The following is a 137860-nucleotide window of genomic DNA, read 5'->3' as shown; positions in this document are numbered from 1 at the left end:
TTGTTGGTGAAGCACGTGATCAACATAAAATTGGAACAGGAGCGAGAGTTCAACTCTGTTTGTCTGAGTCGTCGCTCTAACGACAATGCAAGATTCCACGTCATGCCACAATAGCCTCTGACCCAATGGATAAGAGCTCGAATCGCCTACATTGACCTCTCACGTTTCTTTTCTATTTATACCTTCCGCTTCCAGATCCCATTTTGGATTTGTAGCGCCTTTCATTTTATCTAATATCACCTTCGAGTTCTCAACGAGGAAACCCACTATTTTAGGATTTAATCTCAATTCTCAAGTCTCAAAATTCCCGTGTCTTAAGGATTTCTGATTGATTATGGCTGTTGCTGGGGTTATTGGTGGTAATTCATGGTCATGGATGCAATTAGGATGTCAAGAAAGAAAACAGAAAAGACTTGAGATTTGTTGCTCCTCTTCTTCTTCTTCTTTGACGGATTGTTATAAGACCTTAAGAGTCCAACCCGGTGCGTCTCAATCCGAGGTTAAGAAGGCTTTTAGACAGCTTGCACTGCAGGTTTCATCCCCGGTCTCCTTAATTAATTAATATTTAAAACATTTGATAATTCTTAATTAATTAATATATTTGGTCTTTTGTTGTGTTTCAGTACCATCCAGATGTATGCAGAGGGAGCAAATGCGGGGTGCAGTTTCACCAAATCAACCAGGCTTATGATGTGAGTTATCTTGCTGAGCTTATTGCTTTTGTAATGCATGAATTTAATATTGATAATGCTTATGACGGTGATGCTAAGTCAAAATATGACCTCTTTGGTATGATTGATTTGAATAAAAATGCTGAGATTGGAATTGCTAATTGCCATAACTTTCGTGGGCCACATAGGTTGTAGCAGAATTTCGGATCTAATTGGGGTTTCCATGTGACTTATGTGGAATGCAGGTTGTAATGTCCAATTTGAGAGGAGAATCCAATGAAATGGAAATGGAAATGCACGAAGCATGCGAAGATGATGCAGGCATCGATGAAGCAATGAGGGGAATGAATGATCCAGATTGGGACCTGTGGGAAGAGTGGATGGGATGGGAAGGAGCAGGAATTCGTGATTATTCATCTCACATTAATCCTTACATTTGAAATTGCTTTGTAATTCCTCTCTCTCTTTTTTTTTTAAAGTTTAATTTCAATTATGTATTTAGTTAAATGCTAAGGCCCTTCTTCCGCCTTCAAAAGTGGTTGGGGTTTGTGTAGATAAGAGAGTGTAGAGCTCAAATGGGTTAAAGGTAGTCTTGACCTCTGCATAATTTAAGCCTATGTTAACAAAACCAATCAAACTTGAAAAAGAATAAAAACTTAAAAAGCTTCGTCACCCAATTGCAGTTTGATCATACTGCGTGTGATCTATATTATTATCTTTTTGTAAATAAATTCAACAAGATTAAGCAATTGCCTCCTTGCCATTAATTTTAGGCGATTCTTGTGATACTTCATTCAGCAATGTCTGTATTTCAATTCAACTTCGAATGTTGCTAAGAAAAGCCAGTTACTGAAATGGAGCTAGAGCTAAACGTTGTGTATGAAATAATAATTATGTTTTTTATTTTTAAACTTTCATATTCAGCGAGAAGAAAGAAAGGCTAAGAACCACTGGCCAACCCAAAGTCAACCTCATGCTCGGGTGCTCAAGAAATTAAAAAAAATAATTAGTTTGATGGTTTGGTACTAGATGGCGTTTCACAGTTAAAGACTCTCAGGTATGAGTCTTCAACATCATCACCTCCCTCTCCTCTTCCCATAAGTTTTGGGCCCGGCAACCTGAGATACTCCTTTGCTGCATCTTCGACTCCTTCACCACCCTTCTCACCACCATTTTCCATTCATAATTCAGCCGAGAACATAAGGCATCAGTATTTTCATTGGATTGCCAGCATCCTCAAGTATTGGAATGCAAGAGCATACGCTTCAAGGACTTGTAATTAGTCCTCTTCTCTTTTCATACACATTACTTTCATGCAAGTACATTTCGCATTAGCAATAGTTATAGACTTATAGCAACATAAAATTTGATTGTGCATGCCAATAAAAGAATACAAGCATATACTGAAGATGAAGATATCACTCACCACATCTTCTTCCTCTAAATAAGAGCAGGTTGGAATGGTTTTTACAAAAATGCTCTTTGTTTCATTCATGATTCCTGAGAGCTGAGGCATTTTAGCTGTAGCCCCTTAAATACCTATCATTGCTTGAACATATGTACTGATTACTGAATGAATCCATGGTCATTTGACGTTTTAGCACTTCCTTGTGTTCAAAGTTGTGGTTAAACATCACATGAAGTTCAAAATTCAGTTCTGTTTCTTAGTGGAAGATCTCCATGGACCATGGGGATCAACCCGATAATATCGGTTTCACTTACCACTCACTATATGGACATGCTGATATCCTTTTACTGTTGGATTTCAAAAGGCTGATTTCTGCGGAACTGCACATAGATAATTAAATGTTTTTATTAATTAAGAAGACCATGCTTTTTACACATATTACATACATATATTTAGATTATTCGTCCCCCTTTGCTCGGTCCTAACCTTCCCTCTGATAGTAAAAATAGCACTTACGTTCCATTTACACCCGTGAAATGCAATGAAGGGATACAAATAAATCGCGTTGAACTCTTTCAAAGTGAAGATAACCAGAGCCATGACATTTTAGTTTTGTTTTTGTGGGGGCAAAGGTTAACAAATTTTGATTCATCAATGCAGAAAAGGAAACCATATAATAATTACTTTCTCGTTTCCCAGCTTCTTTCCTCCAAAGAACAAACGAAAAAACAAGCACAGTATGTGCCAATAATAGCGAGTCACAGGTTTTATTTTAAAACAAGGAAAAAAATGAAAAGGATATGCTAAAATTTTGACCGTTGGTAGAGAGAGAGTACTAATATGTTTGAGAATTGTTTAATTAAGAAATGTCAAGTGGCAAGTGGGTGCAGGCGTGCAGCAACGGTTGGAATACTAATCCTTATTATTATAGTCTATAGTCTATAGAGAGTGCCAAGTATGAAGGGTGAAGGCATGATGAGGTGGGTGTTGGTGTTGGTGTTGGTGTTGACCCTCTCCCTTTGTGGTGTGCCTGTCAGCGCCACAGACCATATTGTGGGAGCCAACCGTGGGTGGAACCCTGGCATTAACTACACTCTTTGGTCCAATAACCAAACTTTCTTCGTGGGCGACCTCATCTGTTAGTATTCACTACTCTCTCTTCATCCTCCTCCTTTTTTTTCTTGACTCTTGTTTATTGTATGCATATGGTTTTGACAGCATTTAGGTACCAGAAAACGCAGTACAATGTGTTTGAGGTGAACCAGACTGGCTACGACAACTGCACCACACAAGGGGCCATTGGCAACTGGAGTAGCGGCAAAGACTTCATAACCCTCAAAAAGGCCCAAAGGTACTACTTCATCTGCGGCAATGGTCAATGCTTTAACGGAATGAAGGTCTCCATACTTGTGCATCCCCTCCCTCCTCCTCCTCCAGCTCATCCTCCTCATGCCTCCGCCCATAAGTCTGCTGCTCCGCGCCTTCATCTTCCCGCTCTGCTCTCCTCCCTCTCTTCTTTTGTTTGGCTTGCTTGGAATCACATCTAGAGACTTTCTCTCGTTTTGTGTCAATTCACACACACCACTTGCTTTATTTATTTTTCATGTAACGTATACTTCCTTGATTTATGTTTGAAAGCTCTCGGATTTCAAATTGTTGAAAATGATATGCCCTACTAAACCCTGTTAATAAGAAAGATATGCAGAATCATTCTATCCCTTGGTGAGGGACAGAATTAGCTATCTATAGTGTGCATCAATGATGCTGTTTCAATAGTGACTCACTTTAGTCTCTGATTACGACCTCAGTGGTCCATAACCGCGTGGCCAATTCAATAGTGTTAGAATTGTTTGTTAACCATTGTTTTGTCCTACAAGTGGAACTTTTCATTGTCAATCTCATCAAGCCCTAATTGACCAAAAATAAATAGATAAGTAAGGGAGACTATGTTTATTGCTTGGCCTCAAATTTCATTGATCTTTTTAGTGTGCATAACTGGAACTAGAATGATTTAGTTGAACTTCAACTATGCTTTATATGTTGACGAGTAGGATTAATTTTCTCTTAACATAAAAGAAAGTAAGAAACAAGTGGTGTATGGTGTCATGTTAGGGGAGCCCTTTTAAGACAATTTGATCTCTTGAAAAAGAAACTGCAACTAACAAATAGCCTTCTGCCCTTACCTATTACAATGAAGAGCTAAGCTACCCAATGCTGCAACCGCACACTCACAATTGACAAGGATACATACAATTACAAACAGAGTTTATGCAACTTGTAGGCTCTAGCGAAAACACCAAAAATAACTTATCTGATAGATGATATACATACAACATGAATCATTCAGGTTCCATGAACATCGCTAAACACCTAAACCTATTCGACAGTGCCCTTCTGTTTTCTCCTTGATCTGCTATATAATCTGGAAGGTGGTGAAGGGGAGAACTCAAATGGAAGTGGCGGAAGATCCATCTCCCCTTTCAAAATCTTAACGATGTCCCCAATATCAGGGCGCAACTCTGGAATTCTTTGCAAGCAAGCAAGCGCCAAGTTGATACAAAGGCTTGCTTGGTCCTTGTTGTAATGTTCCTTCAATTTCTCGTCCACTAGTTCTAAAATGTTACCCGCTTGAGCAAGATGCCTACACCAGCTGATCAAATTAGCTTTCTCAAGCTTCATGGGAGATGCCAGAACATGTAGCGGCCTTCTTCCCGACACAATCACAAGAATCAAAACCCCAAAACTATATATATCGGCCTTCTCCATTAAGAAGCCGCAGCCGCCATACTCTGGAGCCACGTAGCACAGTGTCCCTCTCATGCTGGTTGTGCTGCTGAGCTCGCGGCTGAAAAGATCCCCACTCCACATGTCACTTCCGACAGAATGAGTGCTCTTCTTCTTCCATCCTCTTCTGAAGCTGAACTCCCCATTTTGATCATACTCATTCTGACCACCCTCCTCTCCCAAGTTCTTTCGTTTGCAAAGGTAAAATCTTCTGCCCAGATCAAAATGGGGCACTTTTAAGCCTTTCTTCCACCTGGCTTGAAGACTCTTGAGCTTGCTGCTCTTCTTGCTCAATTCAGCAATGTGCTCTTCTTTCCACCACTCTCGCATCTTCCGCGGGTTCTTCTTCTTTCTCTCAACGGTGCTTTCCATACCAAAGACCTGCTGTAGCTGGGGTCCGTTTGCATCACTGGCTTCATCCATTGGATCTGATCTTTCCAACTCAGCTTTGTCGGTAACGTTACTCTTTGCATCGACCCAATCTGCGTTGGATGGGCCGATCTGACTCCCTATCCATTCCGTGACATAGTCTCTGCTGCATAATTCACCGCTTCCATCCTGTTTCCACCACCAGTCCTTTCCCCATTGCTTCCCATTTGTCTTGTCATCGTCCGCGAAAGAAGCATGAACTCCTGTTAGGTCCTTGCTATGATCAAGGCTAGAAAACTCATCATCATAAGGAACAAACTTGGCACTCCAATCATCCCCTCCCAAATCAAAAGTAGAGCTTTCCTTGCCTTTAGTATTTACAGTGGTGATTTCAGCTTCGGCGGCAGCAAGATTGGGATTGTAATTAAAAGAATTCAAGTTGAGAGGTCTAACATTGAAGCAGGGCCTGCTAATGCTATTCTTGGAGGAAGAGGAGGCTTGCAAGGCCATAGCGAAATCAACTTCATCAACACTCTGAGTGTGAGTGTGAGTGGGAGTATGAGTGTCGGCAGTTAAGTTACCTGAAAGATCCTGGCTGAACAAGTCGACAGCAAGGTCAGGAGGGTCGAGCTTAATCCTGGAGAGGCCGAAGTCGGAGATCTTGGCACGGCAGTCTGCGTCGAGCAGGACATTGCTAGGCTTGACATCGCCGTGTATGACGGGCGGATCACATCCAAGGTGCAAGAACTCGAGAGCCCTGGCAACATCGAGGATAATGGAGAACCTTCTGTCCCAAGGCAAGGTGACATCTGCATCTGCATCTCCAAAGAGGGACTCCTGGAGGCTTCTGTTGGCATGTACTCATACACCAACACCCTCTTGTTCCTTTCCACACAGTAGCCCAGCAGGGTCACCAAGAAGGGTGACCTCAGCCCTCCCAGAACCTGCACCTCATTCTGGAACTCTCTCTCTGCCTGCACCGTCATGGAGTCCAACCGCTTTATGGCAATCAGTTTCCCGTCCCTCAGTATTCCCCTGAACACAGTGCCCGACCCACCCTTCCCTATCACGTTGCACCTGTCAAAGCCGTTGCTCGCTTGCTTCAGGTCTTTGTAGGAGAACCTCTGCAGCTTCAACGGAGCACTTGCGTCGAACGGGATGGTTTTTGCTCCTCTGTGCACCACAGACTGCCACAAATGGTAAAGGAAGTAAAGCACAGAGCACAGGATCACAGCACAAGCTGAAATGGTCAGTGCAAGGAACACGCCCTTGCTCTTTGCCCTGCTAACACTTGCTGGCAACGCTCTTGAAGGCATGGCGATGAATGATGAGGCAGATGAGCATTCTCGTGTTTTTTTATTTTTATTATTATTATTATTATTGTTCCTCTTTTGTTTTGTTTTCTTTTCTTTTCAATGGGTATCCAAAGTGGATCGCTTGCTTTACGATTAGATAATCATCACTCCTCTGGCCTCAGGTCTGCCTCGGGCCTCAGGGGACGAGACCAACTCTATTCTACTTGATTTGTGCTTTCTTTTCTAATTTTCTTTTTTGTATATTGATTAATATCTATGGCTGTGGAAACTGGAAAGTGAAGTGAGAGATAGAACAAAAGGGAGGAATGCATGGGACCCGACCTGAGGTACTTTTGACTAAAAAGATAGCTATGCATCCAAAGTCATACATTACTTACATCAGGACCAAGGTAGGAAACCACGCCCTAAACTAAATACAAATGAATTATAATGTTGCAACGGAATTACGTCATTTATTAATAAAATCAAAGTGTTTTTAAACTGTTCAAGATTATGTCTCGTGATTATTTATTTTAAATTAACATATCCTTTGCTTAAATCATGGGAGGTCTGCACAGTAAGGCATAGCATAAACAACAAATCATTTTGTCTTGCGCGCTATCACTAGACATGAGCGCTCCTTAGAATGTAGAAAAAATATACTGCCCCTTTTTTATTCCCCTTTTTCTTTTTTTGGGACGGATTATTCCTTCTTGTTTCACTCTCCATAACCATACCTGTGACCTGTGGCATGGACATGGTTGGATGGATATCATAACTTCTTGTCTTCCATTATTCTCTCCCATTGGAGCTCCGGTCCCATGTTGCACTATAATACACCACAATACATACTCACTGTTCGCGATATCCTTATTATTTAGGTCACAGTTGAAGATATATATCATATCATTACGTTTCATATGTATTAGATAATAGAAGACTTGCGGAATAAACACGTTTTTATATTGTCGCACGTGTTTTTGTCCTGGGCACATCCGGCTTCTAATGAAATTTCACACGACGAACAAAAGACTTTGCCAATGTCATCTTCGGCCATGCGCTCCATGACATGTTTGTTACTTGAGAGCGAAGTTAGTTATTATTTCTAAAGAATGCAATCTTCTTTTTTTTTTTTTCTCTTGGGTATTCCTATACTTGTCATGAAACATCATTTAGAGAGTTGTTATCTATATCAAAACAATTCGCGGCAGAAAAGGGGGGCGGGGAAAAAGAAAAATAAGTTATGTTGGAATATCCTTAGAGAAATAGCTATTGTTTTTTCATCGTTGCATGCTACAAATATTCCTTTAATCTTTGAGGCTCTACTTTCCGGTTTCGAGAGATCATTGTTCATTGGGATAACACAAACAGCTAAGCAACGAACAAATAAAGTAAGAAAGTAGGTTTTAATTAGGGTGGTGTGATCGGTGCTCTGTGGCGTCCACTTTGTGGAGGGCCAAACCAAAAGGAATGATCTGCATATACAGCATGCCACATGTCTCAGTAAAGGTAAGTGCACATATTAGCTGTCTTAAGGGGGAACGTTGTTATTGCGCATTGCGATGAGCATGCACTCAACAAAAGACACTAATTTAATTACTTTTGAGTGCTTCAACCCTTGAACATATAATAATATTAGGTATCAATTATTAAAATTAATTTATTAATTATCAAGAATACATATTTAAATCGTTATGGAGTGTAAAATGTTTATGTAAAAATTGACTATTATCTTAAATTTTTATAGAATATATAGATTTATGTGAATATTAACTATTGTTAGAGGGTGTAATAATTTACATATTTATTTTTTGTTTTTTTTCTCTTTTCACTATCTTGTACTATCATTTATTATACCTATCATTTTATGATAGTAGTTAATTTTTACATAAATCTCTAATTTTTACTAATTTATGATGGTAATTAGATTTCACATAAATTGAATGTTATAGAAGGCTTATAAAAAGGGGAGTTGAATCTATGATCTTCTTTTATTTTAATAAAATAATTCTTTTAAAATAAATTTTCAATCTGAATCTATTTGAACTCAGCAGCAAAAAATTTATGAAACAATTTGTTTTTGTCTAGTGAATATCAGAAAACAGAATAGAGGAGGGAAGAGAGAAGCTGACACCATCATGTATCCTGGTTCAGTTGCCTTATGTAATGCAACCTACATCTAATTTCCACCACAATAGTGGTGGAATTTCCACTATAGTTAAAGTATTACATACACTAATTCTATAGGATTGACACAATTCTTTCACACTCAAGTTCTAACCTAACTTGACTTGGTTATGCTAATACCTAATTCTTCACTCTTAGTACTCACCCAACTAAGAAAGGGGTACCTCACTGGTACAAGATACAAGACACATAATCAACTTAAAGAAATTCGAAATCACTCTAGAATTTTCACTCAAGTGTATCACTCTGCCTCTTTCCACTCTTAGGCTTTGTCAATGACTCTCTCATTCAGCCTTTTACCTCAAGAAATTACAGAAAGATAAACATTAAAAAGAAAATTACAATCTGTAAAACATGAAGGAGATTGATGCTTCAACAGCCTCTTTGCTATGTGATAAACTAGATTTGCTTGCCTCTGATTTAGTTCCTCATTTTGGCGGAATGCTCCTTTGACTAGGAAGCACTGTCCAAGTTGATGAACTTCTTCAGAGAACTCTTCTCAGAACATGAACCTCAAAACACTTGTTATCTCTCCTTGACTTCAGAATCATGAAATATCTTCTTTTGTATCTCATTGCATGTTGTTGAGTCGCTCTCTCCTATGTCAACTCCTTGAGTTGTGTGCTACCAAATTACCATATCACTTTTTCCAGTTAATCCCCAAATTAGAAGTTTGAGTTTGACTTTCTCTTGCTTGACCGAAAGCCTCAAGGAAGTAAAGAGAAACAGTCTTTCAATGGTAAACCAGATCTGAGCCATTGAAGTACTACTTGGTCTCCAAAAAACAATCTTGGTCATAGCAATGTTTATCAGAGATCATCTTTCTCATATATCCCAATTTGGAGTGGCATAGAGTTGGAAAAAAGGAGAAGAAAGCACGATGCATGCAAGAGGAAATAAGTTACTTTTGACCTTTGCCTTAGCCTAAGATGGGTTGATTTTGGTGATTAGACCTTAATCTTTTGCTTAACCTTTCTCTTTCTTTTCTTCTTTGATGAATAGCTTAGAAATTAAGCTTTCTCTCTCTTCTCTGTGTTCTGTTTGAAGTGACAAAAGGTGAACGTTGCTTTTGGTGAAAGCAATTTGAAAAGATTTGCTTGAGAGATGAAATCGGGTTTGGATTGGTTCTTTTCAAGTTCAGCCCGTTTGCTTTCTATTCAACACCTTTGGGCTTTTATTGTTTTATAGCCCACCGACTTTAGTTTTATTTTCCATCCTATTGAGTTGCTGCTTTGTTTTTCTTTGGCTTGCAACACTTAATCAAATTCAATTAAAAACTAATTAGTTAACTAACCCAATAAAATAATATTTATCATAATCAAATTAATTTAGTTAATTTCTTAACTCAACATAAACTTTTATCTTTATAGTGGTTTATGTATAAATTTTAAAATTTTTATATTCTGTAATGATTTATATAGAATAAATACAAATATAACTATTTTAAAAAATTCGTAATCGGGTGAAATTTGTTTATTATTTATTTATTTATGCAATTTATTTCTATTATGATTTAGGATTTATGGTATAATGTTTATAATTTAATATAAAAATATTTTTTTGGCCAAATATCGAAAAAAAATTAATCTGTATGTTATAAGTTGGATATAATTAGCAGATTTATAGGATATAACTTGAATACAATTAGATATAAAGTCAAATTGGTAACGTTAAGGTCGCTTTAAACCTTAATAGCTTTTATATATATATAATTATGATTCGTTCAATTATAAAAGAACTTGAGAAAGATGAAAAAAGACATACAGTTTTGAACTTGGGTAAAGAATCATCAACTAATAGACATGTATTTTAGTTACCCAACAAGAACAATAATAAAATTAATTAGTTATTAACGTTGTTCATATATGCATGATGTGTATTTTAGTTCAACCTTGACCTACCTTGTTCATTTAATTTGCTGACTGATGCTTTAACCGTTGCTTTCGTTGGTAGTTAGTGCCCCCCCATCCCCGCTCCCCCCTCTCTTCCTCTCCGCAACCAGAAAACATAATATATTCTTTAGTTTAAATTTTGGATATACTGGAATTATTTTATCCACTTTACGAAAATGACCAAGTACCAGCAAGTTATTTACGTTTTCCACGTGTTTACACTTAAATTTTGGTCACGTATTGTTTTTCAATTACAATGCTTTGCCTACGCAATTTTGGTCAATTAAATGTCATGTAGAACCACACGCAATATTGATTAATATAAGCTGAGCAGATTTTGTTTAATGAATGAATTACATTTTAATTGATTTTTTAATACAAAACTAAAATATATATACAAACATTCGACCAAGTCAATTACCTACTATTTTAAAAGTCTGATGAATAAGAGCATGTAATTTAAAGATAGTAGTACAAAAGTCATTTATGCAATAAGTAAGAATTAATTTGAAGTTAAATTACATATTTCTCTTAGTCCGTGACTCCATGATAAGATAGGCAAGGCTACTAGGCTATTAACTGCACGGATGGCAGGGAACCACATCCTCATATCATATCACTGTGATAATCGGTGAGCTAATCAAGCACAAGGTAAAGATATTAGCAACTAAGTGACTAACCTTTGCGATTATCATTGATCAGCCTTAATCCGTTAGGTACATCTTCACAATGCTCCATGTGATGAACGAGGGAAGTGAAGTCAATAGTTCTATTGGCACTACATTCATACTTGGGAGGATAATGGAAACAAGGCTCCATGGACATGGCTCGTTGACAAGGAGGCTCTGGGACTGTTTCCCCATATGGCCTCTTCAGAATCCACGGCTTCAAACCTCCAAGACCATGAGCAACATACCCAAAAGTGGACTTGGGACTAGTAACCAATGCATCACACAAACTCAACAAATATATTTCACTCCATGCCTTAATGTTGTGCATCCCATCATTGGACTTTTGACGCTCTTCATGACTTGGCTGAGAAACTCTTATCACTTCTCCAGTCACTGTTGTGTTCATCATATACATATTTCTCAGCCTCTCCCCATATTCAGAGTATAATGATGCTACTAGAACAGCTTTTGAGATTGTGGCATGGTTCTTCAAAGAAGTTTTCGACTTTCCCATGTCTATTTCAGGAAGAAGCTTGTGCCTGAGGGTGCAGGCTATGATTTCATTGATAATAGTTTGATGTGATGCTCTATGAGTATTGAATACCCTAATCTGCAGGCCAATCTTCTCATTTGCCTTGGCTAAGTGCGCCTGATAGAACTTGCTGATTAATTCCCATGCCTTGTTTGATGGGTGGAAAAGGTAACGTCCTAGATGGTGAAAAATTGTGTCTTTCTGGGGGAACATTTTGCTCAAGTCTTTTCTAAAGGATGGAATCAGAAAAAGAGAAGGGACAAAATATTGATCTGACCATAAAATCATCACGGGAACTCTCTGAAGAACATTTTGACAATGATCACAATGGAAAAAGTTATTATGACCGTCATGGGTATGTTGTAGATTAAGAATAAGAAATGATGGAAAAATCTCCTTTGCATTGTATCCCTTATTGATTAGCATGCTTTCATGCGTTTTGATATGTTTCTGATCCTTCCAATATCGAAAATTCCTGGGCAATAACCATGAGGAATCAGCAAATGGCTCACAAAAGAGATCAGACATATCATCCCCAAATTTGACTAGTAGAACACGGTCTGTGAGGATAGCATAAAGAAATGCTGCAACCAGGGTTAGCATCCTGTTCCCTAGGCCATTGGAAGCTGTCCAGACAAGGTATTTGCACTTCTCACCTGCACCGCTTTTGCTAGATTTTGTGCTCTTTCCCATAATTTTGTCATAGGATTTGGTATGTGGTCCACAACTTCTATGAAGATGTTCATACTTTCGTAGCTTGGATATCAGATATACAGAAGGTTTGTGAGGGGAACGTTTGCGAAACAAGTAAGATTGATACCTACTAATGCATGATCCTTCATCAAATGTGGAAACTAGAAGTCCATCAAGGAGTCTGACACTAGCAAAGCCAACTGTAGATAGGGTTGAATCATTCTTCTCATCTTCAAATGAATGATTCTTTGAACCTGTAGTGTGGAAATAAAGATTTCTTAAATATTGATACCTGGATTCTAAATAATATTTAAATCTAGATTATAATGTGTTGATAGTTTACAGAAGTTATGATAGCTTTGACTCCATGGATGGGAATGAATAAGATGAAACCATGTTAGTATTCATTTTGACACAAGATTCAGCTAGAAATGAAGATCAGATTACCTTAACCAATGGTAACCTACTAATGTTGTTAATAAATGGAAATTTTCTCAAGTCCATAATAATAATCCAGATGTGGATTTAAGTTCAAGAAGTCATAAGTATGTTTCCTATAAAGTACAACCAGATACACCCTTAATAATTGAAACTAATCCTGCCTTGTCTAGAACAAGCACTGTACGATGAAAATAATAAAATGAATTTCAAGTAAGTATATCAGAAAATAAAAATAGGCTGAGATTAAGCTGCAAATACCAGCTTTACCAATATCTGCGTTTGTTGGAGTCTGAGCTTGTTCTTCTGAGCTGATTTGTTGTTTGCCTCCCAACATCTTATCTAACATACAAGTTTGAGAATCAGAAGTTGAGGACAACAGATGCAGTAACGGGTGTAGTATTTAAGACATCTGACAGTGGAAGCAAAAGATGAAGAAATGCTGGCAGAAAATGTTGCAAACAATTGCCTTACCTACCACATTCTGATCTTTTCCTTCCTCAACTTGAACTGTAGCATTGCGACGCCCTTCTTTTAAGACATTCGTAGTAGCATTTTGGGCCCTTGCAGCCAATATGTTAATATTGGAAACTCCCTCAACAAGATCATAGATAGAGTGTTGGTGCATCAGAGTAAGTGTGAATAAAATAGGGAAGGTTATGGAACCCACAACCAATAATGTTCTAAATCTCTTGAAACTCAATCTATCCATTGTCATTTTTTTAAGTTACCCCCACAAGTTCTACATGGCAGAGCGTTGATGGCAGAATTCAACCCCTTCGGAATAGAGGAGACACAAAACTTCAGGTATCAATGGATTTAAATGCTTCTGCCTAGACTAGAACATGTATACATCAAGGTAGCAGGAGAAGAATACCAAAAGAAGTAAGCTGACTGTGTTAGTTGAATAATGCACCCAAAAATAGCTGAATTGAGGAAGATACCAAAACAAACAGCAAAGGCATAAAGAAGATAAATCTCCTTTGTTTACAAGCGAACAAAAAGGGAGGTAACACAGAGAATGCAATTAAAATTTAAAAGGAAGCAAAGGGGAGGAAGACTTTGGAGGATAGAGAGTTTGAATGATGTTGTGGACGAAATGTTATGGAGATCAGATGCAGGACCTCCAACTCGAAGTGAGGTTCCTCAACTTTGCTCGTCTGTATGTGTGTAAAAAACGGAAGGATGAAAATTGGACAGAAAGAGAAAGTGTTATGCTTACTGATTAGGCAACTGATGCAGATTTAAATTTAACAATTATATCCACCAAAGGAGAAAACAATTTAACAGGTAAACATGCATATGGTCAAACATAAAATATAATACTTCAAGAGTCAAAAACCAATACTCAAAGGCAGGATGTGGGCGATATTACCAAAAATATTATAGAGACATGATTCAAATGAATACTGAATACAACTCTAGCGACCACAAAACGGTTTTGGCATGAAGCTATTATCCAAGATCTGAAAAACCAGAGTATATTCTTTAAATTGTGTCTTGAAGAAAATTTGAGTGCAATAAAAGACAAGAATGAGAATGTTTGCCTTCAAAGGGCAAATTAATAAACTTAAATCCTTACAAAATCTCTTCTACCAAATTGTGCTTTTTCAGAAGCTTTATAGGCATCAATCGTCTTCATCACTCCTCCTCTTTGGGTTCTGGTATTTTTCCTCTATTATATTTGCCATAATTAAGGCAGTGTCAACTAGCTTCTTGATGTTAGGAACTTGATAATTCTGGGCCACATAAACCCCCAAAGGCTGTCAGCATTTGTTTAAGATCAAATGAAAAGTGTTCTTAGAGATTTTGTGTGGTGGACGATCATAAAATAAAAATGAACAGAAAGAAACAAAAATGAATGTATATTCTGAGATCAATCTTCCACAAGTAAATCACAGAGAATTTATATAAATGAAAATAAAAGAGAATCAGCTAAGTAAAACTATTGCTCGAACTGGAGTGAACATTCAGGTTACATTACCGCATCACTAATTCACTACCACCTAATCCCACTGTCAAATCCGCTGCAACGCAGGGACTGAAGAACCTGCTCTACTTATGGATTGCAAGCCCTATCAAATTGCAATCCACCTTCTTCCTTGCTTCCCTTTCCATACTCAATTTTCCCTCCTTTTTTGGGCATATTTTACCTTATCATATAAATATCACCCCAATTTACTGATTGGGGTTTAAATATGAGGGAAAAACAATTAGGAAGTTAAAAATCAACTTAAGAATAAGACGTGGTTTTAATTTCTTTTTGGCATAATTTGGTGAGTTAAGAAAAACAGGAATTTGACCTCTGATTCCTTCATCAGTAAGTACTTACGACAGGTAAGGGGTGTCCCTGGTTTCAATTTGAATTGGTTTGGAGCTGAAATGTAATCTGATCTAAATACTATTGTTTGTTGTGGTTCAGTTTGAAGTTGACTAAACTGAATGTTTCCAAAGGGTTTAACAGAACCAGCAAAGATTCTGAGAAATATTCGTTGATTCAATAATCGGTATTCCACAAAATCATATGAAATGAAGTCACTAGCATTGAAGTAGATTTGGAGTTACGATTCATCAACAAAATTCATGTTCAAAGTTAACAAGCTCCTTAATGGATCACACGCAGACACTAAGGCAAATCAACTGATTAAGTTGGAAATACTCACGAAAAGCAAACAATGGTGGATGGAAGTAAGTATTATATAACAGAGCTGATCTTGGCGTGGCTGTCCACCAACATAGGAGGTTCTGCAGTTAACGGCACTTCCGGCTGGAATCGGGCGACGGCAGTGACAACCTGGAACTTGAAGGTCTGCAATGGAGGTCGCATAACTAAACGTCGAGGGAAGTGGCAGTTATAATCCGGGTCGGGTTTGGGAATGGAAGTTCGTTTCCTTGGGATCTGGGCCGGTTTGTTGGCCCGGGTTCTGTCCAAAAACAGAAAGAGACAACACGAATATAAAAAATTCCTAATTTCAAACTATGACCAACAAAAAAAAAAAGAGAAGTGATAAATGAATTAAGAAAAATACTTGTTGAACCTTAACAATAACCAAACTAGAATTAAGGGATGAAAATAAAATAAGTTATTAAAAATAAGTTAAATGAGGCTTGCAAAAAATAAATAAATAAATAAAAGCAAGTGTAACTATAATGTCGGAGAAAACATACAGCCATCATAAGTGTCTTAAATAATCAAATGAGGTAGAGAGATGAATCTTGATGCATGTTTTTCTTCTCTTTCTCTACTTGTGGATCTCTTTTTGGTTTTGTATTCTTATGATTGTCATTCCCATGCACGCAGACTCATCTGCTTGTTCGAACATCGGTATTAATTATATGTATTAAGTTCATCTTCAAATCATAGATATGTTCAATAATTAATATAATTTAGTTGTTGATCCCGTCTTTTATCTTTGGGCATTTGGTATTAAGAATATCAGAGACACATGCATATGCAATCGTTATTTTTTTCACGGCAATATCTATCTGTCTGCTTTGCAATTGTACGTAGGAGCGTTAAACTGCTTGTAATCTTCAAAATGTTTGATTGATTGCATGTCACATAGTAATAGGAGAGCTTTACTAGCAATTATCCAATAATTAATAATGCAATGTCATCTATGTGCATTAATAATTCTTATTTGATTTGGCGTATGCGCTTGATACAGCATATATAGAAATAGATGAGGAAACTAAGATTTAATCTAAAGGGACTAGGGCCGCTTCCTCCGACTGGTGGGAGTGGCGGAATAAGGAGAAACGACAATGCATCAAAATCTTTTGGGGTAGGAATGAGAAGGGGATCGAATGGGCTAAGAGTACTTGGGAGATCCCTGAAAAGTGGAGTGACGTGGGCATCAGTGTTTCCGGAAGATCTTAAAGTGTCTGAGAGAAAAATATTTGACCCTCAAGACAAGACTCTTCTGCAGTGGAATAAATTCTTTCAAGTTTTGTGTATCATATCTGTATCTTTTGATCCCCTTTTCTTTTATCTCCCATATTTCAATCACAAATCATTCTGTCTCGCCATAGACAGCAGCCTGGCAAGCTATGCAGTTACACTCAGAACAATCTTCGATGCTATCTACATCCTTCGCATAAGTTTCCAGTTTCGCACTGCTTTCATTGCGCCTTCTTCTCGTGTCTTTGGACGAGGTGAACTCGTCATAGATCCTGCAGAGATTGCTAAGAGATATTTGCAACGTTACTTCATTGTTGACTTCCTCTCTGTGTTGCCTTTGCCACAGGTTATTAGTTTTTGTTTTGTTTCCTTTCAATTCGGAAATTAATTAAATATTATTGAGTCAATCATTTTTTGTCATGCATGTAGATTGTCGTGTGGAGATACCTTCATGATCCAGCGCGCACAAAGGTATTAGCTACAAAAACGCAACTGTTGAACATTGTCATCCTCCAATATTTTCCAAGATTTCTACGCTTTCTACCTTTGGCCTCAGAGATTAGCAAGACAGCAGGTGTTTTTTCGGAGAATGCTTTGGTCGGCGCCGCATATTACTTGACCTGGTACATGCTTGGCAGCCACGTAAGTGCATCTTAATTAATTGCAACCAAAGTTCATGCAAACTTTACTAGCTACTATGCCTATTATTACTATACATCATCAACCTTCTTGTGATTCTAATGTGCAATGCTCATGTCACAGATAACTGGGTCTGTATGGTACTTATTAGCTGTAGAACGTAATGACACGTGCTGGAGGAATGCTTGCATGGAGGAAGAGCGATGTTTCACGCATTTCTTGTACTGTGGGGGTTCAAATAAGCGTGCTACTGGCTATGAAGAATGGAGAAAGATTAGCCCAACGATTCTTAGGAATAAGTGTTCCGCTGATGATGACGACGCCCCATTTGACTATGGAATTTTCAATCAAGCAATAACATCTAATATTGTTGCATCAATCAATTTCTTTCCTAAACTATGTTATTGTTTATGGTGGGGTGTCCAAAACATAAGGTATTTTCCTAATCAAGCTAGCGTTAATGTATTGATGATTGAGACTTGTTAAGTAGTGTGTTTGAAGGTGTCTATCTGTTAACAGGTTTTACTAAGCTAAGAAGATTCATTCTATTTTGCTTTACGCAGCACACTTGGTCAAGGGCTTCAAGCTAGCACCTACGTTGGAGAAATTCTGTTTTGTATTATATTAGCTGTTTTGGGGCTTGTCCTTTTTGCTGTTTTGATTGGAAAGATGCAGGTAAATGCATGCCAATAAGTGTGGATGAAAAGGTTTCTATAATAATAATTTATTTTGGTCTTGTATCCAGAACTTTCTTCAATCGATGTCTGTCCGTCTAGAGGAAATGAGGATCAGAAGACGTGACTCAGAGCAATGGATGCACCACCGCTTGCTTCCACCAGAGCTAAGGGAAAAAGTTAGACGCTATGATAAATGTAAATGGTTTAACACACGTGGAGTAGATGAAGAGAGTTTGGTTCAGAAACTTCCCAAAGATCTGAGGAGAGACATCAAAAGATACCTTTGTTTGAATTTGGTCAGAAGGGTAAGCTAAGTAGCTATATATATATATATATATAAGCAAAGCATGTGTATGAATGTATTATACATTGATAGATGATGATGCATGGATGGATGGATGATCAGGTTCCTCTGTTTGCCAACATGGATGAGCGGTTGCTGGATGCGATATGCGAGCGGCTGAAGCCGTGTTTGCATACAAAGGGGACGTGCATAATAAGGGAAGGGGATCCGGTGAATGAGATGCTGTTCATCGTACGTGGGCAACTTGAGAGTGTGACGACGGACGGCGGAAGAAGTGGATTCTTCAACAGAGGTTTTCTGAAAGAAGGTGACTTCTGTGGAGAAGAGCTGTTAACATGGGCACTGGACCCAAAATCATCGTCGAATTTACCGTCATCTACAAGGACTGTGAAGGCCATGGATGAAATGGAAGCATTCGCTTTGGAGGCAGAGGAGCTCAAGTTTGTTGCTTCCCAGTTCAGGCGCCTTCACAGCAGGCAGGTTCAGCACACATTCCGTTTCTACTCCCAACAGTGGCGGACTTGGGCTGCCATCTTTATCCAGGCTGCCTGGAGGCGCCACCAGAGGAGGAAAATTGCATCCCTGCACCACATCAACAAGCCTGATGATGACGACGATGATGATCAATCCCATCATGATGATGACAACGACGACGATGATGATACAAAGGCCTTGATTCCATCTTCTTCGTCTTCATCTTCTACTGCTAATACTACTACTACTGCTGCTGCTGCTACTTCTACTATGCTTATTGGGTTAGATTCGGCTATGTATGCTTCCCGGTTTGCAACTAATCTGCGTGGGCAGAGGCCCCGTTCTTCCAGTTCGGAGGGCATCAGCCTTCCCCTCCAAAAGCCTCGAGAACCCGACTTCAGCCATCTTGATGATGATGACCCACGCTAATAATCACTCCCATCAATCACTTCTTCAGCTGCTTCCCCAACAACAATATTACATTTATTTTTGTATTTATTTTTTTCATTAATACAAAATATCGTACACCGAACCCCACCTATGTATATTAATAAATCAAATTAGTTACTTCTCTAGGATTTTCATTCGGTTCAACCTTGATATTGCATTCACAATATGGATAATAATTTCCATCTCTGGGACAAAAATATTTAAACAAGATAGATACTCTAACCAACTTTATAATTATTATGTTTATGTGAAAATATTTTTTTAAATTTTTGAATAATAGGATTAGATTTTGATATGTTATAAAAGTGTTATTTTTATTTAAAGGATGACTAAATAAATAAAACGAAAATATTTAATAACAAAAAAAATTAGCTAAAATCAGTCACAATGTATTTTATTTAGCATTTGTTAATTGTTACCGTGATTAATAAATGTTAAATACGATAAATTTTGACTGTTTTTTTGTCCTTTTAGTATTATGATAAATAAATTACACTTTTAAATAAAAATTTTTCATTAAAAAAAATATTTTTAGCATCTTTATTTAAATAAACGGAAAAGCTCTGCATACAAGCCATTAGGGCTTGTATGCTTTACAAGTTTATTAAATAATAAACTTAAGATACTCGCTCCTCCAGCTACGTTGATTACACGCGCTATATAATATGCCGCGTATATCTAACTTCCAAATTTAAAATATTTGTTTCCTTCTTCGTTTTCGTTATTTTGAGATTTGGTTGTTCTTCTTCTCGCGCGTTTTTGCTCATTCTTCTCCATCGATCTTTTCCTCTTCTTTTCTCACTGGTATGTTCTTCGTTTACGTTCTCTTTTTCTCTCTCTGCAACTCGAGCTTCGTTTTCTCTGTTGATTTGTTGTTTTCTGAAATCAAAGTTCGAACTCGTTTTGAAGATAATGGATCCTTCAAGCTCAGATTCTGCGCTGAATCCAGGCGATGTGGATTATGAATTTGAATCTAACGAAGTTCCTGAGGTTTGATTTACAGTAATTTGTATAGCATTGTGTAGTTTAAAAATTGCTGAACATTGTTTAATTATCTGAAATTTATAGCAGACGCTCGGGTGTAGATCAATCTGTTCTTTGGGTGTATTTTAGCTATTAGTGTGGGTGTATATACACTTTACTGGTTTTTTGTTATTTTTAATTGAGTTGTTGTTGTTCAGTTGTATTATATGTATTATATTAGACATGATTGTGTGTGTTTTTAGTTTTTGAGATGGTGTATTCTGCAGTCTGTGTATTCACAGTTTATGGCTTTAAAGGTCATTCTGTAGTTGAGTTGTTTCGGTTCGGGTGTATCATATAAGACATGATTGGGTGTATTTTGTATCATATCTGTGGGTGTATTCACAGTTCTGACACGGTTTATTGTGCAGCCTCTCTCTGTTGTTGATGACGAGCTTGTTCCGAAGGTCGGAATGACCTTTAGGACCCTTGAAGATGCCGGAAAATTTTACAGGAACTACGCCAAGGCTTCAGGTTTCTCTACAAGAGTTCGGTGCACAAATAGGAAGGGAAACGAGATTAAGAATCAACTGATTACATGTAGCAGAGAGGGAAAATGGAAATCTAAAATATCTCCAACCGAGAAGACCAATCCGACAGCCGGTTTAAACTGTCCTGCAAGAATTTATATACACACATTGAAGGATGTCGGTGCTTGGATCATTTCAAAGGTTGTGCTGGATCATTCACACCCCTGCTGTCCAAGCAAAGCAGAGATGCTCAAACAGCACAGGGAACTAAGCATGTCCATTCGTCGTACGATAGAGAATAACGACGAGGCCGGTATCAGACCAAGCAAAACCTACCAATCATTTGTTGCGGCTGCCGGGGGTCACCGCGAGTTAAATTTCATCGAAAAGGACGTGAGGAATTATATTACCAGGGAAGTGCGGAATGTTTCCGAACAAGAAGATGCAAAGGAATTCGGGAAATATTTGTTAAGGATGAAAGAGAAGAATCCGAATTTCTTTTTCGAGCTCCAACTCGAGGAGGATCAATCGATTAAGCTGGCCTTTTGGGCCGACGCAAGAAGCAGAGCGGCCTTTGAGTATTTCGGAGACGTCATTTCATTCGACACCACCTACAATACAAACAGGTAACAGACTGTCCGTTTTTATGATGCTAAATTAATTTATTTTTACTAATCCGCATCAGAGGTGTATATTGAATGTGTCATTGGGTGTATTCTAAGCATTTGTTGGGGTGTACCTAATGATTTTGCATTCTGGACCATGGCAATTCGTTTCAGGTATAATTTGGTCTGTGGTTCTTTTGTCGGGGTGAATCACCACGGCCAGTCAACACTTCTCGGATGCTCTTTGATGAAGAACGAAGAAATTGAATCATTCAAATGGTTATTTCAATGCTGGCTTCGTTGCATGGGAGGAAACGCTCCGAAAGGGTTTCTCACCGATCAGTGCGCATCAATGAAAAGGGCTTTAGAGGCCTGTATGCCAACAACAGTTCACCGTTGGTGTATTTGGCACATCATGAAGAAGATTCCAAGCAAATTAAACGGGTACAAGGCACACGCCGACATCGAACAACAAATGAGTCATGTTGTTTGGAACTCTCACAGCAAAGACTCATTCGATAGGAATTGGAACGATTTTCTGGTGAATTTTGGTCTTGCGGACAACAAGTGGCTCTCAGGTAATGTGTTTTTAAACTCTGCAGCAGAGGTGTAAATTGTACTGTCTCTCGGGTGTATTTTACTGTTTGTGTTTGGGTGTATTATGCAGATCTGTACGAAGACCGTCACATATGGGTTCCTATCTATCTGGATCACCACTTCTGGGCAGGGATGAGAAGCACACAAAGGAGCGAGAGCATGCATTCATTTTTTAACAAGTACATCACCCATAACAGCTCGCTCATTCAGTTCGTCAAACAGTACGATAATTGCCTCGGAAGCAGGGAGCAAGCAGAGAGAGAATCAGATGCTGCAGATTTTCATACGGTCATACCATGTGCAACCAAATCCCCCATCGAAACTCAGTTTCAAGATGCGTACACCCAAGCAAAGTTTAGGGAAGTCCAAGCCCAATTCAGAGGAAAGGCGAATTGCATCACCAGATTAAAGAATTCTGCTCTAGGCTATTCAGTATACGAAGTCGGAGAACAAGTTTCCAGCTCAATATTGGACAAGTTCGCGGTTACCTACGACTCAGTTGCAGCCGAGGTAAAATGCCAATGTTTATTATTCGAGTCGAGAGAGATACTGTGCCGTCACGCACTAAGCGTGTTAAGCTTCGAACAAGTAAGCCAAGTGTCCCCTAGGTACATACTGGAACGATGGAGCAAGAAGGTAAAGAGGCGACACACACACATCAAGAGCAGCCACGACGAGCCACTAATTGAGCCAAGAAGCAAGAGGTTCGACCAACTTGTTTTCCGTTCGCAAAATATTTGCGAATTTGCCTCCGAATCAGAGGAGCTGACTGCAATTCTGCACCGTGCGTACGACAACATCATGGCTGAGATGGAAGCAGTAAAAGCCAAAAGGAAGGGGACATCCTCTTTATCCCACGAAGAAGCCAACTTGGAATCCGTTAACGAGCTTCAAAGCCCGCCAAGGATTCGAACAAGAGGACGTCCAAAAAACAGGCTAGGTTCAAAGCTGGAGAAACAGATTGCAAATGCCACAAAGAAGAAGAAGACAAAAGTTTTAAGCGAGGTAAATGTAATCTTCTTTAAATCTGTGGCGATTGAGTTTATTTTTCTAGTTAATTGTTTAGCTAATGCGTGAGTGTTATATTCAGATAAACCTTTTTGATGCTGCATCAGCGGCGCATTCAAGTAGCAGCCAATACCAGGGACAAGTTATAAATTATCAGTTCAGGGTACCAGCAGCAGGGGATAACTCTTTGGGTGTATAGTTATAGGGAGTATGGGTGTAAAATCCCTGTTACCTTTGGGTGTATTTTTGTTAATAGACAATTTACATATAGACACATATATAGATACATATAGAACAAGAGCTGTAAAAATTCACAGGTTATGCGCGTATATTTCAGTTGATGTTTTTTTTCATATTTTAGTAGATCTAATTCATTCATTTTGAATACAGCACAGACAATTGGGTGTATATTTTTACTCAACCTCGGGTGTATTATTAGACTAGCGTTGGGTGTAACAATTTATAATATGCGTATGCTTTTGATTTTTTGCTTTATGTTTTACCACCTGTAATACAGTTTTTGAATACATCACAGACAGTTTAGCAGCACAGATAGTTTAACTATGGGAAAAAATATACATTGAATAAATTGAATGGCAAACATTTACATCATTTGTTCAATTTACAAGCTACCCAGTTTCTATATCCTCAGAATTAATCTGACAAAACGGACTCAATAATACAGAGGATGGCTTCGACAGTCTTATAGCACTACTCTCTCTAATTGCGTGATCTCTGTGTCTATTAATCTCACTGAATAGTATCCTCGAAGCGTACTCCACTCTGTAGTGGTCCACCTCCTCCTACAATTAAAAAGTATGTTATGTTTAAACAGAAATATTAATTCAGTAAAGTAATACAGAGTTATATAGTTCTAAAGACAGTTACCTGTGTCCAGTTATCCCATTCATACTTCCCCTTTTTAATGTTTTTCGGCTCTATTAACTCAAGCCACTTCATTACGTAAATAGCGCAGTCATAGCTGAAAACCAAGAAAATAAATTACAAATCTCATTTAGGAAAGTTTACGGTTCAGAGTCACAAATCTATACCTTGTTTTTTGGCCTGAAATTTTAACATATGGGGCTTTTATTTCCTTCTCCTTCTCGCCTTTCTCGAGAGGTTTTCCGCCGGCATATGCTATCAATCTCGAAAATACATATCCCTTAAATACCAAAAGAAGTCAGTAATACACCCGAATCAATGGACAAGATACACCCAATCGAATATGGAATATACACCCAACTCAAATTTCAAAATAGACCTATCTATTAAAGTAAAGAAGACAGAGGGAACTTACAGTGAATTTATTAAGCTGCTTTCTCCCAGGGCTTGGAGCTTTTTTGTGTAGCGGGTCAAGTATTTGACATTTCCGCGTTCTTGTATTTATTAGCCACAACCGCCAATGTCCCGAGTGGCAAACAGGAGCAAAAATCTGAAGGATTGCCACATTTCAACAGTCTGTTATTTTATTTGGCATATAAGTAAGTAAGCGTACTAACAAATTTACGAAACAAAAACTTACATATGGATGCGAACTTAATTTTTTCCTATCTATGAAGGGAATGAAATTGGGGTAGGCTTCCACCCTGAATTCTCTGTTCGTTTTCGGAGATATGAATTCCCCGTTTGGGTGATCAGAAAGTGCCATGCTCTGCAAGAATTGCAATACAAGAAATGAAAACATGAACATAAACAACTTACACCCAATCTAAGCTAAAAAAATACACCCAAACCCATGAATAAAATACACCCAAGGTTCGTAGAAGTAACACTTACCACAATATCTGGGGGGAGACAGTATATTTGTGCATGAAACCTCTTTTCCTTTTTCTGGTTTAGGATGAGGCAGATGGCAGATACAACCTAGAAATCAATTTTAAATTAATAACCATTGCAGTTGACTTTGGTGTAAAAACATTAATGTTAGTCTAAAATTACCTGAGATTCTATATCACTGTTTGCCTGGAGGGATGCAAGGTGCGTTCTCATCAAAATGTACTGTCCTTGGCCAGTCAGAGTGCATATCTCCTCAAACTCATTAGTATCGCCCTTTGCATCCTCCTTCAGTTTCGTCCCCCAGATGTAGCACTTTTCTTTCATATCATCCGGAATTTGATTTGTTCCCCCCGGTGTTTCAAACTTAGCAGAACTTTCTCCCCCAGTCTCCCTCCGAATTTGCGGACTTTCGTCTTTTCCCTTTGACGCACTGCCTGCTAACTTTTGGACCAAACTGTCCAATTGTTCCAGCATAGTTGCAGCTTCTGGAGATTTTTCCCTTTCAGTCTCCTGCGTCGACGCCCCCTCCTGGCTTGAATCTGTCAATCCGAGGCTGAATGATGGCATCGGCAGATCTGTTTTAGGAACATAGCTTGCTGTCCGTGCCATCATCAACAGGGCAGCAGCTTCCTCGGCGTCTGGATGACTGCATCATTATGTATAAGAATAAGAGTAAGAATATACGGATGACAAGCAAAGATTGATTCTAGTCTAATTAACTTACATTTTTGTTGGAGCTGGGGGAAGCTTGGGTGTTGTTTCTTGATGTTGTTTGGGGGTTTCAGGAGTGCTGCACAGTTGCACAAAATCGATCAGGAAGAGTATACACCCAAACTCATAGCAAATATACACCCAAACCCTAAATAAATATACACCAAATACTATTTTCTTACGTTTCTCTAGCCCCTTCAATCTGTAGCATAGGGGTTGGTTCGGAATCTGCATCAGTGGTTGTTTGCTGGGATGGCGGCACAAAAAATTGGATCGGGACTCTAAACAAGAATAAAAATGAAAGGTTAACAACGTATTTGAAAATAATAAGGTTATAAGGTTGAAATATTCTTGGATAACTCACATTGCAAGCGCTTCCGACGGCGTTTGTTCCCTAACAACCATCACATTCGAATCATCTGGAGTCAACCTAAAATACACCCAAAGAAGGTCAACAAATACACGCGAACAATTCAAAAAGAAGACGGACTTTGTTTTTTGAGAACTTACATAGTTGCAGTTTTTGCTTTTTTTTGCTGCCTTTTTTTTCTTGAATAAAATAATAAAGGGCTTTTTTTTCTAAAAAAAATATATACAGAATTAGAAGTAGAAGTTATTAGAAGAAGAAAAGTAACGGTTATTTGAAAGAGAAATTACATGCTCTGAGACGGCTGGTTTACACTACTCTGTTCTGTGCGTCTTTGAGAGGAAGTATCATCACTTCCCAAGTTGACAGCCGGTAGTCTAAACAGATTTCATGTTATTCAAAACAAATATACATCCAACTTAGTGAACAAGATACACCCAACTTAGTAAACAAGGTTTTATTAAATAATAAAGCTTCTTACGTTTCAGAGGACACATAGCGACCTTCTGTCGATCGCAGGTCAGCCTGGTTGTCCCTGCTAAACAAGATACAATTATTAGCAAACAAAAGACACCAAAATCTGAAATACACAGCCTAGAAAGACATACCCCTCTGCAGCAGATTTACGAACGTTTTCCCCTAGCCATTCATCGAGTTCGTCACTCGATATTTCATATGTCTCACTACATTCATAAAATAAGACGTTAACAAAAATAATTACGATGATAGACCGTAGTATAACTTACGAGGTACTGTACCCGTCAAAGTATTGATCTTCTTCAGGAGGTGAATCCTCCACAACTACTTTTTTCTTTTTTTGTGGTGTTCTGGGTGGAAAAAAAAAAACAGTACCAATCAGAAATAAAAAATCAATTTTATCACAGAATATTAATGAAAGAAGTGCTTACTCTTTTGGAGTTGTTTTTGTTTCTTTCTTTTTCTTCTCCTTCTCCGCAGGAGATGATTCTTCGCTCCTATAAGTCAATAAAAGACACCTCAGTTAATACACGAAATCTTTATAACGAAGCCAAAAGAAAGGAGTAATAATTTCAGGACATTACTCGTCACTTGATTCAGATTCAGATTCTGAATCAGAATCTGACTCCTCTTCCCTCTGCTTTCTTTTTCTTGAGTCCATTCTGCAGGCAAACAATCATCATTTACAACATATTAAAAATACACCCAATTCAATTCACGAGACACACCCAACTGAGTATACAATATACACCCAACGCAGCAAACGAAACACACCCTGCTTAATAAACTACATACACCCAACGTGGACAAACAAAATACACCCAAACCCAATAAAGAAATTACACCCAAGTATGGTACTTACTTTTTCCCCTTTTTGCCGGGGTGTTTAATTCCCGAATCCTCCGAGTCTTCTTCAGCCTCAGACTCAGAGGTAGAAGTGTCACTCTCGGTAGTTTCTGTCTCCGAAGACGATGTTGAGCTCGCCTTCCTTTTTTTTGTTTTTTTTATTTCCTGTTCTTTTTGTTTTTTTTCTTTTTTTCTCATTTTTCTTTTGTCTCTGCCAAATTCAGAATCCCCTGAAACATGAGATATTTTAGTTAGCACCATTCGGTTAAATAAAGTACACCAACTTATTATGATTACTCACCAAAGTTTCCTCTCTCTCTTCATTCATTCTTTTCACCAACTGCTCCTTAGTCCAGTTGGCAATCCATGGCTTTGGTGGTCTTTCACCCCTGTTGTTGCGTTTGTTTTTTGAAAGGTGAAAGTAGATTATCATCAGGGCGAAGAGGCAGCCATTGATTGCCTTCTTCTTCTTCTCCTGGTAGTCTTTTATGCCCCTGATCATGAAGGTCAAGACATGCCCCCCCCCCCAGTTTCTGTCCTCTATGCCCTCCATCTCAAAAATCGGGACCAGGTGCACCGGCGATATTTTGTTTATCGTCGTTGGCAAAAGGAACGCCATCTGTATGTAGAGGATGAATATCCTCTTGAACATCAGGCGTTCCTCTTCGTTGCCAACGCCGATTTGCATCATATCATCGGTAAGACTTTTGAGGGTCTTACCCTGGAATCTTTTATAAATTATTTTGTCAGATTCAGAAAGTTTCTTGTAGTCAACTTTCTCAGGAAATAGATCTCCTACAAAAAGGAAAACAACAAAGCATCCAAGTCAGTTCAGATACACCCAAGCATCAGGTTAATATACACCCAAGCAACAACTTAATATACATCTATAATTTTGAGCTAATTACCTGTTGCATTGATGCCAAGCGCATCACCTATTTTTTTTGGGGTTATATGGAAAGAACCATATGCTGTCCTCACTTTGTTCTCCCCAATTTTGAAGTTTTTTGCCAACTCTCTCAAGAGTTGGTGATCCACCCTCAGTGGTGGGATGTGCATCAACCCACTGAATCCAAGATCCCTGACAATGGCCTTCTTCTCCTCAGTCATGTTCCTGAACTTATCATTCAGGAGATGTGTGGCACATTTGAGGTCTTTGGTTTGGTTTCTTGCTGCCATTTTCTCTGAAACTAAAAATACACCCAAAGGCATCAGTAATATACACCCATATATATATGACACAGATACACCCATTGATAACAATTAAGATACACCAATTGATAACAGTAAGATACACCCATATATATGAGTCAAGACAGCCAGATATTCGCAAGATACACCCATTCATAACAGTGAGATACACCCATAGATATTATTCAGATACACCCAACAATGTCAAACAATATACACCCATTCATTACAGTGAGATACACCCATAGATATTATTCAGATACATCCATATAGATATCAGACAGATATCACTCAGCCATGCTTCAATATAAAGCCACATTACAAGGTTAAGCAGTTTACACCCCCGAATCTACGGAATAAACCCCCAAAAATCAACAAAAATAGCAGGAGAACTTAGAATAACAACGTAAACGACGTAGAACTTAGAAGAACGACGTATAACTCAGAAGAACGACGTATAACAAAGAAGCAACAGTAACAGTAAACCCTAGCAGAACGACGTAGAAGAAAAGTGAAATATACAGTATTTTAATGCACTTACGTTGAGTATTCTTCGTTTGTTTTTTCTTCAGATTCTTCTTCACAGAGAGGTTGATGGTGTTTCGATGCAGTTTTCGAACTACGATTTCTATATTTTGAAAGTTGATTTTCGCTCGAAAATGAGAGGGTTTCGTTGTTTTGAAAGTGCCTTGAGAAATGGAAGAAGTGGAAGAAGTGGAAGAGTCTCCCATACGTAACCGTTCGAATGCTGAGCGCGTGAGTTGGACGCGGCATCTTATCTCTCTTTCATGCGCGTGTTTCTTCTTTGGGCTGGGCCAACTTGGTTGCTTGTATGCTTGTATTTGTAGCAGGCCCGTTAAATAAATATCTTTTAACAATATATTATAGCTCATTAAAAAGTAATATCTTTATTTTTTCATTGAATCCTTTTAGTGAATCGTAGCTTAGATTTTCTTTTTATTTGAATAATGTCTAATAATCACTTTGGTCCAATTAAATATGCAAACTATTAAGGTGGTATCAAAAAGTTTAGGTCTCTCATAAAGATAATCTAAAATGATACAAATGAAAAATAAATTCCTGTAAAATTTAAAAAATACGATAAAAATAACTAAATATTAAATATGTATCTATTAAAAAATTCAAAAGTTAAATTTTGATATAATTTTTTTAAAATATTATTAGAAACTAAATTTTTTATTTTAAAATTTTAATAACTTTATGTCAAGTGAGTTTATTTTAAAAAACTTTTTGTAAATAACCAAGTTTTTTGAAAAATTTAAAAAATTATAAAGAGCGAATTTTGCTATAATTTTGTGTACTTTAGCACTTTTTAAATAATTATTCAAATGTCATCACAAAAATTCATAACAAATGTATAAGTTATTTACTAAATACAATAGATTTTTTGCCCCTTAAAAAGAACATAATATTGCTATTATTGACATATTTCATATGTATGTTTTTATGTTAAAATTGTATTTAAATAATATTTGATTTAATATATTTAGTTGAATTAGTTGTGTTATTTTTTTTAATTTAAAATTTGATATCCATAGATACTCGTGGGTATCTTCTCGCGAAAGAAAATAAACAGAGACCTATGACGGAGATAAAATAGAGACGAGAGGTAGTTTATTAAATGGAGACGGGAGTTGAGTAGAGATCCCCTCTATGAAGACCCATTGTTATTCTTAGTCCTAAAAAAACTGATATTTGGATGATTTGGTCCGGTTTATTCATGGTGAGGGAGTTGGAAATAACACTATTGATTTGTGAGACATATTCTATTAAAACTTTATCGCGAGTGAACAATTGAACAAGAAGAGTGCTAGGAGGCCAATAGATTTTGTGATCTATAGTTATCAATTAGTCATTATTACTGTTTTTAATTGTATGAGATCAAGGTAACAAAAATCGAAATTTTACGTAGAATTGAAAAAGTAATTAAAAGTTATAGAGCTTGAAATCGTAAAACGGAACGTAAGATTCTACCAAATATATAAATTTATTAATATCAATTATAAGAGTACTATAATATGGTAAAATTAAGTAATTTAAATAAAAATGAGAATTTAAATTTGACAAAAGTATCATAAATAATAATATAATGATAAAATAAAGCTAAAGTAGCATAAATATATAATAAAATGTAACATTAGTAAAGTTCAAAGATAAAAATATAAACTAACCACAAGTCTAAAATTCAAAATAACAATATGTAACATCACAAATATAAAATAGATAATATAACATCATACTAAAAAATATAAAGACTAAAGTAATTGATTTTCATTAGGAGAAAAGTTGAGAAGCTCATTGAAAACATCATCATCAAGAAGGGGAATCTCCAAATCAATCAAAGGACTTCCATCTTTATCTCTATCTTCTTGAGGGGCTAAGTTTATATCATTTTGTGTGCCAAATTCTTCAAAACTTTCCATCATATTTTCATCTTCCACAATCCATTCTTCATCCGAATCCAAGTTTTTAAGACTATAGTTAACAGTGTTTTTTGATGGCTTCTTTTTTGCCAATCTTAAATTGGTCATCACAAAAATGTCATTCATTGTGCTTGTTTTCAAATGGTTTCTCCTTTTCGAGTGAACCTAATAATATTAAAATTTACAAATATTTATTTATATATATTAAATAATAGAATTCATAAGCTAATATCAAATTAAAAATTTACCATCTCAAAAGTACTTTAATTACGCTCACATCTTGAAGAACTACAAGTGAAATTCAAAACAAAGATAGCAAACTTTTAAAGTTCTAGATGTTCATCCCCATAAGAATCCCATTATTGTGAAGGTGTTTTGGTTTTGAGAGCATTTTTGGTAACATCTCTACCAAAAAATTTAGCCTTACTCTTGAATTCCTCAAGTTGACTATCAATAATTGTAATGAATGCAGGATCTTCCACAAATATATCCAAACAATCATAAAGTCCTTTCTTAACATCATACTCAACCTTAAAATTATGACTATAATGAATTTGTGAATTTAAATAACAGTCTGCACAAAGACTGTTAACAGCATGCAAAAGTCTAAAGAGTTGCTTGTCCCATCTTACATCAATAATATCCCACAAAGATTTATAACTAAAAAACATAAAAATAGTGAATTAGACAATTAGCTAATTAGTAAATAATTAAATGATAAAACTGAGAGAAAAATATTTACTTATTACTAGTTTTATTACCTTATTTCAACACTTTAAAAAGCATCTTTAATCTTTTCTTTAGTATGGTCAATTTCAGAATACATATATCTCATAGCTGCCTTTTCTTCTGAATCCATTGTACGGAACACATGAAGAAGAGGATAAACACCTCTCAAGCAATGGATAATGTTTTTTCAAAATATTTTATCCAAAACAATATTTTCAATATTTTTCCTATCTCTTGTCTTTGAGCACTTGCTTTCCTTCCATTCATCGAGATGAACATTCTAATTATTGTATTCTTCTTCTTATTAAGACTACCCAAAGTAGGGTAGAATGTAGCAAATTAGGTCATACCTGGTCTCACTGAAACTCTTTCTTTGATGTGTTGTAAAAGAGAAATTAGAGAAGTCCTACAATATATGTAAGTAGTTAGCTTTCTTCCTTTGGCAATGGTGTCTTTGTGAAGATCTAACTTTTTCTCAAAAAATCTTCAAGCATCAAATTAATGCAATGAGCGGCATAAGGAGTCCAATAAAGATTCTTTCTCTTTTCTATCAATATTTGTTCTGCCTTTTTGTAGTTAGCTGCATTATCAGTTACAACTTGAACCACATTCTCTTCTTCCACTTCCTCTATAACTTCATCAATCATCTTGAATATCTTTTCAGCTGTTTTACATATATCAGAAGCATTAATAGATTTTAAGAAAATAATTCCTTTAAAACTATTCACAAGAAAGTTGAGAATAGTTCTTCTTCTTTTATCCGTATAACCATCTGTCATAATAGTGCATCCAGTTTTCTTCCATTTAACTTTATGTTCTTCTAATGTTAGTTTGATTGACTCTACCTTCTTTTTTTAATAATTCTCTTCTTAACTCGTCATAAGAGGGTGACTTAAATCCTAATCCATGGCGGACAACCTTCTCAAACATGCTATGGTATTTTTCAGACCTTGCAACATTAAAAGGAATAGCATTATTATAGATAAACGAAGCAATTTTATTACACGCCTCTTCCCTTAAATCCTTCTTAAAAATTAAGTTGATTGTTGTTTAAATGTTTACACCCTTTTTCTTGAAGGGACTTACTTATGAGATTGCATCTCTAATGGTGTGAAATTACTTAATTTTCTTTTACTAATTAAGTGTTGACCAAATTTTAATTAAAATGATGGCCTCTAGACTTTTTCTTTGAAAAATTATAGATGATCATGAAAAATAAAAATTTTTTAAAGGATTTTTTAACTCGAACACAATAATTTTAGAAATAAGATTTTATTTTAATTTAGAGAAAATTAAACCATGTTACAAACTAAATGACAAAAAATAGAACTCACAGAATTACTGATGCAGTCAATTTAATTGTTCTTCTGTCTTCTTCAAAAGGATATATTTTAAGAATTTTTCTTAATTGATATTCCTCTTAGCCTTTTGTTTTTTTTTATAATTTTTTTTTATTATTTTCTTTTATTCTCTATGCATACAAAAAAAAAATTTTGAATTATCACAATTTTATTACATCTATTGTATAAATTTTCTTTCCATTATTTTCTACTCATAAAAAAAGTTGGAAAAGTCTAGAGGGCCAGCAATTTTATTAAATTTTGGCCAGCATGTAACCAGCAGAGAAATGTGAGCCATTGGATGAAATTTCACACCAATCTCACACCATCAAATCATTATTGATGGCTAGTTGATGGCTAACAATCACAAAAGTTGTTGTCCCGTAACATTGCTCAAAAAAATTTACATCTAGACAAGCGAGGGGACAAATAAAATGTGGGAAGGGGGAAGTAAAAACATTGGAGTTTCCACAAATTGGATTGCTGTAATCGCACAAATTTGTTCGGAGCTGCCTAAGACTAAGGCCATTGTTTTTCGGTTTTTCCTGCATCCCCTCCGTCATTTTCTTCCCTCTCTGTCTCTCATGGCCTTGGTTCTTCCCCTTTGCACTATGTTTACATCCTCATTCTTCTCTGCCATATAATATTCACATATATAGATTTGTTGTATTCTCATTCTCAATCAAATTTGAAACCCAATATCTATAAATATAGTCCTTATATTATATTGTATAGTATATACTTGTGTTGTAAATGGCCAATGCATCTGCTTTCTTCACTCCTTCGGTTCCCAAGTTCGGAGAGACAGTTCCCCCTCTCAATCTCATAGCCATTCATCGATTTCAACGATTCTCCGCCAAAGTTGTTTGCTTTGGAACTATCGAAGGAGCTGGCAAGCATGCTTCCGCTGCTTCCCCTTCCCAATCTCAGCTTCCCAGGTCGGCTTTTCTCTTTCTCTTTCTCTTTGTGCGCGATCTGAACCCATGCCATGCAATTCTTCCAAATATTTCATTCAGTCCTGTATTTGGCACCCCATCAATTTTGACATCGATGCTCGTCCTCATTCTAGTTCTAGGTTATAAATCAGGTTTTGAGTCTTGTGTTTTCTCTACTCTGCAAGAATATGGGCAGAAAATATTCATCTCTGTCTTTTTGTTTCTATATTTATACCTCAAAGACAGGATCCAAACTCATGCAATTTATGATTTTCTCTTACAGTTATCTAATAAAATACAATACAATGTTCTAAACTCTACAGGCTTGTCGGTAAAGGTTGCAAGTTAGTTGGATGCGGTTCTGCTGTGCCAACTCTTCAAATTTCTAATGACGACCTTTCAAAAATGGTTGATACTTCTGATGAATGGATATCTGTTCGCACTGGGATTCGTAGGCGGCGAGTTCTTTCAGGTTAGTTTTGGAATATGAAGGTTAATCAGAACGTTTTAAAAATATTTCTGGAGATCTGGGCTCATATTGCTTCATGACGTGCATGCAGGCAGAGATAATTTGATAGCTTTAGGGGTAGATGCATCTAGGAAAGCTCTTGAGATGGCAAATGTTGACCCTGATGATCTTGACCTTATATTGATGTGCACGTCTACACCAGAGGATCTATTTGGTAGTGCTCCACAGGTATGGGTTCAGGATGTATCATTGTAGGCTCATAGCCAAGTAATGCATAGTTTTACATTAGCAAATTTTTAGTGATAAATTAATGGAGCATTTGACCAATAATGGTGTTGCCAACTTCTTACAAATGAATTGAGTATTGAACCTATTCCTGTATTCATATCTTTGTAACACTGGGTATCCAAACTTTGCTTTCGTAGCCTCTCCTATTGCTTTAACTTATGAGTTTCAGATACAAAAACAACTTGGCTGCAAAGCAAATCCATTGGCTTATGACATTACAGCTGCATGTAGCGGATTTGTGTTGGGCTTAATTTCAGCTGCTTGTCACATTAGGGGTATAAATTTGTTTATTTTGTTGACTCAATACTTGCTCAATGCAGTGAAGATAATTGTCCTTTCTCTTTATGGATGCAGGTGGTGGATTTCGTAATGTTCTTGTTATTGGGGCTGATGCTCTGTCAAGATATGTTGATTGGACCGATAGAGGGAGTTGTATTCTCTTTGGGGATGCGGCTGGTGCTGTGCTAGTACAGGTAATTTTATATCTTCCTGGAGTTGTCCAACATTAGTGACAGTGTTCAGTTACTCCCCCTCCCCCCCCTTCCCCCTCTTTTTTCCCCCTCTCCTCTCTCAGCTAATAATGTTAGTTTCTTTCTCCCTTATATTTTTCTTTTCTTTATTTAAAATGAAGGCAAGGTTGAGAGCTTTCTAAAAATGCTAAACAATAATCCTTAAAGTAACTATTTAGCACTACAAATAATTAAAATATACATGGTGCAAAGTATGCTGTCTCTATCCTTTCCCTCGGTTTTGTCGTTGCTTAAGAATGCCAGTAAGTGATGCTTTTAACATTGTAGGCCTGTGATACTGAGGAAGATGGTCTATTCGGTTTTGATTTGCATAGTGATGGCAGTGGTCAAAGGTATGTATTTTTCGTCTTAATAAGAAGAGTTGTTATCTTCTTTTTCTGAGCTAGTTAATTAAACTCATACCCTCACTTCATGTAGGCATTTGAATGCATCCATTAAAGAACACGAGACAAATACAGCTTTGGATTCAAATGGATCTGTGTTAGACTTTCCTCCTAGGAAGTCCTCGTATTCATTTATTCAAATGAATGGCAAGGAAGTCTTTCGCTTTGCAGTAAGATGTGTGCCTCAATCAATTGAATCTGCCCTTCAAAAGGCTGGTCTCCCTGCATCTAGCATTGATTGGTTACTTCTCCATCAGGTACAAATATCTATCACTATATGTGTGTTTTTGTGAAAGTATCAAGTTACACTAATGAGCTAAGATTTAGTTATACAATTCAAATAACTTTAAATCTTTAAAATGTAATTATACAATTCAAAAAATATTTGTTACATTAATTTTTTATGTATACAAAAAAAAAATGATTTTGGATAACATAAAATTATATGGGAATGGATCCTCTCATGTAGACTTTTTAATAATCTTGTCATGTATGATGTTTCGCAATCTATTCTCTCATGTTATGTGTGTTGTTTGAGTTTCATGTTTTGAATGAATGATGAGAGATCGCACATTAAAGGATCCATGTCCAAAACTTTATGGATATGATCTATAAGATATAAACTTTTAATTTGGAAGAACATTATTTGGTAGTGGAAGAGGTACTTAAACTCATGGCAGTGTAACTAGATGTTGACTATAAATATATAATGGGTGAACAAAACGGATATATCTTTCTTAGCCCTTCGTCCCCAAGGTAGCTGGTAGCAGGTTTCATCGGTGCCTTTGTTTTCTAGAAAACTAAAATGTCAAATATAAGCTAACATGAAAGGGTGGGGAACCTGAGCTATCAAATAAATACAGCAATTCATTAGCTGGCTAGCTACAATATGGGTGAATACTGAATGGAAAAAGGAACCCAGTTGCATGCACTAACAGTACCCACTTATTAATTGCAGGCAAACCAGAGGATTATTGATGCAGTTGCTGCTCGCTTGGAGGTTCCCTCGGAACGGGTGATATCAAATTTGGCTAATTATGGCAACACAAGTGCAGCTTCTATTCCCTTAGCTTTAGATGAAGCTGTTCGAAGTGGCAAGGTTAAGGCAGGGCAAACTATTGCAGCTGCCGGCTTTGGTGCGGGTCTTACTTGGGGTTCAGCAATTATTCGATGGGGCTGAGAGCTTGTCTTGGATGGCAGGGACAGCAAACACAGGAGAAAGTGAGGTGCAGCTTCAGCTGCCCAAGTACCCCGCCCAATCTCAAATTTTTAGGAACGGGGTTTTCGGAAACTGCAGTGCAGAAAAGTAACATGCAGCACTTCATGAACTTATTCTTTCTTTGTTTTTTGGTCTTATTCAGAGTCGCCTTGGTCAGGTCTTCTTTCATCAAGTACAATTTTATTTTTCAGAGGCAGGCATGTATTTGTCATTCGAATTGATTGCAAACGAGGCTTACTATATGTTTCTAAGCGGGACATGTAAATAAAAATGCGGCACTCAAAAGTGTCTGCATGTTTGTACTTTGCACTATAGTTTAATCCTAACCATGTCAGGAGGACGTTACTACGTTATATGCTTGGAAAGAGTGGATCAGGTTCGGACAATGAATCAAGTTATAAACCGATAAGCCATATGATTACTACTCAGCAAATATTATTATTTTAAAATATTAATAATAATTTGTATCTATATATATAAAAATGTGTACATATAAAATATATAATTTGTATTTATATTTATTTGAATTTGTACACAAATTAACATGGTTTATATCCATATTTATTAAAATTGACACACATAAATTAGTATAATTTATTTATTGAAAATAATTTAACATTTGTGTTAGTTAAATATTGACCAAAATTAATAAAAGAATACCGGTATCTAAGACCTTTTGGCTACCCAATACTAACTAGGATGTAATGTTAATTGGGAATGAAATTGGTGCAAGGGTGAAGTTATTAAGGCATCACAGTCGCATAATCCTTCTTCCATCTCAATCATGCTGAGATGGTTTTCTTTTTTAATATGTATGTAAGTTAACGAAAATAAATATATTTGGCGGATATTCCAAAGAAAAGGAGAGTAAAAAAAAAAAAAACACAGTTGTATTTGACCTTATACGTATTTAGAATATAATCATATGAATATTAATATCAATTTAGTTGTTAACTCACTAGTTTGATTTAAGTAAATATTATGAATATCATGTATTTGTGTATAAATATATATAGTGTTTAATTTATTTTAATATATATTTTATATTTTAATATAAACTTTTATTTTCTAAAAGTATTATTTGATATTTTTCTAATATTTGCAAAAATTATATCAAAATAAAATTTTTAAAATATTTTTTGAGAATATATATTTGATGTTAAGTAATTTTAATTGTGTTTTAAAATATTTTAAAGATGGAAACAATTTTATTAGCGAGTTTAAGTGTGAGGAGGGACCAGTTTTATAGAGGGAGAAAACAAAACATGGGACGGTTGATTCAGTGTTCACCAAAGGCGTCGCTTTAGGTGCACTTGTCCCTAAAGCTTAACAGGATTACGAATGGACGTCACCCATTCAACTCTAACAGATAATGCACTCTTTCTTTCTTTTATTTTCTTCTCTCTCTCTCTCTGTAGTTTGAACTAAGCGAGAAATGGCTGTTGCTATGGCTGCTTGCAGTCTTGGGCTTCACTTAACTACTGCTGACAACAGCTTCAGCATCAGACCTCTGGATAAAACCATTAGCATTGCTAAAACATGTTACATTCTTCACAAAACAAGGTATGAATCATGAACCTGCTAGCTTCATACACATTTAAAACTTGAACGATTCTTATAATTTTGGCAGATGGTCATCTTCGAGAATTACAATCATCCGTCGAGCAACACCTCTAACCGATGTGATGAAGGAGGTATTTAATTAAATACAGTAGCATTTGCACGTGTGAAAGGCATGCACTAAACTAATAAATAGTAATAAACAGGATGGAAATCAAGGTGATGCGGATGCTATCGTTCCTACTCCCATTGTCATAATAGATCAAGATTCCGATCCAGATGCAACCGTCGTCGAGATTACCTTTGGTGATCGCCTTGGCGCTCTTCTTGACACTGTCAGTACTTATCAATACTAACACTACATTATGTATTTTATTCCTACACCATTTATGACGCTTCCATGTGCTGCCGCAGATGAATGCGCTCAAAAATTTAGGCCTCAATGTTGTTAAGGCAAACGTTTTTCTCGACTCCTCTGGCAAGCACAACAGGTTTTCCATTACCAAAGCGTAAGTATTGTTATAGCTACCTACCCACTATACCTCTTGTATTATGAATGCCTTAAGTATTTTAACTAGCAGTCTCTGTATTTAGCAATAATCAGTGGAGATGTATAACCATTTATGTAGCTTCCATGACCATTGGCACAACAAATCTTGCTTGACCTTTATTTGAAAGGAAAATTATCTTAAGGCTAAGGCCTTTATTCTATGCAGTGATACCGGAAGAAAAGTAGAAGAGGCAGAGTTGTTGGAGGCAATCCGTTTGACAATCATAAATAACTTGATTCAGTATCACCCGGTATGCTTCCTTCTGAAAGTATAACTATTCTGGTTTGGTTAAACGACATCAATTCTTCTAATTAGATCAACACATGTATATGTATCAAGGAATCTAGTGCCCAATTAGCTCTGGGAGCAGCTTTTGGACTTGTGCCTCCAAAGGAGCAGGTAAATCATGAATTTTTCATTCTTTCCTAAGCAGCAAGTGCATCAGTGCATGCATATATGTCTCTGAATTGAATTGAATTTGAAAAAATGATCAGGTAGATGTGGACATAGCGACCCATATAACAATATCTGACGATGGCCCTGCTAGAAGGTGATGGATGCTTAATCACTTGTTATTATGTTCCAAACAGAAAGTTCTGATTACAGATTATAGTGTTGTCTTGCAGTTTGCTGTACGTGGAGACAGCTGATCGGCCCGGATTACTGGTGGATCTGGTTAAGATCATCACTGACATTAACATTGCTGTTGAATCCGGGGAGTTTGACACAGAGGTACTTTATAATTTATGTGCAAAGTAATTAAGCTCCGAATGACACACAAATATATGATATATGTATGTAGGGGCTGTTGGCTAAAGCAAAGTTCCATGTCAGCTACAAGGATAAAGCCATCATCAAGCCTCTCCAGCAGGTCAGTACTTTTCTTGATTAGTATATTCATTCATACAGATACACGCATTGTGATAAATGAAATACAGAAACTTTTTTATGTTTTTCATAATGGCAGGTTCTTGCTAACAGCTTGAGGTATTACTTGAGGCGACCTTCAACGGAGGAAGCCAGTTTCTGATTCAGCCAACGCCTATGCCTGCGCTAACGTTATGGATCGATCGGTGGAATCTGCGTATAGCCTATAATATCCAACTTCATTCCAATAGCATGGAGAAATTCAAGTGAAATATAGCATGTCTTGGCAATTTACAGTGCTGGACATGTATCATATGGGCAGCAAGATATTAATATGGAAGTATGGAACCAAATTTAAAGCCTGATCCATGCTCCTTACTAATTACTATGCTATTGCTATCACACCTCAGTTGCCAAATGCCAACTCCTGCTATTAGTTCTTAGCACTGTATAAGTCCCATTCCATTATTGATGATATTTGCTTTCATATGTCATTTATTGCATCTACTACAAAATCAACATTAAAAGCTTCATTTCTTTTATGAAAAAAAGTAAACAAATTAATCTGTCGGGTAATGTTAGAGAGACAAATTGAGTTGATCCTGTGATTAACATTATAAGCAACACGTTAATTATCTTAAGTTGATGCAGAGACATGCTAACAACTCAAATTTCGAATTAGTGGACGCTAGCCAGATGCCAACTTCAAGTTGCAAAATGACTCAAAACTTAGAGCATATATGCCTTTGATTCTCCTTTTTGAATTTCCCTTATTCGATTTGCGCTATTTGCTCTATTGACATATGACAATGGCAAAACAAAAACTATTCGCGTAACACATGTTTGGTTAATCATCTTCTGAAATCTGAATAGGGGAATGCTAGGGGAACAATGACTTTGTTGAACAATGTGAACAACCACCAATCAAATAAAAACACACTACACCTCCAAATTAAACTTCTAAATTTTAATATTAAAATAACCATCCGTACACTAATAAAATGAACATCCGATATATCTATTGTTTACATTGTTTAATATTTTCATTGTTTACCTATACTTTTCCATCTGAATATCATTTTAGACTTTAGTGTGCGAATCGCGGGAGGTTTTCTTTTGTTGGAATTAAAAACCATTGCGGTTGCTGGGAGCCGCTCATTTTTGTTTAGTGAACTGTAGATTTTTACGAGGAGGTTCTTCTTTGTTGGTTCGTGATACTGCAAATTTAGGTTGGATGTAATGTACACTGTCAAAACAGGTAATTAAAATAGGAAAAAGCTGTCTACCATGTTCTTATGGAAGGCATCTCACAACATCATCCATGTAAATAGTAACCTTGTTAAAAGAAAAATTATTAAAACTCAGGAAGAAAAAACGGCAGAGCATGAAATGCAACACTTTCTGAACTACGATAATATCATTTGGATTGACCTTGTTTGGGATAAAACATAAAAGTCTGATGGAAAGGGCCTATCATTTCCTGTATGAAAGGTCTTAATCTATTAACAATCTTTTTTATTAGTATCTTATAAAAAATATTGCATAGGCTAATGGGGCGAAACTCTTCTATGCCAGATAAATAATCGATTTCAGGAATCAAAACACCTAGAGTATCAAAAAGAGTGTGTTATTTGGTGAACTTTAAATTGCTATAAATAATTAGGAGTATATTTTGATGGTTATCAGTGACTAAGAGAATGGGGGGTTGAATCTTAGCCCTTTTTTTGAGTAATATTTTTTTGCCTTTTTAAGAGTGTTTTAGGAGATATTTCTACTTTTTGTCTCGTCACTAGTCAAGAGACATTTTCTTTTTGTCTCGTAACCGATAAGAAGATATTTTTCAATTTTGTCTCTTTCGTAACAGAAAGAGTAATGGAGTAGAAGAGAAAGAGAGAATCACACCAAAAAGTATCCTGGTTCAGCTGCTAAGTATAATGTAGTCTACCTTCAGTCTCCATCACAACAGTGACGAAATTTCACTATAATCAACTGATTACAAACTCCAATTTTTCCCTAGAAATTACTCTTTCCTATCGAGACAAGTCCAGAATCTATACCCAAAACTGAACTTGACTTGGTCACCTACCAAGCTTTCAACCGTAAAGTGCTAACCCAACTTGTAAGGGAACAAGTTCAAATTCTATCCCAACCTGAACTTGACTAGACCTCAATCTAGTTTTCAACCGCAAAGTGCTAACCCAGCTTGTAAGGGAATCCCCTCAGGATCATGATAACAAAACAAAAATACATACAAAAAATTTCTGAGATAATAATGGCTTTTTCTTTAACTATCTGCCTTTTTTCACTCATTGGTTTTTTCTTACAAAAATTCACATTTTGCCTTTTACCAATGAAACACAAATAGACTCACTGAGAAAAAAAAATATTCAATGAAAGTCATGAAAGAGAAGAATAAACAGTTCAAAAAGCTATGGGAACCCAAACGTGTGCTCTCACTCCTTGTCTCAACCCTTGACCGTTCACCCTTATTATAGAAGGGGAAGCTTCCAAGGTTGAAACCGGTTCAACCAAGCCACCAACATCTTCTCCAATACAAGGGTCAGTTCGAATAGAGAGAAGAAAGAGGAAAAATCGAAAGCAAATCAACATGCATGTACCTCTCTCTCATCCCTTCTCATCAAACTTTATCAATCTGAGCCTTCCATCTTGATTTTGTCTCCAAGAAAGAATTCTGACCCTTGATAAATTCTTGATCCTTGATTGCTCCATCTGTTCCATTTTTGCTTCTTCCTCCACATAGCTACCTTCTGTCTTGGATGAACAAAAGTGGAAACGAGTTTTAGCACAAAGATCTTCTTCTCTTACCGAGGCCGATTGCTTCTATTCTTGACATGAAGATCTTGAAGCTTCTTCTTCACATCTTGCCTTTTGTGGCAAAAATCTCAACTACGCCATATTTCAGATCTTCTTTTTGCAAAGGCCATCATCAACTTAGCCTTTCGCTTTTTCATAGCTTCACTGCTTTTCTGGTAACTTGCATCTTCTTCTTTCCTATTTGATATGACCGAAAACAGAGAGAGAAGATACAAAACTTTTCAAAATATAATTAAATAAATTGAAATCCCACTCAAGGAGTGGAGTAACGTGTGGAACCATCAATGCAATCAACTCAATTTAATTTTCTTTTTCAGTTACTAAGACAAGTAATTAAACCAATTAAATTTTGAATTCCAATCCACAATAGGAATAGGAAGTAGATAACTATGGAGCTTTCAATACAAATAAATTGAATTGAATTGATTTTTGGTTAGCAAGGCATAAAGTCACATATGGCTTTTAGTTACTTAAAAAATGAATTTAATTGAATTGAGATTTGGATTCCAGTTAGGGGCGGCAAACGGGCCTAAACCCGCCGAGTCGGCTCGCGTAACCCGCCAAAAAAGGCGGGTTGGGCTGGAAAATCGGGACTGCCAAATAGCAAAAGCCCGCCTAACCCGCACTGCTTAAACTGCGAGGTTTGGCGGGCTTCCCCGGCGGGCTAAGGTTTTTTTTAGTGAGGGGGTATTTTTGCAATTTTTTGCCAAAACCTAACTTCTCCCAACCTAACTTATAAGAGTATGAAGATAGAAATTGAGTGTTTTGAATTATGTTTATGTTATTTTAGAGACAATATTTATAATTATGTTTTGGATTATGTTTATTTTGCTTTGGAGAGAATATTTATACTTATATTTTGAATGAAAATTTGGTTTATAATTATATTTATTAAATATTTATAATTACAAAGACTTTAATGTTTGTTAATATAAAAATATAATTTTTTATGCCATTAGAAATTATAAATTTATAATATGGTTGTGAAATTATATATATTACTTAGTAGTTGATAGTAAAAAAAAAAAAGAGAAGTTTTGGCGAGCTTAGCCCGCCAGCCCGCCAGCCCACAATTAGGCGGGATGGATTAGGATTCTAAGACCGCCTCACTAGGCGGGGCAGGGCGGGGCGGGGCGGGCTTCCCCGCTTGCCATCCCTAGTTCCAGTAACCATGTCATGAAGACTTTCCAATGAGAGACTTATGAGATCACAGTATGGGCTTTAGGAAGCTTTGGTTTCTTTCTTTAATTCATCATGGGCTTGAATTTGTTCAATGATCAAATTAGCTTGTTTAACTTTTAGCCCAATATGAAATTTAATTGTTTGCCTGCACATTTGAACAAAAATCATCAAATAACCTATTAAAAATTATTAAATAAAATATTTAATAATAATTTTAATAATTTTTTAATTTATATTTTAATAATATTTGGTTTGTTTTAATAGGCAGGGTGAATACTAAGAAAGGTTGAGTCAGTTCGGGATACTCAATCAGAATGATAGGAGGTGTGTTTTATGTAATAGAGCAGGTTCATCACTTGTTTCTTAGTTGTGATTTTGCTTGACAGGTATGAAATGCTTAGATATCTGTGTTTGGCCGATTATGGTCTCTTCTGATATTGATGAAGGACCACTTTTTAAGTTGGACAGAAGAGCCGTGTAGAAAGGAGGATCGAAAGCAACGGTTGAGATGCTTCTGTGCGATCATCTGGAACATTTGGATAGAAAGAAATATAAGAATATTTCAAAATAAAAGAAAAAGTATAAAAGAAATCATCAATATATCTGTAATTAGCTATAAAGAGTAAAAATGTGTGCTCTCTTTGTATTGTTGATGACTATGCTAAAAATGACATAAAAAATTATTTATTTTATATTAATTTTTAGGTATTGTTCATCCGTTTATTTTTAATTTTTGTTTCATTCTATTATATTGAGCTCTTTTATTTAAAAAAAATAATATTTCATCATCATTTTAGTTTTCTAAACTTAACATATTTATCATTTGAGAATAGAAAGCCTATAAAATATGTATTTGGTGGTTATTCATAGAAAAATTTGTATCGACCATAATTGCAGTTTGCCGTTATAATTTATAGCAAATTCTGAAAACTAAATCTGTCAAACTATTATTAAACAATCAGACTTAGAAATTCAATCGATATTTAACTTGAGTTGAATTAAATATAATAAAATATTAAAAAATTTATTTTTTATATTTTATTATTTTAAACCAGTTAATTACTAAAACATGAACTAATTCGATAGATTAATCAATTTTTTGACTGATTTTTTTTTATTTTTTAACCGATTCGTTATCAATTGATTTTTTTTGTTTTAATCTGACTATCTATGCTCAATTTTTAATTAATCTAATTTAACCAGCCGATTCATGATTTATATCATAATCCAAAATGGCATAATAATTATTAAAGGTAGAATACAGTGACAAGGGAAGTGTTCTTGAAAAGGATATTATTTTAATGGAAGAGAAAATTTGTGTATATTTGATATGTAAATTTAGATATTTAATTAATTATATTCCAACTCCTAGTGACTCTAGTACTGTACTAGGATGCTATATTCTTTCTGTGGGTCCAATGCTTGAACTTTTGGTGTTACGTGGCAACATGGCCTTTTCAGCTTTCTTTTCCATTACATGACCACTGATTCTGAATTGGTTCATTCCTCCGCTTTGCACCACACACACATCTTTCTACTTTCTAGTTTCTACGGTCCACACCGCCTTGCTTCCTCTCCCCATTTCAGTGTATTACTTTCCAGTTGACAGTTGCTGCATTTCTTTCTGCTTTTGCAACCAAAAGAAAGAGACAAAATACTCAGTTTCAGTGGTTCCAAATGAAAGTTTATATATAAAATCATGTTATTTTAGGTTTGTTTCATTGGTTAATAAAGTCATAGTATAAATTATATACAGAATCATAATTAGGAACTTAATCAATATAGAATAACATGGATGTTGGTTAGGATAACATGTATATAAGTTATCATCTAAAATAACAATAATAAATTAAAAAATGTATATATACAAGTAGGTATTTAACATTAAACTGAACCGAGTCATTCTCTTAACATAAACTTTAAGAGTATGTTTGTTTTATTACGGATAAATTTTATGAACATCAAACTTATCAATAAAAATTGAACACGTTTTTACTTCCAAAGAGGAGTTTTTAGATATATTAAAGAAAGATTGAAGAATATTGGGCAAAGTTGACATATTTTTGTTGAATTAAAAAAATAAAATAAAATAAAAACAGGGGAACGAAAAACAAGACAATATATAGGGGGAAGGGAGTGCAAATTAAAGCACAAAAAACGACAGGTTTATAATGACATAGGATTACGAATAGAAGAGAAGAGAGAGTAAAAGACATATCGGCGGTGAGCTCAGTTCTGATTTCTGAAGGAAAGGAAGGAGAAAAAAGTTGGTATTTTGAGCGGTGTTGATATTCTGACAACTTAGGCAGACACATAATTAGACATTGGTTAATGTTAATTTGAATCTGGAATTGGGTGGTTTCAGGTTGAGAGGATCAGTGTTAGTAAGAGAACATGGTTGGCAGGGGTGGTTCGGGGACTGGCTCTGGGTGTGGCTCTGGCTCTGGCTCTGGCTCTGGGTCTGTGCAGCCACAATTCATTGCGAGCACTGGCTCCAATACGAATACGCCCCTCATTGACAACTCAGATGTTGATCAAGTTGTTGTGCCTGATGTCAGTTTCCCTCTTCTCCATTTATCTCCCTCTCCTTTTACTTGCACACGCCATTACTAAATTATGTTTCTTTTCTTGCATTTGTAGACCAGAAGCTGGAAAAATCTATTTTCTTACATGGGGCCTGGCTTTCTTGTTTCCATTGCATACATAGACCCGGGAAACTGTAAGATCATTATTCATCATTTTCTCTAGTACAGTAATAAATTGCAAACGTAATTAATATGATTATCCATTTCTCCAAACAAATTCGCAGTTGAGACAGATCTTCAGTCGGGGGCTCAACATAAATACGAGGTGTGTATTCTTGTAATGCCAAACCAATAATGCTCAGCTCAATAGTTCCTTCATTTCCTTTTCACATTTGTTTTATCAGCTACTTTGGATCATATTGGTGGCATCCTGCGCTGCTCTATTAATTCAATCCATGGCAGCCAATCTTGGGGTCGTCACTGGTACTTAAATCAATTTCATTTTGTAGATACTTTTCAAGTACGCAAGCAACTAGCAATAATTTTCTTTTGTTTTTTGTTTACTCTCTACTGCTTGCAGGAAAGCACTTAGCAGAGCATTGTAGAAATGAATATGCTTGGGCTACCAACTTTATTCTTTGGTTTATTGCTGAAATTGCCATAGTCGCCTGTGACATTCCTGAAGGTATGCAGATTCATCTAGCAATTTTCTTTTATCTCATTTATTTGTTTAATTACCATGTTTTATAGGATACAACAAAGTCCATGACTTTAAAACATGCACAACCACCAACATAAAAGATAGATCCATGATTGGCAACCATATATTTCCATGTTTTGAAATCTTGATCTCTCACTCTACATGTGCAGTAATTGGGACAGCCTTTGCATTGAACATGCTTTTCAGCATACCTGTTTGGATTGGTGTTCTTCTGACAGGACTCAGTACATTGATCCTCTTAGCTTTGCAGCAATATGGGGTAGTTTTCTGTGTTCCATTCTTATCTGCTATTATACGACAGGGAATTTTTTGTATCCTGAACAAATTTATGGTCGTCATTGCATGTTATATTAGGTACTATCTATCTATATAACAACAATATGAGCCCGTTTCTGTGTTGTTATTGAAACAGGTTAGAAAACTTGAATTCTTGATTGCATTTCTAGTATTTACAATTGCTGCATGCTTTTTTGCTGAGCTTGGATATGCAAAACCTGTTGCTAAAGAAGTTCTGAAGGGTCTTTTTGTGCCAGAACTAAAAGGAAGCGGTGCTACTGGTCTTGCGATTTCACTCCTAGGGGCTATGGTTATGCCGTGCGTTCTCCCTGTCTTCTACAGCCATTTGATTTTTCTTTCTTTTTTAAATGTATTCTCAAGCTTTGTTTCTTTGTGAATTTGCTCCAGTCACAATCTCTTCCTGCACTCAGCTCTGGTACTTTCTAGGAAAATACCACGATCAGTTCGGGGAATCAAAGTAAATATCTATTATAGAATCTCAGTTTATGCAGATAAATGATCGTGAATGCACAACTCTGTTGTCTGAATACAATTATCTGATTATGAAATATTCTGTTAAAGCAATATATTATGTCTTATTTAACATTTATATTTTGACAGGAGGCCTGTAGATTTTACTTGATAGAAAGTGCCTTTGCTCTTATGGTTGCCTTCCTCATAAACGTTTCTGTTATCTCTGTGAGCGGTGCTGTTTGCAATTCTTCAAATTTGAATGCAGAAGATCAGAGGAACTGTCAGGATTTGGATCTGAACAAAGCCTCCTTTCTACTTAGAGTGCGTCAAACCTGTCTATGTTTGTGTTACCTTTTGTCTACTGTTTTGTTTACTAGCATATGCTACAACAATTTGTTAATCTTTAAAGTTGGTAAGGTTGCTCATAATACTATAAATGACAATTACTGACATTACCACAATTCAGAATGTGTTGGGCAAATGGAGTTCCAAGCTGTTTGGAGTAGCTTTACTTGCATCAGGCCAAAGTTCTACTATAACAGGAACATATGCAGGGCAGTATGTCATGCAGGTAAGACTGCTTTTATTATGGTTCTCCTAATGGTCTTTTGTGTTAACAAATATTTTAGCTTTCCTGAGATTCACTTACATGATGACAAGCACTTTGAGGAGTTAGTTATCTTGGGTTGTTTCCAATTTCAGGGATTTCTTGATTTGCGACTAGAGCCATGGGTTCGGAATATGCTAACTCGTTGTTTAGCCATAGTTCCTAGTTTGATTGTTGCGGTCATTGGTGGCTCTGCTGGGGCTGGCAAGCTCATAATAATTGCATCAGTAAGATGTCTTCCTTCCTTGTGGTATATATTTATTGGTCTCTCTCTGCTATAGCTGGTACTGACGTCCCTCTTTGTCTACATTCTGATCAGATGATCTTATCATTTGAGCTTCCTTTTGCTTTAATTCCACTCCTCAAGTTCACAAGCAGCAAAACCAAGATGGGAGAGCATGTCAACTCTATCATGGTAAAGAGTTTGAATTCCATGTGATTGCATGGCATATGCTAGCCTTAATATCTTCCACTGGCCACAAGTTTTCTAATGTAAGTTTTGCTTTTGATTCTTGTTCAATTGCAGATTTCAGCCGTTACTTGGATAATTGGTTCCCTAATTATGGCCATTAATATATATTATCTATTGACTGGCTTTGTGAAGCTGCTTCTCCACAGTCATGTTCAAGTTGTGGCCAAGGTGTTTTTGGGCATACTAGGGTTTTCAGGCATGGCTGTATATTTGGCTGGAATAGTATATCTGGTACTTCGCAAAAATAACAAGGCTACAAGCCTTTTGACACTAACAGCACCGGAAATCCGGCAAACAGCAAATGAACAAGGCAATGCCTCTATCCATTCTCTCTCAAGAGAAGACATAGTAAGCATGCAATTGCCTCAAAGAACTAGTCCTGTTGATCTTGACTGACTCCACAATTACATGGGTTTAATTTGGTTTGAGGGGGTATATATGCATAAGGATTCCAATTCCAATTTGGAAAATAAATATGCAAAAAGATAAAGATCTCTTTAGTGTTTAGGTTTCTGTATGAGGTCACTTGGTTGGAATTGCTAAGCTTGAAGCTGCTGATTTTCATGTGCAAATTCCAAACTTTGTTCCCTTTGCTGCCTTAGTTGACCAATGAAATTATGTTAAAAAATCAGCGAGCATCTCATATTGCATCGTGATTAGCCTGTACAGTCAGGGTTATCTTATTTTTAACTTTCTTTGGACTTTTAAATAATATTTAAAAGGGCTAAAAATCTTCTCCCATATCTTGGGGCACTGATACGATGTCACTGCTGATTTTTCACAATTATGAAAGGCGTGGTTATTATACAAGAGAAAGTAACGGATACTATACTATTATTCATTATAAAACCATTCATTAGGTTCAGAGAATGCAACACATGATGCATTTCATGTTTTTTTACAACATCCAAATAAGGCCTTCTGATATTGTAGTAGAATATATATTCCACGGAAAACGAGATTTCTAAAAGCTGCATCTTCTCGTCCTTAATTAATTTTGTTTTAGAAAAAATTAAATTGCATCGAAAGATGGTAGCAGGTACTAGTAGCTGTAGCTGATTTATTTTTTAACTTGAACAGAATCTTGTTCCTTATTGGGAATAGGAAGGTGGCCCTTCTCCTGTAGGCTCTTAACCGTTTCATATAGACACTGACTCACTGGAGTGAATTCTAATCCCAAATCCTTCAGCTTTTGGTTAGAGAAGGTGTAGGGCTTTGCTCTTGGATTCTTTTCGTCGGAACACCTGCACGTGCAAAATATGGAGTTAGTTCGGAGTTTCTGAAAGTGAAAGGCATTCTCAAAGTCAGCACAAATTTGTTTGGACGAAAATCTTCCTTCTACTTTAAACACGTGACGCGTGCCTGACTAAACATAAAATTTGAGCGTTTGGTAAGGATCCAGCATGGCCTTTCATTAATGGAACACGGTAGGTATGGGGACTGGGTGCGCCAACATGAACCAATTATTAGGAATCTGACGGGGACATGGGGGTTGGTGAGAAATCGACCATTGAAAAGTTCTAAGGCTTAGGCTATGGATAATTACTCTTGAGTCTATCCTTTTTTGGGTAGAAAATAGGGATCGGGTTAACAAGTCAAAGTTGGTATACCTACTGCTGGCAGCAGCTTTCGCGTAGGGTAACATTTTTTAATTCAAAATTCGAAATCAAGAGATTGTAACCTTTCACTGACTATGTTTTTGTATGGACTAACACTAATATCATTCCCGGCGTGATACCACTTAGGCGTTGTTATTATACATTATTAAGGGCACCAATGACTAAAATAGTGTAATTTTTGTAAGTGAAGTATTTCTAGTTAGAATACACTGAAACATGGAAGCTGACGTGCCTAAACATTTATATATTTGAAGGCCTATGTCATTGTCCAACAACTCTGATGGGCCTGTGAGGTGGTGGTTGCCACAACATGACAACAACTCGAGAATATGCAGAGAGAATAAATTAGTACTTACTTGGTGGGAACAGGGTAGTCGGGGAAATGCTTGGCAAGAATTTGAACGAGGTCGCCGCGGTGGAGGGAACTTTCGAGGCAGAGGTATCGACCGGAAGCAGAAGGGGTCTCGTAGACAAGTATGTGAGCTAATGCGACATCCCTGACATGGACATAGGCCTGAGTGGCATTGGCATAAGTTTTGGCGGAGCCAGTGAGGTACTTGAGGATGTGAATTGTACTTGCATTTATGGTTGGCTGCAGCAACGGTCCAAGTACCAACACTGGGTTCACCACAACCAAGTCCACCCCTTTCTCCTTTGCCTCTTCCCATGCTGCTTTTTCTGCCACTGCCTTTCCATAGCAATACCAGTTCTGCCCCAATTCAACATCAAACCCCACTTTACTACTTTATTATTATCATCATTAAAAAAGACCAACAAAGCAACCTTACCTTGGTGTTCTTGCAATACTCTAGATCACTCCAACACGATTCATCCACCACCTCGTCCATGCTCCTCGCTGGGTCCATATACACTGCGCCAATTGATGAAGTGAAGACCACGCGTCTCACTTTAGCTTCCGCAGCTGCTATAATCACATTCTTGGCTCCATTTACCGCCGGCTCCACCATTTCCTCCTGCATTTAATTTAAATATAAAGCACGCCCAGTCGTCCACTTGTTGAGATTAATTATTAATTTAAAGAAAGAAAGAAAGAAAAGAAGAAGGTACTGACGGGGTTGTCAGTGACGGGAGAAGCAGTGTGAAAGACACCATGGCAACCGTGAATGACGGCCCTAACAGAGTCAAGGTCAAGGAGATCGACCTTGTGAAGAGTGAGCCTCTCCGCCGCTCCTTCCAACTGCATCAAGTGTCCATTCTTCGGATCATCTGCCAGTCAAGGAGCCATTAATATTTCTCGTAATTAAGACGGTGAAATAAACATATAATTGAGGATGCATGCCTGGGTTACGCAGGGTTCCTTTGACAGAGTAACCTCTTTCAAGGAGGAGTTTGACCATCCAAGAGGCGATGAAACCTCCGGCGCCGGTTACACATATGGTTTGCCCAACACCACCGGCAGGCATCTTCTTCGTTGCTTTAATTTTATTCCTTAGCTTCTGGGAGAGACAGAGAGAGATGATGATATGATGCTGATGTCCAACAACACCTAATGCCCACTATGGATAGTTGGATACTGCTTTTATAGAAAAATAATTCCCTCCCATCACACTCACGACTCTCACCACCGCATTCACCTACCACCCTCAAATTATATTATATTTTCTTTCTTTAAATAACTCTTCCTTATTATTACGAGTACTTTTTAATTAGGAAAAATCTAGGAGCAGCAATTTTATTGTATTTTGAACAGCATGTGACTAGTAGAAAAAGGTGAGTCATTGGATAAAATTTCACACCAATCTCACACCATCAAATCATCATTGATGACTAGTTAATGACTACCAATCATAAATGTTGCTGGCCCTGCTCAATTAATTATTTAAGAAAAAAATATATAAGTAGGTAATGAAAATATTAAACAATCGTGTAAATGGTTATTCTAATATTAAAATTTATGTGAGTAATTTAGAAATGTAGTGTATTTTATTTAAAGAGAGCTACTCAAATGAATATGCAAAAAATATCTTTTTATGAAAATACTTTGTATAAAAGTGTGATTTATTGATTTGACCACACTTCAAATAAAAGCAACACTTTTATAACATATTAAAATCTAACCTTACAATCCATTATCTAAGGGTCAAAAAAAAAAAAAATTATCACATGAAGACAATTATAATATCTTCATGGGAGTACCCACCTTATTTAAATTGGGTCAATTTTAGAATTCATTGTTCATGTTGTTCAAAAAAATTATTGGTTACTTAGTATAATTTTTTAAAAATTGATAAGAACATATGTATTTTAAAAGCAAAAACAAGATTACATAATCAATAAATTTTTTTATTTTTTATTAATATTTATTAATTTCAAATTTTAAATTTTAATAATATAAAAATAAAATATTAAATAATATTAATAAAAAGTGTTACACAAATAATATTTTTCTAAAAGCAATACTCCTATTTGGTAAGTGTTTAAATTATCTCTATTTGTGTTTAGATACACGGACGGCCTTTACTATAAGTTTAACAATGGTAAAACATAGAATACATGTTTTGTCATTAACAATTGTTAAAAATTTTAAAATTATTTTTAAATTTTATTTTATTTTAATTTTATTCAAAAAAAATTTATTTATATTAAATATATCTCTAACAATTAAATTTTAAAAAATTTAAAACTAATCTAATAATAGATGAAAATTATGTTAGATTTGCGAGCTGATCTTATGAAATTATTATTGAATTTATCTTAAATTTTTTTGAAAAATTACTTACTAAGAATATATTTGATACAAATCGTAAACTTTTGAAATAAAATTAAAACAAAATAATTTTTAAATTTATAAAACTTCAAGAATAAAAAATATATTTTATCTAAAATTCAAAATATCTTTCTCGGATATTTACTTTTTTTTTTCTTTAAGAGTAATGTCATATCTAATTATGGAATTTAGATCCTTTAAATTTTAAATTTTATTTTAGAGGGTAAAATGTAATTTTTTACTATTTATTTTATAGATGACACCAAGAAAAAATATAAAATAGAAACTGTTAAAGTCAAGGGTGAGACATCTCAATTTATCTTTTAAAATAAAAATTCAAAATTTAGAACATCCAAATTTCTAATTATGTTATTTTATATGGTATTTTGCCAATTTCTATACATGTATTATGTATATACAACAAACTGCGTGTTCAGAGGGGAGATAACATTCATAGTTTCCAACTAAAATTAGCGCAAAATCCGTTTTGCAGATACTGCGTGTGTTGTTGCCATTCATTGAATTCTTACCATCCTCATGTGACTTACCCAAAAGAGAAAGAGAGAAGGAAAGAGGAAAAACAGAAAGAAACGGGGGGAGGTAGTGAATCTTACAACTTATCGGACTCCATAGTTTTTACAAGCTACTGAGTCTAAAAGGTAGCTCAATCCAAAGTCAGTGGAAACTGGTAAGATTTAATAGCAGTACTTTGTAGAATAGTTAAATAATCAGTTAATCATCAGATATTCACATGTAACAAAAACAGTAAGTGATCTCATACAAAATGTCATTTGAGTGACTGACTCACTCGCCAATTTAGTTATAGGCAATTTTATAGTGCCTTTTATTTGGTGTCTAATTTTTGCCTAAATTATCTTTAATAGTAATTTTAAAATATTTAAAATTTTTTAATTTTTATATTTTTAAATTTAAAATTAATTATTTTACCTATTTTAGTAATTAAACAATACCTTTTAGACACCATAGTAAATACCTTTAGTTATTTATCTTCTGCCTTTGACATTAAGTTGGTGGGTGAAAATAATTCAAATTCCAAATTCTAACTGGTCACTGGTTAGCCAAAAAAAAAAAAGTATAGGGATATCATTCTTATTAAAATTTAGTCAATACTTAATTATTAATATAAAAGTGAATAATTTTATATTATTAGATGTAATTTTATACCATTAATAAAATTTAAAAATATTTGTAATAGTTAATTAATAACTACAATTCACAAAATCTAATGATTTCTAGCATTCTTAAGCCAAAAATCATCCCAACTACTCCCATGGTCTGTGGTTCTTTTTTTTTTAAGTGTAGAATCAAAGGGTTGGTGAGTATATTTTTTATTTTTCTATGTCTGGTTGGTGAGTAATTGATTGGACTTCTTATTTTCTACTACTCGTATATTCCATGTGTCGTCACTCGTCAGCCATCGCCAATATTGGTCTTCTCAGATGTGCTGTGCTAATTCCACAAACCATTTATATTATATTATCCACTTTCACGTTTTAAAATAGAAGTTTCTTTACTTAACAAATTAAAAGGAAGAAGGGGAATATAACCATAGATGAAAGTAAAATCCAACCATGTAATTTGACTTTTTGTCATTTTTAAATCTCACGAGATAAATGTTATATTATTATTATATTATATTTGTTTATTTAATTTATTTTGTTTGATTCGGTATTTTAAATTTTGATTAAGAAGTCACCAAAAAAATATTTTGATTAAGATATTTGTAACTAATTAATATAAGATATATTTATGTTTAAAGTTTTTTTAAATTGATAATAATATCTATTTTATGTTTTTAATCAGTTTTTTTTTTAAGTAAGAGAAAACTTAATTGAAACATTGTATCTGTTACGTGGATAACTTAAAATAGGTGGATTGAGCTTAAATGATTGGCCCAAATGTTAATGGAAGGAGGTCTTTGACTTATTCACGATTGGGAGCCGCCGTCCGAGTTGTAAGTGTCAGAGAGTGAGGGATGGCACCTGCAAAGACACTTCGATGCCTAAGCTAACAAGGGATTTAGCAAGTTTAAAGTGTATTGGAACTTAGTTTTACCTGAATATATCAGTGTATTTATAGTGGTGATCCAATAACCACCGTTGGAGTAATTTCATCTTTAGAGGTGGATAACCGTCCTTTTATCTTAGGCTTGTTGGCGTATTGCTTTTGGAAGTAGGATGAGAGATTTTAGAGACAGTTACTTATTTGAATAAGTGTTATCTGACAGCTCATGTCTAGTCCGACTTCTTTGGGAAGGAGCTCATGTCGAGTCCGACCTCTTTATACGAGATCGGGTGGGTGGTGAAAACCAATTTATAAATTGAGTCTCTTTAACTTATTTTAGACTTGGGTCATAATATTGGCTACAGGGTATGAACTGTACCCATAACCTGTACAAATTAATTACAAAAAATCGTTGACTATTAATATATCTAATCTTTTTTTTAATCTAAATATAAATCTTTTTTATCATTCCTTAAATTTTGAAATAGGAGAATCTATCTTAGATAACAAATATGATTGATGTGTATATATATCACATAACAATCACCTAGGTTAGTGGTGTTTCTTCTTAGTTTAGTTCTTGTTTACAAACTCTCTCTTCAATTTTTGAATCACTTTTTTTGTTCTCTCACGGTATTTTTTATCTGTCGCGGACAACTCAGTTTCTTTAATCACTTATTTAATTCCAACTTTTGGCATCAAGGTCAAGAATGGCATTAAGAATTGGCGAAAATAATCAGAATATTAACAATGAAAATCCAAAGATTAAGATGATGAAAGCACATAAGAATGGCACAGAATTATTCTTTTGTGGGAGATGCATGCTGTGATTTCAAATCATCGTGGGAGATGTTTGAGACTCTTCAATGTGGCTACAATTTTTGTAATTTTTGCATGCATGAATACGTTATTTCATGTCTCAGGGGCAATATCATTATTTAAAATGCAAGGTTGAGTATGGACCTAAGCGTTTCTACTCTCTTCTTCCACTTGAAGTGTTCAAGAGATGGCAGAGAGTCAGAGAGTGATCAAAGATTGTAATACTCCTATTTTAGATAAATAATTGAAGAAGCATATTTATGTTGATGATGATAAAAAGAATAACGATGTTAAAGAAGATGCTACAGTAGTGATTGAATCGGATGATAATGATGATTATAAATATATCAACGACAATGCGTATAATGTGGACAATGGAAGTTTAAAAAATATTAAAAATATGACCATTAGTATTACATTGTCTTATCAGATTATGCTTTTAGGATGTGTGAGTTCCTAATACTACCCTTATTAGAATTTGCATAGACCTTATAATAAGTAATAAGATTATATTATTAGAAGTGCGACCATATTTATATAATATCTTCGCTTTTGGCTATTTTTATTTAAAAAAGAAAACATAAATCATATCAAATTTACTTTTTTTTATCCTTTGGTCATTCACATCAAATTTACCTGAAGTCTAGAATCAAACAGTGAAAAGAATTGGATTGAAATCTGTGTCCAAACAGTCTAAGCTAGAACTAAAAAAAGATGAAAACAAGATAGAATTTAATTCCCGATAAAATTTCATTCAACTTTATTAAGATAGAAATAAACAAAAATACATTTGTTTCACATGTTGCAAAACAACATCATAGGCTTGATAAGGCAAAATCCTGTAAGAAAATACTGCAACATGAATATTGTGAGAATGTGAGAAAAACCAATCCAACAAACATTCCAATTTTAAGATAATATATTTTGTTTAGATAAAGTAAAATTACTTTTGGGGATTTAGTTATCAAAAACAGTATCATAATATTTTATCGCAAATATTTGATAGAAAAATAACTATCATTTGATAGTTGAGAATTATTAAATAATTTAATAAGTTTAATTAAATTTTTATTTAATGATTCTCAATTACCAGTTTTACATAAAATTAATTGCAGATAAATTTTTATTATTAATAAAATTTTTTAAATATTTTATTTTAATAAATAGACAATAAATATATTAAAAACACAGTTTTACATTTTTTGTATAAATTTTTTAGTTGATAACTTTAACTTGCCTAAATCCTAAAACCAAACTAAACAACTCTAATTACTATGTACGAATTGAATTTTGCTCACCAATTTTTTTCTTGGGAGAAAGAGTACAGTTGTGGATCTCCAATTGTTCTTATAAGAAAAAATACTATTCTAAAATATTTGGGAAATTTTCGAGAACGTTTAATCTTGAACATTTTATTAATAATAAGATAAAATTAACAAGAAAAACATATATCTGCATGTCTTTATTTATAGTAACGTTTTTAAAAGAAAAAGTATGGAAAATCAATGTAATTGGTGTATAATGTGTATAATGGTGGTTAATACAAAAATGAACAGCACTTTTGAAAATAAAATAAATGTGAATAATTTTTATTTTTAATTTATATTGAGCCAAATAAATAATTTATTGTATACATTATACAGATATTTTATTGACTTCCTAATAAAAAATTTTTAAAGTTGCGGTAACGAAGATAAAAATAATATAATTTTTTATTTTGGTACCTAAACAAAAAAGAAAAAAGAAAAACTTTGACCAAACAGAAAAAAATAGGGTGAAATTGGCTCAGCTGTGATTAATTTGAGGTTAACCATATTAAATGTTTGAATTTTTTTTTCTTGTGACGTTGAGTAGGGAGGTTGATAGAGGGATATGGGAAAGGCGCGAAGAGAAAGCGGCAAAGCCTTCTCTCTCTTATGTTTGGCTCTTTCCACGTTAACGCCTTTCGTTTCTGAGGAAACAAACAAAACAGATTCAGAGAAATGAGATAAAAGGAAAAAGAAAAAATAAAGTTAAAAGACAATTCTGACCCAACTATATCCGACGACCTCTCTTCCCTTTGTCCCTTTCGTGTAAGAAACCCTAACACGGGAGAGAGAGGTCCGAATCTCTATACTGTACCCTACACCACCGCCATCCTCTTCCCTCTTGTCTTTCAGCCAAGGTCAGATTCCTCTGCCTTTCTTTCTTCAATTATTTTTGTTGTATGAATAGAATTCGTGGTAATTTTGAACCCAATTGAAGAGATCTGGCGCTGTAGCCGTGGGATCTGGAGCGTGGAGGGAATGCCTCCTGTCGATTCGGTCGAAATTAGGGAGGTTTGGAACCACAATGTGGAGGAGGAATTCGCCATTATCCGTGAGATCGTGGACGATTACCCTTACATCGCCATGGACACGGAGTTCCCAGGAATCGTCCTCCGCCCCGTGGGAAACTTCAAGAACAGTTATGATTTTCATTACCAGACGCTGAAGGAGAACGTGGACATGTTGAAGCTCATCCAATTGGGGCTGACCTTCTCCGACGAGCAGGGCAACCTCCCTAGATGCGGCACCTCCGACGCCCCCTGCATCTGGCAGTTCAACTTCCGCGAGTTCAACCTGAACGAGGACGTCTTCGCGAACGACTCCATCGAGCTCCTCCGGCAGAGCGGCATCGATTTCCAAAAGAACAACGCGGACGGCATTGACGCCCGGCGTTTTGGGGAGCTGCTGATGTCGTCCGGGATCGTGTTGAACGACAACGTGCATTGGGTGACGTTCCACAGCGGTTATGATTTTGGGTACCTGCTGAAGCTGCTGACGTGTCAGAACCTGCCGGAGACGCAGACGGGGTTCTTCAACCTCATCAATTTGTATTTCCCCACCGTCTACGACATTAAGCATCTCATGAAGTTCTGCAACAGCCTTCACGGAGGCCTCAACAAGCTCGCTGAGCTCTTGGAGGTCGAGAGGGTTGGGGTCTGCCACCAGGCCGGTTCCGATAGTTTGCTGACGTCATCTACCTTCCGCAAGTTGAAGGAGAATTTCTTTAGTGGCTCCCTCCAGAAGTATGCTGGAGTCTTGTATGGATTAGGGGTTGAAAATGCACAGAATACTACTCATTGAGACTTTTAAATCAAAATTTTAAAAAGATTATATTATATTTTTATTTTTATTTATACATATGTTGAAATTAGATTATAAACAAAAAACCAAACAAGTGTTGAGAAATACTTAGACCTATTTTTGTTTGAGACTTTGGATGTTGGGTGAATGCAAACATCACTTGTGGAAACTTTTTGCATTATGCAGTATTTACTTGTGCCTTCTGATACTTAAGTCCTTATTTTCAGTTTTGTGCCAAAATATCTCCTTAATTCTTAAATGATAATGCAGATTGCGGAGTTAGCTCAAATCATATTCTAGGTAGGACTTGGAACAGTCATGGTTGTCTTTGTTTCCATCCAATTTATTTGGTACGGTGGAGTTACTTTGTATTTGTGCACCTTGATGCCCTGATTAATTTACCTTCTCTTCTTACTGTTTATGTTTTGGTTTAAATGCGGACAGTCTAGGAGCCATTTTTGGTTCTGATGATGATGAAACAAGATGAATCATTATCTCACTAGGGTTAAACTTCATGAGCTCCTGTTGTACCTCTCGGCTCCTGTCTCAGAATTCATCTCTTCCTTAATGTTCTTTGGGTTTTCGACCAGTAAATTTCAGGCCAAATTGTCCAATAAAGCTACAAATATGGTTTGCCCTCAAACGTATTGGTGACGTTCTCCCTATTTGTTTCTGACTGTTTTGTTTGGGGAACAAAATCTAGGCATTTGATTTGCGTAGTCATTGGGAAAGCTAACTATCCAATCTCAGAGTGGTAGCGTCGTATGCAATACACATATCAGAGCTGCTAGTACATTACATTTAATTCAAACAATGAAGAATGAGCAACTAATTTCAAACAATGAAGAATGAGCAACTAATTTCACAGGAAAGGTTTACAACATTATTTAACTCCATGATCATAGACTCTTAACAAAAATATTAATTGGAATTAAATCACACTTCAGGCTAACAATCCGAAGTTAAATCATCCATTATCTTCAAAACGATTTCAGAGCTTGATTTCAAAATAATTTTCAGAGCTTGATTTCAGAAATAATGGAAATCGAGAAAAAGAAACAAAAAAAAACGAAGAGAGAAACACACATAAATTCTGAAAGAGAACGCAGATATAAACGCATGAAAGAGATCGCAGAGAGAAGGCATGAAAACGCAGAAGAAATTCGAAAAAAGAAACGAAATTCTTTCGAAAAAGGAAGTTATATATTCGCGCATTAATTGATTGAAAAATCTGTTAAGAGGCGCCTGTTAGGTGTAATTGAGTAACTAGACTTGTAAGACGTGTATAACAAAAACGCTTGTATATGAAAAATAATTCTTAAGTATTAAGTACTACTGTACTAAAATTTATTATTAGCGTGTTAAAATTTTAAAGAAGCCACCTCAGCAGCCAAAGCAAAAGATGTTTTCACCATAAGACTAGCCTAGTTTGGATAAACAATTTAATTAAGTTACTTTTTTTTGTAGCTGCATTCGGGTTCGAATATTGGTGTATGCACCGAGTTGAAAAGGAATCCTTTAGTATTGTGAGGAACCCTTTAGTATTGTGTGGGTGAGTGTGTTGTGTGCGTGTGTTGTGATACCTAGGATTGGGAGTTGTCCAATCCATTTGACAAAAAAAAGTTACTTTTGAAAAAATAGCTTAAACAATAAATGATTATATTAAAAGTAGTTTATAAATAAGTTATTTTGTGTTCAGATTTTTAGTTCTAAAAGCACTTATTTTATAGAAATGTAATAAAAAATAGGAGTATGAGAGAAGTTATTTTTTTTAACTTCTCTATAAGCTTCTAAATAGCTTCTTAGAAAGTTGCAATTTGATTTTGAAAATTGCACCAAATATTAATACTACTATTTTTCATAAGTCAAAAACTCAAAAAATTACTTTTAAAGTTTCCAAACGAACCCTAAAGAATATTAATTTAACTTTTAACTTTTTTTTATTACCGTTAATAAAAATATTTTCATTATTTATAGGGGTGACAAAGCAGCCGTCCTGCCCATCAAGTAAGACAGATTTTAAATACTAGTCTGTCCCGTTTTATGATGAGTAAGTGGGTCGGCGAGTTAGCCTGCTTAACTTTTTTTTTTAAAAAATTAATAAAACTAATATAAAAATTGATAATTAAAAAATTAAATAATTATAAATTTGTGTATTTTTTTTTCAAATATTTAACTTTAATAAAATTGTTTAAAATAATATCTGATAATAAAATTATCTTTATTTTAAGAAACAATTCACATAATTTGAGTATATTATTGTATTTTTTATATTAATCGATTTTAAATATTTATAATTTTTTATTTTAGTTTTAGAATCTATTGATTAAGGTTTAGATTTCGTGTTTAACATTTAGTATTTAAGATTTATAATTTGGGATTTAGGGTTAATTTTTATTGTTATAGGTTTGGAGTTTTGTTTGTTTCATAGTTACGGTTTAACAGCCCATTCTTTCACGGCCGATGTGACATTCTCTCTTTTGGATATAACTATTTATAAAAGTGTATAAGGCTATGTTGTAACGCCAATATCTATTGTGTTATATACTCTTCCATATCTTTCCCTAAGATCAACTTGCACAAATTCAGCTTACTCTGCCTCTTCATGTTTTGCTTCTTATTATATGTATCCTATTTTCTTTTGTATTTTATTGATTTTCTCTCCACAAGGCCTTTTATTTGGTATTATGAGAACAACAGTGAGAAGAATAAGCTAAATGCCAGAAACAATCCTCATTGTCATTCAAGAGTTTGGAATATATATCTCCGCTCACCAATCCCTCCAAGAATAAGCAGAACATCACAGGAACAGTCAGCTCGAAACATCTGATCCTAATAATAATGATAATATTTCGACAAATAAATATTAAAAAAAATACTGAAATAATATCCACTTGGTTCTATTTTTCCTAAGCCAAGCAGCTAAAGATATTTAGCCTTGCGCTTGAAGGCCAAAAATGTAAATCAAACCAGCGATATTCCGCGATCAGGGGGAGGAGGAGGAATAGAGCGTTTGATTCTGAGAGTGCCAAGAGAGAGAAGAGATGTAGCGAGGATGACGCCAAGCAGATCGGCGAGGGCGTCCTTCAGGGATGCTCCGGCGGATCGGAAGTAGCCCAGGTGATCGGCGGCTTCTTTAGCGGCGCCAGCCAGGAGAGAAGCCATGGATGCGAGGGGAATTGACTGGCGGCGAAGGAAAGGGTGTGGGGTGAGGGATGCGGCGCTGTGGAAGAGAAAAGTGAGCACGAAGCAGAACATGACATGGTAGGCCTTGTCCGCCGCCAACCACGGGTCTGCGTCTGCGTCCTCCATTGCATTCTTCTCTCTTCTTCTCGGTTTTTTTTTTTTAATTATACCGAATACTTTACAATTTACATCCGATTTTCCTTTGTATGTGTGATATAAAATAGGATTTAGTTAACATGACTTAAGAATACCGATAAGATTATATTAATAGAAGTAACGAAAATGTTAAAAAATAGAAGAATTTATTATATATTTAAAAATGTAAATTAAAATATATTATTAGATTATTAGACTAAAAAAATTAAAATAATAAATTAATGATTAAAAATATTAAAAACAAATAAATTATATTTGTTTTTGTATTTTTTTTAGAAATAATATTGATAAGATTAAATTAATAAAACTTTTGAATTTTTTATACATATAAAATATATGTCTTGAAAATTTAAAGTTTTTATATTTTTAATAAAAGAATTTTAATTTATAATCTTAGCCTATATTTGTAAGAATTTAAGATAAATGAGATCAATTTTATAAAACAGTAAAGAAAACATTTTTTTTGGGTGAAGCTAAAACATACATCCAATTTAACTAATGAGACATTTTTTTTGAATTTTATTTAATAATTTTTATTATTTTATTATATACATTAATAATAAATAATCCTGTTTGTTTTATTTTATTGAGAATTCTATAGTATCTATAATTTTGACTTGATAAATAGAGTAGCAACCCATTGGAAGTGGTACGTGGCGTTGGACTCTGAAAACAACCGTCCGTCGGACTCCACTCCCTTCCTTCTTCATTCTCCATGGAGGTCACCGCTTCGTGGGATTCCCTCCGCCAACAGGTTCCATTTCTTCACCTTCTATCCCCAATTTCCGTCTCTATCGAACATTTCACATGCCTATGCCTATCTATAATGAAATTTGGAGGCCACTATTCCGATTTAATTTCTTTTTTCTTTATTATATATTTCCTGCTGTTGGTGATTCGAATTATTGGATCAGTTTGTTGTGCTTGTGCCCTTTTTCTACTTATGTATGAGTTAGACCTGGCTTGGGTTCATAGAATAACTGCATCTCGAAGCTAATTCTATACGCATACGCTTGAGTGCTGACTGCTCCGGGAAGCTCCCCATCATGATTATGGAGTTACAAAATCTTATTCTTGTGCTTTGGACATGGATTGCTTTGCTGTTAGTTCTGATTTTCTGTTTACATTCATATTTGAATTTAAATTTCTCAGGAAATGAATTATGAAGATTTAAAAGGCTTCTGATGATTTTTTATGCTAGATTTAAGTTATTTGATTTCATAAATAGGAGAGACAGCATAGAAGCTAGCCTAATTTGGGCAAAAATGGTCTTTACTTAGAATCAAGGTATAGGACGCATTTCATTGCTTGTTCTGTTCACACCAATGCTCTCAAGGTATTGTTGTAAGTAGCAAAAGTTCTAATCATAGATGGTTCGTTCCTTTAGGTTATGTATTTTATCATATTGTTGTTTTGTATTCAAATTGCATTACTGATAGCACATTTATTGAATCGTTTGTTTTTCTTTCTGCAGGCAAGAAAGCTCCAAGCTCAGCTGGATGAGCAAATGAGTTTGTACCGCAAATTGGTGTCAGCAAACATTTCTACGAAATCTGATGCTGCTGAGAGTGATTTGGAGTCTTGGATTGAGCGGCTACTCAAACAACTCCAACAAGTAAACTCTCAGATGAAAGCCTGGGTGTCATCCGGTGGGTCAGAAATGGTTTCTCATACTCTAACTAGACACCAAGAAATTCTTCAAGATCTCACCCAGGTATTTTATAGCACAAGTTGAGTTTCCCCTATCATTCTCTGAGGCTGTGAGCTTGCTCCCAACAAAGGCTAACTACTTCACTTTCTAGGACTTGTATTGTTATGGGTTTATTATTTCTGCAACATAGTTTTATATATTCAACATCTGGTCTACTTCTCTTTCTGCTTTGTAATGATTCTGCTTGTATTTATTTCAATTCATGATTTTATTAAAGCTCGGGCCTGTCAGAAACCAACTTCTTCAAGATGTAATTTGGTTGCAGGAGTTTTATCGCCTCCAGTCTAGTCTTAGAGCTAAGCAAGAGCATGCTTCACTACTAGATGATTTTAGAGAGTTCGATCGGACAAGATTAGACCTGGAAGAGGGTGCAGGTTCTGAACAGCAAACCCTCCTAAAAGAGTATGCATCTATAAGCCGAAGCACCGGACAGGTCGGTGACATGAAACAATCGAATTGGTTCTCTGTTATAAAGTTCTGTTCTCGTCTTATCATGATCTAGCCAGTGGAGTGCTTTATATTTGAACTTAGATATTTCTCTCACAAAGTTTGTATGATATTTATGTCTGATTTATTTGCTCTTTCTTAATGGGGCTTTGTAAATAGCAACATATTGGTTATGTGCAAGCACAATAGGTTAGTATTAGGATATTGCTGGGGTGTTTAAACCAAACATGTTAACTCAGAACAGTTTTACTACGTCCACAACTTTTTTAATAGATATAGATTTCTGAGTTCTAAAGTATTTGATATGTCATTCCAATGCCTTGTTTAGTTTCCTTGCTTGGATCTGGGGTGTGTCTGTTTTGTTAAGGTGTCTGCTGTTTCCTTTTAAGTTCTATGGGAGTGGTCTCCATCTCGGATTTTCTTATTTTGAAGTGTTTTGCATATGGTTGTGGTACAGATGGACACTGTTATTTCTCAAGCACAAGCAACGATGGGTTCACTAGTCCACCAGCGCTCAACTTTTGGTGGAATCAATTCAAAGCTCAGCAATATGAGCAGTCGCCTCCCCACGGTATGATCCCTGTTTCTAAAGCCTTCACACTGAGTTGTTTTTGTTTTTGTCAGTTCATTGCTGTCTACTAGAACTAGGGTTTATGTGCCTGGTAGGATGTTGTTTGGAATTCTTCTGTTTAATGTATGCAGCATCACTTTTAATTATGTTGCAGGTAAATAACATCCTATCAGCAATAAGGAGAAAAAAATCAAGGGATACAATAATTCTTTCGCTTGTCATATCCGTGTGCACGTTCTTGATTTTAATATACTGGCTAACCAAATAAGGTCTCATGGGGTGGCTAGCAATGGGCATGCTCGTTGTTTTTCTTTTGGGGGACTCCATTGTATTAATTCATCTGATTTTAGGAGGTGCCTTCGGGCATTTCCTTTTAAAGATCAAGTTACTGATCAATTTTCATTATTTTGACATAAATAAATATATAATTTTCTGTTTCAAAGCTTAATAGAAGGAATGATCTATCACAATTCAAAAGGGACCTGTCTGAAGGGGCTTGATTTTAAGGTTACAGATTCAAAAGAATCTCAACTCTCAAGTAACAACAAAGCAGAAGCAGTTGAAGAAGCAATCTCACGTAATGACTCAGGGTCAGCATACTCGACTTGATTTGGGATAGAGATGTAAATGCCTTCAAATTTGCTAGGACAACTCCACGTTTGTTTTAGGCATATTCACACTCACAATCTGCATGGCATGTGCGTGTACAACATTACACAAAGAGTACCGCTAGGGAGACAATGAAGTATCTATACAATATATACAATGAAATTTTAATTTGGCCCATTTTAAAATAAAAATGAAAATAAATCATTATTTACCCTAATTGAAACCCTCAATTTCAAATTATCCCCCATTTACTTGTTATGACCGTCAATAACCCTCTCTCCCCACCCCTACCCACACCCCCCAAAATCCCACACTATCACTGCTCAACCTCCCCCGAACTCTCTCGCTGTCGTCTGCACCCGCAACCTGCCGCAGCTCGGACGAGAATTGCATCACCCACCTCCTTCTGTAGCGCCTAGCTTCCACACCTATACCCGGTCGCTGGAAGCAACCGCGGCGCACCGTTCTGGGCTGAACATCCCAGCCTTGCATCCCCTCGTGTCGTGGATCAGTCATCGGCGCCGACCCGAACAGCAGCACCCGGACCTGCTTCCCGCGCGTCATCTCTGCGTCAGCCTGCTGTCACGATCCTGCCTCCTGTGTCGGAGAGTTGATGCCGTGACCATTCGACAGTCCAGGGTCTCGTTAGTGTTAAAGCCCCCATCTCCGATCGTCTTCAATCATCTACGGTTAGTGGGTTAATTTTCTTTTTTCAGGATTCATCTTTCTGTTACTTCGTGTTCTAGACACAGTTTAGCCTACTGAGATGTTTGATTGTACATGGTGGAAAACGAATACATGCAATTTTAGTAAGTAGGAACATGATGAATAAGATGTTTGCTGAGATTGTTGAAATTGATTTAAGCATAGCCCGGAAAAGTTAGCAAAATTTAGGTAATCTGGTTCAAATAGCATAATATTTTTCCCTCACCTGGTTGTACTTTGCATGCAGCGTGACGTAAGCAAGCTGACCATTGTCTATCTGTAATTGACCCCTAATTAGATGGTTACTTTAGCAAGATATCGGATGGTTGGTTTTGATGATAGATCTTTTTCTTTTTCTGCATATATGCTGTTTGTTTGTGCTATTGGTGGTTGTATTGAATTTTAATTACGAATGTAACAATTGAATAAAAGTTCTTAATTTGTTAGATGTTTATTATCAATTAAAATGGATGTTCATTTTACTATGTATACAAATGGTTCGTTTATTCGAAAAGTGGATGTTATTTTACTTATAATATTGATCTTTTGCATTGATTTGCTGAATTTTGCATGTACATGCTCCATTAGTTTCTTTTGTTAAGTGGTTTGGGAGTAATGAAGAAGATTTGGATTAGACTTAGTTTATGTTTTCTTGAATTGAAGTTGGGTTTGAGTTAGGCTATTTAAACATGGTGCACAGATGAAATTTTGGTTAATTTGTTAGATGTTTAGTATCAACTAAAACGGATGTTCATTTTCTTTAGAATAAGTTAGTTGGCTGTAAAAGTGATTTGACTATCTCTTTGAGATTAAGGTACTATGTTCACTCTTAAAGTGAACAACAATTAAGTCACATAAACAGAACAAGAAATGATGTTTTTTCTCTCTCTTACAACTACTGGAAATCACAAGAGACAGCAAGGTATGATGCAACAATAAGATTGCTGTTGTATGACTTTGGTGGTCACAACCCAGAATTTGTAGTCCTGGGAACAGTCTTAGCACAAGGGGAAAGGTTGCATGACACTCACCAAACCACACAATTGCATAGATGCATGCACTGGGTTGCATGCTCAGTCTTGTCAATGAATGCATGAAATTTCATGATCGATCTACTGGTTTATAATGTCTAATCATGCATTCAAATGATGTAGTGATCCATTAGAAGGTTAAAGGTCTTCAATAGAAAATACCATGACATATAACATGTCTCATAATATGATATTTTGAATTAAGATAAGAAAAACAAGTTTAATTTACATATGTTTACAAGTGATACTGAGAATTCAAGATAAACCTGCCAACATTAAAGAAGTCCTTGAGTTCTTGATGAAATATCTTGAATTGCTCCACAAATGCTTGATTATATTCCCTTGGGTTCTTTGTGATTTTAGCAAGCATAGCTTCTGTTGCAACCAAATCTTCAGGACCACCATTTCGATGAAGCTTGTTTTGTATAGTGTGCTTAATTTGTAACTGCCAAAAAAGAGCATGAAACAGGCAATCTATCATACATTAAACTGAAATGGGATTACATACTTGAGGTACTGTGGAAAAACAACCTTGAGGTCATATGGGATGTCATTCCGGTGAGAAATATCTCTAATTCGAGTTAGAGGAGCAGATTCTTGAAGAGCTTAGCCTTGAAGAGCTTAATATTTGTTATCATGATGCAGCATTTCTTGAAGATTCTTCTTATGTTAACACATTTTTAAATCTTGATGACTAACTGTTGACTTTTTAGTATTTCTCTAAACTATAAATTATATATCTCATGTAAATGTTATGTAATAAAAAAAATTCTTTTAATTTTAAATTAAGGTTTTATTTATTTTTCAATTTAATATCAATGTTTACAAAAATTCTATTTTAATCTATACTTTCTAAACCATAAAACAAAAGAAACACGTGGAGCATGCGGATGCAAAAACCAGAAAATTAAGTAAAGGACAAATGGTATATCTAAAATAAATATTCACTTTAAAAAGAAAGGAACAATTCGTATAGACAGTAAAATGAACATCCACATTAGTTGATAAAAAATAACTAAGCAATTGATCAAAAATACCACTCGTGCATCATGTTTAAATGGCATAACTAAAACTCAGTTTAAATTCAATCAAATTAAACTAAATCTAATTCAACCCATATAATAGAAAAAACTTGCAGGCCATATGCAAACAAAACGCAGGAAATCAAGTAAAAGACAAATAATATACCCAAAATAACCATCTACTTTAGAATGGAAAGAACCATCTGCAATTATAATAAAATGAACATCCGACTTAGTTTAAGTAGCTAAAGAAAAATACAATTTAGTATTTGTTTCACAAATCAAAATGTCACATAACTCTGTTATAACTTAATCACTTATATATATATATCTAACTACAACAACTCAAAGCATACTTGAATTCAGTGAATGGTACACTAAATCCAATTCTACAATATGACCAAGTTCCGTCTCATCAGTTTCTAGCTCATTCACACCCGTCACTTCCACGATCTGCAATCAAACACAAACAAAAAAAAAAAAACCAACCAAAAGAATTAAGTGACATATGGTACTATGACATAAATATTAGCAATATAAACCACCAAGAAAATGACTAACTTAAACAGGATTAAGCATGTTAGTAAAATTTTAGTTTATAATAGGCATTATGCTCACTATTTTTTAACAAATGCTTCTAATCAGGCAAAATTATATTAAATTCACTCCAAATCACATACACATCTAAATTAGAATGAAAATAACTATGGACCTGCCTAATAAAATGAACATCCGGCCTATATTAAAACTACTTTACACTAAGAGTACATCAAAATTAAATTCTATAATATATATCTATGCTTCCCTTCATGAAAAAGAACCATTGGAGCTCCAAGCCATAGAAACAAAAACAGATTCATGGATATATACAAAGCACTATTCTCTCTAGAATATACATTATTTGTCGCCTATAACTTACATTTTCTGCATTTTATTTATGTCAATTTAGTTAGACCATAGTATAAGATCTTATCTATGAGTTAAGACATATTTAAAGACTATAACTCAAAGAAACCATCATAAAATAAAATTCTAAATAGAAGAAACTAGAAAAAAAGCACTTGTACTACCTTTCCAAGAGTGAAAGCAATGACTGCACAAGCAACACCAGTACCTACAATAATAATGTCATCACATTCTTCTGAGACTTCTGGTGGAGTTTATGTACCATTTACTGATATCTTTATACTTTGTGCATGTGTTGTTGCACTTGGAACACTGAATTTTCTCTTGTTTGATGCAGAACCGTACAAACAAGCACAAACACCAAACCAAAAGCTATGACACTTCCAAAAATGAACATATAATCTATTGCCAAGAATAAGAACAAGGGATTGGTGAAACTGCGAGACATAGTTTGGGAAATAACGAAGAAAGATTAATGAGAACTAAGAATGGTGATACACCATTTTTGTTCTATTGTTCCTGTGAGTCTTAACGTGTTATACTCTTTTTTTTTTAATATCTAAAAACTTGCTTCAACAATAAATGTATATCAATGCCACATAATTAAACAACAAATAGCAACAACAATAATAAATTAACCACATTAATATAAACACTCACACTGTTATGATTTAGTCCATCAACATCACAACTATGAAGAGCTACAAAAAATGTTATATATAATGATAATTGTAAATCAAAACTAGCATCATAGTGGTTGAAAACCAATTTTAATTGCTCAAAACTTCAAAGAACAAGTGATGATGCATGTGATTATTTATGTTCAAAACCAACATGAATAAACCATTTCATTCAAATCACTCAATAAAACATGGTATGCACTTCTTAAAAATATACCAACAATTGATAACATCTAAATTTTTAACCAAATTGGTATTTTGATAAAAAAAAAATCACAAACAAGTGCATAACAAAATTCAAGCTCAAACATCATTAGAAATCACATAAAACTGCACAATTGTAAATTATAATGCCTCATGAGAATAGAATTTAAGTCAAATGCTGGCCATACATAAGAATTAAACAAAAGATTTCATTTAGGCATTTCATCGAACATATGATGTGCATCATGTGTAAACAGAGCATTCAGTACAATAGAAGCAGCAATCAACCTATAAAATTCAGCTAGCAAACACATTCAATTTAGCAACAGATATTAACTAGCCATAAGTCTAATCTATATGCAGAAACCAAAATTAAAAGCAATGAAATAAATAAAATAGAAAGAACCGGGGACAAGGAAAGGGATGGAACCTGCGTCAATGAAGGAGAGAAAGAAGAACGGGGGCTGGTGTCGCAGCGAACACCAAGTGTGACGGAAACACTCTAATCGTGCGGGAGGACCGGTTGGGTAGCGCCGACTGCTCAAGTTGCAGCAGACTTCATGGAGGTTGGTTCTCTAGCGTCGGCGGTGGGACTCTCTTCAGTGGCTGCTTGGTCAAATTGGGAGAAGGAGTTTTTGCTAGGTCAAAAGGAGAGGGAGAGTTAGATGAAGGAGATAACAACAAAAGAAAAATCCTAATTTCATTCAAATTTAAAATTTGAAATAAATAATAATTAATTACTTTAATTATTATTTGATTTTAATTACAAAATTATCTTCATTGTAGACATTGTAGAGTAATTACATTGGCTCCACATACTTTTCCTTACACAAATTACTCAATTAGCGTACCTTAATCAGTTAATCCTCGACTTCATCGCCCGATCCACCAGAGGAAGTGGAACATTAAATAATTTCGAAGTACACATAATATAATATCTAGAGAAGGAATGAAGAAGATTCCAAACTTGAAAAGTGATAGTCAGATATATGGATCTCTTAATTTTTTTTTGAATTGTTATATTAAGTGTGATTTTTTTATTATATATTCTTTAAGTGAGATCAAAAGAAAATATGTAAAAAAAGTATTGAATAATAAGATATCACATCTGATAAAATAATAAAAATAATTGAGAAATATATTCTCTAGATATATCATGGCCTAATTTGCATCAGAGTACTTTAATTGATATTCTAGGATTGAGTTTAGATTTCCTACTAGGCTACTACTATAATTTTATTTATATTCTATCAATAAAAATTAAATACATATTAAAACTTAAGTAAATGTAATGAGGAGTATTAGGAGTTAGCAATCATTAATTAGCATCATTAGTGTTTTTAATGATATGGAATTTCATTCAATGATGTGAGATTACTCACTTTTCTTTTGCTAGTTAAGTACTAGTTAGATTTTAATAAAAGTGTTGATCCGTTGGACTTTCTCAAATGTAATTAGTACTTAGTAGGCCACGTTATCTCCTACCCGTGCCACTCTATTTTAGTACTTAGTGCACAATTAGGGGTAGCAAACGGGCCTAAACCCGCCGACTCGGCCTGCGTAACCCGCCAAAAAGACGGACTGGGCTGGAAAATTGGGATCGCCAAATAGTAGAAGCCCGTCTAACCCGCCCCGCTTAAACTGCTGACTTTGGCGGGGCGGGGCGGGCTTCCCCGCCGGGCTTAGAATTTTTTTAGCAAAGGGTATTTTTACAATTTTTTTTACCAAAACCCAACTTACAAGATAATGAAGATGAAAATTGAGTATTTTGGATTATATTTATTTTGTTTTTGAGACAATATTTATAATTATATTTTGGGTTATATTTATTTTGCTTTGGAAACAATATTTATAATTATGTTTTAGATGAAAACTTGGTTTATAATTATATTTATTAGATATTTATAATTACAAAGACTTTAATGTTTGTAAATATAAAAATTATAATTTGTTTATACTTTTAGAAATTATAATAGTTAAAAGTAAAAAATAGGAAAAATTTTTTTATACCTTTATATATATTATTTGATAGTTAAAAAAATAAAAAAAATAAAAAGAGGTTATTTGGCGCGCTAAGCCCGCCGTTAGACGGAGCGGGCTAGGATTATAAAACCGCTTCACTAGACGGGCCGGGTCAGGCCAGCCCACCAAATGACAGGTTTCTGGCGGGGCGGGACGGGACGGGCTTCCCAATTTACCACCCCTATGCACAATATACATTAGTTAAACTTTATTTTAGTACGTAAAATTTCTCCTATTAAAGAAGAATATAATAATATAAAAAATAGATCTTCATTTTTTTTATACTTAAGAGTAAAGTGTGATCTCTCATTTTTTATTTTATAAGTGGGACCAAAACTAAATAAAAGAGAAAGAACAATGAAAAATAAGATTAAATACTAAACACCATCCAATTTTTTTTTTCATTTGAGAAGATCCACTCCCATAATAATATAATATAAGATGCTGAGTTGTAACTATTTGCCTAAATCATAATAATACAACAGAGAAGTGAGTAGTTGAACCGTAATTTAGGTCCAAGCTAAGTTAGAGGGCATGTTCTGGCCGTTAATGCACAACTGATGGATCTATATATTAAAAGTTGAGTTTATTAAGTTATAACAGATTAAATAAAACACCGTTGTGACTTAACAGAGACTCAGCAGCAGCACCGGCCGCCGGTACAAGAACCTCTAAAACATTCAGAAACCCATACACAGACAATTGGGAAAGGGAAATGCAATAACTTTTAGATCGAAAGAGGCGTATCAGAATGGGTTGGAGGAAGGGCCGCCGGCGGAAGAAAAGGAGTTCAGGATGTGAGCCGGTGTATCTGAACGTTTACGATGTTTCCCCCACGAACGGCTACTCCTACTGGCTCGGCCTCGGAGTGTACCATTCCGGGGTGGAAGGTTTCTTCCATGCATGCATGCATCTACTTCATCATTTCTCCATAATAATTAAGAATATATATAACGTTGACGTTGTTGTTACAGTTTACGGCGTTGAGTATGCTTTCGGGGCTCACGAGAGTTCGTGGTCGGGGATATTCGAAGGAGAACCGAAGAAGTGCGAAGGATTCAAGTTCAGGAAGAGGGTGATGATAGGGAAGACGGGGATGGGAGAGAGTGAGGTGAAGGCAGTGATGGAGGAGCTTGGCGGAGAGTACAGAGGGAATGCATACAATTTGATAAGCAAGAACTGCAACCATTTCTCCAACGCAGCCTCTCGCAGGCTCACCGGAAAATCTATTCCCGCTTGGGTGAATCGCCTTGCCAAATTCGGTATGCACGTAATAAGCTCTCTCTTACTTATTAATTAGCTGATGATGATCGATGATGATATAATTTGGATTGCAGGGATGTGTTGCAAATGTGTTGTGCCGCCGGTGAGATTGGATGCAACCATGGCCAATACTCACCGCACCATTAATTGCGACAACATGCCAACCTGCCAATTGCCCGCCTACAGGGAAACACTAGAACCGCACCAATATAAATAGAATGCACCTTTTTCATCTCTTCTTCTAAATCCTCTATATCACATGCACCTCTTTCAATTTTCTCTAAGTCTATATTTTGGAACTATAGAGCATCTCAAAATTATATAATAGAATACTATTCTTTATTTTGACAATCTTGTCAAGTAAATAAATAATTGGTTTATCAAAGTCGGCTTAGTTCATCTATAAAAATCATTTATACCAATAAATGAAAGAATTTATTTGCTTAAAAATAATATAATTATATTAGACAATAAAATATAAAATAAAAATATTGTTATTTTTTAAAATATATTAAAAAATATTTTTATTATTTTTATTATTTGTATTTTTTTATTATTAATACTTTACATATATATAATTATATTTTAATATCTTTACAATTATACTTATTTCAACATGTTATTGGTTGTTGTTTTTGTAATAACTAAAAAGTTAAACATTAAAAATTTTGTTTATTAACTATAATGTAATGTTATTATGCAATTGTGAAAGAAATATGATAAACAAATTTAAACATTTGTTACATATACCACATAAAAAAATTTAATTCACCGACTAAAATAAATACAAAAATGAAAAGAACAAATAAATGTAGCTTTATATAATTCTAATATTAAAAATTTTAATGGTGTAAAATTATATCTAATGGTATAAGATTATTTACTTTTTTTCTGATTAAATACTGGCCAAATTTTAATAAAAGTACTGCCTCTAGACTTTTTCAAACATTTATACCAATAAATATATATATAAGAATTTATTTGCTTAAAAATAATATAATTATATTAGATGATAAAGTACAAATAAAAATACTTATTATATTTTTAAAATATATTTATGAAAAAAAAACATTCTTATTATTTTTATTATTTATATTTTTTATTATCAGTATTTTATTTATATATATATATTTTAATATCTTTGCAATTATATTTAATTTCAACATGTTATTAGTTGTTTTTGTAATAATTAAAAAGTTAAACATTAACAACTTTATTTACTAATTTTTAACTATAATATAATGTAATTATTATGCAATTGTGACAAAAAATATGACGAATAAATTTAAACATTCATTATGGATACCACATAAAAAAAACTTAGTCCAATCGACTAAAATAAATACAAATAAATGTAATTTTGTATAACTAATATTAAAATTTTTTATATTATAAAATTTTTTAAATAAAAATACATCAAATTTAATGTTAATTTATATATATATTTTAATTACTTTTTAAACAATATAATATACTTATTAAAATATACCATATACTATTATGCACATTATGTGGATCTCAGTTAGTTACGTTAACATAAAAATTTAATCTAAAAATTGAAAGGTCAGATTAAATCCAAGTAAAATTAGAGAGATATATTAAAATTTTACTTCATTTAATGAATATTGGATCCATCTCAATTTTGGGTTCGTCATATCATCATCTCTATCAGCTGTAGAATGGTAGGACACCTGTGTTTGGAGAAATGTAGTATTATTATTAATTAGAAACAAAGATTGGATTATACATTCTCATTGACATGTTATTATTTTGTGCAGTAGTGATGCAATAATAATACAGTAATAGTAAGATGAAAGATGGTATAGGTGGAATAAGAATAAGAATGTGACGCAGAAGATGGAGAGAAGCGGAAGACCGGGGCAAAAGGGAAGCACGAGACCCGCTGCTTCGCTCTTTGTTTATTATTTTTGTTAAAGTGAGACAGCGAAGTTTGTTAGTGAACGAGTGGGAATGAGTGATTTTAGTGTGATTTTGGAGAGAGAATTCAAATCATGCATGCACCAATTGACACCAAGTGTGTGAATAATCCAATCTCTCAGCTGCTAATTATAATTTTTCACTTGTTTTCCCTTATTATATAATCTCATGTGCTCGTCTTTTTCTTAATCACTAATAAAGCTTCTTCTCTCTCTGCTCTCCTCTTTGCTTTTCACTTTCAACTTAATAACCAATAAGCAATAAACAATAAGCAATAAGCAATAAGCAATAAAGAATAAGATGACGAGCCTCGAAGACATCAAGAAGGAGACTGTTGATCTTGTTAGTTCTTTTCCTTTCTTCCTCTAATATTCTTGTTTCTCTAGGTATGTATATCATTAATGTGTGTGTGTGCAGGAGCGGATTCCTGTTGAAGAAGTGTTCCGAGAATTGAACTGTACAAAGGATGGACTCAGCTCTGAGGAAGGCCAAAAGAGATTGGAAGTTTTTGGCCCAAACAAGTTGGAAGAAAAGAAGGCAATAATCCATCAAACTCATTCATTCTTTTCTAGATAATTGTATGTTATGTTTTTGTGTGAGTAATTGCATCAACCATAACTAGCTTGCCATGTTGTTGTGGCAAACAGGAGAGCAAGGTGCTCAAGTTCTTGGGCTTCATGTGGAATCCTCTTTCATGGGTGATGGAACTAGCTGCCATCATGGCCATTGCATTAGCAAATGGAGGGGTACGTTTTGCGTGCTCTACTACATTCCGTAACGTACGATATCCTAATTTGACCTTCTCTAATCATGTTTAATTTCTTCCACAAATACGCAGAATGAGCCACCGGATTGGCAAGATTTTGTGGGTATAGTAGTGCTGTTAATCATAAACTCCACCATCAGTTTTATAGAAGAGAATAATGCAGGAAATGCTGCAGCAGCACTCATGGCAGGTCTTGCCCCTAAAACGAAGGTATAAGAAGAAAACAAAGACAGATGTGAAGAATGATGATGGTTGTTGGTTGGGTATTATATTTAAAGGGGTTGGTTATGTTGACAGGTTCTGAGAGATGGAAGGTGGAGTGAGCAAGATGCTGCTATATTGGTGCCAGGAGACATAATAAGCATCAAATTGGGAGACATCGTCCCAGCTGATGCCCGTCTATTGGAAGGAGATCCCCTCAAGATAGATCAATCCGCACTCACCGGTGAGTCCTTGCCTGTAACTAGGTGCTCCGGCGATGAAGTCTTCTCCGGTTCCACAGTAAAACAGGGAGAGATTGAGGCCATTGTGATTGCCACCGGAGTCCACACCTTCTTCGGTAAGGCTGCTCACCTTGTGGATAGCACTAACCAAGTTGGCCACTTCCAACAGGTACGCTACAGTCTTCTCTTCATCTCTCCAATCACTGACTAGTTCATTTCATTTCATTGAGGTGATGATGCTTGAGTTGTGAATCAAATGATCAGGTGTTGACAGCCATTGGTAACTTCTGCATTTGCTCTATTGCCCTGGGAATGATCGTAGAGATTATAGTCATGTATCCCATTCAGCACCGCAGGTACAGGAGCGGAATTGACAATTTGTTAGTGCTTCTCATTGGAGGAATTCCCATTGCCATGCCAACGGTCTTGTCTGTAACCATGGCTATCGGTTCCCATCGCCTATCGGAACAAGGTGCTATCACTAAGAGGATGACAGCCATTGAGGAGATGGCCGGCATGGATGTTTTGTGCAGTGACAAAACTGGCACCCTAACATTGAACAAACTCACCGTCGATACCAACTTGATTGAGGTCTTCTCCAAAGATACCGATAAGAACACTGTAATTCTTCTTGGAGCTAGGGCCTCCAGGGTTGAAAACCAAGATGCTATTGATGCTTGCATTGTAGGAATGTTGGGTGATCCAAAGGAGGTTTGTAATCCTTCCCTCAGATACATACATAGATTGATTTACTTGTCTTTAATTAATAAACTAGTATTGTGTGAATAAAACAGGCTAGAGAGGGCATTCAAGAGGTGCATTTCCTTCCCTTCAATCCAGTGGATAAGCGTACAGCCATAACATACATTGACGCTGAGGGTAACTGGCACCGAGTAAGCAAAGGGGCACCAGAGCAGGTACGTACATGCATGAATTATGAACACATCTCCTTTAATTCAGCGGAATGTCCTTAACATAGAAATTGTGTTGCTAGATTATTGAACTCTGCAACCTCCGTGAAGATGTGGCAAAGAAGGCCCATTCCATTATTGATAAGTTTGCTGACCGCGGCCTCCGCTCCCTTGCTGTAGGCAAACAAGTGAGTAGTTTCTTACATTACATTACATGACATGCGAGTGAGTGTTTGAAGATGCATCTGATGATGAAGAATTGATTGCAGGCAGTACCAGAGAAGAACAAGGACAGCCCAGGAGGACCATGGGAATTTGTAGGGTTGTTGCCTCTGTTTGACCCACCCAGGCATGACAGCGCAGAGACCATCAGGCGTGCACTCGAGTTGGGAGTGAATGTTAAGATGATCACCGGTGACCAGTTGGCCATTGGTAAGGAGACTGGTCGCAGGCTTGGCATGGGAAGTAACATGTACCCCTCTTCCTCCCTCCTTGGTCAGCACAAAGATGATTCCATTGTTGGCCTTCCTGTTGATGAGCTTATTGAGAAGGCTGATGGCTTTGCTGGCGTCTTCCCTGGTAACTTATTATTACATTCATTCTATACACACACATTTCTTGATTGATTTTGATGTGAATATGATAATTGTAGAGCACAAGTATGAGATTGTAAAGAGACTCCAGGACAGGAAGCACATTTGTGGGATGACTGGGGATGGTGTGAATGATGCTCCTGCCTTGAAAAGAGCAGACATCGGAATTGCAGTGGCTGATGCAACCGATGCGGCGCGAAGTGCCTCCGACATAGTGCTCACAGAACCAGGGTTGAGTGTGATTGTGAGTGCAGTTCTGACCAGCAGAGCCATCTTCCAGAGAATGAAGAACTACACCATATATGCTGTTTCCATAACAATTCGGATCGTGTTGGGCTTCATGCTGCTTGCTCTCATCTGGAAATTCGATTTCTCGCCTTTTATGGTTTTGATCATTGCTGTACTAAACGATGGCACCATCATGACCATTTCCAAGGATAGGGTGAAGCCATCTCCCGTACCAGACTCATGGAAGCTTAAGGAGATTTTCGCCACAGGCGTGGTGCTTGGTACCTACCTAGCCGTTATGACAGTTATTTTCTATTGGGCTGCTCATGCATCCGATTTCTTCTCGGTAAGATGGAAAAAAAAAGTAGCAAAAACAAGAAAGCAGAGCAAACTTGTTTGGGAAATAACATAAATTTTGTACAATGGCAGGACAATTTTGGTGTGAGATCCATTAGGAACAACGAACGCGAGCTGATAGCAGCAGTGTACCTTCAAGTGAGTATTGTGAGTCAGGCTCTGATCTTCGTGACTCGATCGAGGAGCTGGTCTTACGTTGAACGCCCCGGCGTCTTGCTTGTTGTTGCCTTCCTCATTGCACAGCTGGTGAGTTGGTTATTAAATTAGTCTTTCCATTTGCATGTATATGTATTGATTGCTTGGTTGATTTTATCATCAGATTGCGACCATCATAGCTGTGTATGCACACTGGGATTTTGCGAGGATTGAAGGGATTGGATGGGGCTGGGCTGGTGTCATTTGGCTTTACAGCATTGTTTTCTACATTCCATTGGATATCCTTAAATTCATCATCCGATATGCTTTGACCGGCAAGGCTTGGGATAACATCACTGAGAGCAGGGTAAGTACCGTACCTAACAACTCCACTACTCTCACTCAATTACTTAATTGATTATTGAACCTTGCAACGGCAATGAAATTTGCAGGTTGCTTTCACCTCCAAGAAGGACTACGGAAGGGGAGAGAGAGAGGCACAGTGGGCCACAGCACAACGCACACTTCATGGCCTCAATCCTCCTGAAACAGATCAAATACTGAATGACAAGAACAACTTCAGGGAGCTGTCCGAACTCGCAGAACAGGCAAGAAAGCGTGCTGAAGTTGCCAGGTTGAGGGAGCTCCACACACTCAAGGGCCACGTGGAGTCTGTTGTCAAACTCAAGGGGCTTGACATTGAAACTATTCAGCAGCATTACACTGTTTGAGTGCCATCATAGATTTAGCAAAGAGAAATTAGATGAATAGAAAGCTCCTTGTGTTCTTGATATGCAAGGGCCTTAGAATAATCCAACACTTCGAGATTGTGCATCACAGTCCAAGGTTGGCTCACAAGTTTTTTAGTACTAGTCCCCATGAGCTGTTGTTTCCTTTCATGTTCCATCATGATTGCTTCCCTTTCTCCTTTGCGCTTTTCGCATTGATACGGATTCCCTATTTAGCACTAGTAATATGTATTCTTCTCACTCCATCACAATAAAGTTACTTAGCACAAATTACTGAGCTTCCTCTCTCTCTCTCTCTCTCTCTGTTCATGCTTTCGATTATTATTATCTTATAAAGATTAATTACATGAAATCTTTTAAGATAAATTAAATATATACATCATAAGGTGTAGCTTGATAGTAACTGACCAAGTCCCTTAATTATGTAGTTGAGAGTATAATCCATAGAAAAACGCATGAAGCACTTTAATTTATTGCCAATCATTTATTTAATAAACATCGTAGAAAAACGATTTATTACAACTAGGTTTAGACCAGCGCAACATGCATATACAATTTATAAAATATATAAATTAATTAGTTTAAAATATTAATTATTTTTACATAAATTAGAGTTAAAAAAAGTATAAAAATATTTAATTTAATTTTATTCGTTTGACTTTATATAATCATCTTTATTTTTGTTATTTTAAGTAGTAATTTTGTTTAATTTATTATTGTTTTGAATTTTTTAGATTATATTTAAATACTATAGTACAAAAATAAAAATATTAGATAAAAACAAATATGAATATAATATAATTTCAATACTTGAAATTAATATTTAATTTTTTTTATGAATTATAATAATATTATATATTTTTAATAATATTATTACAACTAAATGATATTAAAAAATATAAATTATTAAAAGAGAAAAAAATAAAATATAAGTAAAACGGATAATATATAAATAATTATTACAATTAACAAAATAATTTAAAAAATCATATATTTTAATGTTTTAAAAAATTTATCATCTAATAAGCATATTTAGCAAACAAACAAAATATGGCCATTAATCAAATTATTTAAATACTTATGAAAAATATTAATAAGAATAAAAGGGAGAAAAAATATGAGAGATATCATTATTCTAGTGTTTAGAGACCATCCAATAATACATATGTTTAGTAAATTTAAAAAAATTATAGTCATTGACTAAAATCTTAAAATACTTGTTAAAAACATGCGTAAGAATTAAGTAATAGAATAAAAAGCACGAGATTATATAAAATAAAAATAATAACAAAAATATATAATAAATATTAATTTATATAATAAATATAAAAACTAATACGAAAGAAAATATTAAATTAGATTTTCTTATTCAACTTATATTTATTAAAAAAATAATATTAACATTAGAGATATAAAATAATATACACAAAAATAAAAAATATAAATATACAAAAATATAAAATATCTAAAAAGTAAGTATTATAAAAGATAAAAAGAAAAAAAATCAATCTCATAAATTATGATACAAAGAAAACTATGAAGTGGTATAATAAAAAAATTTTAAATGTTCAAAAATAATTGTCAATTTATTGTGATTCTGTAATCTGCAGAACTCTAAAACTGCTACTTGCCACGCACCCATATATGTGTCAGTAGTTTACAGAATTATTGTGATTCTGTAATCTGCAGAACTCTAAAACTGCTACTTGCCACGCACCCATATATGTGTCAGTAGTTTACAGAATTTTCTGAAACTGCTTTGTCAGTTCGACCGATATATTATCGAAGGTGAAGGTTGTGAAATTTTTTCTTTTTTTTAAATTGGTATGTGTAAATTCTCAGCTTCTTAGTTTGCAGGTTAATTTGAAGGATTTTAATTTCAGATTAGCTGCTAAAGTGGTAAAGATGAATTTTGACAGGGCATCTATAACACACTTCCTTACAAAAGGTGACACCTGTGACTGTGAGAAGAGCGCGTCCTCCTAAGTCTCCACGTACACATGCTTATTACTTACCACGCAGCCATACATGTGTCTGTGGTCTGAAGCTGCTACTTGCCACGCAGCCATATATGTGTCTAGTCTGTAGACTCTGAAACTGCTTCCTCAGTTGCGATCTAAGGTAAAGGTTATGAAATTTTCTCTTTTTCTCAAATTGGTATGTGCAAATTCTCAGCTTCTTAGTTTCCAGGTTAATTTGGAGGATTCTGATTTCAGATTAGCTGCTAAAGTGGTAAAGATGGATTCTGATAAAGGCATCTTGGAACATACTCCCTTGCAAAAGGGAGATACCTGTGACTTTGAGAAGAACGCGTCCTCCCAGTCTCCACATGGACAAGGTACACATTCTCTTTTAGGACTTTAAATTTGAAATAGGTTCTCTTCATCTTTGTGCTTCTGTGGACTTTTTTTGGGTTACTCAAAATTGCTAACCTTTGAATTACTAACTCAGTTCATTATTTATTGAATAAAAAATGGAATTGCTGTGGTTCTAGGTATGAATAAAAAACCTGCGAGATCAAATTTGTACGAGATCTGTGCTGCAAACCATTGGAAGCCCCCTCTATTTGAATGTTACAAAAAGGATGGTCCATGCCATCAGATAATGTAATTCTTCCTGCTATGATATAGTACACGTACTCTCACACAATAATTCTGTATTTTAGTGTTTAATGATACTCGCTGGGTTTATTACTTTTCATTTTTGTTTACAAGATTTATTCTCTTTCATATAGTTATCCAGCTGATATGTACATTCAACTTCCAAGCAGTTGTAACAAAATTTGCCTTCATTAGTCTTTGTTGGGCAAGTTGTTTCATGATTGCTTGATCATGCATCATTTTAATAATTCGTGCCTTGTGGCTTTATCATGATATTCTAATATTCAACCTATTCTATTTTATTGCCTCTGTTTGTCGGACACAAATGCAAGGAAATAGAAGTAAGTGCATCATAACAATATTTTTTGTTATTTTCATTGACAAGATATCTTTTACAGGTTTACCTTCAAGGTTACTATTGAGATAGAAGATGCATCGAGGAACATTATAGAGTGCTATGGTGCCCCTCAACGAAAAAAGAAAATAGCTGCAGACCATGCAGCTGAGGGAGCTTTGTGGTACCTAAAGAATATAGGCTACGGGATGAAGAACAAATAAAGCAATATATTATTGGATATCATCAACACTCATGGCTTCGCATGCCCCAAAATTTAATTCACTCTTCGGTGATGCTCTCTAGACTCGGTTGCCAAATCTCAGAAGACCATGCTTTCTTAGGAGATCCCCTACAGTCATTTCCTGTCGAATCTTGCATCTTTCTGCTAGTTAGCGTGTTGTCACATGATAAACCACCACTCTTGTACTCAACATATGTATTTGAATTTCTTATAGCTGATACAATTTGCGGCTTTTCGCTTTTGTTTCGAGAATCTTGTTTGCATCTAGATTTATTTGAATTATTATTATTCCTGAAGATACAACACATATGGATCATGCCATCATCTTCCTCATCTCTGCTGAACTGTTTATTTCTAGCTTCTCCAATTGAGGAACTGATGCTTATGTCACGAGCTGGAGAAGGAGAGTGCCTAGGAGAAAGCCTTTGAAGTTTTCTTATTGTGCTCATCGGTACCACATAGTACTTGTGTCCAACAACGAGCACTGTGTCTGGTGCAACAATTGCCCATGGTTGCTGGAACACATGTGGATATGCAATGCAGCATCTTGGGTTACGGCTCATAATCTCGGCTGCAGTGACAGGTCTGTCGTGAAGTTCAGTGTGACCGCCAGGATGGACAATCCGAAGAAGCCTAGTCTTTGAATTATTAGCACAATTCCAGCATGAAACTGGCATGGTTTTGCCATATCTTTGGACCATAGAGCGGGGCGGGGGAGGTGTTTGAGTGGAAACAAGCTGTTATAGACTTGTTGGAAAGATTTAAGTAGTATAAATAAATAACTCATCATAGTCAACCAAAAAAATAGAGAGACACATCAACAAGTTTGATTTTGTCATCACTCATCAGCAAGTTTATATGCTTTCCCCTTCTTAGCTGTTTATGATTTCATTCATTGATATTATCATCAGTGACTTCAACCTAAAATTTTATTATATATTTTTGTTTCTTGTTTTCGTTTTCTAGAATGCATTCCCCTTTTTCCTATACAACAGCCACTAATCATGATGAATCATATGAACTCTTGAGTTTGGATACTGATGAACCATCTGAACTAAACGTATCAGTGAAGGCAATGATTTAAAATGTTTTTCATCACCATTTTCGGACAGTATAACAGGATTTGGATTTTCTATATTTTAAATTTTAATTTAGAGGATAAAGTGTGATTTTTCACTATTTATTTTATAAAAAGGATCAAGAGAAAATATAAAAAAAAATATTTAAAAATAAGAGATCACATTTTACTCTCTCAAGTAAAAATAGTAAAAATCTAAAATTCAGAAAATCTAAATTCTATTTTATCATTTCATGAGATCCACTTTAGAAGTCATATAGTAATTCTATATTCTTAGGCTAAGTAAGCAATAGGTTGTAGAGATCAAATTAAATGGAACCGATTATTCAAGAACATGAAGCTAAGATAAGGAAGATTAGGGAAATTGACCATCTTCAATTGACTCCATTTACAAGCATTGAGAGTCGTGAATCTCTAGAAATTTTATAGAATCGTTCTTGTTGTCCTCACCAATCTTAACAAGAATTTATTGTTTCTTGAGTACAATTAAATGTTCCAAAAATGCAATCCAAAGTCTTTTTATCTATTCTGATATTATTTTAAAATGTAGAATAATTTAATTTAAGAAGTACAAATCTGACCGTTCGATTTGTATACTCCAAATTTTTTTAATTTTTTAAACACAAATCAGAGGATCCAATTTGTGTACTCCAAATTTTTTAAACACGATTTGTGTACCTTCCATAATTTTAAAAAACACCAACAATTACAATGTTAAAGTATATCACTCATTCTACTCCCATCTCTAAATTTTTTAGCCACATTCTAACATATGATATATATTTTTTGGACAGTGCTGACATATGATATTAACATGTGCGTTTCCTTCCGTTATTAGGCCTATTTGTCATAAAATCAAAATGTCGAACAACACACATAAACCCTTTAGGTGTTGACATTTGTTGCTGTAAAGAGTTCCATAATAACTAACTAATTAACTGCTCAACGAAGAAGATATAAAAGAAGAAACACAGGTTAAAAACATTCAAAGCGCAAATGATGGAAAAAGATAATAACAATTGGATATACTAGTATCACTCTTTAGTCTTTACAGCACAGCATTAAGATGTGACTGAGTGCACATGACATGTAAGAGTTAAGTTACAAACAAAATTTACAAAGTGGAAATCACTCTGAGCGGACTGGTTCTATATCTGTGAGAGAGGCACCAACCTTAAGTTGGTTGTGTACCAAAGGGATGAGGGAATGTAGCACATCTGTTATTAGCGGCCTATAACTTGGTTCGGCTTGCACACACAGAACAGCTACTGCTGCAACCTGTACAATGTAAACACCAACTTAAGATTTTGTAGCATTGAGTTCAAGACATCTTTCTGAGTACACTGCTTCTTTTCAATGAATAATGAACCTGATATAAATGTTTCAAATCCATTGTGTCTTTGATAACAGGATCCACAATACTTGGAAGCTTCAATCTGTCGGTTAGCTGAGGCATGGCCTGCGAGTTTCAAAAGTTTTACACACCAACTACTGCACATATCTAAGAGGGATTGGTATGAAACAAAACATACCCACGAAACGAGGGATTGATATTGGTCTGCTGACATGTTTTCCATCGGTTTTTTTCCAGTCAGAAGTTCTAAAAGGACAACCCCAAAAGCATACACATCGCTCTTATCAGTTAGTTTACCTGAAAAACATAACTTGCAATGTTATATTTCTGTTTTGAAGGAAAAAGATAAGCGCAAAACTATAATAATAGGAAAGATTTTATCGATGTGCCTCCCTTTTTCTCTGTATTTGTAAGAGAATACTTGTAAAAATATAATCATGAAAACAACAAACTTGATCCCACTAAGCATTGTTAGTAACATGAATTAATCATCATTATTAGAATCTACAATTTCAGCTTCTCATAAAGTTTTCTAAGCTCTTTCATCTCTCTCTGCCCTTTTTAACATAACTATGAGAATACCTAGCAATTTTTGCAATTAATTGCACAGAACTAATATGCTTATAAGTTAGTACAAATAATGCAACCACTTGGATCAAGAAAGAAGCAAACAGTGTAACAAGGACTATAAGCTTTTGTCTGTTAATTATAATAACGAATATTCTTGTGTACCATGTGATATGTACTCAGGTGCCACATATCCCAAAGTTCCCGACATCTTCATGTTCTTGTGTTGCACTCCAGAAGAGATAGCAAGTCCAAAATCTGTGAGCTGAACCGTAAAACTCAGTGTAGGAACATAAATCAATAATTAACATGTATGATTAAATTATCATGTACTGCCTAACCTTAGCATTAAAATTAGAATCGAGAAGAACATTGGAAGACTTTATATCTCTATGAACCACAGGGGGATTGGAGTGTTCGTGAAGATATTCTAATGCTCTAACAAAGTCAAATATGCATCAGTCATTAATCATTATAGTATATACAAGACAAGAAATACTTTATTAGCAATTTTTGACAGAATAAGCGTGACGAAATCACCTGGCAACATCAACTGCAATTCTTAAACGGAGATACCAAGTTAAAGATGATCCACGATTAGGCCCTAGAATTATTGTTAATATAAACAAACAATATAAGATGCTTCAGTTCCCAAGTATAGATAATTTTTATGTATTTCTTCTGAATCAAGATGAAAGAAATGAAATTAATATACCATGCAATTGAGTTTCCAATGATCCATTCTCCATCAATTCATAAACAAGAAATCTTGATTCACCATGAATACAATAGCCCATGAGTTTTATGATATTTTGATGCCGAATCTTGCTCAACCAACTCACTTCATTCTGCAGTTTGATGTAACCATCAAAGGCAAACGAGTGTAGCAAACCTAGATATTAAATATTGATATGGATATCTTCTAATTTTTAATAGTAATAGAGGACCATCACCTCAAATTCTCTATCAGCATCACTATCTGCTTTCTTAACAGCTGCATGGAAATTCTCATCAAGATGAGCTCTGTAAACAATTCTAGAACCACTCTCTGCCATAACATTGCTGTTGCTAAAGCTGTTTGTTGCGGCCTCTAATAATTGAAAGTCAAAAATAGCAACTGAACTCTTCTTATCTGCCATCCTTGAGTAGTTAAGTTTAGCATTGACAGGGTTTAAGGTTTCCCCTTTTTCAGCCTCTACACACTCAACAAATAAATAAAAAGAATGAATCAGAGATCTAACCAAAGCCAAGACCATGATAGGAAGTTTGTCTATAAAGGCAGAAGGTAGTAATACCCATGTTTCCTTGGCTTTTACTGCTGGAGCTTGTTAAGCTTCTATGGCGACGAAACCAGACATACAATACAAGTAGGAAGATTCCAAGGAGAAGCGCAGAACAAACAATTAGTGATATTTGAATCCTCTTATTCAAATTCTGGTGGTGCACCATTCTAACCTTAACTCCTGTTTCAGAAGAAAGTACAAGCAGTAAATTTTTAATTATTTAAGGTTTCAATTTGAAAACTTTTGTAGTGTTGTGAAACCAATGCAAGCAAGCAGAGAGAGAGGTAGAAGAAAGCGAAATGAAGGATTTGATTTTATAGGGCAGTACCTGGAGGTTGTGCATTTGCAGAAGTGTGAGCAAGAGCAGCATGAAGAAACAGAACAAGGAGGCTCATTTGCTTTGCTGTGGGAGCAGAATGAGACAGAGAGGAATAACAATAACTTATCAAGAGAACCTTCTTTCTTTTCTTTTTTGCTCTGTTTCGAATTTTAAAAGGAAGTTGTTTTGGACAAGGGTACTTTCAGGGAAACCGAGAAAGCACTCTTTTAATACGTTTGATGTTTGATGAAAGATGATGATGACGAGGAGAGAGAGAGAGAGAGGCATGTGGCAGTTAAGTTATGCAAAGGCAGAGAGTAGATTTTCTCTGGTGAAAAAAATTGGATGGTGTGCAGTGTTTAATCTAACCATTCATTATTCTCTCTCTTATTTATTTTTGGTCTCACTTATATAATCAAAAGTGAGAGATCACACTCGATTTTGTCTAAGTGTTAAAAAAATTGGAGAGGATTCATTTCCACGTAAAGAAAGGTGTGTACTCAGAGAGAGTTCAAAGTTCAAACTTGAAAAGGATAGTAATGAGACACAAGGTTTGTGAGATGTGGATAGTGTAGACAGATGCTTAATTGTGGGTCACCAACACACATTAATGCAACCATCTAAGTTCCCCTTTGCCAACCTTTCAAACATAAAGACAGGCCTCAACCTCTTTACTCTTTTCTTTACCTATTTACAAATCATAAACTTGGCCCCCTTTTCTCTTAAGTCTTAATTAATGCATGCTTAATTGCAATATAAGCAAAGAGTGGTGGTAGATTGTGTTTACTTCCTCGCTCTCTAGTCTACTGTTGCTATCACTATTAGTATTTTCATTACCTATTAATATTATATGAATCTTGAAAACACTAATTGTTGCAATGTCAGCTGTAAGTTTCGCAAAAAAAAAAAATCCAGCTAAACAAGAAAGTTACTAGAAACTAGAAAGCAAGGCCATAAATCTAGTCATGGAATGCATATTGTATCCTCGCTTTTGTAAACAAATTTGCGAGACGTGTGAGAAATTCACAAATGCCACGTGAACTTTCTAAACAAGGTTGGGGGGAGGAGTAGACCGAGCAAGCTATTTGCAATTGGCAATGTTGTTCATAATTCATGTTTTACCTAAGTCCTTTTGCTGGGTGGGATACTGGGTAGAAGAAGGGGCCTAGGCCCAATTCCTTTTGGTAACATGCTTGTTACAAAGGGATGCTATTTGGGCTTGCTATTGAGTAGTGCCAAAATGCAAGTTTATCTTGGGGAAGAAGAGTATTTTGGGGTAGTGAGTAGTGAGTGCAATGCATGCAAGAATAGCAGGGGGGAGGCACATACAACTAGGCACCTCTTCCATTTAATTCAACTCTACCCCCTGAACGCTCTTATCTCTTTGTATTTACTGCATGCACTACTAGTCTGCACCTCAACCCACCTAACGCTGCTCTTAACACTTGTTCTTACTCTTGCAGAATCCAGAGGGAGAATAGGAAAATACTGCGACCCATTTTACCTATTCTTGTATGAAACCTGCGCTCGATGGCCTTTCCCTACCTGTCCCTCACCACAAAACCCATTCGATCAAACACCTTTCCTAAGGCCACCACTGGTTCCATCACCACCTTTGATAATTCCCCCACCAATGCCACCCATAGATCCATTCCCATGGCTGTCCCCACCTGACATGTTTCTTCCACCTCTGGAAGATCCGTTCGCATCATATTCACCACCACACATCCTGTTGCCGCCGCCGATGCCTCCAGAACTGCCCGGTAATCCACACGAGCCACTTCCAATTCCATTGGTGAAGCCGCCCGTAACAACGAGCTTTCAAGAACCATGACCAACCATTTAAAAACTCACTCGTCCATCTTTTTCTGTTCGATTTAGGAGCTACTGACTGAAAATGAGAAAATCCTGTAACTGACATATATCTCATTAGCTAGATTTTCTCTGTTTTTTACTTTCCACGTTTCTGTCCAAATAATAAACAAAGTATCTTAAAGTTTTGAAAATAGATTTTTTCCCATTTGTCTGCATATATCATTTTTAAATTTATACCATATAATATAATTAATTTAATTCTCTGCATAACGCTCGAGTCTTAATCTAGTATCCTTTAAGTGGAAAAAAAAGTCCATTCCCGTCTATTTTTTATACTTATATAGGATGTCCTGTCTATTATTATTATTATTAAAATTTTGGTAACCCAAACTATGCCAAATTTAATATGTTGTAGACCCTCAACTATGCCAACTTTCAAACATTGCTGACTCAACGTAAATAGGGAACGCGATGTGATTATCATGTTGCAAAATTGGGTTCATCATGTAAAGAAAACTGTAGCAGAATCTTATTGATGAGTTCCAAAACTGACTTTCTGTTTTCCATCATAAACCTAAGGACATAGGGATATTCTAGGAAGGAGCCAAACAATACAATTGGGTCTTCTTTTCCTTCCTTTTCCTTCATTGTTTCAATAGTAAACAGAGGAAACTAAAACAACCCACAGAAGAGTTAAAAATAATATATGGATCTGAACTAATATCATTCTTATCTTAAAAGTTAAAACAGAAAAGAGATTTCTTTAGTACTTAATATCTGGATTATCACGTAGACCTAGCTTGGAAATAACAAAACAATACGAATCCCAGTCGGTGCTTCTAAGGTATTTCAGTAATCTTTTTCTCCTCTGAACCATTGCTAGCAGACCTTTACGAGAATGCTTATCCTGAAAACATCATTGGGAACAAATCGAATCACACTCACCCTCTAAATCATAGTCAATAACACATACTGAAACGATTGAACAGGGAAATAACTGTTCACTAACTCAATTCTATGGGGAAACAATCTTAATCTAAGTTTAAAGAACACAGTATATTTCCTCTGTTTCGAAAGATCAAATGGAGTCACGAACTAATATTGTTAACTATTTAGAAAGTAAATTAATAACAGCAGTATGCACGCAATTTCTGCACGTTATCTTCAATACTAGAATCAAGGATATTCACATACAAAAACGGAACTGACCTTCTTGTGTAGAACTGCTGATAGATGCTTAATCTTAGTTGTGAGTTGTGCAACTGCAAGAAGGAAAAAGAGGTAGAGCATTAGTTCCCAATCCCATGTAAAATGTACATTCAAAACTATCACTTCAACTTTCACCAAGACCTATATTGAAGTAAAAGTCAAGCTCACTATTCTAGTTATCTTCCCTTTGGATCCTCTTCATAGTAAATTGCATAAATAAGTCAAATAATTTTCTTTACCTTGAACACGAGCAGATCCACAATCAGACTCTGACATTTTAAACTCCTCTCTAATCTTTGCTAGCTCAATTTTCAACTTTTCTGCTGAGGACATATTATCTGGATGGAAGTACTGAAATAAACGTAATGAGAAAATCAGTTAACTGAAACAACAAAGTTAATTTTATGGAAGAGAAATTTTAAAGCAACATAACAAGAACATCAATAGCTCTTTAAAAGAACCTTCAATTTCAATGATATGGCACACCAATGATCCTAGAAGTGCTTCACATGATATTATGACACGAATTACTTCATCGAAAAGTTAGGCAATAAAATCAGATTCAATATACTAATGCCTGTGCATCTTAGTTCAAAATAGAATCAGCAGAACCCAAGATTTTTACAATATAAATAAAACAAGGAATGATAAATAAACAATAGGGATTGACATTTGAGAAGCAGAGGCTATAATCAAAGATACAATGAATAAAATGAGGGAAAGACAGAAGCCTATAATTGTTCAGGAAATTAAACATGGAGGTTATCTCTTTCAAGAAGGCCAAAATGCAGCAGGACCGAATGCAACATTAACTCCAGAACCAGTGACAATGTCTCTGAAGGGTTATGTTGGCTATTTTGAATTAATTAACCGAAAACAAATGCAGAGCGAATCCAACATTGCTCCCATTTCCTTGTAGATTTGGTCATTACTAAGCATACATGATAAAAATTTAAAATTAAAAAAAAATTATCTTGCACAGATGTCACGAGAAATTTGAAACTTGATCAGACTAAATGACAAATATCAACAAGGATCATCATATGGCAAATGATACATTTGACATGGGCATAAGCAATAATGCAACATGAGCACGATCATTTTCATTAGTGCAGGACCCATTCGACAAACAGCAATGGTAATATGCAATGTTGCAATTTGGAACAGAGAAATGAAAACTCGCATCACCAATATGGAAGTAGAGACAGCACGGTAAACCATAGATAGGACAGAACACAGAACCAATATAAATAAACAAATATAATACTGACCCTTTCAACAAGGTTCTCTTTAGGAGGATCCATCATGAAGCTTGGTCTCCCGCCCAAATGACCCAGCATATCAAACCTCTGCTCTGGAAAGTTTATAGAATTAGGTAAATCTTTTGGTATAAATCATAAAACGGAGGAAAACAAATTCGATTGGGTTCATGATCAGGATCAGAGTAACAAGGAAGAAATGAAGATATAACATCAAAGAGGAAGAAAAGATGGGTACGCTTTTCTTTACTAGCTTGCTCCAGAACAATCAAGCTCTCTTGCAATGGTTTGATGCCGACACCAATGAGGGTGGAGCGAGATTCCATCTCCTCCAGCTTCCTCAGTTTCACCAATCTTTCATTCAACTCCGCAATAGAGAATCCCTCTCTCCCCCCACCTTCCGCCCTCAACGCCCTCAATTTCTCTCCCAACTCTGGAAAGCTGTACATCTTCACAAACCCCGTCACCGGGGGCCCAGAGCCCTTCTTCTCGTTCATTTCCTTCAAGAAAAACGTCGGCAACTCCCCGCTCCCGCCTATCAAAGAGCCGCTTGAGGCGGAATCAGAAGGACCCGATTTCACGGTGCTTCTAAACGCCGACAACGGCATCCGATCGCCGCCCTGCTTGTTCGGATTAGATTTAATCTTCTGCACGCTCTCGCGGAGCGCGTCAAAGGAGATCTTTCCCCCAATGCCGGGCGCCGATTCGCCGGACTTTTCCGAGACTTTTCTGTTGTAGATCTCCTGAAAGGAGATTTGCCCCGACGAGGAGGGCTCGCCAGCGCCAGGTGGAGGGGGTAACGTGCGGCGGCGGAACTCCGAGAGGTTTTTGCGGATTTCATCGAGGGAGTTGACTTTGGAAGCGGCGGATGACGGGGTTTGCGGGTAGGGGTTCGCGAAGGGTGAATTAGTGGGGCGGGTTCTCTTGAGCTTGTCCTTGACGTCGCTGAAATAAGAAGACATGGGAGACTTGGGAGTTGAGTCGCCGTTACCGCCGTCGGAGCTGGAAGTGGAGAAGCGGTGGGTGAGAGTGAGAGGGTTCCATTTGAGTCTGGTTCTGAGTGTGAGGGAGAGAGCCATCGTCTCAGGACACACCTGTTCGAGTGAAGCACCTCACTTCAGTTAGTTCGTTAGGGTTTTTCAGCTCACCCTAACCTAACCCATTGCTTCCCCACATCAATTGAAAAATTAAAACATTCATCACTACCCAATAATTCTCAATCAACTTTAACTTAACCCTTTTTCAGAAATTTTTTTATATTAATACACCTTTAATATATTGATTCTATTAAAGTTTTAAATTTATTTTTTATCTGTTTAATAAATCTCCTCAATTCCTAAAAAAATTAGTTAATAAGAGTCTAAACAAATTTTAGTCACGACAAAAATTAAATTTTAAAAATATTAATTAAAATTTTTTTTTATAAATAATTCATAAATTAATCATATTATATGTATACAAAAAATTAATTATTATTATTATAAAACATATATTAAAAATAAATTAAACATCATATATATTTATACATAACCATACGATGATTAATTTGATAACTTATTTTTTTTTTTTTTCACATGACGTTTTTGTTTGCTGATAAGTTATATAAGTGCTCATTATTTTAGTAATATTAGCAAATTTCACTGGCTTTCCCTTGTATGATTGTTATAGAAATGCAGTTTCTTTAAAAGATAAATGAGTAACACCAAATTTAAGAATCAATTGCTTCACTTGCACTTCTAATTTCTAAACCCAAACTCATTTATAAACAGAACAAGAACTTGCAGTCAATAACTTTAAAATTAAGTGATATCAAAATCGTGCATTACAAATGGCGGGCAGTTCAATACTTTAGCTGGACTTGCATTACTTTATCTTGTAACTCTTCTTCATCTATTGGTTTTCTTTAGTTTACGTATGTACCAACTAACAACACTATCATGTTTTATTGAAACAAACAATGGTAGATGCCGAGAGGGATGGGGTAATTAAGTTCCCTTGCAAAAATTAACTGCTTACATTCTCGAGTCTTATGAGCCATAGAGGTATGGGTCACACTTAGTAGTCAGTACGAAGTACCATCAGAGATGATAGGACGCCAGAGAATTGTCCTATACACTCCTTTAACGCCAAAAAAAAGGCCAGAAAGTTTTAATAAAGAAAAGGGTTAACGGAGTCCCAATCTATCTATAGCCGCAACTCCTGCCCACTACTACAGATAACCTAAGTTCACTTCGTCATCTGATTAGTCCACATGTTCTTCGAGTGTGCAGAGATTATTATTTCTAACAACACAATTCATGACCACAGAAAAGCAGAGAGAAATGGAAGAGCATGATTTGTGTGGTAGTATTAAATATTAATGGTGGTATGATATGAATGAACAGTCGATTATATCATAGAGATAAGTAAATAGTACTATGCAATTGTCATTTGCTCACAATGCAAACAAAAGTGGTTAAATACCCGGTGGGGATGGTAATGTGAAAATTAAATAAAAGCATAGTTGCTAGTGGGGGATGAGGAAGCTATGATTTTTGTTGCAATGTATTAATTTGTAATAAATCGTGCGCCCGATGCTGATTGGGAAATAGGAATATATAATGAATAACTAATAATACAATTACAATTTACAAATATATATTTGCATAGAAATAATATTTAAAAATTATTTAATAATTTAATATATTTTTATTAAATTATTCAAAATACTCTACAATCAAATAAAATATACACCACAATTCATCTTTCTCTTTTTTATCATCTTTCTCTTTTAATATTGTCGTCACCACCACTATTTTTTTCTTCTCTTTTTTTTTCATTTGATTTCTTCGTAGTTAAATATTACATAATTAGTTTAACAATAATATAAACACATTATTTAGTTATAAATAACACATAATTTTTTTATGAATGACATAAAAAGTTTTAATAAATGACACCAAAATTAGTAGATGACACAAAAATATAAAATATATTTAAACATATTTTAATAGAATCCTAAATTATTTTGTGTATAACAAATTATATAATAAATAATAAAAAAAATAAAAACTCACCTATAATTATTTAGCATCTAAGTCTTAAGCAAAGAAAAAAAAAGTAGTGGTTGAGGTTTGACACGTGTGCTAGAAGGTGGGACCAGAGGGGCGAGAGAAAATAGGGACGATCTACAGAATACAACATCTGTAAGGATAGACAATTACAAAGAGAAAGAAGAGGAAGAGGACATTTTGGGGTTTTCCTTTCATAAAAAAGATCATCCGTGTCTCTCCCCACACACACACTCCCTTGCTCATGTAAGAAGCACCGAGAGATGAGAGACCGAGGGAGGCACATCATTTCTCTTTAAACCTTCCAAAATCCACACCTCCTTTTTCCTTTATTTTATTTTATATATATATTTAACATTCCAACGACACCCACCATTCCCATATCTCCCATAACACACACCACCTCTTGTCTCTTCCAATCAACCCTCTTCCACGCTCCACAAGACATGTGCCATGATAACTGGGTTAAGATCGCCATGGCCGACGATTCTCTCGTCGTCGACCTCCTTCTCCGACTCCACCAAGCCCGACAGCCGCCGCCACCTCCCTCTCTTAACCTGCAGTGGAGCGTGCGTCAGCGCCGTTCCAAGTGCGTTCCCCGCCACAATAAAGCGGAGACAACTAGAGCCAGTCCTACCACCCCTCTCTCCTGGAGCGCCACCACCTCAGCAAGCGGAGGAGGCGCCACTCTAGATAGCTACGAGGAGTCCAGCCGCCCAACCAAACACCTGCATACCTCGAGATCTAAGGTTCCACGCTTCATCTCTCTCTCTCTCTCTCTCTCTCTCTTCCTTTTTGTTAGTTTGAGTTCAGCCGTATTCCTTGTTATGTTTTTAATTCTGTGGGTATGCTGTGTGCATGAGGTGCTCGCTAAACGCGGTGCATAAGTTGAAGGGAAGGGAAGGGAACTGACCTTTGTCTCTGTTTCTTTTTCTTATTCTTTTACTATGTTGGCATCCAATTAAGTGCCACTCGCACTTTATATTTTTTTGAATCATGGATGGACGAAAATGCCATTCACCACTCATCAGGCTCAGCTCAGCCTTTGGTCCGATCGCGCCTCTTTGCTTTTTTTTTTTTTTTTTTCAAATCAAACCATTTTCGGAGCTGGCTTTATTCGCCTTATCATCTTCTCAACACAGATTTGAACCGGTGCCTACCTACTCTCGCAGGACACGCCGTGTTATCATCTTCTTTACCTTTATTCCTCTCTCTTTCTCTTTCTTTCGTCAGGAAAGTTCAACCTATTACCCTTTTGTAACTGTTAATGTATTTTATATTTTATTTCTTAATTTTGGAAAGGAAAGGAGAGACTTTGATTCAACGCAAGGAGTCAGAGGCTTCAATGACTCTTGTAATCTTATTCACGTTTTTTCCTCGCCGCTCTTCATCTCAAATTACGCAAATGACCTTCCTTCTCGAGGGCAATTTCGTCTCTAGGGGATATGTTCTGGCCGTGTCCGGAGAAGGTTAAAAAATAAAAAAGGTTTGTGGGATTGTGAAGTGTAAACTGGGATGTTATTGTTGCAGTGTGGCATTCGTGGTTTGATAGGGAGGTGGATAAATATTAAATTTATGAGGGGTATTTATGTAATATGAGGAGAGCAGCAGCACCACAACTACAAGTGCATTTTTGGTGGCGTGTTTTCGTGGGAAAGGCAAAATAGCTCTTGCGACTGCTGCTTGTTTTGTAGTGGTTGTGCACTTTGGAATGCTCTTGTGTATTATTAGGTTTGGAGCACTCATGTGGTGTCACCTCCCCTACTGTAGCTTTACCTGCGGCCGCACCTTCTCTACTTCATTTAGGGGTCTGCGTCGTCGTTTCACATATAAGAAACGTTTGTTAAGGTATCTGCATCACAGCAATTAAAAATATTATTAGTATTATGCATGGGCAAAAGTCAAAAGTAGCAAGTCCTTATTTTTTTGATTGGGAACTGTTATCCTATGAAGAAAGGAAAAACATGGTGGTATATTAGTCTTTTTATGCTTGGTGGGGTAAGGTCCAAAAGGGGAGAATCTGTGGTTTTTTGGGATCGAGACGAATATGTGGTTAACAAAATGAAATTATGACTTATCTCTTCTCTTCTCTCTCTAAATAAATGGGAAAAAAAAAGAAAAAGATAAAGGAAGGTGGGGGAAAATAGTAACTTGGCAAACCATTCCAAAAGGAGGAGTAAGTTAAATTGGAGGAGAGGAGATAGGGATTTTGGTAGCGAGGGGGGGGGGGGGGGGGACCATAGTGTCACTGCCACCAACTAAGCTGGCTGGTTAGTTATTGGCGTTTATTAGTCACCGCTCACCGCTGTCCATGGAATCCATCCTTTCATTTTTTATTATTATTATGATGGATTATGGATATGCAATTATGCATTACGCCAATACCTTCATTTATTTTTTGTGTGTAGAGGCAGATTGTGAGCTCACATACTTTTCTTACACACCAAACCATCAATATATAACACAATACACACGCTCTCTCTCGATCTCAATGTCTGTGGACTCTGGAGGGTGTCATTGACATTTTCATTCAATACCTCAGATCCAGTCTCTGTTGCAGTCTGCCACTTTGCACTTCACAGAAAGAGAGAAACAAATATGGCACGCTTACCCTCACTACTCCACCCTTTTTCGTTTCACTTTAACGCCATCTTTTCTATCTCCTTCCACTCCCCTTATTATTTATTATTATAATAAAAATCATCAATGTCCATTGCACAACTGCACCCTCCTATCCTACCTAAATCCTAAACATTGGTCCGCTGCCTCACTTCACTCCAATTTTTTTCCTTTTCTGAGAATATGATAAAATGTTTCAAGACCCTAAATTCGGTATTTTATATATTGCAGGTTGCAAATCCAATCGAAACAGCTCTTACCAAAAGGTCACGAAGAAAAAAGGTAAATGTTGATACATACATATTTTACATGTTTTCATTGAGTATGTCGAAAGCAAAGTGCTATTGATTTCTATGTAAAATTGAGTTTGTTTGGGCCTGGCTCCAACCCAATAGAATAATGAGCTACTTTACATTTTGACTTAGTATTTGTTGATTTATTTGCAGACTTTAGCTGAACTAAAAGAGGAGGAGACTTTGTTGCTCAAAGAAAGGAGAAGCTTGAAAAATGTACGATTCAGGCGCATCCTGTTTTTTTTTTTTTTTTATCACATATTTGGTTTGTTTATAAACGTTATTTCGATATTTGAACAGGAACTTGCATCGTTGCGTCTCACACTTGAGAAACATAGAGCCACAAATGAAAGCTTAAAGAGATTAAAGGTGACCTTCCCATGTTGTTCTGAATCACTTTGTCATCCATATTTGAAATCTTACAACATTTTTTAATGAGGACAAATGCAGCTAGATACATGTTGATTATGCACTTGACATTTTGTAACAGCTTGATTTGGAGTCGCAACGGAACTCTGAACCAACTAAAATCTACGAGGAGTCTAAGAAAGGTGTGGTTGACCTACCTCAGTGCCATCCATCAACTTCTCTGTCCCCAAAAACTGTTACACATAAGGTTATTGATGGCCATTCATATGTTTGTCCAATAAATTCTTGTTCCAAATCACAAGAGATGAGTAAAAAAGAATCTACCTTGGTGCTCCCTGATCTAAATTTGCCTGTGGATGTGGATTTGAGCTCCAATTGCATGGACTGAATCAGCTAATAAGAATCATATATGTACTATGATGCAGCCTAACAATTTAGGTTTGTGCTAATGTAATTGTTGTAGATGCTGAAGAGTAAACCATTCATCTTCATTGGTCAACATTCACGTGGAAATTGTTTCCCAGGGTAGCTTAGAAATCCTAACAGATCAGGCTTAGTATTTCACTATTTCCATATGTTTTTCGTTCCATTGTTTTCTACAGTGTCCAAAAAGAACCCTGTATTCCTTCTCTTCATTTTTATAGAAAATATTTACTGATAAATGTAATTACGTGTTCTATAGATGATTCAATAACTTTGGTTAAAGGTTGTCTGTAACTGTATGATTTGGTTGTATCTTGGGTCTTACAAACCAGAAACGCTCAGCATGGTTTTTTTTTTCTTTTTTTTATCAGATGAGATGGTGTATATTAATGCTATCCATCAAAAGCATTAAGCATGTCTTTTTTTTTTGTTTTGACAGAAAGCATGTCTTTGACTGTGACTCCTATATATGTATGGGTTTTGTTTTCGGCCGTAAGTAGTAACATGTCCTCTCTATGGACCTTGTACGACTATTTGCAACTTGGACATCTATTGGGCTCAAGCGCTCTACCCAACCCTTCATACAAAAAAGAATATTACTTGTAGGCTATGTTTGTTGGAAGGAAAGAAATTGAGAGGAAAGAAATTGAAAGGAAGAAAATAAAAAGAAAAGAAAAGAAATTAAGTGGATTTTTATTTTTTTTTATATTGTTTGGATGAAAGGAAAATAAAGAAAGAAATGTTATAAAAAGATAATTTTATTCTTATATTATAAAATATATTAAAAAAATAAAGGGATAATATTAAAAGTAGAGAGAGAATTAATTTTTTCTTTATTTTCTTTCCATTATTTGAGAAAAAAAATTGGTAGTCTCACCAATATTTTTCCATCCATTTTCCTTCCTCTCCTATTTTTCTTCTCAACCAAACAAGAAAACATAACTATTTTCTTTCCAATTTTCACCTAAGGCTGAAAGTGAGCCGAGCTGAGTCGAGTTAGACCAAGCTCAAGCTCAGCTCACCAAAATTGAACTTGGCTCACGGCTCAACTCATTAACAATCGAGCCTATTTTTTAAGCTCAAACTCGACTCACCGAAAGCTCACGAGCTGGCTCAAATAATAGAAATATAAATACAAAATCTATAATTTTATATCAATAAATTATAACTTATATATTTTAAAAAATATTTAAGAAAATAATTTTATATATTGTTTATCTATCAATAAATATAAATTTTTTATTTATGTCCTACATCAAAATTATATATAATAAATAAATATAAAATTTTAAATAATTAACATCATTAATATATATAATTATATATTACTATTTCATATGCATATATATAATATTAAAAATATAGACTAAATGCATATAGGATATGTGTATTAACATATATATATATATATATATATATATATATATATATATATATATATATATAATCAAACTAGTTCACGAGCTAATGAGTTGTCCAAGCTCAAATTCGACTCATTTAATTTATGAGTTCAATTTCAAACTCAAGTTTGGCTTACCAGTTCACAAACTTAACTTATCAAACTATTAACGAGCTGAGCTCGAACTGGCTCATGAGCTGCCTTGACCCACTTCCAGCCTTATTTTCACCTCAAACAAACACACCATAGTGCTTTTTATGATATATCTTTTGTTACCCTTTCTTAAAATAATCAACTCCCAATATTCAAAACGCTTTATTATTTCAATAGAAATAAATAAAGAGAATTAAATACTATTTAATATTAAATAACTATATTCTTTAGTAATCATCATTTACTAAATGTTGTTTATTATGTAATATGTACCATTTAAATAAACAAAATTTAGTTCTCGATGAACATCAATCAACTAGTAAATATGAAGAAACAACGCATGCATTTTCTATATCTCTATATATTTTCCTTAGTGTTTTCTGTAGTCTTCGTCAAGCATCGTGCTACATGGAAGAGTGCATTGCTTTCGTCACTATACTTGAACAAATGCATCATTGTATGTACGCTGATGTGAAGAGAAGGAAGGAAGAAAGGATACACTGGAACATTATTTTCTTTGCGGTAACATGGGTGTTGTGGTGGTGCTTACGGGCCTGAATGAAGTTCTTTTCTGGAATGCAAAGGTATGTTTTGATGATTTATTAAACAATTGCATGTTTAATATACAATTATGGAAGAAAGAAAATATGTATAAATTATGTAAGGTGTGAGGTGTGAGGAACTTATGCTAACAATTTCTCCAACTCCAAGCAAGGGAGTATAGGACTAAAGATGTAAAACGCACATATGAACATAAAGTACTGCCAAAGATTCAATGCTGTCATTATCCTAGGATCTTCCCTTTCCAAGTCCTTATGTGTGTTAAGATATAACAAGATTCGCAGAATCTTGGGCCATCATTTTCCCTTGTGTAAAAAATAATTTCTGAAGTCTGTTGAGTCACAATGATATTAATACTCGATTAGACATCAATACAACTTTTGGAATTAGACACCCACAAGTAGCTAGATTCATCTTAGATTAGATAATGAAAATGTGCATTATATATTTTGAAGTCTCAAGTAGTTAAAAAACTTAAAATTGATGAAAATAAGCCTCTCGGAATATATTTAGACATATAAAAATATATATTAGATTTACATGGAAAGGGAGTAGACAAATACATATAGGGCCTAGGGTCAGCATTCATCAAGCTCACTTAAACTATGGCGGATTCCCGGCTCCGTATTCACTATTGCTGTCTCTTTCTCTTTGCACTCAACCATGATGCATTTTCTGCTAAATAGCAATACCAATTACTATTCATTCAACATACATGGATTACATATTGTATTGTGTTCATCCCAATTGCATGCATGCACTGCTCTATCTAAGAATAATACTAATACTGATTCTAATACTAACCTACAGAATCATATATATCATCATCAGCAGCAATGCTCCCATTCTCACTCCTCACAGTCTCACACCAAGCTTTAGCTCAAGCGCATCAGGCACCCCAGAACTGAACAATTGTGCAACCGAGGTAACCACCGAACACTTCCTATCGCCACCGCGCGCCCCTTTCCTCTTGCGGATTCCGCCACTGCTTGACGACGACGACGACGCCGAAACCGGCAACACCGACGGTATCTCGAAGTTGGTTCTAGCCTTGGACCCTCTCAGGCGCCTAGCCGCCGCATCGTAGGCACGCGCCGCCTCCTCCGCGGTGTCGAAGGTGCCAAGCCAGTGGCGGCACCTCCCAATACGGTCGCGTATCTCGGCCGACCACCTTCCCCAGGGCCTTTTCCTGACCCCTCTGTACCTCTTGGTGATGACCGGACCATTCTCCGTCTTGTTATGTTCCATCATTTTGTGGTGGGTTGGGTTACTATCATTTTTTGTCCCAAAGAGGACGTGTTCTCCAACAATAGCAGCGATTCCTTCGAGTGTTTTTTCATCATTTCTGGTTTGTGGAGGGTTTTGAGGTTCAGACGAGAAGAAGCGGGTTATGCTTTGTGGATCCATGTTAACATGGAGGAGCCATTGGGGTGATTCTGATGGTGCTGGTTTGGGAAGGAAAGTGGCCATGCCTGATGCCTTGTGATTTTCTCACAAGTCACTAACATTATTTATACAAGAGTTTGATGGAGTAAAATATTGTATATTTATTGGTGAGATTTCATTAATATTATTAATGGAGATATGTGAAGATATTGGCGTCAAGTACAGTTGGACAAGACCGTAATCCCTCATACTTACACGCTTGTCTTTCCTTTGAGACTACTTGAGATGAGAGGGATCAGGGCTTCAATCTCATTGCCTTTTTACCTACATCATTCAATCCCTACGTATTCATTCGTATAAAAATACTACCCACCTAGCTACTATATAGTATGTATATGACACTACCCGTAATCAAGGGTGACTCAAGTACCGAGACACCATTGATGAGATGAGATCACATACTTCGTCGTCATGGATAAGATTGTTTCCTTTGACTACCATTTTCTTTTCCTTTCATCTTCACATACGATATAATCAATGGCTCAATTTTATGGATACGAAAGGCTTAGGTGTGCTATTTTCATATGTGGAGTTATGACGTACAAGACAAAAATGTGGGACAGATTTTTCTGAACCAAAGGTAGAACAACTTAGATCGAGTTTTTTGGAAATAAAATTTTGCTTCACAAATCGTATGGTCCGATTTACAGCGGATGGAATTTGAAATCTGAAACACGCAATTCGGACTCTCCGTTTTATTTGTTTCGGCTAAATTTGTTGAGCAAAACGTGACTCGGACCGTCCATTTTCAAGAACACAACTCGCAGAATTCGAGTTCTGGTTCCTCTGATCTCACAACGAGGTGAAGCACCTCTTCTCCCCAGATGAGAGTCCAACACCTCATTTCCTTCCATATTCAAATTAAAAAGCGTACAATTAATCATACCTCCCCACTCACATTTTTTAATTAACTTTCAAATTGAAATCCAAATCATTTCTCAAAATATAATATTCATTCCTTTTACTTTAACAATTACTACATACCTGAATATTATTTCAAGTTAAACCATGAATATATATAAATAAATAAATAAATAAAACTGCATTGTATTCGACTTCATTGATTACCCCCTATTCTCAAATCTAGCTCAATACACGTAGTACTCTACTAGTATTACTATTCACAAAATCTTATGTCACAAATACTCAGATGCGAACAAGATTTGATTGCGTTATGAATGATGACAGAGGTCTTTCTCAGGTCAAGAATTTAATACGCATACCTGATAGATTAGACAGCCCAACAAGCACCTCTCCCCTTCTTCCGTTGGGGGTTCAAAGTTCAAACTAAAACTTCAATTGCTTTGCATCAAACACTCCCATTCCACAATGCCAACATTCGCTGCTAACTATGCATTTTCTATATTATTGTTTTATTTATACTTTTTCCCCTAATAATCATATCATTGATTTTTTTGGTTCAAACTGTGGCAATGGCCAGCTGGCTGGGCAGTGGATATACATACACATATGCTGTTTTCCGCTTTTTTTTTTCTTTTTAATTTATTTTTTTAAAAACGAAATGTTTTTGTGGCATACATTTTGTTAAGAACCATTTTTTTGGTTACTTAATTCCATTTAAATAAGGGGAATGTTAGAGACACAATGACTTTATTGAAAAACAACCACCAATTAAATAAAAACACACTATACCTTTAAATTAATTTTTTAAATTTTAATATTAAAATAATTATCCGTACACTAGTAAAATGAACATCTGATATGTCTATTATTTACATTATTTAATATTTTAATTGTTAACATATACTTTTCCTTTAAATAATTGCTATACGAATATGCTATTAAGAAAAAAGTTAAACATAAAGCATTTAATCTAGAATTCATATACTCTGCTTTTGTCTTTTCCTTCTTTTACTAATGCTAACCATTTGGAAGGAAAACTATTTTCTTAAAATAGTCAAAACAATTTTAAACGAAATTGTTTAGTGTTGCTTATTATTAACTACTTTCTTAAAAACTATTTTCTTATTAGTCGATAACCAGCCAGTTGTGAAAATTGATTGTTTAGTTGTATTAAGGCCATTGTATTAAGGCCCGGCCCTATGTATAATCTAATCCATATTTTAATTTACATATACTCTAATTTGGAAATATGGAGGAAATGAGATATAAGATATAACATGGAGAATTGTTGAGGTATTGTTTGTAAAACTAACAATTCAAATGGACGACCATCTTCAACAATGCAGCCATTGACTCATATACGCAATGTCATCTTCCACTTCCTTGTATTTGTCCTTCCAAAAGAATACTCCAAATTCTTATGTATGTTAATGTAACCTGTAGAGTGCAGGCACCGCAGTTGATCTCACAATCGTCACATATATCTTCTCATGTTATTAATTAATTAATTGGAAAAAGTCTATGACTAGTAACTTTATTAAATTTTGATCAGTCTATAATCAGCAAAAAAAAAAAAGAGTAAAAATATTATTTGGTGACTATTTGATAACTATAAATTAAAAAAGTTACTGGTTTGTCGCTACTCAATTAATTGTTAAGCATTACTTTTGGTTTTGGACACACATACTTAGTAAACTTTAAACTAAAGTGCTTGAGTTTGAGAATTTTATTTCTAATTTGGTATGTCCACAACTCGTGCCTCTCTAAGCTTACAAGTCAATGCAGTAAATTGAAAGAGTATAGAGGAAAGAGTGCATTCAAAGACGCACGCACAAAGATACAGATGATGTTAGAGCTACATGTGTAGGTAGCTAGTTTTGAACATTTTCCAATGCGAGGTGGCTTTGTTTGTAGCAAAGTCGTGTGTTTGTGTGATATTTGGAGAAACATTCCGTAACAAGAGCCACACCACGAAGAATGTCGGTCTATAAGCCCCAAGTAAACCCCTAAACACAAAACATTGGAGAGAGATTTAAGCGGTTTGGGAGAAAGAGAAGGGTGCGTTTGTTTTCCCAAGGGGAGGAGGAAGCACGCGAAGATTTTGGGGTTTGCACAGTGGTGCTCTCACTCTTTGGACCAAGAGATTTTATTTGTCTTGCTTTGCATTTTGCATGGAGAGAAGAGTAGGACCAAACAGACAAACAAAGTCTCCCATAATCATATCTTTATCATTTTCCTACTCTCTCTATTCATGGATTTGTGGCAACTCTGAATCTTTTGCCTAAATAATGTAACCTTTTTGTGCCTTCTCTTTCCTTCTTTTGAATATTCTTTCGTATCCTTCTTTCCTTTTCATCAAAATGGCACTCGCTCTCTCTCACTCTGTTACCGAGAGATATGGGATTCGGACTTGCAAGAGTCTCAATTCAGTAAAGTTGATTGTGACCATCTCTCACTAACATGACACTCAATTCCTCTTGTACTTCCTCTAATGCTATTATGCTAATGCACTACACTACACACTATTTACTTTTTATTTTTTGAGAGTTGAGTTCTTTTTCCACTTTTTTATTTTGATATTGGGTGAGTGATGGTGTATAACCGCATTATGGGGGTACAAGGTGCTTAACGGGAGTGTGACGGCTAGGATTAAAAAATTGGACAGTCTGTTTACTGGTTGGATAGGTACACAAATTGGACCGTCCAATTTGTGCCTCAAGCCACGTGTTAAACATGCAAGGACCCGATAGTGAATATTGTATACACCAAGTGAAGCTTAGCCCCTCATTTCACTTTCGTCCCTCTTCATCAAACCCTACCTTCACCCCACCGTCACTTTCGGCCTCCGATTTCTGTGCACGCAACTATCCACCACGCACAAATTGGACGATCCGATTTGTGTCTCCTTTCACCTGCAAGAAATCGGACCGTCCGTCTGATTTCTTCTTCATCACCTGACTGCTGTTACCCTGGTGTCAAACTCCTATAAACTTCATAACCTCGCGTTACACCAAACCTTGCGTCATATGCAAAAGAAAAAGTATAGGTGAACAATGAAAATATTAAACAATGTAAACAATAGATATATTGGATGTTCATTTTACTAGTGTACGAATAATTATTTTAATATTAAAATTTAGAGGATTAATTTGGAGGTGTAGTGTATTTTTATTTGATTGGTGGTTGTTCATATTGTTCAACAATAAAAATATTAAACAATGTAAACAATAGATATATCGAATGTTTATTTAAAAAATTAGCCTTCTTTTTCCATCCATCTTTCTTTTATTTATTTTAGGGCTAGAATAATTATTCCTTCGTTGGAGTTGGACCAAAAAATGAAAAGGTTATTAAGATAAGTAATTGGACAAGGATTTTTGGGTTCCAACTTCCTCTACACTGGAAACCAGTCCAGCCTTATTCAGAGAGAGCCCAAAACTAGCTTAAGTCCAATTACATGCATGCAGATTGATTGCTATTTTTTAGTTTGTTGCTTCCTTTTACTTGAATTTATAGATGTTGGATATATGGAGATATACATTTCTGTTCAGATGGGAATTTCTTATGAATAATTGATTCTAATACAACGGGAGAAGTATAAATAACTTCACAATATTAAAATCTAGGGTATTCGGAAACTGAAGCAGCACAAAATATAAATCACAATCACAATGAAGTAATGAACAAGAATATGGGCTTGTGCGTGAGATATCAGATATTGTTATTCATTATTGTGAGTCTATCCACACGGTAATGAACATGGGAAAGCCTTGATAAAGAACCAGATGCTGCTGGGAGTTGATAACAGAATATATGTACACAATAAATACAGCAACATTAAGCTAAGTAAAACAAGATGTACAACAATAAATACAGCAACAATAAGCTAAGGGTGGATGATGAGAGGGCAGGCAGAATTGAGATTCAGCACATCCAAGATAAGTCTAGCCTGTAAGACACAGACTTTGCTGCTCCTTGAACACCTCTTTCCGAAATCTGGGGACAATCTTCAACGGCCAAGAAATCCAACTTAAAGGATCCCACAAGTGGCTTCAGTCCATCATCTGAGATCCCCAAACACTTGCTTAAGCGCAAACGGCACAAACGGGGACACTGACTCACAAGCTGTAGACCCTCATCAGTTATCTCTTGGCATCTGACAAGTTCAAGGTTTTCAAGATATTGCGACAAGCAAAGAGTTTCCATTCCAATATCATTGAAGGAGTAAACATGGTCGAGAGCAAGCTGCCTAACGGGGCACTTGTCTAGTAAGCAAAGTATTCCCCTTAATGAGAAGGAGGTGGAGGAAGGGAACTCCCCATCCGAAAACGATATCCTAACTGATTCAAGCCTTGAGCAGTTGTGAGCCAAGGCGATCAGGCTTTGATCTGTTAATCTCGTTAGGGAAAAATCACAAGGAACTCTCAAGGAAACTGACTCGAGTTCAATTGATGTTTGGGATAAAGAAATAATGTCAATGTCCCTTACCCCAACACACATGTCCAAGTGAATTTTCTTCAAGTTGTTGCACCTGGGCAAGACGCAAGCAAGGCCTCTGCCAGGGCTGATGATGCAATTCACGAGGCTTAGTTCCACCATACTGTGGCAGGGGACATGTTGCTTCTGCCATGTATCCACGGATAGCCGGTCATACACCTTCATATAGCGGTAGTTAGCGTCCACCTCAAACTGCAGGGTCTTGAGGTTTTGCCAGCCAGGACCCAGCTTGATCAAGTCGCCTTCGCCGATGGCTCTGCAGTTTTTGATGGAGAGATGGTGGAGGGTGCCAAGCCTGCCGAGGTATTCAAGCCACTCAACGCTGCTGACATTGAGGCATCGAATGAGGTGGAGGGAGGAGAGGTTCTTGCAGCCCACAACAAGAGAGAGAATGCCGCAGCCGGTGATCCTGGGGGTGAAATTCAAGCTGAGGGAGGAGAGGTGGGAGCAGGAGGCCAAGTAGCGGAGGCCGACATCGGTGATGAATGTGCAGTAGCTGAATGAGAGATCTGAGAGGGAAGGGCAGTGGTGCGCCAGGATGAGGAGGCCGCTGTCATCCAACTGCTTTCCAAGCTTTGACATCCAACCGGAGTAAGTGATTTCCACTCGAGACAGGTTCCCAAACCGCCTGCACAGAGATCTCAAACCCTGCTCAGCCGGGTTCATTCCGCACCCAACCTTCAGCGTATGCCTCTGCGCCATGTCCACTTCATAAAGCCGTTTACACGAAAGCGAAGCACAATTCCTGTCACTGCTTTTCTCTAACCTCCCCAATATCTCCCATATTATATGCTCCGGCACTTTATCCATCTCAATTTCTCGCATCTCACGCCAATTTCAAGTTTCAACCTATCTTGCATGCTTTCCCACACATCTAATTACTGCAAACAAACATACACCAATACAATTACCTGCTCTCACGCCATCGCAATTTACATCCTCTCACCAACAATCCACATATTCTCATCGTTCACGTATTTCCCCCCTTCCTTCTTCTTCTGTAATCTTCTTCCTCCGGTATTTTTATTTTCTTTTTTTCCTTTTTTTTGGGCCTCAAATGTATTGGACCTGGCCCATAGTAGCAAGTGGCCAAAAAGAAAAGAGAGCTGTTTGGGCTATAATTTACGTTATTGTCAGACAAAAAAACAAACTGGCTGATTGGCAGAGTTCAGATTTGAGAGAGTTAAAAAAAAAAAAGAGAAAATTCAAGTAGAACCGACTTCACGTGAAGTTGATAGGTAAGAGTTGTTTAATGAAAATTTAGTCAAATCAATCAAATCATTTAACGACTTTTCGTAACTAATAGAGACATTTCCAATAGAGTTTGAGTTTGAGTGACATAATGTCATAACTAATAGAGTTGGGGATAGGGTAACGCCAATGCCGTACCAAAAAGCTGCAACATTTCATTTCCAAGTAGTGTGCATGGCATGCATATGATATGATCCGCAAAAGAATCCAAGCCCAGACAGGGACGAAGCTAGGTTGAAGTTGAGGGAGGGGCTAAAAATTAATCTTGTAATAGAAAAAGAGTAAAAGAAAATTTTTAAGGGGGGCTAAAATAAAATTTATACACAATTTATAAAAAAAATTTAAAGTTTGGGAGGGACCATTGCCCCCCTTTGGTTATATGTGGCTCCGCCCCTGAGCCCAGACAACTTATTAATTTTGTCATGTATGGTTATGATTAGGGGAATCCTCCCTTTTGGACATGAACAAATAAAAACACATGCATGATATCTGAAAAGAGCATCCATGCTCTGCATCAACACAAGGATATAGAAACAAGAAACAATAGCCAAAGGGGGAACACTATCATCTTCATAAAGCATGCGGATTCCGGATGGCTAGGCCCTCCTTCTAGATTCTAGACAACTACACCAGTCCTCCTAAAAAAAAACATCTTATATTGCATTTTTATGAGGGCAACAACATTCACAACTTGGACCTTTCCCCATTTAAAGTTTTAAACTCCTACCAGACAGACAAACACGTGGTTTATGTTATATCTATATTGTCTTTGCATATGTATTATTATTTATATCTTTTACTTTTGATAATAAAACTGACCAAGTAAAAAAAAATAATTAAAGATTACCTCAAATTTAGTCAATCCCTATTTTTCACATACACTTATTACTCAACTTTATAATAATAAATATATGTGAGTTTTGAATATAGAGATAGGATGCCAAAAATTTAGAAGTTAATAATATAGAAGAGGTTAGTATAATTAATAAATTGAAGAAAATAAATAAACTTTCTCCATAGGGCATATGAGTAATAGGTAATGCTAGAGAGAAAAAAAAACAACTAGAATTTGTCTTATTTAGCATTCATTAACTGTCGCAACAATTAATAAATACTAAATAAGACAAATTATGGCTGTTGTTGGCTGATTTTCTTTTGTTACTAAACATTTCTTAATATTATAGGGGGCGGGTTTGTGTATGTGTTTATGTTGCATCCAAAAGGTGTATGTTTATATCAGTAGAAGAGAGGTGGAAGCAGGTCAAGTCTGGATCTACTGTGTGCGTAGTACATGCATTAACTAGCCAGATACATCATTGCTAAAGCAACGACAAAACGAATTAATGATATAGCCATCTCATACCCCAATCATTCAGAACCACAATATTGAGAGCATTCCCCGGCCCCCTCCTCTTTTGTATATGGGTATCGACATAGTATTATATATATTTCTTTTACCGAAAATGCTAGCTGCACCTTTCATTGAATTAATAAAACAGATCGTCGGGTAAAATGTCTAGCTTTGCCTGATAGGGACAATATTTAATTATTGTTGGAAAAATAAGAAAGAGAGATAGAGATATATCATATATATGTGGTTAACAAATATGAGTAGAAAACATCAGTGGTCCGTCTCTTAAATGTCTCAGAACTCAGAAGTCAGAAGTCATCAGAAGAGATTGATGGAAGAAGTTGAAATCCATGTATCCAACGGTGCAAACATGGTGGCATCTTTCAAATAGCTTTTTTACTTTCAGAAATTTTAACAATATTTTATATTGATTTAAGATTTAATTTCAAACGGGCAATAATGGAGGTGGCGTGGTACAAGAAGTCGGAGAGAGATTGAGTCTCCCGAAACTGATGATGATGATGATGATGATGAGCAAGAGCAACAGTTCCAAGTCCATAGTCAATGGTGGTAATACGGCAAAGAAGGCAAGAAGAAGCTCTTCGGAGTGCTTAGACCACATCGTGGCGGAGAGGAAGAGGAGGCAAGAGATCACTCAGAGATTCATAGCACTTTCTGCCACCATCCCTCACTTGAAAAAGGTCGCTCGATCTATGCATGCTCTCCTTCATTTGCTTTTATTATTTCAAGTTACATTAATTAATTTGTTGGATAGATTGACAAGGTGTCAATTCTTAGTGAAGCAATCGCTTATATCAAGCAACTCAAAGAGCAAGGGAAGAAGCTAGAGGAGGAAAGCAGAAAGAAGAACAGAACAGTAGTAGAGTCGGTGTCGTTGGTGAACAAGAGGCATGATGCTGCATGTGAACTAGTTGAAGCAAGGGCGTTGGAGAAGCAGGTGTTGATTCGGATCCACTGCCATGGCCACAAAGCCGTTCCCCAAGTATTCAGCCATCTCACAAATCTTGATCTCTCCATTGTAAGCACAAGTGTCTTACCCTTTGGGACCTGTGCCCTTGATATTACCATTGTTGCTCAGGTATGTACCACCGCACCTACCTCTACAACAAAAAAAAATCAGCCAAAAACAGTCATAACTTGTCTTATTTAGCATTCATTAATTGTTGCGACAATTAATTAATTGTTGCAACAATTAATGAATGATAAATAAGGGCTATTTTTTTTGTCTCCCTATTTAGCATTCCAATTTCAATTCTCAGTCAGTAGTCTGATACCATCCACTGCATCGCAGATGGGTGAGAAATACAGGGCAAGCATGAAGGATCTAGTTCAAAGCTTGAGACTGGCGATACCACTCTGTTAATCAAAGGATTTTCACGCCATCCATGCATCCTAGCTAGCTTGCTTTTTATACATCAATAAATTAAATTTGATGAAAAATAGTGTCTATATACATAAATAATATTTTATGCAATTCTTCCGCCACTCTTGGAGCGTCACAATATTTTATTCCAAGTATTTACTATTTAGCAAAGTATATATATATATAAACAACCAGCGCAGATGCATGCAATATATAATGCATAATGATCATCAAGTTTCAAAACCCTAGCTAACAATAACATGACCAACAAGGCCTCCAGGTAGGGATATATAACATTTTCATCAGTGATAGTTTCCTTTTATTTATGCTCAACTTTTATTTATAGGCCAAATATGTAAGGATAGATCGATGCCAATAATGATTGGTCAATCAAGTCCAAAATTCATTCAGAGACTAGTAGTTCCCTAAAATATTCCCAAAAGACTGGTATTGTAACTAAAATTAGTTAAAAAGCTGTTAGAGTAGGTTATTGTCACTTACCTCTCTACTCTTCAATTCTCTTTTGCTACAATAATAAGTCATACAAAGAGCTGTTGTAAGGATATTTATTATTTAGTAACCTGCAAACCTCTCTTCTCTTACCAATATATTTACCGCAAAAAAAAAAAAAAAAAAATACTAAACAGAATAGAAAAAAACTCTCGTATACTCTTTAACATCTAAAAAGTTAGCTATTAAATTAATCATTAGAATAATATTTGACTTGTAAGCTGTAACATCTTTATTCGGTAAGAATATTTTAGTTTTACCGATATCTTTATAGCAGTCATACTTCCATTGAATTATTTAATTTTTAATTCGTTCATAGTTTTAAATCTGTGAAATATTGAAAATAAACATACTAGAGTTAGTAATTAATAAGAAAATTTTCCCAACAAAGAATAACGCTACTACTGTAACACTTTTTTTTTTGGTAATGAAATACAAACTATTAGAAGTTTATCTTTTAATACCATATAACATAAGAAGTTTTATTTGACTAATAAGATATAGTACATCCGTCAAAATTTGTAAAGATTCAAAGCATTGAAGTTATATATTTTTTGAAAAATATAGGAAATCAAGTGTCTACCAACTAAAAATTGAACAATTTAATTAATAATAATTAATTTTAAATTATTTTTTTAATTTAAAATTTGATTAATCGACATTAATGACATTTTTAAATCAAAATTACTCTAATTTATTTTTTCTTCCACTCACCATTCTCCACACAAAATCACAAATCTTAATCCCTCCTCCCAATGCCCTACGCTGCTACGATTTCGTCGTCGCGCTACTAGTATCGTCGCAGCACCGTTCTCGCGCGCCATTGCTGGTCGTCTTTGCATCATTCTCCACCACTTCATCTTCCGTTCGCGCAGGAAAGACAGCCACCATCGTGTTTTTACTTCACCCTCCTCGCATCCCATCGTGACTCTCCATCGCTCGCGTGATGCACTCTTGCCGCTCGTGACTCCCCATCGTTCGCCACTTGCACCCCATGACTCTCCATCCGTCGCGACGCAGCCACCACCAGGTCTCCATTCGCGACGCGTGATCAGCTATTCTGATCCATGGCGACTCCTTCACTCATCGCAACACGCCATCGCGAGTTCCTCTACTATCCACGCAACGCCGTCCAAGACGTCGTCGCCGGCCACCCTGCGGCTCTTCTTCTCCTCCTCCTATTTGGATTTGAATGATTTTTTTAACTAATTTTTTATGTTTTTTTTCTGCATTTCGGATGATTCTTTTTTATTAATTTAGAATTATTCTTTTTCTTATATTTTGTATGTTTTTCCTTAGGATTTAGAAGATTATTTTTATTAGTTTTGGATGAGTTTTTTTTTCTATTTTTTGTATGTTTTTTTTCTTAGGATTTAGATGATTTTTTATCTTATATTTTGGTGCTTTGTTATTTTTTAGAAATTCGAAGTTTTTTTTTAGAAAAAGGGATCAATGTCACCGTAAGAAAAGAGAGTTATTTTAACACGTTTTTTTTAACACTATAGTTAAGTGTAAAAATTAATATATATTTTTGACAAATATTACAAATATCAAATTTTCTATGTTTTTTTATGAATAATTTGACTGTAGAAAATTGCTACTCAATTTTGACACTCATTTATTTTCAATTTACTCTATTATTCCTCTTTTTTGTTGAACTCTATCAATTTTGGCATCACATTGCTCTCAATTTGGTATCATACTACTCATTCTTCATTTTCGAAATCTCAGTTTATTCTTCAGTTTCAAGATCATCTCGTTTTTTATTGAGAATTTTTGTTGAGAATTTTTTATAGTCAATAAATGTAAAAATAAATAGTATTTTTGACGGTTAATAAGTATCACAAAAAATATATTCTAAATTTTTTTAACAAATTATTTTTTACGGCCAATATTTATCAAAATAAGATCTAAACTTTTTTTACAATTACTTATATGTTAAAAATATTATTTTTGACAAAATTTTTATTAATATATTTCTATAGTTAAAATAATGTCAAATTTTATTTTTTTGACAAATTTTAATTTTTTTTAACACATATAATCCTAAAAAATAATCTATATTATTGTAATGTGTTTACGTAATAAATGATAAAAAGTGAATTAAAGTAAGAAGAGATAATTAATAATTATTAATTTTGTATCTTTTAAAAAAATTTAAATAATCACTAATTAATCATAATTAATGTTATTAGTTAGTATAGAATATAATTAAAAAAAATTTGTTAGCTTATTGTTGGTTAGACCCCTCTTAATTTTTCAGTAGCATTGATATTTTTTTAAATAAATGTGATAAATCAAATTGTATTGTCCGTAACAAACAACACTTAATTGTAATGCATTATCTAGTTAACCTATTTTGCTGCTGGGTAAAACATGAATCACGCATCCTTATGACCTTATCCGCTTGATAACTAATGATTATTGTTGCCCTTTTTCAACCAACAACGTTGGCTATTTTGGATTTGGGGAAAATAACGCGAGTCATTTTTTGACTTTGTCGTTGATTTATGCATTGCCAGACATCAATGAATTAGAAATAGGGTTATGATAGATAATTAATAATTTTTTGAATAACATGAATAATTATTAATTAAATTAAAATATATTACATCTTTAAATTATTTATTTAAATTTTAATATTAGAATAATCATTTATATACTTAGTAAAATAAATATTTGATATATCTATTGTTCACATTGTTAAAAATATTTGCATGCATTTCGTATCGTTGATTATATTATTGGTTCCATCACATATCTGATGGCTGAATTTATGTATATTTTTAAGATATAGCATTCGAAATCTTTTTGGATATACTAACTAAAAAAATAGATAGAAATTAAAAGAGAGAGGGGTTGTGAATAGAAAATTAAACATAAGCTAGCATAAAATTTCTGAATGATATTGTTGTATTTTTTAAAAATGAAAAACAAAATAATGTTGATTATTACATATGTTTTGGCTTATTGCATTTTAATTTTAAAAAGCTACGCCTGTAATGTAAGTGATCCCATTTGACCTTTTCCACCTTGCAGGAGTAGTTTTCCAGATCAAAGTGGGGACAGATTTGTAAAATAAAGAACAGTACAAAGACAACACAATCTATAGTTTTATAGACCTTACATTTGGCATTTTTTCTTGTGGTGGGAATCTCATACAAGATATATACGAGATTTGTCTTGCACCTGTAAAAATCGGCCAAAAAAATTTGGTACCAAGATATTTTTACGTTATGTCTCAACATGAAACTGGAGTGTTATGTCTCGGTATAGTGGGTCAGACTTTCTTACTAACTACGAGAAGATTAAATATATACTTTTTAAGAAAGAATAAAAGCAATCTAATTTTTTCTCCGGTTAAAAAATGAATATGCATAGTGTGAGAAGAAAGTGATATGATATTTTTTTAGCTATTCGAAAAAAAGCAAAAAGCGAAAAATAATTAAAATATTATTTTTTCTCTGTATAAAGGATTACACATACAGCAGAATGAAAAAGCTAAGACACTTATACTTCCTCTTTTTTTAGAATTGTATTTTATAATATTTTTTTCTTTCTTTAACTTCAACATCACAGAAATTTTTAGTTTAAATAAGTGTAATAATTTTTTTGTGTAGGAGTAAAGGTTGTAAAAGACTTAGAGAAAGAGTGTTGAATTTATGACCTTCTTTTACTTTAATGAAATAACTTTTTAAAAATAAACTTTCAATCTGAATCTGTTTAAACTCAACAGCAAAAGATTTATAAGACAATTTTTTTTTCTCATAAATATCAGAAAACAGAACAAAGAAGGAAGAGAGAAGATGACACTATCATGTATCTTGATTCAGTTGCCTTGTGCAATACAATCTATATCCAATCTCCACTACAATAGTAGTGGAATTTTCATTATAGTTAAAGTATTACATACACCAATTCCACAAGATTGACACAATCCTTTCCTTCTCAAGTTCTAATCTAACTTGACTTGATTATGCTAACACCTAACTCTTCATTCTTAGTGCTAACCCAACTAAGAGGTACCTCACAGGTACTGGATATAAGACAATAAAATCAGCTTAAAGAAATCTGAAATCACTCTAGGTTTTTCTCTCAAGTGTTTCACTCAGCCTTTTATCATTCTTTGGCTTTTTCTTAAACTCTCTCTTTCAGCCTTTTACCACTCAAGAAATTACAGAAAGATATACATTAAAAATGAAATTACAATCTATAAAACATCAAGGAGATTGATACTTCAATAACCTCTATTGTTATGCGATGAACCAGATTTTCTTAACTCTAATTTCGTTCCTCATTCTGGCGGAATGCTCCTTTGATAGGAAGTACTGTACAAGTTGATAAACTCTCTCAGAGAAGACTTCTCAGAACATAAACTTCAAACCTTGGTTCTCTCTTCTTGGCTTTAGAATAATGTAAAAATTTTCTTTTGTATCTCCTGCATGTTGCTGAGTTGCTCTCTACCAAGTCAACTCCTCGAACTATGTGCTACCAACTTAGTCTCTCACTTTCTTCCATTAATCCCCAATTTATAACTTTGAAACAGATCTCTTTCTCTTGACCGAATGTCTCAGAACAGCAAAGAAAAAAAGTTTTTAATGGCAATCCCGTATCTGAACCTTTGAGATACTATTTGGTCCTCAAAAAATAATTTTGGCCTTTGATTCACAGTAGTATATTTTAGAAATCATTTTTTTCATATATCTCAAGATGAAATAATAGAGAGTTGGAAAAAGAGGGAAGAAAGTAAGATGCATGTAAAAGAAAATGAATCATCTTTAGCCTATGACTTAACTTGATATGGTTTGATTTGGGTGATTAGATCTCAACCTTTTTACTTAACCCTTCTCTTTCTTTCTTCTTCGATGATAGACTTAGGAACGAAGCACTCTCTCTCTTCTCTGAGTTCTGTCCGAATTGAAAAAGGAACATTGCTTTGGAGGCAAGCACTTGGAGAGATCAGCTCGAAAGAATTACATTGGGCTCAGGTTGGCTTTGATCTAACTGACCCAGCTGAATTCTTTGATTTGTTTTCTTTGGGCTTCCTTTGTTTAGACAGCCCACCAGCAGATTCATTTTGTTCCATATTGGGCTACTGCTATGTTTGCTAATTATAGCATGCATCACTTAATCAGAAATAATCAAAATTAATTGGGTGATTAACCTACTAAAAATAATGTTTGTCATTATCAATTTAATTTAGTTAATTTCTTAACTCAACAATCTCTTCCTTGATGACACACGTAATTAAAATATTAATAAAAAAGAACTGAATTTGAATAAAGTTAAGGAACTTCCCTTTGATTTTGTGTTGCTTCCCCTTTCTTAAAAAAGAGTTGCTCCTCCTAGATTTATACTCTTCTCTTCCTTCCTGTTTATTATTTTTATAGAGAACACAATAAAGTACAACACACAATTCAACTTGACTAAGAAATTTTACACAATCATCAACAAAAATCTAGTCCAAAATTTGATAGATTACATCAGTAATTTAAAAATATCCATTTAAAAAAACTGCTCAAAATTAAACAAAACAGAACATCAAGATTAACAAAGACATGTTCAAGCAACAAATCTTGTAAGATGAGGTCAGATATGATTATCACAGCCTGATCATAGCAGTATCAAGCTTTCAAGTTCAATTCACAAAAAATATCACAGCAGCAAATATTCATGACAGCAGCAGATTCAATTCACATTTAAATTAGTTTACTATTTAATTAACCCACTACTACCCTTTTTGTCATCAAGAGTGGAAAAAACACTCAAAACGGCATCTGAAATCCTGCACAAAAAGTGTTAATGCAAAGTCCAAACATGTAATTAAGTGAAAATAAATGCAGCAGTGCTTAAACAATTTACAGTCATCCGAAACAAAACATAGAGAAGTTCAAAAGAAACAACAACAGTTTTATGAGATAAAATTTAATAGAAGGTAGCAGCAACATGAGACAATTCTAGACATCCGAACCATCCTCCTCAGAATCAGCTTCTTCTTCAGCACCAGTAGCAGCATTTTTATCCTCTTGGAGATTATCAATGAACTTCACAAAAACAGCTACTCGATCTCTTAATTTTCGGAGGAAATTCTCATGCTTGCTTGCTAGCTTCCTATATTTTTTGCTCATAGCAATCATATGGATTGACTAGGAGACAAATTCTTATATCACGTCCTTAACAACCTCAAATAGAACAAATTTTTGTCCAGTTGAGACTGAGATATCCTCGGTAAAAGATAGGGGAGAATCCTCAGAAACAGATTCATCATCATCATCATCTATGTTCTTCCTATGTAATTGTGTATTCACTAACTAGAAGCTAAGATGAAATATACGTCTCGAGTTGCCATCTGTATATTAATGTTATTATTAGGGGTGATTTATATTTTACTCTTCATATTTAAGATATGTAATAGAAATTGATTTTCCGTAATGCATCAGTCACCAAAATAGTTATACTATTATAATGGAACCAATTTTCTCGATTTTAAAATTCTCAGCGCCTGGATATGATTCAAAATAAAAAAAATTAGACTAACATACAACGAAAATGATAGGAATTATATATTTATATATATACCATTAATGTTACTATTAATTATATATACTATTAATATTAATCTTATTATAATACTATATTATTAATAATATAATACTATATTCATATTTATATATGTAGTAAATTTTATATAACAATATATTTAGCATAAATATATTAATATAATAGAAGGATTACACATACAAGTTATTTTGGTTTATAAGTTATATAAGTTGGACCAAACCTAATAACAAGAACGCTCACCCATACGAGCATGTCAACACGCGTGCTACTCAATGGTTTCTATAGCGCGCTTCACGTTCTTCCTCCTTCTCTTCTTTTTCCTTCTTCTCCTTCTTCTTCTTTGCGTTTCTCCTCATTTTTTTTCACGTGTTTCATCTTTATTATCCTTTTTTACTACTATTGTTGTTGCTACATTTTTTTCCTTCTTCTCTTTTTATTGATTTTGTAACATTATGTATTTTTTCTTTTTTGTTTGATTTTTTTCTCTCAAGAAGAATTATGAGAATATGAAATAAAAAGATAAGAAAAGAATAGAAAGATAAATTATGAAATAGTTTATTTTGTTAATTGATTATTGAGATATGAAGATGAAGAGAAAGAGAAAAGAAAGAAAGAAGAAATTCAATGAAAAAAAAAAAAAGGAAAAAGAAAAATGTTCCTTCTAATGTTAGATTTTTTTTCTTTTGAGTTGAACCATACCTTAGCCACTATTAATTGGATTCAAAACAATAATCAATTTTGTTCTGATTCAATTGACAATCTGAATCTGAATTATTCATTATTTTAACAACGAGATCACTGAAGATGAAGGAGAAAGAGAAACAGAAAGGAGAAGAAGAAATTCCAATGAAAAAAGAAGAAGGAAGAGGAGAAGGAGGAGGAAGAAGTGGTGTTGATGACGACAATAACAAAGAAGAAGAAGAAACAATAACGGTACGAAGCGCGTGAATATAAGTGACTTGTATAAAAAAATGTCTCTACGTGGAGAATAATTCTTAATATATATATATTATTAGCATAAATATATAAAATACTTTAATATTAATGAATATAATAACTTTCATATTCGGTAAATAACTTTCATATTCGGTAACAGTTTAATATTGATTTAACATATGCATTATTAGTATTCAAAATTTCTTATATTAATACTAATATCATATTTTTAACGATCATAATAATATATAATATTTAGATTATTACACATAATAATATTAATATAAATAATAATATTAATAATAGAAAAAAAATAAAAAATACTAGTATACATGTAATTGGAAAAAAAAATACTAGTAACATATACTACAAAAAAGGGCAAATATTTGAATTATATATATTACCTACTAATATTATTATTTAGGATACATGTAATTGGAAAATTATTCTAATAATATATATGATTTCATAGTTAAATTATTCGTATAATTTATTAACATTAACATTAAAAAATAGCAATTCTTTTTTTAAATTTATCCAAAATATAATACAAGAATAAATATATACATGTCAGTACTTTCATTATATAAAAAATAAATCATTACAAAAACCAAATTATATTAATATTAATATGATATATAATAATGTTAGTTACTTAGAAAGAAAAAAAAATACATGCATAAAAATACATTGCTCTTTGAGTCATAGAGTTATTAGGATATATTCTTCATGTTTTTATATGTCAACATGTCATGAAAGCAAATGAGCAAGTTTTATGGGACATGTGAGTGTCTAATGTCTGACATGATAAAATCACTGGGTGTGTAATATTATGAACAAATCTTTAATTGGATTTACTAGGTGAAGTTGAGCGTGATGGAAGGTTTGAACAAATTCCATCAAATCTTGAATTCAAATATTCAATACACATATACACACAAATAAATATAGAATGCTTTATTTGAACGGCATGATGAGAAAATAAACATGGTACGTACTTATGGTGATTTTATTTGACAAATTAAGAGATTATTGTACTGATACAATAATTAAAGGTCAAAATTCAGGTGCAGTCGACATTACGTAAAGTTGATAGTTGAAAGTCATTAGATAAAAATTTAGTAAAATCAGTCAAATCATCTGACGACTCTCAGTTATAAACTTTACGTAAAGTTTAGTACACATAAATTTCCCCTTAATTTAAAAAGAAAAACAAGCATGGGGATGCAGCAGATACAAGTTGCAGGGTTTGATGATACACTAGTACGGATCAGTAGTGTTGTTGATCAATAACAGTTGGCGTAAATTTGTGAGGAGATCATGGAGTGTCATGGTGTAAGCATCTCCCATCTTTGCAATGATGGTAATACCCAGAGTCGAATTCCCAAATGGCAAAACGCTGCTTCCGGTCACACTCAGATGAAGATTTTCAAGCTGCTCCAATATCTTCACCTCAATTCCATTCTCTTTCTCGCAGTGGATCTCAATCAGCACTTCCTTCTCCTTCTCCAGCATTCTTGCTTCAACATCTGGCAGCACTTGTTTTTCCTCCTTGCTACGCCAATCCTCCACTTCCTCCTCCTCCTCATCCTCCTCCTCCTCTTCCTCGCTGGTGCTGTCTTCGTTGTTCCGACACAGCAGCTGAGTCTTGTTGAGGAATATTACTGGCTCTGTTGGGCCCCTCTTGTTATCATTGTTCCGCTTTTCCAGCTCCCTCACACGTTCTTGCAGCTGTTTCACGTAATTAATGGCTTCCCCAAGTATAGAAGCCTTGTCCGTCTACACATACATATACATATTGATCATGAGAAATTACTAGCTAGAACACTACTTATCTATTGTTAATACAAGATGATCTACTTATCTCTTTGGCACAATAAAGGCCACAGTAACTTTGTGTGATTATTATATTATATTATGTTATGTGGCACATGTGATGTGATGATATTATTCTAACTTTTAATAATCCATTTTTTGTTTTACTCTATCTCTACTCTCTAGTACATTTTTAACATTTCTGCAACTGAAAATAGCAAGACCCGCCGCTTTGATGCTTGTGAAGATCCAGAATATGGATTCTATTCTCTTATGGTGCAACTTATATGGAATTTTAAATTTTAATCATGTCACTTAATTTGAATTTGCGAGTTTTAATCAACTATATATATATATATACATCTAATAAACAATGTAATCGGTAAAGGGATATCGTATAGTATAGTAAAAGATTTAGATTCGTTGAATGCTAAGAGCTTAAGATAACAGGATCAAGTATATTTTATGATCTTTCTTCCAAATAAACAAGCAGCTATATTGATTAAGAGTGATGCATGTATATATATATCCGATTTGATTTAGGCGAATTATAGGAATAGGTAGGTTGAAATTGAGTAAGTGATGGGATAATTAGGGAGGTACCTTCTTCAAGCCAGGAATAGTGGCGGAGAGAGCTATGAACATCTGGGTGAGTTGCTGTCTTCTTTTTCTCTCAGCCATGATGTGATCCACAATCTGAGAGTCGTTTCGACTCCTCTTTGCTGCTCCTGGCTGGGGGTGAGGGACGGGGACGGGGATCCTTGCTTGCTGCGGCTTCTGAGGAAGGTTCCGTTTCTTTGATAAGGAGGGCAAAGGGGTGGTAGTGGCAGCACCCGCACCCACCCCCAGCGGTTGTTGTTGCTCTGCCATGGCAGGTATTATGGTTGAGTTATCGAAGGAGAGAATGAATGTTCTGGGCCTTTTTCCCTCCGCGCTCTCCGTCGTGCCGGTGGTGACGAGATCCACAGTAGAATGATTGTCAATAAAATCCGGTGGCATCTGCAGGATTTCTCTGAGGAAATCGTCATCATCATCAGGTGGCTTCTGGCACTGCTCCAATGATAAGAAGAAATCTCCATGATCATGGTGCTCTATTTCCTGTACGTATATTAACAATTACTTTAACAAATAAAACTATATAATACTAGCACTTTTCTCTTAGCTTTATACTAGTTGAGTTGGTTGTAATTAATAATTACCGTGTGTAGAGGCCAGTTCTCCCAACACTGCTCCATTCTTATGTTTAATTACAAGAAACTGTGTTTGTTTTGTGGTATGAAGGGAAGAAGAAGAAGGAGGATGTAAAGGAGGGTAGAGAGAATGACGATGATATATGTGGAGGGAAACTCGTTTATCATGCAGTATGATGAGGATGGATTCGGTGAAATGATTGAGGAAGGCAGGGGTCTGTGGTGGGGGCCCATGCTTGTCATGTAAGAGGCACTTCATTTAATCAAAACACATTAAGAGACCACATGGGACCTCTTCTTCCTCTACACACACCAACCACGCCCCCTTTATTACTTTTCTATCTCTTTCCCTAACTCACTAACTAGTAACTATTACTTTTCTTTTCTGAATCAAACACACACACACACACACTTTTTTTAGTAATGGAGCATCCAACTCTTTTTCTAGGGTACTTGCAACAAGTTACAAGGCTACAGTGGACCATCATTAATATGATGCACATCGCGGTGGACGAGCCTCACATGGGAGCATCCCTCTCCCAAAATGCTCTGTTTTAGTTTTGTCTCATTGGATTTTTTTTATTTATATAAATAGAAAGCCAAAATCAGTTCTGTCAGAAATAAATAAATAACACAGGTGACCAAGTCCCCAAATAGCATCTTGTAAAAGCAGTATCCCTCTAACTATATATATATATATATATAATTTGGAAGAGTCTTTTTAGATCTAAAATTCTAATAACATGTCATAATATCATTCATCACAAAAATTTCAGCTGATGAAAGTAATATTAATGGTATATCTCTAATACTTCCTAAACTTTCATTGTACATATTGTACAAATATTCCATTGGCGATTAGTAGTTTCAGGGAGTCATTCATGAAAAGATTCACCGTTATGCCACGCACTGACGAAGTAATATTCTAAGTTTCTATTTCTATATTAAACTTATGGTAAGGCCTAGTGCTTTTTATTAGTTTTTGCGTGTATCTTCATGACTACTGGTAATGAGTACATGTAGATATTCCTATATATAGTTTAATTAACTTATCCATTCATTCATCTAGCTGTGTTATAATTACGTTTTTACATGGTTAATTATTGGAAAACATCTTATTATGAGGCAGGAATGTATATTGAATTGAAAACAGTAGTTTCTCATAAAAAAATATATATGTGAAAATGGTTGGTCATCACGAAAAAAATATGATTGAATTGGAATATATATATAGAGAGAGAGAACATATGTGAACAAATAAATGGAATAAAATCCACGCGGAAAAAAAACAAGGAAAGAGACGACGAGAAGAGTAGAAGGGACCAAAGAATGAGATATGAGATAAAAGAAGATAGAAGTATATGTTTTGGTTAACAAGAACAAATAAAAAGACAAGAGAAGCTACTTATCTCCTTGTTGACTCCTCAGTCCTCACCTCACAGGCTGTAAATTAAATATGCAGCCATTATTGAATGAATATTTCTTTTTTTTTAGTTTTAATCACTACCTATATAGTGTATATATAATTTTTTTTTGTGACCATTATTACTCTTGTCTACAAATCAAACTTACCATGCAATTGTTGTTATTCCTACATAGTGCAGTATTTATTTATAATATATTAAACAGAACTTAAAGTAGTTTTCTAATCTTTTTTTAATTTTTTATTATATTATGTCAATTTAAGTGGCTAATTATCATAATTTATTTATTACTTATGTAATTGAATTATTTTTTAATATTTTTGTTTTTAATTGAATTATTTTTAAACTTTTTTTTAAATAAATACAATTCAAAACAATAAAAAAAATTGTTAGTTCTCATAATTTATTAAAAACAATTAAAATCAACATAATTGTCTATTATATAATGAATCACTATAACCGATTACAAATAAATAATATAACCCATCACAACACAAATAATATAAATTTTAAATACAATTAATACCAACATAATTATCTACTATGTAATATTATAATGAATGATTATAACGACTAAAAATATCATAGAACAACATAAATATTTGTATACCTAAATAATGCATATTTTTAATTTTAAAATATCCACTCATATTCACAGTGTAACTATTTTAAAAAAATTAAATTTTTATTTTTGTGATCTTATTACATAATATATTAAAAGAGATACCAAGAAAGTTGAGAATTATTCTCAAACATTTAACTTTATTTTATATTTTTTCACAATCCTAAGTTATAGTATAAAGAATGAACTATTATATTTTTATCTAAGATGGCTGGCATAGTCTAAATTAATTTTTTATACTATAATTTAGATTTTTTTATTTTTTTCTCATTCTTATGATATATTTTTTTAAGTTATCCAATAATTTTCATATTTTTTTATTCTTTACTTTTATATAGAATATCATATGATTTCAATGTTAATATTATTTTTTTTAGTAAATATAAATTGAATAATAAAACACAATTCATCTTCTTCTTTTATGCCCACTCTTTCTTATATTTACTATATAAGATTATAACTTAGGGTTTTTCTTCATTTTTTTTCTTGCTCTCGACATCTATTTTTCTTTAGGTTACTCTATTTATTTATTTATTTATAAGATTATAAGATTATTTATTTATTTTTTACCAAAGATAGGAAGATTTGAACACACGACCTCTTAAATAAGTATAAAAAGACTATGTTATTTGAGCTATAACGCATATAATTTTATTCCTTTTTCTTTACTCTTACTAATATTTTAATAAGTATTTAAAGAATATAGTTGATGACTCTAACTCTTTTTTAGATTGGTAAATGTGTATATTAAGTGCTAAATTCTTAAAACACTAGAATATATAGTGTCTTTTGTAGTTTCTTTTTTTTATTTTTAATCTAATTGTATTTATTAGATATAATATATATATATATATATATCACTTTTTTTCCCTTTTAACAATTCATAATTTTTAGTATCATTTAGTTGTAATGTTATTAAAAATATATGATATTATTATGATTCATAAAAAATAAAATTAAAAAATTAAATATTAATTTTAACTAGTGAAATATCATTTTGTATTTTATCTAAGAATTTTATGTTTATATGATAGTATTTAATAAAAATATTATTTATATACTAAAATTAATTATTAAAATTAACTATTAATATATTAATATATAAATACATATATATTTTAATTTATTAAAAAAAACTATACCAAAACAATATCTATTTTGCTTCTGCCCATAACGCGAGTCTAGATCTACTCATTGAATCATTTTACCCGGTACGTTTTGGAGATGGAAATCCTGATTTTCTCCACCTAAATAGTGTTTTGAAGATAAAAAGCAGTCAATTGAATGACAAGTGAGATAGCCTTGCACGGAATCTATATATATTATCTCACTCCTTCAATTAAAGTCGGTTTTGATGATACAAAAACGTCAAACTCTTTCAATTATTGCGGGACCATCTACTACTTAATCAATGAAATGAAACGAGGTACGGTTACAATAATTTACCATAAGAGATGTCACACATATAAATTTAAATTATTAAATCACTAAAACACGCTCCGTTTTGCAATAAGACACCCTTCACTAAAACACGCTCCGTTTTGCATACAAGTACACTGTATACACGTGCTGAATTTGTTTGGTTAGTTTAATTTGAGTGATGAAAAATTGTAAAAGCAGCTCTTAAATGTATCCTACTCGCGTTGTTCTACTTTTCAGCAATCATTGTCCTCCTATGACAGTGATGTTCTTAAGTAAAACATTTATTAAATAAAGTAGCAACTTCAAGAAACATACATGCGTTGTACTTGAAATTTATTAGAGTTGTGAATTAATGGTTGAAGTTAATAAGGTGAAAAGAATGTGAGCTATGTACCATTCACCCTTTCCCTGTCCCTAAAGTGAATTATAACTCATAGCAAGTAGCAACTATGTAGAAATTGTTAGATTAAGAAAGCCATAAAGAGGAAGGGACAAACCGTTAATTGGCCATCGCAATTTCATCTTCTTTTTTTTTTTTTTGTGTCTTACATTACACACACTCATACAGACTAGAAGTAAAAAGATTTCTATATTCCATTGGGCTGAAATTCTAATTCTTCTTGAAGTTATTTTATTTTGGACAATGGTTTGGGGTTGGGTTGATACTCTGCCCAAATCTGATCCACGTTAAATTCTTTGATATGATGGGCCGATGGAGATGGCATTATATATTTTGTTTTTCCATTTTAAAGTGATTGTGAAGGGAGGGCTAACATCCTGGCCGCAAAGGCACAAACCCACAAAACCCTTAAGCCAATTGTGCATCCATGTTACTAATGGACCACCTTTAATTTAAAAATAAATAACCATTTGTACCTATAAAAGACAAATGCTGACAAATGTATTCATATAAGAATAAAACGATAATTATAATTACAGAAGATGACTTCCGTGTGCCAAAAATACCCGGATGTTGGTTACACAATTGGTCTGTTAGGGTATTCTTGACACACAAAAGCTATCTTCCGTGAGTACAATTGTCGTTTTATTCTTATATGAATACATTTGTCAGCGTTTGTATCTTTAATGGATACAAATGTTAATTTATTCTTAATTTAATTTGCTTTAAGCAAAATAATAAAGAATGAAGTACAAACGCTGTTCTTATTAAGGAGCTAGCTAGCTTGGAATGAACGAAATACAAATACTCATGCTAAAGCAAGCTCTATCTTATCCAAAAGTGGAAGTTAATATATTTTTACACAGAATTTAAATTATTTAATACTCGTTCTGCATGCAGTTGTATATGTAGCGTTAGATTGTGAGGCAAGAAAAGGAAACTCAAGTGAGGGACAGATGGAGAAAGTTGATATAATTCGAATTAAGTTAATAAAATAAGGGTAATGTTAGGTAACCAATAATTTTTTGAACATCTCCAAAATATCCACCTAAAAGGTTCACCAAAGATCAAACTCTTGACCTTTTGGATTTAGAGCTCTAATACCATGTCATGATACCACTCATCCCAAAAATTTCAGCTGATGGGAAAAGGTAACACTATTGATTATATCTCTAATACTCTCTAAACCTCCATTGTACACATTGTACAAATATTCCATTGGCTCCTCATGCTTTCCCAATAATTAATAATCTAAGATCTAACACTCTACATCAGTTAGTGTGTTGTGTATACAATAATCATGTGACATGTCTTGCAGCACTCTGCAGTCTGCATGCAAAGAAGGCGCGTTTTGGTGTGAATTATATTGCAGATGGCGGAAGCAAAGTCGATAGACGACAAGTGTTTTCATCCAAAGTAAAAGGAGGAAATTAAAGCGATGGAATCAATGAAAAAGTGATGTACGGATTTTCAAACCCCTGTATATATCTAATATCTTCTTTTTCGTACCTCCTCTACAGTCACTTTTGGACCAATAATATATTGTATGATTTTCTTATCCCGTTTCATATCCTTAGAATGATCACGATATGTCGTTGCTTTTAAGTGCTGGAGAAGGACAGAAAACGAAAATGCAACATGTGTATATGTCCCTAATACTCCATTCATGGATCATGGATGGAATCCTGTAAAGTGTGAAATACTTGACATACACGCATCTCTAGTTAGCTGCACCTGCTAGTAATATAACAAACTTAAATTGGTTGTTTTTGGAATTTTTTATTAGAAAATGGATGATCAAGTGAATGAATGCCTTTGCCGCACCAACAACTTTGATGAAGATTACCTCCTGAGAGATATCCTCCAGCAGCCGCAACAAAGAAGCCAGACGGCCATCGGAAATAGGGCAACAAGTTCTTATATACTGTCTTTCGATAAATCGGCAAGTAAGAGGAGAAGAAGCGCTTCAGAGACGGCGGATCACATAATGTCAGAGAGGAACAGGAGACAGGAACTCTCTAGAAAGTTCATTGCACTTTCCGCAACTATACCTGGCTTGAAGAAGGTCACCTCTGATCTATCATCATCACTCTTCTAGTTATATCTATGAATGCATGTAAATTGTGATTTATTTATTATTATGTAAACGGAGAAGGCGCACGTACTTGAAGAAGCCATAAAGTATGTGAAAGAACTAGAAGAGCGTGTGAAGGTGCTGGAAGAAGATGGCGAGATAAGCATAACGAGATCTCATGTGTGCGGGTGCGGCCACGAGACACTTCCAGAAGTTGAAGCAAGAGTATTTGGGAAGCAAGTGCTCATCAAAATTCACTGTGTCACTCAATGCGGCGTTCTCATCCAAATATTCTCCCAACTTCAACTCCTTCATCTTTCCATTTCCAGCAGTAACGTCTTACCATTTGGGAACACTCTTGACATCACCATTATTGCTCACGTACGTAAATCCACAATTCTATATTCTCTTCTCTTCATTACTCACATTCACAACTACTCCATCGTTCTACAGATGGTCACAAATGCAGCTATCAAATAGTCATGCCAAGAAAGTCATCAATATACCAACCAAGTGCACTCATTAAGACTACATCTCATGTATGAATATTATTTTAAGTTATTCAGTATAACTGAAATTCATATGCTTCGACTCTTCCAGTAACGTTACTCTTGTCTACATTCTTTGATCTCATATCCCTGTATACAAATAACATTACTTCCAACATTTTCTTTTCTTGTATTTGAGTCAACACTAATTAATATTTTATTTTTATTTACTAAAAATGTTGATCTAATCCCCTAACATTTTACTCTTCTCTTCACAATTAATATGCCTTTTGTATACGATATGATATGACGGCGAATATTTTTCTTTACTCTCTAACCAGTAGCAACACTGTGTCAGAAAAAAATAATAATAAATAAAGACAATAATTAACATTATTTGAATACAATCTTATCTAGTATCATCTGTTACAATATACGTGAAAATAATCATGTATCAGATGAACATTAGATATAATTCATATTAATTAACTAAAATTAATCTGTTTTTTTATCAACTGCTCAATATGTATCTCATAAAATTTATCTGCAATTTTATTACTCTCCATAGCTTCCATTTCATGTGATTGTAGTTTTACATTTTATCCTTATAGTCAGTCAAACAGTTACATAACACTGAACTAATACAGTGTCAAATAATAATAATATAAACTACTTAATCAACTAACAATTATCTGTTTTTTTTTATCAACTTCTAATATGTATCCGTATAAATTTATCTGCAATTTATTGACTTGCCATACTCGTTGACATGATTTGTGTTTGTTTGCGTTTTATGGCATATTCCATATTAGATCTCTATTACAACTGAATAGATTCAGATATAACAGTTCGAACAACAAAATTCAGTTGATACAGATCATATGCCATATTCAATCATGTGAATTTAGCCGATGATTCTTGTATTTATGGATTTTTGCCAACCTGAGAGTTATTAGTTGACGAGGATTCCTTTGATGAGGCAGACACAGGCCCATCTTTGATTTCGTTTTGCTCAGGCAACTGTTGTTGTTCCGGCTTCGCATCATCTAGACAAGTCATGAGATATCTAAGCTGCAGAGTTTAAGACAGTATCAAATAGCCGATCCATTTGTGTAGTATGATAAGCATAAGTATGTCACCCCTTATAAATATTAAATAACTACTGTACAAGTTTAACTCCCACATCAATCAATATAAAAATATATTAAGGAAACGGTATTTTAACCTGCTCTTCCAGGCTTGTTACTCTCTCCTCCGACAGTTTTAAGAATTTTCTTTCCCTGGAAATAAGTCACACCATACAGTTTTCAGACCTTTGGACCAAATTTCCAACCACTCAAGCTCAAGTAATAGGAATCAGTAGCACCAGAATTACATAATCAAAATTGCTAAAATTGCCAAACAAACATGAAAGCAGCAATTGTGGACATTTGATTTAATCAAGGAATCCTCATACTAAATAAGTAGTACATAAAGAGTAACTATTTTATAAAGAACACATCAGCCATAAGAAAGATATAAAAGATAAAAGAATACCTCTCCTCAATCTCAAGCAACTTTGCTTTCCAAGCATCCTCATTTTTAACAAGATTCTCATTAAGCTGCAGACACAAAACACATAAACATTTGCAATACAATTTCCTGTCCTTATGATATATTAATGAGGTCCTGTGATTATGGAATGGGAATTTTTCATAAGAAATTCTTAACAATGGATTACAACTTATTACCTCCTCCAGAAATTTCTTCTCTTTGTTACATCTGTCAATCTTGGCCTGAATCTTCTGTTGTTTAAGACTGACAGCCTTCTGAACAGCTTTAGAGATTTTTGTCTCAGTTTCTTCTTTTACCTCTTGTAACAACGACTCAAAATACTACAATTAACACATAGAAAAGTGAGCAATTCGAGTATGTTGGACATGATGCAGCCTCAGCAGATTCACTGCAACTGACTACTAGAATCCACTTACAGATTTTTGGTTTTCAAGTTGAGTAGCAAGCAATTCATTGTACTCATTGACAATCTACAAATGTAAAAAATAAAATTAAACTTGCAGAAGAAGCCAAGATTTCAGAAAAATAATTTGACTAGTTTTGCAACATTACTGCTTCAACTTTACTATTAAGTAACGCCTCGCTCATAGAATTATCTTCACAGCTGCAACTTCCACACCCATTCTCTGCATGAACACAGTGAGTGTTCAGCTCAACCAACTTCCCATCGGTTTTGGACTGAATAAGTCTATGAACATAGTTGTCTCCCGCAAAATCCCACACACGCTTAGTTTCCACGTCTAGGGCATAGCAATGCTGTGTCTCTTTCCAGTGCATGATGGCATGTCCTGCTTTATATCTGAGACACCATTATCTCAGGAATAAGATACATATGGCTGGGATACATTCAGCAAAGAAGCAGTATAAAAAACAAGGGTTGAAGACAAATTCCCTCACCTTCCACAGCCAACAAATCCGCATATAACACATATCCAAAGGTTCTCAGTGGTCCGACAAACAGAACATATCGATTTTTCAGCTTGCTGTTGGCAATAGCGGCACACCTGAATAAAATAGCGGGAAAGTACAGACAAGTACAGAGATTCAATAACTAGCACTACATCAAACTTATTTAGACATGCTAGCTAAATTAATTAAAAGTCCGAAAAGAACAATGAATTCAAACACCAAACCAGGCAAGCAAGCAAAATAGTTCAAACAGCACAGTCAAGTGTATGCTATGTACATGTTAATGAATGTGATGCATAGAAAAAGATTGGCTGTGGAGGGACTTACAGGACAAGAAGAATCAGCCCATTTTGATATGCACGAACAATGAAAAGAATGATTACATATAGTAGTGAGAATTCCACTGGTGTCTTGATCTAACCGCTCTACAGACAACACAAAACATGGATGGAGTCATAGATGGTGATGGATAATATAATAGTGAGAGTGGGCAATGCATATCTAAAAAAGAGGTTGTACCAAGGCAAACTGGACATGTGGGCTGTTCAGTGGAGGTAGCATTGGATGGTTGGGCATGTTCAATGGAACCAGTGTACTGCACATCCAACGTGAAAAGAACACGGCAAATCTCAACCTACAATTGAAATAAGAAGAACAAGTAAGAGGCGGTGAGAGAGGCAGCTAATGGAGAAAAGAGAATGGAGAAGGACCTCCAGAGAGGAGAAACGGCGGCCATTGTAATGCTTGAAGAAGCTGTCGGTGGAGTCTTGATCGTCGAAGCGGATCAAAACGCTGTACTGATCTTCCGTTCCATCCATTCTGAAACAAGAAGGAAAGAAAGTGAGAGAGGGAGCAGTTAAGGTTAGAACAGAAGGGGGAAGGAGGGAGGGTAGTACCTGACAATGCGCATCTCAAGGATGTGGTGAAGGAAGGAACCACAGAACTGGCAGAAGTCGGCGTAGGTCATGTGATTGGGGACACCGACGACGCAGACGAGGGGTTTGCGTCCAAAAGGGAGGGTAGAAGGGGAATCTTGGTCGGGGAAGAGATGCATGAGGCCGCGGGTCTCCTCGATCCTAGGGTTTCCGGAGGAGAAGTTGAAGACGGAGGTGGAGAATGATGAAGGCTCCTCGTTGGGGATTGGAATTGGAATTGGAATTGGGATTGGCGGTGATGAAACGGCAGTGCTTGAACGCCAGCTAGTAGACATGGCTACACCTAATATTCAACCCTTCGTGCGCACACACGTCTCTTAATCTTAATCACCTTTCCCTCCTGCTCCTGCTCCTCCTCTCCTCCTTCACTCCCCGCTTTCCTAAAAAGTAAATAATATACTCTTCAATTCACTATTCTACAACTCAATGTTTCCATAAATCATAATCCATTTCTTTTTCCTTTAAAAAAATTCAAAGGAAAACAAAGCCCATCTATATCTAATAACTGATTTTTGTTTTTTAAAAAAACTTTTTTGAGTTTAAATAGTTCAGTTTCATAGTAATCTTTCGGGATTAAGCTTGCTTTCAGCTAGAACAAAACCTGCGATTTTTCATTTCGGTGTTTATTATTACTTTTTAAATTGTTAAAAGTTATTGGTTTTTCTTTTTGTTGAGGGACACATGCCGATTTACTCAACATTTTGAATTAAGACCTAGTCAACTTAATCTTTAATATTTAGTAGTAAGGTTAAGAATCCAATAGAAATAAGTTTGTTATAGATGACTCACACACTCGGTATTCAAATCAAAGTTTTAAAAATCGGACCAGTTATCAAATCATTTTAGTTATTGTTTTATTGGTTTATTAGTCTAACCGATCTAAATGTGGTTTAATGAAAAAATCGTTTCATAATAAAATAATAAACAAACTATAAATAAACATCCTAAATATCTTTTAAATTTAAAACCTTCCGTAAAATATCACTAACTAAATATAATTAATCATCAAAATATGCAATAATTTGCTGCAAATTTGTTGACAATTAATATAATTATACTTCCATTAAAAATAACTGGATTGAATTACAATGCACAAGTTAAAGATAGAGAATATAGTTTTAATGTAGCTAAGTCAAAAAGTAAAATAAAAGATGATAGTGTTGCACAATAAACACACAACAGAGCCCGAAACAAACACACGACACAACAGAGGCTGAAACAAAAACACAACAAAGCCTGAAACAAAAGAATCCAATACGGAGGAGGGGTAGCAAGTCAGCGGAGATCAAAAACAGAGACAGTGCAACAAACAATGAAAACAGAATTTTGTTTATATAAGAAAACAATCAAAACATGAATCATGTAATTACTAATTGCAAATTTTTTCTTCATAAGAACAGAACAATGAAAACGTGAAGCATATAATAAATCAAAAGATCACCAATTGCAAATCTTTTAATAAGAACAGAAGTTAGAACAGTGAAAAATGAAGAAATATTAGTAGTTTTCAATCCAATTTTAACAAAGCTCATCACAATGATTAACAACAAAAAAAAGCAATGAAGAAACAGTGAATCAATAACATAGACAGTGCAAATTCAAGAAACTTTAATAAAATTTAACTACAGAAACAGACAGTAAAGCAGTAATAGAGTAATCAATTTAAAATTTATCATCAAATACATTCAGTGAGCAAAACCAATCAACCAAGTACTGACTGGGCATTCGGAAAAAAAAAGAATCAAAAGAACATTTAGATCACAGCAAAAACACAACAACAATAGGAACATTTAAAAAAAAGCAACCCAAAAAAAATCTAAAAATCACCATTGCTGAAAACAATGATTTGATCCGTGTATGCTCAAAGAATTAAAAGCTAAGCTTGCAGGAAAGTGAAGAACAACAACACTAGAACAATTAGCAAATTAATAAATTCACAATAACAGTTAAAATTTACCAGAAGAACACTAATGCAAGTGGAATCATCATGCTAAAATATTTTCTGCAAAGATGCTATTTGTGCAGCTAAAATTTCCTAATTACTAAGATCCAATTATTCTAGTTTCACATGCAATCAACTTAGTAAGTTTCTAAAAGCTAGAAATTATAAAACCAACCAGAAATATGGTTAAAGCATTTCATCAAACATGTTGAGTGCGGTAAAATTAAAACAAAATAAGAAAATTCAGAGCTTAATATCAATGTGATAGAGAAGAGATCATAACTATTGTAACTTTAATTCAGTCTATGAAATAACCCAAACCACTACCAAATCAAATAGTTACTTATTATAATAGAAATCAGAAGTTGCAGAGTTTGAAGCAGAGTATTGGTGTTGTTTGAGTGTATTGTCTGGTGGCAGGTTTAGGGAACTCACGGCAGCAACAAAAGAGAGCAGTTCGACGGCGACAAAAAAGAGCAGTGTTTGAAGCAGAGCAACGTGGCTTCCAGACGAAGACGAATGCGAACTCGAACGGTAAACGGCCAGTGAACGCGAACAGTGAACGCCGAGCGAACGTGAACGGCAAAGAACGCGAACGAAGACGACAGCTGAATGAAGACGCGAACGTGAACGGCAAACAAACGGCGACGGAAGCGCGGCTGAGCAGACAAAGACGACGGACGCCGAGCTCGAGGAAGCAGCCGCGATCGGTGACAGCGAACAGGGGTTGAAGACTTGGATCACGAGGGAAGCTAGACAGACGGACGGATGGCGAACTTTGAGTGAGACGGACGCGGCAGTATGCCACTCCTGGGGTTGTGTGATTTGATTTCTTTCTGAATGAAAGAAAAAGGGGAAAAGGGAGAAAGAAACGAAGGAGCTCCCGTTTTGTGTAAGCCGGGCGGGTTCCGGTTCGGCCAACCGGTTGGTTCTTGTCCGGTTCAATGATTTTTTATCGGTTTTTTAAATGACAGTTTTACATACCTGACCGGACTGCTAATGTTGTCGGTTTGTGGTTGAATCGATCCGACCAGCCAGTCCAATCCGATTTCGAACATTGATTCAAACTCTCACCTCTTATTTATAGTGAGGGATGACAATACCACCCGAACCCGCGGGTACCCACCCCGCTCCTACCCACTTGGGGCGGGTTCTTGGGAGGGGCGGGGCGGGGCGGGATCGGGTTTAGGTAATACCCGTCCCTACCCGCACCGCTATATATATAATATATATAATTTTAATATATAATATGTATAATATATGTAAAATAATTAGTAAATAATTAATAATATTGTATCATATTTAAATTTTTATTTTAATTTATATTATGTATGTGATGATGGTTATATAAATTTTGAAATTTAATTTTATTTATTGAATTTTAATAATTATAGGGGCGGGTAGGGGTGGGACGGGTTAGGGTTCAACGTTTTACTTCTCACGGGTAGAAGCGGGGCGGGTTCTATGCGGGTTGTTGTACGTCGGGCGGGTCAGGTAGAGCAAAAATCCGCCGTATCCGCCCCGTTGCCACCCCTGTTTATAGTCATCCACATCCGTCAATTAACGATTAAAATTAAATCTAATCAAAATTCAAATAGAGTGTCCAAAACATTCGTTACAAATATCTAGGGCTGCACACGAATTGGATCGGATCGGATACAATATCCGCAATTTTTCAGACTGGATCCGATCCGATCGGATCGGATCGGATATCGGGTATATCTGCATAATTCAAAAAAATATTTTTAAATTCCATTTGGCTGTTTTTACAAAAAATTCATTTTTCACCTGTTTAAGCATATTTAATTCTAAAATATTATCAATAAAAGTTCTCTTGAATAATAAAAAAAATAATAACACAAGATTTAAGATTAATTATTCTAAGTCGAAGTACAACATAAAAAATTAAAAACAAGATATCATAAAATTAATAAAATAACACTAAAATTCATATCACATTAGGATTTATTTTCTTAAACTATGCTATTTATATGTGATGATCGGATATGCGAATTTGTGGATCGAATCCGCAATCCTATCTAACCATAGTGCAGATCGGATCCGATCCAATCCAATGGCTCTGCGAATCGGATAATATCCGCAAAATTCGAATCAGATACGGATAATTACCACAGATATGCGGATATTATCTGATCCATGTGCAGCCCTACAAATATCTAAGGTAGCGTTTGTTTTCGGAGACAGGACACACACAGAGACATGGACACTGAAAGTTTAAAACGTGTTTGGAGGTAGAGACATGGACACGGAATACATTGTCTCTAGGACACTATTTTATATTTTTGTGTCCACTCTTTTACGAAGGACAATGATGGACACGGGATTTAAAAAGATGGACACGGATTTTTTAATCAAAATTTTTTCCCTTTCTATCCTTAGATATTTTTTATTATTCTACTATTATCTCTTCTTATTTTTCTTAATTTTAGCTTCTTTTCTATATCGGAGTTCTTCTTTCTCTGTGTTCTTTTTTTAGATACTCTCTTTTTTTAGAATTTTTTATTTGATTGGATAATTAATTTATTCCTTTTTATTGTTCATTCTCTTCTTTATGGCATGCTGTGTTAATGGAGATTTAATTCACTTCTCTATTTTATGTTACTTTATTTATTTTTAATTTTGTTACTTTAATATCATTTTTATCTTATTGGTTCATAGACTAATTTTTCTTGTAATTTTTTGTACTCTTACGTACTCTTATTTTTTATTAAATTGATTTGTACGATGTAAAAAATTTGGAATTATATGGCTATTTCAGTCATTTTGCATACTATTTTAGTTTTGTCCATGTCTATCCAAACATAATACAGGACATTACATCAGTATCTTGTCCATCATATCCAAACACAAAACACAAAAGACAATTTTTGGTGTCTCCGTTCTATTGTCTCTGTCTTAATGTCATGTTCTATCCTGTCTCCAAAACCAAACGCAGCCTAACGTACCATATTTTTTGATACTAGATTATTCCACGCTCCTCTTTATCCTTTTATATACATTCATCTTCTTCTAGAATATTCTCTAATTTTATATTTTTAAATTTTAAATATTTAATTTTAAATTTTATATTTAAATTTTAAATTTATATTATTATTTATTAATTTTAATAATTTATTTTGAATTTATAATAGGTACGGTTAGGTTCAACGTTTTACTTCTCACGGTAGAAGCGGGGGGTTCTATGCTTGTTGTACGTCGGCGGTCAGTAGAGCAAAAATCCGCCGTATCCGCCCCGTTGCCACCCCTGTTTATAGTCATCCACATCCGTCAATTAACGATTAAAATTAAATCTAATCAAAATTCAAATAGAGTGTCCAAAACATTCGTTACAAATATCTAGGGCTGCACACGAATTGGATCGGATCGGATACAATATCCGCAATTTTTCAGACTGGATCCGATCCGATCGGATCGGATCGGATATCGGGTATATCTGCATAATTCAAAAAAATATTTTTAAATTCCATTTGGCTGTTTTTACAAAAAATTCATTTTTCACCTGTTTAAGCATATTTAATTCTAAAATATTATCAATAAA

General features: G+C 35.0%; 23 protein-coding genes and 1 long non-coding RNA gene across 90 annotated transcripts in view; 14 read left to right on the top strand and 10 right to left on the bottom strand.

Annotated features, from left to right (window-relative positions):
• Positions 1-1348, top strand: part of LOC112703816 (chaperone protein dnaJ 8, chloroplastic) — a 1490-nt gene extending 142 nt beyond the window's left edge. Inside the window, exons 1-3 of the mRNA XM_025755435.3 lie at positions 1-532; positions 624-692; positions 917-1348. The exon at positions 1-532 is cut by the window's left edge and continues 142 nt beyond it. Of these exons, the coding sequence (XP_025611220.1) occupies positions 335-532; positions 624-692; positions 917-1111 (462 nt within the window). The 5' untranslated portion in view covers positions 1-334 and the 3' untranslated portion in view covers positions 1112-1348. The remainder of the gene's footprint in view (positions 533-623; positions 693-916) is intronic.
• On the top strand, positions 973-6774 carry LOC112703815 (early nodulin-like protein 17). Its single transcript, XM_025755434.3, has 3 exons — positions 973-1120; positions 1596-3217; positions 3298-6774. The coding sequence occupies exons 2-3, from the start codon at positions 3037-3039 to the stop codon at positions 3624-3626; spliced, it is 510 nt and encodes a 169-aa protein (XP_025611219.1). The 5' UTR covers positions 973-1120; positions 1596-3036; the 3' UTR covers positions 3627-6774.
• LOC112703813 (putative receptor-like protein kinase At1g80870) lies at positions 4128-6548 on the bottom strand. The gene is given in 2 exon segments (XM_025755432.3): positions 4128-6083; positions 6086-6548. Coding segments are annotated over 2 exon segments (2091 nt in total). The 3' UTR covers positions 4128-4455.
• Positions 6775-10941: 4167 nt separating the features above from the next.
• Positions 10942-15870, bottom strand: LOC112703811 (galactoside 2-alpha-L-fucosyltransferase). 49 transcript variants are annotated; one of them, XM_072200043.1, is made up of 7 exons: positions 15604-15767; positions 14523-14703; positions 14316-14406; positions 13818-14100; positions 13415-13717; positions 13211-13282; positions 10942-12756 (listed from the first exon to the last, which is right to left on the bottom strand). In XM_072200043.1, exons 5-7 carry the CDS (start codon positions 13656-13658, stop codon positions 11282-11284), a joined length of 1791 nt encoding a protein of 596 aa, XP_072056144.1. In that variant the 5' UTR covers positions 13659-13717; positions 13818-14100; positions 14316-14406; positions 14523-14703; positions 15604-15767; the 3' UTR covers positions 10942-11281. The 49 variants fall into 49 exon arrangements, with proteins under 49 accessions (XP_072056144.1, XP_072056133.1, XP_072056159.1 ...); XM_072200032.1 differs by having other exon boundaries at positions 13202-13282; positions 14523-14679; XM_072200058.1 differs by having other exon boundaries at positions 13202-13282; positions 13419-13717; positions 14523-14679.
• Positions 15871-16505: 635 nt separating this feature from the next.
• Positions 16506-19522, top strand: LOC112703810 (putative cyclic nucleotide-gated ion channel 8). Its single transcript, XM_025755416.3, has 6 exons — positions 16506-17187; positions 17271-17483; positions 17604-17914; positions 18044-18155; positions 18226-18462; positions 18564-19522. The coding sequence occupies exons 1-6, from the start codon at positions 16624-16626 to the stop codon at positions 19362-19364; spliced, it is 2238 nt and encodes a 745-aa protein (XP_025611201.1). The 5' UTR covers positions 16506-16623; the 3' UTR covers positions 19365-19522.
• Positions 19523-33409: 13887 nt separating this feature from the next.
• On the top strand, positions 33410-37108 carry LOC112703809 (beta-ketoacyl-[acyl-carrier-protein] synthase III A, chloroplastic). The gene is made up of 8 exons (XM_025755415.2): positions 33410-33910; positions 34231-34379; positions 34468-34604; positions 34834-34939; positions 35019-35137; positions 35462-35526; positions 35612-35834; positions 36536-37108. The coding sequence occupies exons 1-8, from the start codon at positions 33726-33728 to the stop codon at positions 36755-36757; spliced, it is 1206 nt and encodes a 401-aa protein (XP_025611200.1). The 5' UTR covers positions 33410-33725; the 3' UTR covers positions 36758-37108.
• Positions 37109-38046: 938 nt separating this feature from the next.
• LOC112703808 (ACT domain-containing protein ACR11-like) lies at positions 38047-40268 on the top strand. The gene is made up of 10 exons (XM_025755413.2): positions 38047-38359; positions 38427-38490; positions 38563-38691; positions 38771-38865; positions 39073-39157; positions 39247-39306; positions 39402-39457; positions 39534-39639; positions 39710-39778; positions 39875-40268. The coding sequence occupies exons 1-10, from the start codon at positions 38232-38234 to the stop codon at positions 39935-39937; spliced, it is 855 nt and encodes a 284-aa protein (XP_025611198.1). The 5' UTR covers positions 38047-38231; the 3' UTR covers positions 39938-40268.
• Positions 40269-45402: 5134 nt separating this feature from the next.
• LOC112703806 (metal transporter Nramp1) lies at positions 45403-49607 on the top strand. 2 transcript variants are annotated; one of them, XM_025755410.3, is made up of 14 exons: positions 45836-46057; positions 46157-46344; positions 46432-46510; positions 46601-46641; positions 46721-46799; positions 46897-47001; positions 47187-47296; positions 47450-47631; positions 47722-47791; positions 47935-48108; positions 48254-48358; positions 48490-48621; positions 48714-48809; positions 48921-49607. In XM_025755410.3, exons 2-14 carry the CDS (start codon positions 46186-46188, stop codon positions 49260-49262), a joined length of 1674 nt encoding a protein of 557 aa, XP_025611195.1. In that variant the 5' UTR covers positions 45836-46057; positions 46157-46185; the 3' UTR covers positions 49263-49607. The 2 variants fall into 2 exon arrangements, with proteins under 2 accessions (XP_025611196.1, XP_025611195.1); XM_025755411.3 differs by having other exon boundaries at positions 45403-46344.
• Positions 49608-49683: 76 nt separating this feature from the next.
• LOC112703807 (cinnamoyl-CoA reductase 1) lies at positions 49684-52093 on the bottom strand. The gene is made up of 5 exons (XM_025755412.3): positions 51786-52093; positions 51558-51712; positions 51274-51459; positions 50842-51194; positions 49684-50110 (listed from the first exon to the last, which is right to left on the bottom strand). The coding sequence occupies exons 1-5, from the start codon at positions 51907-51909 to the stop codon at positions 49927-49929; spliced, it is 1002 nt and encodes a 333-aa protein (XP_025611197.1). The 5' UTR covers positions 51910-52093; the 3' UTR covers positions 49684-49926.
• A 5812-nt stretch (positions 52094-57905) lies between these two features.
• On the top strand, positions 57906-59352 carry LOC112703805 (probable CCR4-associated factor 1 homolog 7). 2 transcript variants are annotated; one of them, XM_025755408.3, is made up of 2 exons: positions 57906-58221; positions 58302-59352. In XM_025755408.3, the coding sequence occupies exon 2, from the start codon at positions 58343-58345 to the stop codon at positions 59162-59164; it is 822 nt and encodes a 273-aa protein (XP_025611193.1). In that variant the 5' UTR covers positions 57906-58221; positions 58302-58342; the 3' UTR covers positions 59165-59352. The 2 variants fall into 2 exon arrangements, with proteins under 2 accessions (XP_025611193.1, XP_025611194.1); XM_025755409.3 differs by having other exon boundaries at positions 58081-58221; positions 58318-59352.
• Positions 59353-61817: 2465 nt separating this feature from the next.
• On the top strand, positions 61818-65677 carry LOC112703803 (Golgi SNAP receptor complex member 1-1-like). The gene is made up of 5 exons (XM_025755404.3): positions 61818-63260; positions 63981-64220; positions 64483-64650; positions 65122-65235; positions 65390-65677. Exons 1-5 carry the CDS (start codon positions 63222-63224, stop codon positions 65501-65503), a joined length of 675 nt encoding a protein of 224 aa, XP_025611189.1. The 5' UTR covers positions 61818-63221; the 3' UTR covers positions 65504-65677.
• A 3110-nt stretch (positions 65678-68787) lies between these two features.
• LOC112704172 (uncharacterized) lies at positions 68788-71029 on the bottom strand. Its single transcript, XR_003154809.3, has 3 exons — positions 70823-71029; positions 69673-69716; positions 68788-69055 (listed from the first exon to the last, which is right to left on the bottom strand). It is a non-coding gene; the product is annotated as an uncharacterized lncRNA (long non-coding RNA).
• Positions 71030-72973: 1944 nt separating this feature from the next.
• Positions 72974-74019, top strand: LOC112704171 (deSI-like protein At4g17486). Its single transcript, XM_029288186.2, has 3 exons — positions 72974-73304; positions 73389-73676; positions 73752-74019. The coding sequence occupies exons 1-3, from the start codon at positions 73166-73168 to the stop codon at positions 73892-73894; spliced, it is 570 nt and encodes a 189-aa protein (XP_029144019.1). The 5' UTR covers positions 72974-73165; the 3' UTR covers positions 73895-74019.
• Positions 74020-75798: 1779 nt separating this feature from the next.
• LOC112703802 (ATPase 9, plasma membrane-type) lies at positions 75799-80067 on the top strand. The gene is made up of 13 exons (XM_025755403.3): positions 75799-75957; positions 76033-76152; positions 76263-76361; positions 76454-76591; positions 76679-76993; positions 77089-77535; positions 77619-77741; positions 77819-77923; positions 78005-78314; positions 78388-78902; positions 78986-79159; positions 79233-79415; positions 79501-80067. Exons 1-13 carry the CDS (start codon positions 75916-75918, stop codon positions 79777-79779), a joined length of 2850 nt encoding a protein of 949 aa, XP_025611188.1. The 5' UTR covers positions 75799-75915; the 3' UTR covers positions 79780-80067.
• Positions 80068-81309: 1242 nt separating this feature from the next.
• On the top strand, positions 81310-83227 carry LOC112703801 (ribonuclease 3-like protein 1). Of its 13 annotated transcripts, none has more exons than XM_072200025.1 (5): positions 81310-81585; positions 81655-81918; positions 82014-82135; positions 82292-82403; positions 82796-83227. In XM_072200025.1, the coding sequence occupies exons 3-5, from the start codon at positions 82036-82038 to the stop codon at positions 82953-82955; spliced, it is 372 nt and encodes a 123-aa protein (XP_072056126.1). In that variant the 5' UTR covers positions 81310-81585; positions 81655-81918; positions 82014-82035; the 3' UTR covers positions 82956-83227. The 13 variants fall into 13 exon arrangements, with proteins under 13 accessions (XP_072056126.1, XP_025611187.1, XP_072056125.1 ...); XM_025755402.3 differs by having other exon boundaries at positions 81310-81591; positions 81717-81918; XM_072200024.1 differs by having other exon boundaries at positions 81317-81585; positions 81717-81918.
• A 1823-nt stretch (positions 83228-85050) lies between these two features.
• Positions 85051-88541, bottom strand: LOC112703800 (probable receptor-like protein kinase At1g80640). The gene is made up of 10 exons (XM_025755399.3): positions 87586-88541; positions 87270-87437; positions 86928-87169; positions 86690-86822; positions 86515-86578; positions 86316-86412; positions 86140-86239; positions 85586-85704; positions 85423-85512; positions 85051-85331 (listed from the first exon to the last, which is right to left on the bottom strand). Exons 1-10 carry the CDS (start codon positions 87650-87652, stop codon positions 85182-85184), a joined length of 1230 nt encoding a protein of 409 aa, XP_025611184.1. The 5' UTR covers positions 87653-88541; the 3' UTR covers positions 85051-85181.
• A 1357-nt stretch (positions 88542-89898) lies between these two features.
• Positions 89899-93103, bottom strand: LOC112703799 (uncharacterized). Its single transcript, XM_025755398.2, has 5 exons — positions 92098-93103; positions 91872-91954; positions 90840-90951; positions 90601-90653; positions 89899-90298 (listed from the first exon to the last, which is right to left on the bottom strand). The coding sequence occupies exons 1-5, from the start codon at positions 92936-92938 to the stop codon at positions 90155-90157; spliced, it is 1233 nt and encodes a 410-aa protein (XP_025611183.1). The 5' UTR covers positions 92939-93103; the 3' UTR covers positions 89899-90154.
• Positions 93104-94821: 1718 nt separating this feature from the next.
• On the top strand, positions 94822-98852 carry LOC112703798 (uncharacterized). Its single transcript, XM_025755396.3, has 5 exons — positions 94822-95658; positions 97760-97810; positions 97975-98037; positions 98122-98190; positions 98312-98852. The coding sequence occupies exons 1-5, from the start codon at positions 95356-95358 to the stop codon at positions 98576-98578; spliced, it is 753 nt and encodes a 250-aa protein (XP_025611181.1). The 5' UTR covers positions 94822-95355; the 3' UTR covers positions 98579-98852.
• Positions 98853-101581: 2729 nt separating this feature from the next.
• On the bottom strand, positions 101582-102196 carry LOC112704170 (ethylene-responsive transcription factor ERF084-like). The gene has a single exon (XM_025755697.2). It carries the CDS (start codon positions 102194-102196, stop codon positions 101582-101584), a length of 615 nt encoding a protein of 204 aa, XP_025611482.1.
• Positions 102197-106733: 4537 nt separating this feature from the next.
• LOC112703797 (F-box/LRR-repeat protein 14) lies at positions 106734-108824 on the bottom strand. The gene has a single exon (XM_025755395.3). It carries the CDS (start codon positions 108356-108358, stop codon positions 106961-106963), a length of 1398 nt encoding a protein of 465 aa, XP_025611180.1. The 5' UTR covers positions 108359-108824; the 3' UTR covers positions 106734-106960.
• Positions 108825-110258: 1434 nt separating this feature from the next.
• Positions 110259-111641, top strand: LOC112703796 (transcription factor bHLH19-like). Its single transcript, XM_025755394.3, has 3 exons — positions 110259-110836; positions 110911-111234; positions 111448-111641. The coding sequence occupies exons 1-3, from the start codon at positions 110648-110650 to the stop codon at positions 111517-111519; spliced, it is 585 nt and encodes a 194-aa protein (XP_025611179.1). The 5' UTR covers positions 110259-110647; the 3' UTR covers positions 111520-111641.
• Positions 111642-120458: 8817 nt separating this feature from the next.
• LOC112703793 (transcription factor bHLH25) lies at positions 120459-123098 on the bottom strand. Its single transcript, XM_025755392.3, has 3 exons — positions 122541-123098; positions 121945-122439; positions 120459-121305 (listed from the first exon to the last, which is right to left on the bottom strand). The coding sequence occupies exons 1-3, from the start codon at positions 122574-122576 to the stop codon at positions 120787-120789; spliced, it is 1050 nt and encodes a 349-aa protein (XP_025611177.1). The 5' UTR covers positions 122577-123098; the 3' UTR covers positions 120459-120786.
• A 5090-nt stretch (positions 123099-128188) lies between these two features.
• Positions 128189-128953, top strand: LOC112703794 (transcription factor bHLH18-like). The gene is made up of 2 exons (XM_025755393.3): positions 128189-128464; positions 128555-128953. Exons 1-2 carry the CDS (start codon positions 128189-128191, stop codon positions 128951-128953), a joined length of 675 nt encoding a protein of 224 aa, XP_025611178.1.
• Positions 128954-129491: 538 nt separating this feature from the next.
• LOC112703792 (BRAP2 RING ZnF UBP domain-containing protein 2) lies at positions 129492-135178 on the bottom strand. 5 transcript variants are annotated; one of them, XR_011864292.1, is made up of 13 exons: positions 134737-135178; positions 132321-132739; positions 132135-132243; positions 131944-132058; positions 131752-131849; positions 131413-131519; positions 131068-131314; positions 130932-130985; positions 130692-130835; positions 130498-130562; positions 130187-130241; positions 129714-130032; positions 129492-129521 (listed from the first exon to the last, which is right to left on the bottom strand). XR_011864292.1 is itself a non-coding variant. In XM_025755391.3 (12 exons), exons 2-12 carry the CDS (start codon positions 132632-132634, stop codon positions 129886-129888), a joined length of 1455 nt encoding a protein of 484 aa, XP_025611176.1. In that variant the 5' UTR covers positions 132635-132739; positions 134737-135178; the 3' UTR covers positions 129684-129885. The 5 variants fall into 5 exon arrangements, 3 of the variants coding, with proteins under 3 accessions (XP_025611176.1, XP_072056117.1, XP_072056116.1); XR_011864293.1 differs by lacking the exon at positions 134737-135178 and having other exon boundaries at positions 132321-132955; XM_025755391.3 differs by lacking the exon at positions 129492-129521 and having other exon boundaries at positions 129684-130032.
• Positions 135179-137860: the final 2682 nt, after the last annotated feature.

This window comes from Arachis hypogaea, chromosome 7 (assembly GCF_003086295.3).
Source record: "Arachis hypogaea cultivar Tifrunner chromosome 7, arahy.Tifrunner.gnm2.J5K5, whole genome shotgun sequence".
Classification (NCBI taxonomy): domain Eukaryota; kingdom Viridiplantae; phylum Streptophyta; class Magnoliopsida; order Fabales; family Fabaceae; genus Arachis; species Arachis hypogaea.
Note: the sequence above shows the minus strand (reverse complement) of the source record. Positions and strands in the feature narration are given on the sequence as shown.

Coding starts and splice junctions, on each gene's coding strand:
- LOC112703815 (XM_025755434.3), top strand. CDS start 3,037: ATGAAGGGTGAAGGCATGATGAGGTGGGTGTTGGTGTTGGTGTTGGTG. Junction 3,218..3,297: donor CTTCGTGGGCGACCTCATCT/GTTAGTATTCAC, acceptor TGGTTTTGACAG/CATTTAGGTACCAGAAAACG.
- LOC112703811 (XM_025755423.3), bottom strand. CDS start 13,658: ATGACAATGGATAGATTGAGTTTCAAGAGATTTAGAACATTATTGGTT. Junction 13,283..13,414: donor AAAAGATCAGAATGTGGTAG/GTAAGGCAATTG, acceptor CTTGTATGTTAG/ATAAGATGTTGGGAGGCAAA. Junction 12,757..13,201: donor CGCAGATATTGGTAAAGCTG/GTATTTGCAGCT, acceptor TCCACACTACAG/GTTCAAAGAATCATTCATTT.
- LOC112703810 (XM_025755416.3), top strand. CDS start 16,624: ATGAGGAAACTAAGATTTAATCTAAAGGGACTAGGGCCGCTTCCTCCG. Junction 17,484..17,603: donor GGTACATGCTTGGCAGCCAC/GTAAGTGCATCT, acceptor CTCATGTCACAG/ATAACTGGGTCTGTATGGTA. Junction 18,463..18,563: donor GTTTGAATTTGGTCAGAAGG/GTAAGCTAAGTA, acceptor ATGGATGATCAG/GTTCCTCTGTTTGCCAACAT.
- LOC112703809 (XM_025755415.2), top strand. CDS start 33,726: ATGGCCAATGCATCTGCTTTCTTCACTCCTTCGGTTCCCAAGTTCGGA. Junction 34,605..34,833: donor TATTTGGTAGTGCTCCACAG/GTATGGGTTCAG, acceptor TATGAGTTTCAG/ATACAAAAACAACTTGGCTG. Junction 35,527..35,611: donor AGTGATGGCAGTGGTCAAAG/GTATGTATTTTT, acceptor CACTTCATGTAG/GCATTTGAATGCATCCATTA.
- LOC112703808 (XM_025755413.2), top strand. CDS start 38,232: ATGGCTGTTGCTATGGCTGCTTGCAGTCTTGGGCTTCACTTAACTACT. Junction 38,360..38,426: donor TACATTCTTCACAAAACAAG/GTATGAATCATG, acceptor TAATTTTGGCAG/ATGGTCATCTTCGAGAATTA. Junction 39,640..39,709: donor CCGGGGAGTTTGACACAGAG/GTACTTTATAAT, acceptor ATATGTATGTAG/GGGCTGTTGGCTAAAGCAAA.
- LOC112703806 (XM_025755411.3), top strand. CDS start 46,186: ATGGTTGGCAGGGGTGGTTCGGGGACTGGCTCTGGGTGTGGCTCTGGC. Junction 46,511..46,600: donor ATACATAGACCCGGGAAACT/GTAAGATCATTA, acceptor ACAAATTCGCAG/TTGAGACAGATCTTCAGTCG. Junction 47,632..47,721: donor CTAGGGGCTATGGTTATGCC/GTGCGTTCTCCC, acceptor AATTTGCTCCAG/TCACAATCTCTTCCTGCACT.
- LOC112703807 (XM_025755412.3), bottom strand. CDS start 51,909: ATGCCTGCCGGTGGTGTTGGGCAAACCATATGTGTAACCGGCGCCGGA. Junction 51,460..51,557: donor CTCCCGTCACTGACAACCCC/GTCAGTACCTTC, acceptor AATTAAATGCAG/GAGGAAATGGTGGAGCCGGC. Junction 50,111..50,841: donor GACTACCCTGTTCCCACCAA/GTAAGTACTAAT, acceptor TTGCACGTGCAG/GTGTTCCGACGAAAAGAATC.
- LOC112703805 (XM_025755408.3), top strand. CDS start 58,343: ATGCCTCCTGTCGATTCGGTCGAAATTAGGGAGGTTTGGAACCACAAT.
- LOC112703803 (XM_025755404.3), top strand. CDS start 63,222: ATGGAGGTCACCGCTTCGTGGGATTCCCTCCGCCAACAG. Junction 63,261..63,980: donor GGGATTCCCTCCGCCAACAG/GTTCCATTTCTT, acceptor TTCTTTCTGCAG/GCAAGAAAGCTCCAAGCTCA. Junction 64,221..64,482: donor TTCTTCAAGATCTCACCCAG/GTATTTTATAGC, acceptor ATTTGGTTGCAG/GAGTTTTATCGCCTCCAGTC.
- LOC112704171 (XM_029288186.2), top strand. CDS start 73,166: ATGGGTTGGAGGAAGGGCCGCCGGCGGAAGAAAAGGAGTTCAGGATGT. Junction 73,305..73,388: donor GTACCATTCCGGGGTGGAAG/GTTTCTTCCATG, acceptor TTGTTGTTACAG/TTTACGGCGTTGAGTATGCT. Junction 73,677..73,751: donor GAATCGCCTTGCCAAATTCG/GTATGCACGTAA, acceptor TTTGGATTGCAG/GGATGTGTTGCAAATGTGTT.
- LOC112703802 (XM_025755403.3), top strand. CDS start 75,916: ATGACGAGCCTCGAAGACATCAAGAAGGAGACTGTTGATCTT. Junction 76,153..76,262: donor ACAAGTTGGAAGAAAAGAAG/GCAATAATCCAT, acceptor TGTGGCAAACAG/GAGAGCAAGGTGCTCAAGTT. Junction 79,416..79,500: donor ATAACATCACTGAGAGCAGG/GTAAGTACCGTA, acceptor TGAAATTTGCAG/GTTGCTTTCACCTCCAAGAA.
- LOC112703801 (XM_025755400.2), top strand. CDS start 81,928: ATGAAATTTTCTCTTTTTCTCAAATTGGTATGTGCAAATTCTCAGCTT. Junction 82,136..82,291: donor CCAGTCTCCACATGGACAAG/GTACACATTCTC, acceptor CTGTGGTTCTAG/GTATGAATAAAAAACCTGCG. Junction 82,404..82,795: donor GGTCCATGCCATCAGATAAT/GTAATTCTTCCT, acceptor TATCTTTTACAG/GTTTACCTTCAAGGTTACTA.
- LOC112703800 (XM_025755399.3), bottom strand. CDS start 87,652: ATGAGCCTCCTTGTTCTGTTTCTTCATGCTGCTCTTGCTCACACTTCT. Junction 85,513..85,585: donor ATCAATCCCTCGTTTCGTGG/GTATGTTTTGTT, acceptor TGAAACTCGCAG/GCCATGCCTCAGCTAACCGA. Junction 85,332..85,422: donor ATTTGAAACATTTATATCAG/GTTCATTATTCA, acceptor TACATTGTACAG/GTTGCAGCAGTAGCTGTTCT.
- LOC112703799 (XM_025755398.2), bottom strand. CDS start 92,938: ATGGCTCTCTCCCTCACACTCAGAACCAGACTCAAATGGAACCCTCTC. Junction 91,955..92,097: donor GCAAGCTAGTAAAGAAAAGC/GTACCCATCTTT, acceptor TAAACTTTCCAG/AGCAGAGGTTTGATATGCTG. Junction 90,654..90,839: donor TGGATCTGCTCGTGTTCAAG/GTAAAGAAAATT, acceptor TCCTTCTTGCAG/TTGCACAACTCACAACTAAG.
- LOC112703798 (XM_025755396.3), top strand. CDS start 95,356: ATGTGCCATGATAACTGGGTTAAGATCGCCATGGCCGACGATTCTCTC. Junction 95,659..97,759: donor TGCATACCTCGAGATCTAAG/GTTCCACGCTTC, acceptor TATATATTGCAG/GTTGCAAATCCAATCGAAAC. Junction 98,191..98,311: donor AAAGCTTAAAGAGATTAAAG/GTGACCTTCCCA, acceptor ATTTTGTAACAG/CTTGATTTGGAGTCGCAACG.
- LOC112704170 (XM_025755697.2), bottom strand. CDS start 102,196: ATGGCCACTTTCCTTCCCAAACCAGCACCATCAGAATCACCCCAATGG.
- LOC112703797 (XM_025755395.3), bottom strand. CDS start 108,358: ATGCGAGAAATTGAGATGGATAAAGTGCCGGAGCATATAATATGGGAG.
- LOC112703796 (XM_025755394.3), top strand. CDS start 110,648: ATGATGATGATGATGATGATGAGCAAGAGCAACAGTTCCAAGTCCATA. Junction 110,837..110,910: donor CCATCCCTCACTTGAAAAAG/GTCGCTCGATCT, acceptor TTTGTTGGATAG/ATTGACAAGGTGTCAATTCT. Junction 111,235..111,447: donor ATATTACCATTGTTGCTCAG/GTATGTACCACC, acceptor ACTGCATCGCAG/ATGGGTGAGAAATACAGGGC.
- LOC112703793 (XM_025755392.3), bottom strand. CDS start 122,576: ATGGAGCAGTGTTGGGAGAACTGGCCTCTACACACG. Junction 122,440..122,540: donor AGAACTGGCCTCTACACACG/GTAATTATTAAT, acceptor ATATACGTACAG/GAAATAGAGCACCATGATCA. Junction 121,306..121,944: donor CTATTCCTGGCTTGAAGAAG/GTACCTCCCTAA, acceptor ATGTATGTGTAG/ACGGACAAGGCTTCTATACT.
- LOC112703794 (XM_025755393.3), top strand. CDS start 128,189: ATGGATGATCAAGTGAATGAATGCCTTTGCCGCACCAACAACTTTGAT. Junction 128,465..128,554: donor CTATACCTGGCTTGAAGAAG/GTCACCTCTGAT, acceptor TAAACGGAGAAG/GCGCACGTACTTGAAGAAGC.
- LOC112703792 (XM_025755391.3), bottom strand. CDS start 132,634: ATGTCTACTAGCTGGCGTTCAAGCACTGCCGTTTCATCACCGCCAATC. Junction 131,315..131,412: donor GGATTTGTTGGCTGTGGAAG/GTGAGGGAATTT, acceptor ATGGTGTCTCAG/ATATAAAGCAGGACATGCCA. Junction 130,563..130,691: donor AGAAGAAATTTCTGGAGGAG/GTAATAAGTTGT, acceptor TTGTGTCTGCAG/CTTAATGAGAATCTTGTTAA.